This window comes from Gallinula chloropus (assembly GCF_964237585.1).
Source record: "Gallinula chloropus genome assembly, chromosome: Z".
Classification (NCBI taxonomy): domain Eukaryota; kingdom Metazoa; phylum Chordata; class Aves; order Gruiformes; family Rallidae; genus Gallinula; species Gallinula chloropus.
In genome coordinates, this window is record NC_140089.1 from 45,674,944 (window position 1) to 45,819,122 (window position 144,179).

General features: G+C 43.4%; 1 protein-coding gene across 1 annotated transcript; it reads right to left on the reverse strand.

Annotated features, from left to right (window-relative positions):
* Positions 1–23,727: 23,727 nt before the first annotated feature.
* Positions 23,728–89,270, reverse strand: PTCH1 (patched 1; the record flags this gene model as incomplete). The annotated part of the gene is made up of 23 exons (XM_084278648.1): positions 88,667–89,270; positions 86,803–86,995; positions 63,700–63,889; positions 62,335–62,404; positions 62,134–62,225; positions 60,475–60,673; positions 59,717–59,838; positions 58,257–58,404; positions 57,347–57,478; positions 56,870–57,025; positions 56,223–56,321; positions 54,819–54,944; positions 47,974–48,092; positions 45,765–46,164; positions 44,965–45,274; positions 39,263–39,405; positions 37,004–37,187; positions 35,231–35,511; positions 33,563–33,700; positions 30,135–30,277; positions 27,026–27,125; positions 25,306–25,560; positions 23,728–24,255 (listed from the first exon to the last, which is right to left on the reverse strand). The coding sequence occupies exons 1-23, from the start codon at positions 88,868–88,870 to the stop codon at positions 23,728–23,730; spliced, it is 4,332 nt and encodes a 1,443-aa protein (XP_084134774.1). The 5' UTR covers positions 88,871–89,270.
* Positions 89,271–144,179: the final 54,909 nt, after the last annotated feature.

The following is a 144,179-nucleotide window of genomic DNA, read 5'->3' on the forward strand; positions in this document are numbered from 1 at the left end:
TCCCAGTGACTGTGTTTACTGGAAACATACGGAATACAGCACTGAAATGTTCTAAATGTGACAATACGTAGCTGTAAATTACAGCATAGAAATGCTGCAAAGCAGTAAATAAATTAGTTGGGGAGACATTATCTACCTTCAGTGGTTCCAACTTCCTCAATATTTAAATCCATGTAGAGGCTGCAGCATTACTTGCCACCTCCCAAAAGCCCTTCATGCCACAGGATGAGAGCTAAGCTGTTGATGGGAACAGATGGCCAAAAGGACAAGGAGAATGTGAGCTTGACCCCTGTCTGGAATTTTTTCTCAAGCTGTAACAAGGGTGGAGCAAAAGCCCCACCAGCAAGACCTTGTGCCTCTGTTGTCAGAGCTGCCCTTGTGCTGCTGCTGACATCTCGATGATTCACACTTCGCCAGGCACTCTGTTCGGTGATGGCTGCTCTGTAGCTCTGAGAGGAATCAAAAACAGAACACGATTAAATGCTGCTGTGCGTTGTGCCAGTGCATTAATGGGAATGGGAAAGACATGTGAAGACTGATCTGTAACTGGATAATGGTGTGATACCCATTTGTTATGGAATAAAGAAAGGCTAATTAAGAAACAGCAGGGAGGAAACACAAAAGGTCTGTTCTTTTAAGAAAGTCTGCAACCACTGAAAACAACGTTTTAAAATGTCATTTTGCTAGCCTCAGCAGCAATCTATTTAAAACTGTAGTAAAATCTATTAGTACTTGTTCAGAGATTTTGTAACCATGTTAGATCTAGAAATGACATAATAGGCTAGTTTCAAATAGTGGTAGAATTAAAAATTTCACTGCTATGAAATTTTCTGTCAGGAAAACTCTGGGGTTTTTTTGTCAGCTGTGGATTTGGGTCTGTGAAATCTCTAGTAGCTTTATGCTCATCACCAGTTTTCACTCAAATCCACGTGATAAAATTCCTTAACGAACATGTGCAAATTAGTTTATCATGTTATATTTAGCACTGTTAAAAATCTGTAATACCGATTTTCTCTCATTCACGATTTTAAAACAGGCAGGTTTAACAGTGGCTTGTTACAAATTAATTTCAGGCTCCAGAAACTCCTTGTTTCTGTGTAGTGCAGCTGCGTGCCTACCAAAGCCTTTTGTACAGCCTTCACCGACCTCAGCCCCGTGCCTAAAGTTAGGCAGAGTACCACAGGAAGCAACCCTGCAATGGATGTGCACGCTGTTTGGCACAAGCTTACACAGTTTCGCAGCATCAGGGCTGACATCCTCAGCATCTCACTAATATTTATGGCTGAATGGGAAATGGTGGCCAGAACGTGCCCCCTTCAAGCACACGGGTGGCACAGAGGAAGCCAGAAAATCTCTTTCAGCTGTGTGATTCCTCTGGCTTATCAGTCACTGTGTTGGTCTTGTCATCCTTATGGTTACTAATGTCTCTATGGATGTTCTTGAATATATGGCAGAAGTCAAGACCTCTTTGGTCTGGCTCATCCCTTTTCAGTAACCACATGTTTTCCTCCCAAGTCCTCCACAGCATGCAGCCATGGCAGATAAGGCTGTACTGACTTAGATGTTGTACCTATACAGTAAAGCCTCATCACAAACTACTCACAGGAACTTTTTTTTTTTTTTTTTTTTTCTCCTTCCTTTTCCTTTTATGTTGCAGCTTCAGGGGCAGACATTTGCAGATTTTGGACGTTTCCCCAGAAGACTGGTAAATGTCCACAAAATTCAGATCCCTTTGACCAGCAGCCAGGGCTAGAAGAGGGTAATGTAAAGGATTCACTAGCCTATAGCCAGAAACGCCAGAAGTGGGCAATGAGACAATTCTAAGGGTATCTATTTTCTCAGAGACCTACTGAGAATATACATCTTCTTAGCCCTGTGTGTTATGAAATAGGCCATTTTCCCAGCAAGAAAAATCATCTTTGCTTACTTTTTTTTTTCAGAACCCGCAGCTTGTAAATATTTTCGAGTCTTTTTCTGAGGGAAGGTACTATGTGCATTTAACAATAATAATATTTTCTCTGCTAACAGCTATTTACAGTCTAGGCTGTCAGGCCGTTAAGCAGTAACAATCAAGGAACAGAGCATTTCCTAGGAATTAATGGCTGGCTGGGCAGCATTTAAAGCCTGAGGTACAGCCAGAGGCTATTAACTCCAGCTGGTCATTAAAAATCCTTCGGAAATACCTTGCTTTAAGGTCAGTATTACTGTTAAAACAAATGTAGGCAGATAGATTTATTTCATGGGTTGCATTTTCAGTTGGTATGCACAGGGCTTTTCTGGACAATTTACACCTTCTTAACATTAACCAGCCAATTACTTGAGTCACCTCTCAGCATACCAGTCATACAGTTTTAATTATTCTTATTCTGAAAAATGACTGCAGAGCACACTGACAACTTTCAGGTCAGTTTATCTGATTGCAATTTCAGATTTGCTGGCAAACATGGGATGTTTATTGCTTACCAAACGAAGAAACAAAACCCCTCATATACATATTCACTAAGAAGTAAGTACTCCATCTTCTTCTCCTCATTATCTACTATATTTGCACAAAGACATAAACATTCAGAATACCAGCTGGCCAACAGGCCAAGATGAAAATTTAACACAGGCGGGATTTTATGGGTTTTAACAAGAGCCTGTAAATAATAAATAATTCCATTTAAAACATCTTCTGGGGAGACAGAGTAGTAGCAAAAGAAGAATTCAGGAATATACATTTGGAGTTGATTTGGTGGAAAAGAAAGGGAGCATTCAGTGGAATTATCTTGCTCATAAGTGGAGATGGGCACAGTTGGGGATAAAACAGGAACTGATTTAAGCTCTACAAACTACTGGATGAATCTTGAAACTTATGTGTTTAATAGCTCAGATATCTTTCACAACATCCACCCACATATGGCTTTATATTTTTTTCATATTTTGATTTCAAAAAACAATCCCAAAGCACAGTAGAAGCACTCACTATCATTGGAATACAGCTATTGCTGCTAGGAGAAAAAAGGAGATTCTGGAAGTTTAGTAGGAGTCATTATTTTTTACTGTGTCCGTACTGTGGTAACACAAATGAACCCAGGTATGGATAAAGTTGAGGTCTCTCACTCTGCCAGTTCCCTAAGATATGAGTGTTTTCTCTCACTACTGATTACCAGACTAAAAGTCAGATGACTTACCTGAAGCTAGATTGGTTCACAAAGCCACTTCCATTCTTGTCAAAATGACAGATGTGTATTTCACCAGAATCTAACTCCCTTGGTGGTTACCTTTAGGGGGAGGTGGCTTTGGAATTTCACTCTACCGCTTTCAATAAGATGAAGATAAGTACCAACCCATCCCTTTCAGCTCCTGTTAGAATCACTACCAGTAAATGGGGAAGCTTCTAAAGCCAGTCATTTCAGCATTGAAAGCAATTACTGTCTTAAGGTACTCAGAGCAAAAGATGATTCCCTCAATCCTGTCAATGTCCTGTTGCACTCCAAGATCTTATGTCACTTCTGCCGAAATGCTCTTGTAGCTATTTGCTTGCTTTGCTTACACACAGACACACATACACACCCCAGTAGCTGTTCCATCCTATTTTAAGATTATTTACAGTGACATGTGGGTTCTTTCTATTTTCCCTTCAAAAACATTTCAATGCCTCAGCAATGTGCCTATGTGTTACCTTAAGGCTTCCAAGCATCCCACACACAACTTCCATGGAGCTTGGTAGGATGCAGAGCAAGTCCAGAGGCACAGATCCTGCAGACAGTTACACATTTGCTTACTTTTACAGACTTAAGAGTCCTCTGAGAGTTCACCACTTAGTAAGCATTTCCAGGATGGAAGCTTGAGTACTATTTTTTTGTTTAGTAATATTTTATTATGCATGTAGGACCATGACCATGACTGTACAGTCTGTTCAAATGTAAATTTTCCCTCTCAGCCACCAACTTGTGATAGCAACAGCCAAATGTGAAGTCAGACTCCCAACCTGAATTCAGGCACTCCAAGAAATGCAGGTTTCTCCAACAAAAAAAAAAAGGTCCTTTCCCAGTTTAGGCTGAAATTGTTTCAAATGCTGCCTGTGGCTGGGCATGAATTATGGACATTTATACATTGTTTGAAAATCTATGCTTTTAGTGTGAGAGACAGCATGTTTAAAACCAAATTCTGTCCATCTAAATGTACTTTCGAGATGAAACATCCACCCCTCCGACATTAACTGGATAAGTTGCAGCAGTTACAGTGAAAGGATGCCAAGACTAAACTATTTACTTAAAGGATTCCAATTTGTCCAAGCACCAAATGGTTTAAATCTCTCAACCAGACAATTAATAATAAAACCACCATTCCAAAACACAATTTAGCACCCCAGATATATACCCGTGTTTAGCAGTATCTGATTGTCCAGCGTGTTGCACATTGCTTGGAGCAAATTTTTCTCACCACATGGATAGCTTCAGGCCTGAAATCCATATCAGGTGTTCGGGAGGTACACTGGCAACAGATTTAAATATCTTTGGGTTTTAAATGGCAGATTGTCTTCCTGCAGACAAATGTCTAGGGGAAAAACAAAACCCAAAAAACCTTTGAAATTGTTTTGTTTATTTCAGTGGGGTATTACAATAATTAACATTCCTTTGTATTCATCAGATTTTAGGCAGATTTCTTTCCTTGTGTGGATAGCTCGATGTCACTCCTCTGGGTAAAAACAGCGTTTTTCCTGAACTTAATAGGTTGCATCAAAATGGAAGGAAACCTTCTTGTGGCACTGCATCTTACTGGTTATTTCTGTCTTCACTAGAGGGACAGACTTGAGAGCCATGTTTTTTTTATGTGGGCAGAAGGGGGAAATCAAAGCGAATGCAAGTAAAAATCCAAGTGAAAAGTGTAAGTGAACATATATAAGCAATATGGAGGTACAATATTCTGTATTTTGATGAAATAGTTACAGCCACATCAGAAACTTCCAGAAGTCTCAGACCCTTGTAAGCAACATCAGCTGAATACAGGTCACAGTTCGAAGTCCAGCCATTCAAGGCATCAGGTGCTTATATGATAACACAATTACATTCCACAAAGGATTAAACTAATCTATGCCCAAAGTTCCTAGCTTCTAGTGCAATGCCAGAACCACTCATGATGGTGCCCAGAGTAACAATTTGGATACACACCTACTTAAAAGATGAGTTATTGAAGGTAGTAAACATGTCTTTACAGGGAAAGCTCTTCTTTAATAGGATGCTGGGTATACTTTTACTTTATTCCCATAGTTTTCACAGAATCACAGAACATAGGGTTTGGAAGGGACCTCAAGAGATCATTGGGTCCAACCCCCCTGCCAAAGCAGCTCCCCAGCTCATATTGCACAGATAGGTGTCCAGACAGGTCTTGAATATCCCCAGAGAAGGAGACTCCACCACCTCCCTGGGCAGCCTGTCCCAGGGCTCTGTCACCCTCACTGTGAAAATGTTCTGCATGTTGGTGTGGAACTTCCTGTGCTCCAACTTGCAGCCATTGCCCCTTGTCCTGTCTCCACTGAAAGGAGGCTGGCTATTTCCCTTTGATTCTCACACTTGAGATATTTATAAACATTAATAAGATCCCTTTTACAGTCTTCTGAACAGTCCCAGCTCACTCAGCCTTTCCTCATAGGGAAGATGCTCCAGCCCCTTAATCATCCCTGTAGCCTTCCTCTGGACTCTTTTGAGGAGATCCCTGTGTATTTTATACCAGGGAGCCCAGAACTGGATACAGTGTCCAGGTGGGAACTGACCAGAGCAGAGTCAACTCCTTTGCCCTGCTGGCTGTGCTCCTTTTAATGCACCCCAGAATGGATCTTCCTCAGATCCATCTTTATTTGATTCCATGCACTGGGAAGATATTAAAAGAGAACCTGAGAGAGGTGCTTTTGCAGACTCCTTGAATGTGTCTAGTTGCTATGTGCAGCAGCATACAAAGTTGTACATTTCATACGGGCAGCATCTTCCTTCAGCAGCTTGCCAGCAACATGCAGTCTCAAACCTTGCATGCTCTGAAGTGCTGTACATCACTGTTCCCTGGCTGTGGGTGTAAACTGCTTAAATGGGCAAATACCCAGAGATACTGTTTTTATCATATTGTAGCTATGATTCTGCTGAACCAGTGAACACCCTTTCTCAGCAACATGTTTTGCAACACATATGACCCTCAAGAAGTAAATGCCTGACCAGACGACATGAACTAAAAGCTTTGCATTAGCCTAAATCCTGCTATCGCCCTTCCACTTTCACTTCAGCTCATCTCAATCCTTCCTCACCGCCTCCTAAGCTACCAAACATGCAACTTTCCTCCCAGGAGACAGCACAAGGGAGTTAAAACCCCGATAAAGATATGGCAGAGAGTTTAAACTAAGTTCAATTGCATGAAGCTGGGAGTCACACAATTTTTTTGTTACACTAAAAATTACACTGCTGTGTATTGATTTTCGAATTACAGGACCTCTGGAAATCCACGTGTATTGAACAAGCAATAAGCCATTTAGAAAAATCTAATGGCAACAAGTCAACCTCTGAAAGAACCGAGGTAACTGATCCAGGTATTGGGAGTGTAATTTTTTTGTTTAATACCTTACAAGGGACAGATCACAAATCTGTGATTTCCATCCACCAGGGTGTCAGAATAGACCTTAATAGAAGGGCCTTGTGATGAAATAGCTTCAGCTCAAAACTCTCTGGAGAAAATGCTCTGACCCTATAGTGGCGTTTAAGATTGTATTGGATCAAAGGCCTGCTGGGATATGGAGCCTCTGTGGTGCATGACAGGCTGAGATTTTTCCAGTTGGTGTAAGATGTAAAAAGAACAGGAAAGGATTCATCCTATGGAATAAATGTGTATCCACTTTTAATTTTAAAACCTAGATTAAAAAAACCCTCTTTTATATCAGTATTTTACATAAATGCCTGCTACCTGTTATGATTTCCCTCTATTTTCAGGTGACAGAACAGCCAACTCTGTTCTCCTGACAAGGCAGCACCGGGTGAGAGCCTGAACACAGAGTGCAGCAGTTAAATAGATGAACAAGTATCAAATTTAAGCTATGATTTATAACAGTGAATGTTTCCAGAACCCACTTCCTTTGTAACAAAGTCTAGCAAGGAAAAAGAGGAAAAAGAGGGGGGAAAAAAAGAGAGAGAGAGGGAAAAAAGCTCTGATAGCTCTTTCCTACCTCTGTAGGGTGGAACAAAGGAGCCAGGATCCAACAATGAAACCACAACTGAGTTCACAGCGCTCTTGAAAATTTGGTGACCTATTTTGATGCCTAAATAAAACTGTATGATCCCAGAGAGAGCCACAGGATAAACCAAAAGCCGGAAGGGGCTTGGGGGAAGGCAGAATTGCCCACCCGCTTGTCACAGTTCCACAGCGTCACTTCTTTCTGCTGTGGCTCTCCCCTGCTTGTTTACAAGCTGTGTTTTGTTCTCAGAGCTTTAGAGAAACCAAAGTTTGAGGTGCTACCTCAGTGAGAAGGGGTCTTTGCAGATGTGCATCTATGAATTTGCAAGCAGAATTTCTGAAGTTAAAGGGTCTCTTTAACCTCAACGAGGTTGTACTTGTTCCAACAGCCTGTCGTGAAACGGCCTGCTCTGTCCTCCTTTAGGAAAAAGCCAAGAATTATTAATTTGATCTTGAAAAAAGGAACTGCTTGTGGCCAAAACAGGAAGAAAAAAAATTAAATGCATTCTTCCCTGTTGGTGATTTTAGTGTAGCAAAATTTTGAAAGAAAAGGCTCTAGGACAACACTGGGTCTCTTACATTTTGAGGGGTTTTGTCTCATTGAAAATTATGGGGGGAAAATGGCGAAGCATCAACTGAAGCATGTTTGTCACAGAATCACAGAATTGTAGGCGTTCTAAAGGACCTCCAGAGATCATCGGGTCCAACCCCCCTGCCAAAGCAGCTCCCCAGCTCATATTGCACAGGGTGGCATCCAGACGGGTCTTGAATATCTCCAGAGATGGAGACTCCACCACCTCCCTGGGCAGCCTGTCCCAGGGCTCTGTCACCCTCACTGTGAAAATGTTCTTCTGAATATGGGTGCAGAACTTTCTGTGCTCCAACTTGAAGCCATTGCCCCCTGTCCTGTCTCCACAGGAGTTTGAGTAAATGAGTTATGTAAGAGTATATAACCTCCAGTTTCCCAACACAAGACTCCTTCTCTCAGTTCTATGAACTGCAAGTGCATTATTTACCCCTGTGATGGTGGTGCCTCCAAACAAAATTCGAATCTTCTGTAGTATTTATTATTATTACTGTAAGGTAGGACTCCTAAATACAATATTTGGACTGAACAGATCATAACTGTTTAATGAGTATTTTGCAAGGGCTGAATTCTTGTGTTGAAAAAGTAACAATTTCGATGTTGTATTGCATTTTAATTACAATTGCATCGTTTTCTGCTTGGTTTGTGCACTACTCTGGTCTGTCACAAAGTCCTTTGAGTATTTTAAGTTTTTTAATATTTTTAAGTGCAGAAGCTGGATTTGTTCCTCAGCTGTGTGGGTTTCATTCCCTTTTCTGTACATTTTCATTGACAAAGTCCCTATTTCCCATACCGATGCCAACTCCTTGCTTCCTCCAAGCCACCAGCAGAAGTCTCCTGCTCCTTCTAACCCATTCTCTCCTGGCTCATGCCTCTTTTACCCTTCCCCAGCCAAATTCCCCGTTTCCCATATCTTCCTTGTCACTGCCTGAACACAAAGATAGGCTTTCTTCCCCAGGTCCTGTGGCTGTTCAAGGGAATACTGCTGCTGCTGTCCACAATTCAGACCCAGACAATGCCCTTTCTGGCACTTTTCTCTCCATCTGTCACCTTCTTACTGGCTTTCCTGGCTAGGCAAGTCCAGTCACTCTCTCTCCCTTCTTTTTGACCAGAGGGTTGGGATTGAGAAAGGGGTGCCAAGCAGCACGTGTGGCAGGCAAGCTGGGGAAAGCCAGCACAACAGCCAAACTCCCAGCTGTCCCGTAAGCCACGGCTTCCCCTACACCGCTACCGCAGTGCTTCTTCGCGAGGGCTTCCAGCCGCTCTGCTTTTCCACATGCTCGGGCTGTTAGGTGGCATGTGAGGAATAATACGGTGGTTAATAGGAAGATCTATGTTCTCTGGAACAGGAAAAAAGTGTCTGCTGGGCCACAGCCCACTCCTGGGCCTGACACACAATTTCAGTGGGGAAAAATTAAGCATGAGTCCAAGTATCCGTGCAAAGACGACCTTCCAGGGAAAGGCACTCTGAGCCCAGACAAAATAATTTTAAATGACACAGTGGAGTGTCTTCAATTGAAACCCTTTTTCTTCTACTACATGTACATTAAGGAAGCTAATAAGACCATTTCCAGTAAGTCAGTACTCTTCCATTCTGCTTAATCCTGCTTGCACTCTGAAGAAATGAATCAAAACAACAGGACTGCAGGAACGTGGTCTAGAGACTCCCATTGTCTGTAGGGCAGTGCAGAAGAAAAGACAGCCCCAAGACCAAGAAAACCCACTTGTCTGAAGCCTCTTTTTCTAAGTTTCCCTTCAGGAGTTTGCCAAAGAACAAAAATTAAAGCAGAAGCAGAAAATGAAGCGACGTGCACCAGGAATGTCAGCCCCAAGAAAATTGTGAAACCCCAGGTGCAACTTCCTGCATTTTGGAAGACTTCTAAAATGTTTGAGGACAAAAAAGCACATGCAAAAATACAAGCCTACCTGGTATTTATTTTGGACTCGGTGCTAGAATAACTTGCCAGTAGCAAATTCCACCCACTGAAACCACAGTTCTTACTACACACTCGCATGTTTCCCATCACGCACACTCACACACACATAGACACACACACGTTGCATAGAAAAACACTCAAAACGCCAGCATCAACATTATAAAAAATATCCCCCAAAGCAAGTTATCACCTCCCGTACACGCAGGAACACTGGGCTCTTATGCTCAGCATCCAGGCACAGCCAAGCCTCCCTTGTCCGGCAGAATGACACCCCCAGTCATTTTACATAAACTTCAAATGCACCTTTTAAAGAAACGTTTGTGAGTCCTTCCACATGGTCTCAGGTATAGTTCTCTCTTGTTTCTTTTTCTGCTGTTCCTTTTCACTTTCCACTGTGCAGCATGTTGGCTTTTTCGCTTGTCTGTGCCTCAGCACCCCTTTACCTTGCATCTTTGAAGGCAAGAACACAAGCTCCATGGCATGTATGCGTCTACTACTGCATGCAGGGTATCCAAGTCCTATGTTGCCAAGCTGAACCAAGTCTCACCACCATTAGAAGTAAAACTCGAACTTTCTTACGTGTATTTTCATCAGTTGCAGCACTCATGTCCCATTTCTGCATCTACTTCAGTACTTATTCAATCTTTCTGATTCAGATAGTCCCTACTACTCACCGTGATACAGAGACTTAGGGCTTAACTGTTGGAAGGATCAGAGCCCACATCATGTTTCACTAGGAGAAACATGAGTTTTCAATAATAGCAATTTTTCTGTTAAATATATCTGACATAAATGACTTGGCTTTCAAAAATGTAAAATTAGAGTCATGCAAGACCTGAACCATAAAACGTGTTGTGAAACATATACACAAAGCATAGAAAGAAAGCAAAGCAAATGAAACGCAGGTAACTGTGCCCCAGGGAACATACTCTGAGAGGCTTCTTAGGGAGGTTTCTTTTTTGGGCTTCCTCCAGCCAGCCCAGGCCCAGATTTGTGCTATCTTACAAGAGATCTTGTACTTCTGCACCAGCTCTTTTCATTTGACCTTTTGGAACAACTCTATTCAACCCACAGGTGTCTCTGGCATACCCTCTTTCACTGGCTAACCGTGAGCCATGCTGGATGCCATGCTGACATCCCTATAAGGATGTGCAAAGGGGAAGGGAAGGAAGAGGAAGGGCAAAGAGAGGAAGAAGTAGTGGTGTTGCAAGTAAAATCATATATAAATGGGAAAAAAAGAAAGACAAGAAAAAAAAAGACAAGAGCTGTTTTCCTACAGAGATCTGGTTATAGAGAGGTAAATGGTCCAGTCTTGGTCATTACACTTTGGTTACAGCAACTTTCTTGACATAAAGTGTTTGTAAGATTTTTTTTTTTGGGGGGGGGGGGAGGATTGGATTTGATGATCATCTCTGGAGGTTCCTTCCAACCCCTAAAACTCTGCCTAAAATTCTGTGTAAACAGAAGGAAAATAAAAAGGTGTCAAAATAATACAGACTGGCCAGAATAGAACACAATTATAAAATGTTGTAATAATGAGAAAAAGAGTGCATGTAATGTCAGCATCCTGGGGTCCTAGGATTAACGTTCACAACCATATTCCAGCACAGCTTTTCTGCTTGTCTCAGATGGATACAGTTCCACAAACAAAACCTTCTGCCTGTTGGTTTTCCTTATGCAACTTTCTTTTCCAGGTGCAGCTGAAAACGGCTCCTAAGTATGCAAATCCATTCAAGAAATCCCAGAGTCTTATTAAGTACATTATGATTATTATAGTAGCTGCCTTCTAGACGGAGGAAATTGAACTGTTGTCTACCTTGCCCAGACTCTCAGAGGACCCTTCTGAGGGCTGAAGAACAAGTGTCAATTGCTGCCATGATGGTGCACAGATGACAATACCACTCCAACAGAGACTCCCTGATTCCCATTCAGAAACTGATTAATCAACTGGAGAGTCAGGGAGGGATTGTCAGAACCCTCTCTCCCTTCCACAGCACAATATTGGCCAGTGTGGAAGTCCAGTGGAGAGCAAAGGCTGGCAGTGGACTGTCATGGCCTGAATGAAGTCATGCTGCCCATGAGTGCTGCAGTGCTGGACATGCTGGAACTCCAGTATGAACTGGAGTCAGAGGCAGCCAAGTGGTATGGCATGACTGACATTGCAAATGCTTTTCTCCTGATCCCTTTGATGGCAGAGTGCAGGCCACAGTCTGCTTTCACTTGGAAGGGAATCCAGTACACCTGGACTCGGCTGCCCCAGGAGTGGAAACACAGCCCCACCATCTGCCATGGACTGATCCAGACTGTGTTACAACAGGGTGAAGCCCCAGAGCACCTGCAGTACCTTGATGACATCATTGTATGGGGCAACACAGGAGAGGAAGCTTTTGAGAAAGGAAAGAAAATAATCCAAATTTTGGTAAAAGCTGGTTCTGCCATCAAATGAAGCAAGGTCAGGGGACCTGCTGAAGAAATCCAGGTTTTAGGAAAAAAAATGGCAGGACAGATATTGTCAGATCCAAATGGACATTATCAATAAAATAGCAGTTATGTCTCCACCAACCAACAAAAAGGAGGCCCGAGCTTTCCTCAACATCGTGGGTTTCAGAGGAATGTATGTCCCAAACTACAGTCTCATTGTGAGCCCTCACTACCGTGTAGCCCAGAAGAAGAACTATTTCCAGTGGGGCCCTGAGCAGCGACAAGCCTTTGAGCAGATCAAACAGGAGACAGTCCGTGCTGTAGCCCTTGGGCCCATCTGGACAGGGACAGGTGTAAAGAACGTGCCCTACACCACAGCCGGGGAGAATGGCCCTTCCTGGGATCTCTGGCAGAAAGCACCAGGGGAGACTCGAGGACGACCTCTGGGGTTTTGGAGTTGGGGCTACAGAGGGTCTGAAGCCGGTTACACTCCAGCAGAAGAGGGAACACTGGCAGCATATGAAGGGTTTTGAGCTGCTTCAGAAGTGATTGGAACCAAAGCCCAGCTCCTCCTGGCACCCTGACTGCCAGTGCTGGGCTGGATGTTCAAAGGGAAGGCCCCTTCCTCACACCATGCCACCAATGGTATGTGGAACAAGTGGGTTGCACTTATCAAGCAGTGGGCTTGCACAGGAAACACCAATTGCCCAGGAATCCTGGGAGCAATCACGGACTGGCCAGAAGGCAAAGATTCAGGAGTGTTACCAGAGGAAGTGATGAGGCACCACCTTATAATAAACTGCCAAAGGATGAGAAGCAAAATTCTCTGTCCACTGATGGGTCTTGTTGCATAGTGCAAAAGCATCTGAGGTGGAAGGCTGTTCCTACCTGACAAGTCTCATAACTGCTGATGGAGAAGGTGAATCGAGACAGTTTGCAGAGGTGAAAGCATCGAGCTGGCTTTAGACATCACTGATGGAAAAACAATAGCTAGTGCTCGACCTCTATACTGACTCATGGACGGTGGCCAATGCCCTGTGAGGGTGGCTACGGCAGTGGAAGCAGAGCAATTAGCAGTGCAAACCCATCTGGGCTGCCCCACTGTGGCAAGACATTGCTTCCCAGCTGCAGAATCTGGCTGTAAATGTACACCACATACCAACAGTTGGACCATGGAGGAACATCAGAACAACCAGCGGGTGGATCAGGCTGCTGAGGTTGGAGTGGCGCCAGTGGATCTGGACTGGCAATGTAAGTGTAAACTGTTTATAGCTTGCTGGGCCCATGACCCTTCAGGCCGTAAAGGAAGAGATGCATCATGAGATGGGCTCACAACTGAGGGGTGGACTTGACCATGGATGCTCTTGCACAGTTAATTCATGCATGTGACACATGCTCCAGTCAAGCAAACCAAGTGGTTAAAGCCTCTGTGGTATGGAAGATGAAGGCTAAAGTATAAATCTGGGGAGGCCTGGCAGAGTACATCACACTCCCACAAACCTACCACAGCCCAGAACACTACCCTGGGCCTTGGAAAGTAAGTCCTATGGTGACATGGCTGCTCCAGAAAGAATCAAGTCAAGTCTGAAACTCCCACAGGCTGTAGAAGGGGATGGAGAGGAGAGGAGAGGAGAGGAGAGGAGAGGAGAGGAGAGGAGAGGAGAGGAGAGGAGAGGAGAGGAGAGGAGAGGAGAGGAGAGGAGAGGAGAGGAGAGGAGAGGAGAGGAGAGGAGAGGAGAGGAGAGGAGAGGAGAGGAGAGGAAAGAGAAAAGAGAAAGAAGAGAAAGAAGAAGCAGGAGTTTCTACAACAATCATCTAATCCAACTGCCTGACCTCTTCAGGGCTGGCCAAAAGTTAAAGCCATTATGAAGGCCATTGTCCAAATGTCTTTTTTTAAGGCACTGTCAGGATCGGGGCATTGACCAGCTCACTGGGAAGCCTCACCCTCACTGTAAACAAGTGTTTCCTAATGTCCAGTCTAAACCTCCCCGCCACAGCTTTGAACCATTCCCAAGTGTACTGTGGCTGGACTCCAGGGAACAGAGACATCCTCAGCTGTTGCTCACAGGACATGCCTTCCAGCCCTTCCACCAGCTCACAGGACATGCCCTCCAGCCCTCCACCAGACACATCCAAGGATCTTCACATCCTTCTTACACTGTGGGTCCCAGCAGTACTCACATAGTACTCAGGGTGAGGTTGCACCAACACTACCTACTGGGAGATAATCACCTCTTTACCGCCGTCTGGTCGGGCCAGTTTGATGGGCCCCAGGATGTGGTTTGCCCTCGTGGCTGCCTGGGCACACCCCTGTCTCACACTGAACACACTGCTGACCAGCCCTCCTTAAATTGTGGGGTTCCCACAGACCCATAACGAACTGATGTGTAAATCCTCATGGCTGCTGCCTCAACGGACTGTAATGGTTACTTTGAGCATTACAGTATATTGCATTAGAGACCATCCATCGACACTGGTCTAAATCCATATACTATCTGATTAATTGGGAAACCTATTTATGAATGAGACTAAAGCTTTCACAGGCAATGTTCTTAAAAGCACTTTCTGCCTCTGTACATTTTTCCTCAAAATTCTGCTGAAATGCTTGACAGCCACAGAGATGCAGAGAGAAAAATTAACTGAATGGAGCAATGTCGAGTAACTTTTAAACAGAGGAGTTGGACACCACAGCTTATGTTTCCACCAGCAACAGGCTTGGTAATGAGCTGTATTCTGAGGCAGATCTTTTTAGGGGCTAAGAGTAAGTCACTGTAATTTACAGGTCTGTTCCGTCCCTCGATTCGACTCGGGCCGGACAGAGTGAAACTGTAAATGCCATTCACAGACCTCACCCCATGGACACTTGTGTTCCATTCATTTAGTTTCACAGAAACTTTGCTGGCAGGAGGTTATTTTTGGTGAATTTTGGGACGATAAAAGGGAACAAAGAGGTCTTCCCCTTGCCCTTTAGCCAGGTAGAAAGCACCATGCTCCTGACTCCGAAATGAGAAGTCCTGGCTGTCTGTTAGATGTCTTCTGACGAATGGCGTGGCTGCTGTGCTAAATAAGGTGTGTGATGCTGTACACGAGCGTCTGCCCCTGGCCTTTACAACCACCTGAAGCTGAGCCCACCAGTCCTCTGAAGCACAGCAGGGCGGTGCAGAAGCGTGTTACAGCGGCCACCGAAGTACCCGCTCCTAGGTTAAAATAAACAGCCTGCATGAAATGATGGCGTAGGGGGGGAGCAGCACAGTGAGAGAGGCTTTCAATCCTCTTGCAGCAAATGCTGGTTATTTGGGGTGAAAGTTGTGAGTTTCCTGTTTACCCCAGTCATTCCACTGAAGTAAGGTGCCTAAGTCTTAACAACTAATAGATTATGCACTAGTCCCTTGCTTAAGGAAAAGGGATCACCGGCCTGGCTCACAGTGGAAAACTGCAGTTACAGATCAGCTCTGTGTGTGGTAACCAGGGACGGGCAAATGGGCATTTCACCCTCAGGACTATCAGTTTAGAGCCAGCCATCTCAAACCTCATTTGTCACCTGTGGCTGGTGACACACAGAGTGACATATGCTTTCCATACCGGCACCTCACTGCAGGAGCAGCACAGTTTTGTGGTGGCAGGCTCTCCTGAAAGGCAGCTCCCTACTTAAAAGCCCTGCCAAGGTCTGGTAAACTAGAGGGGTGCAAGCTCTTGTTTTCTGGGTGAGACACGTCACCTGTCACTAAGAGGGTAAATTCGTTGATTTCTCAAAGTAACAAAAGCTGGAAAAAAAAGAAGTGTAATACTGCTTGTCCCTGGAGTCCTTTCTAGTTACCAAATAACTTTTATTTAATTCCTTGCCCCTCTCTTTCAAAAGGCTGTCTGGACAAACATACAAGCCCAACATAAACTTCAGAACAAAAAATCCAGGGTTGCTAAACTGAACACAGCCTGGCACAGAAAGGGCCAAGGCTTTGAAATACATTTGCAATACCACTCCGGGTCTCCTGCATCAGATGGTGGAGCTCTCCCTCTTCCAGAGCACCCCCGGTCCCTCACTTCTGCCATAAATCACTTTTCAAACACTTGAGTGGTCTTTCCCCCCCAACAGATGGGGAAACCCACCTGATTCACTCACCCGTGAATGAGGCCTGGCCCCTGCTTCCCAGCCCTTCCCTTTCAGCAGGGGCAGAGCCCTCCCTTCCCTGGGAAGCAGTTTCCAACCTCTGTCTTACAGCCCTCCCCCTTCCCGGCTGCAGGGGCTCAACAGCCTGGCTCCCCGGAGGGTCTCAGGGGACTGTGGTGACTGTAGGCAGCCAGGAAACCGCAGGCTCAGCCCTGCTGCAGGGACCTGAGCTCAAGGGACAGAGAGACCAGAGAGAAAAACTGTCGGCCACTCGTGCTCCATGGCGCAGAGCTGTAACCGTGCCGTGTGAGCAGGGGGCCCCTAAATTCGGGTTAGCTAACGTGAAGATCCAGCCACTCCTGACTGGCAGCTCGCGTTGGGCCTGGGGAAGAGCCTGGGAAGATGCTCTGATTAGCAGAACAAATTAAAACACATGCTGCCTCGTGTTGGTCACTTCCCAGGGCAAGCAGAGCCGTAGCATGTTCACCAGCCCAAGGAAGATGGGAGATTTCTCCACTGCAGCCGCACCCTACCTCAGCGGCGGGCAGGTATGCGCTGCAGCAGCGGCAGAAACGCTGCTGACGTGTGCAGCTACAGCTGTTAAAATAAAGAGTGGAAATGACCCCGAGAAAAGCTCTGGCAGGGTGGTAGGTGGCCTGGATGCGGCCGCAGACAACCGCGATCCTGCAGGGGCGACTTGCTTTGCGTACAGCAGCAGAACGGTGCTTGCTGCAGCACCAAACGTGCCAGGATAGGCGTCAAACTTCCCTTGTCAAAGCAGCAGCACCGCTGAAGTTTTGTGTCTGACCAGCAGCAATTAACCAGGTGAAGTTAAACTGGGCATCTATTACTGTTTGGGGTTTCTTTTAAGCTGCTCGGGCTGGGCCGTGCAGCGTCCCGGCGCGCATCCTGTTCCGACAGCGAGGCGCAACGCGCCTGCAACAAGGAGGACAGGAACAATTAGGCGGAGCGGGGAGTTCGTAATTGTTCTCATTACTCGCAGCAGCCATTAAAAGTAATTACGACTTGGCAACAGTGGTTTTCAGATATAAACAGTCGGTGTCTCAGATGCTCGCTGGGAGTGAAAGGTAACAAAAATGAAACACCTGTTCATACATCAGCGCTGCTGCAGTTCAGCAGCGTGCAGCATTCCTGAAGCTGTTAAATACATGCATTATGCCAACAAAAATTTGGCCACATGTTTACTTAAGGCCTGAATAAATACAGCCGATCTCTGACAAAAATCCGATTAAGGTCTTACCTGGGGTTAGTAAGACTGACAGCAAGAAGAGCTATTTATAAGAGGTCTAAACATGGCAAGTAGCGTAGGGCAAATAGTTGTCTTTCATGGAAAATGGAACTTTTAAGAACAATAAAAAAATCCCCTGTTCTGACTGGCAGGAGGTATTGACCAGTTCGTACCGTTTCCAGTCCTGTGCATGGAGCTGCTGGGACACAACAGGCCAAGGCAGCCGTTGAGCTAACGCAGAGACTTTCAAAGTGGCTGCTGCCATCACAGGCTGCGACCCACCGAGGCCAGGCTTGCACCCTGACTGAGTCCAGGGGATCTGAAGGAGACTGTTTAGAGTAGAGAAATAGAAACATGCAGAGGGGGTGAGGTAGGTAGATCACGTCCTTTGGCTGTGTCCTTTTTTCTCTTTTCTGGTTTAACCTCCCAAAAACATAAACCAAAACATCACGTTTGTGTCTCCTTTGAAAAGCAGAGGCTGAATTACGAGGCATCCCAAGACGCATTGGGGCTTTTTGTTTATGAGCAATTTAGAAGAATCATGAAAAGAAGCCACCTCAGGGCGCCAGGATGAAGGGAAGGGCGGCTGGCTCTGTGGTGCTTCACTGGATGCTCACCGGACCAGGCACGCACAGCGCAAACCTGACTGAGATTTACGACGTGAGTGACTTCAGACAGATGTTGCTGCTTCCACCCTTCGCCCTGCTGCCGGTAGTAGCATCTGCTCCTTCCCAAAGGAGACCTCCACCCCGGCTTGCGGCCGCTAGTGTGCCTCCCAGAAAGCGTTTCGTCACGTTTCCCTTTCTGTTTCCAGAGCTCCACATTTATTTCTACTTTTCTTTCCCCCTGCACAATGGGGGAAAACAAGGTGGTTTCTCTAATCCCGCTTACGGAGCTGCCAGGGAGACAGAAAGAGGACAAAGAACTTCCTCCCACAGCAGAGATAACCTGTGCATAAACACCTGCAGCCCACGGCTCAAAGCCTACCTGAAATGCTCGGTTTGGAGTGAGAATGAAAGGCATCCTCTACTCCTAAACCCGTCCCCAAGGCGTGACAGGGATGACAGAACGAACAAACACGGGATTTTAGAATTGTCTCCTGCCCCAAAACAGGCAACCCTGAATCCCCCAGACATCCCAAATACCAGAACACCTGAAATCCACGCCCCCAAGCCAGAACGAGCACAGGGCTGTACCTGCACCGCTAACCAGTGGCACACACAGCAGCGTTCCATAAACAACCACACCCATACCCAGTAAGTTATAATATTTTTTATTCATGTTAGAATTTCTATCAGTGTTTGAACATTAATATTTAGAGAGTTTGTACAGTTTCCATTCAAAGTTTAAAATGAGAACCACACTAGATCACAAATGGTAACTAAAGACACCGTTCAGAATTGTATGAATATACACACTCTCTTACTCTCTTAACACTGTTAAACACTTTCTTTTCTGCCAGGGGTTTTACAAGGAAAAGTGTGCACCGTAATCTTATCTCAGCAGTGTTCCAAAACATAATGGCATCATCATCATTACATATAAACTCTTTAAAAATATACTTCTGTCAAAAGACTTGAAGACTACTATGTACACTACAAAAATAAATTTTCATATAAATAAATTATATGGCATAATTTTATCTTTGTAACTGAAATGACACAAACCCACTCCTACCGAAACAGGCAGGCAATGAGACCCAGTTTGAATATTATTTTTTTTTCCTTTTAATTCCTTATGCTAAAAGCTATGACAAGTCCTTAATGTAAATGTTATATACTCTTTCCTATTTAACATTAGTAAGCACTCTATACAAATAAAATTCCATTAAACAGTAAAAACATAGCTGTAATAGTGTTTCCAATAGAAATAAAATCCCTGCATCATGTTTGTTATAAACTGGCATGACAAATACTGTAAGAAAACATTCTTATGATACAAAAATATAAATATCACCCATGATTAAAAAAGTTTAAAAAAAAAAACAAAACAAAAAACCAACCAACCCAAAACCAAAACAAATGTTGCCAGCCACTGAGTTCTCCCCTTGCCAATGTGACTACCGGAGAAGAAGGCCTAAGTTGTGCACGAAGCAGCAGAGAGCTCACCCACACTCAAGCATGCAGGAGGGACTCGGGCGTGGGCAGGTGGGAGACACAGTGTCTTGCCCTGGCCCCCTTCCCTCCCTCCCGAGGAGGAGGAGGAGGGAGCCAGGCAGCCCACGGCGGCAGAGAGCGGTGTCAGTGGGAGCCCTGCTGACCTCTGACACGGGAGCGCACACGCTCGGCGGTTGAAGGTAGCTTCCAATTAGTGTCATACAGTTGTGTTGCAGAGTTGGTACGGTCTGAGGTCACAATGCTGCTAGTGCTCAATTGGGGCCCCTCGTCTTTTTGCCATCAAGAGTTCTCACGTTAGACAGTGAACTGGACCAGTAGGCAGTCGCGACATTAACCCTTGGCGTGCACTGAGACAGTAGCTTATGTATCATGGGAATGACACCAGGCTCTCGCCGCCTGCTCTTCGAGCGTTCACATTGGAGATCTGTAAACAAGTGCCTCATATCAAAGTGTTTTCAAGTGAGCAAAATAAAAAAAGGCGTGGAAACTTGTGCATTCTCATTATCCCCATTCGTTATGCTGGCAAGGTCTGTGGGCAAAGGTAAGAGTCCCTGAAGCCATCGGAGAAAAACACTTTCCCGTCAAAAGAATCGGCCGCTGCTGTTCAGGCATCATACTTAATGCCCCACCACTGCTGTGTTTAGGAACTGAACGTTGGTTACGTTTGTTTGGCTCTGAATATGCAACTGAATGTCTACCTGATCTAAACAAGCAGCTTGGAGAAAGGCAGAAAAAAGATGAAGACACAGATAATGAAAGCTTTTGTTACTTTAAATCGAGGTTCCCCATTCCTAGGGTTTGTTTCCAGCTGGAACACAGATTGTAGTGTTTTTTTTTCAGACCCTTCACCTGCAGCAATCCCCCTTTAGTTTTAAAAAAAAAAAAAAAAATGTAATACAAAAAGCTAAATTAGTTTCGCAAAAGAGATCCCAGTTTAGCTGTTTCAATTAAAAGTGCCAATGCAGCTTGGGAAAACACAAACAACAGAGAAAAGAAAACCCCAGGCCTTACGTGTCATTACAGTCCTGGACCCATCAGAAAGCCATTTATATGTAAAAAGTGAAAATAGATTTATGTGGGGTTTTGTTTGTTTTTGTTTGTTTTAATCCTTCCATTTGATTTTTTTATCACTTACTATTTACTTCCTTCCTGCCATGAAAATAAGGTGACCAAAGATACTGCCTTCGATGCTGTAAGGACACAGCTGAGCTTAACTCAATCATCCCCTTTCTAATGCCGCTCACAGTGAACAGTATCGATATCAAAGTAAGGCATATGCTCGTTGAATTCCTATAACCACCAGCACCTCTCAAATCCAGCACCTTTGGAAGTGAAAAAATTATGGTTATAGTGTTTGCACTTACCTGGCACCTTTTGCAATTAAAAAATAATTAAAAAAATATTTTAAAAAAAGAAAATCAAAGCACTACACAAACAGTAACTAAGCCTCACAATGTTCCTGGGAGGTAGGTAAGTGTAATTATACCCATTTTACAGAATGAGAAACTGAGGCATGGGGCAGTTAGGTGACTTGACTGAAGTCATGTGAACCAAGTCATTAAGAGTGTGGGGAACTGAACCACAACCCCAAACCTGGACTCCCTGTCTTCTCCTCTATTTCAATCAGGCCTCTGATGATGGCAAGTCTACGATACATGTCACTAAACACCAACACAGTTTTCACTAGAGCCTACTAACAGGGAAAGCCAGACTCACATCAGCATCAGCGGGTTTAGAAGCCCACTGAGTGTTACCATACAGTAAAAGAGAAACTATAGCACACCAGGAACATACACACAGAAGCATGCACACCTCCGGATGCACGCATGGATACACGCAGCAAAATAAAACCTGCACATAGCTAAATCTATTTAAGCCTCCCAGATTAACTTGCTTTTCTTCATATCTGCTTATTTTAAAAATTACCACGCATAGCGTGTTTGGAAGTTAACAGTAACGTTTCAAACTACCACAGGGTTGTGATACGCAAACTTAAAATACTTTAAACAGACATGTACCTTTCAAAAACCCCCATCCTATTAATAAGCAATATTTGCATAGAATTATACATGTAAATTATACAATATTTAAGCAGCAGCAAATTATGCTGAAATTTAGAACTAGATTAAGCTTAGTTGTGGCACAGAGATCAATGTACAAAAAGTACAAAGCGCACACAATATTGTCCCCATTCTATTGCCCAGAGGCAAATGACTCCAGATTATACTACTTTACATTGTTCTTTCTTATATTACATATGTGTACATCTTTTAAATACTTAAAGAAATATTTAACAAAATAATACAATAGGTTACAGTAACAGTGAACTGTTGTCCTGATGCAGCATGTCCTCTTCTACAATTTCAAGCAGTTCTTCTCTTCAAGCAGTTCTGGAAATACAGTTTTCCATCTTTGGCCTCTTCTTCTTTGCTTCAGTTATTACCCTTTACAGATAAAGAGAGAAGGAAAAACAAACCTTAGTTAAATTTCAAGAGAAATAAACAAATCAAGCTAATCCAAAACTCATTTCAAGCTTATCTGGGTTAAGAGTTAGCAGCCAGGAAATGTGGGCTCTACTTTCATCTCAGCCATGCATTTCCTGGTAAAGAAATAATGATGCCAATTAAAAAAAAAAAAAGAAAGTTCTCAGCTTTAGATACCTGCTCAAGCCAACAAACAACAAATTCAGTTCAAGCCAACAAACACTTCAAGGAGAAACACGCTACATCGAACACTGGGTACACCGTTAAGAACCTTTTATTACCGGGCAGTTCAGCCTGAAAAAGCTGATCCTAAGTAACTCCTGATTCTGAGCACACTGCTGTTTGCCATACTCCCAGGCTGCCAGGCTGAAGGCATCTGTGCCTGTTTGCACTTCGAGATGTTTTACAAATCAGAAGGCGATTTTGTTACGTCACCAGCAAACTTCCACCAAAGCTCAGTGTGTGCACTCACACACACGTGTGTACATGTATGCACAATAGCTCCACCGCCACAATAAACTGGCTTGTTCCAGTCAAACTAGTGCCTGTCACTGCAGAACTATGAACAGCAAAGAGGGATTCACAGCTAAGTACCTATTTCAACATCTTCCCTTTCCCCAAAAAGCGTAAAACAGAGTTAAAATGGTGAGAAATGGCTTTTCAGGCACAAGCCCCAAAAGCTTTCAGGGTAGTGGAATAATTGTAGAGAATTTGTTAGGATGGGCATTTTGAGGACTCAACTGGTTTCTCCCCCTCACGATATTCCCTATAAAATTCATGGAAAACCTTCAAGAAAATGAACAGCTTTATTAATCCCCAAACATCCGCTAAGGTATCCTGTCTGTCCTCAACAGCTGCGTTTCCTGCAGCCTGCCTTTGCCAGCCTCAAGACAGTGAGCGATTTAGGTACCGAGTCTCACAAGTTCTTGGGTGTGCCTGGTGGCTCTACTCTAGCCCAGTCTCCAACAGCCACTGCAGCTGTCCCTGGCAAGGGACAGGCTGGCACGCTGGTTTGCGTCCACCCCAAAGCTCAGGGGACATCTCACCGCTCAGCAGTGCACAAGCCATGGTGGGGCTTTCCCACCTCTCTCTCGTGCTTTCTTCGGGAGGTGGGTTCACTCCTCACTATGGACTCCAAATTCTTTCAGGGAGTTCTATTCAAGAAGGGACAATGCTTAAAGTTGCTGGCCGGTGCACACTCCCTGAGGCAATGTCCTTCTGCATGGTGTTTTAGAACATGCCCGATTCATGGATCAGAAGACAGTCCCTATCAACAGCCAAATGCAGTCACGCAGCGACGAAGATGTGACACAACACCTCCGCTTCATCCTCCTCATCCGGTAAAAACTGGGATTGCATGATCTACTTACCCACTTAGCAAGGCTCCTGGAAGCAGTTCATGCCTGAACCCACTGTAACTTCTCCGTGTTGGCAAGTACTATCTCATCCAACCTGATTTGTAGCGCGGAACGTACTGTGTGCATGGTCAGCTGGTCTAAGACGACCAGGGACCAATGTAAACCTGCCTCAAGGAGAGCTCCCTCAGGGAAACTTTACCTTTCCCATTTCTTTTGATCCCACTATTGCCTAACACATGGAAAGCTTGCAGCTACAGGAAATGGACCTACCTTAGTGTGAGCTGTTACCAGATATTCTTTCCTCACATTCAACATCTTGCAGTTCTATAACTTCTACTTTAGAATTTCTTCTTTCACACCGCACATTAAAAGGCACGTGGGGGTCCTCAAAAGGCCCATGGTCAGCTTCATGGTATCCCTCGTAGGACGGGAAGCTCCCTCCCCGAGAGCTGTGGCTGTGCACCGCAGGGTGGACAGCAACAGTCACTGAAGCTGAGGCAGTCACAGTAGTGATAGGCTGGCAGTACGCTGGTCCTGCGGCGCCCGCGGCGCCGAACACCGGGCTTCGCACGTTGTGAGCACGAGCCCTGTGGCCCACGCGATCCCTGCTGCTGGGCCCTGAATGCCCCTCAGTAGACATTTCAAACGCGTCCCTGCGAGGGTGGTACGGAGGTGGTCGCTGCCCTTCCCTCGCTTCCCATTTGGGTTGTCTGCCCTGACGCCACCCTGGCTGCGTGCCGGACTCTGGATTCGACTGTAACCTGGGACTTGACTGGTGCCTCGTCTCTGGCTGAACCACCTGAAAGAGAGATGCACGGTTACGCCTCTGACACAGCGAGGCGAACAGATACCACGCTCGGTTGTATTTTATGCTGAGAGCAATTATAATGATGCCGTTCTTGGCTCGAGCCCTACAAAGGTAATGTTCTGGAGTCTGACAGCTGCTGATTTTTTCCAGATAGTTTTTGCCTGAAGTCATTAGAAACTGAAAAGCATGCCTTCAGAAAAACAGAGGGTGACAACTGAAAACATTATTGTAAGCCTCCTACATACTGGCCCACCTTTTAAAAGGGATGGGTGACAAGCACTCGATCCTACCTCATTCAGCAGGCAGAATTGCAGGCATTTGGAAAAGGCTCTATTCCAGGCAGGGTACCTACACAGGATGTTAGCGGGGTAGTTTGTATAGACTGTAGGAATCTGTTTTCTGATTTCTGTAAAAAGCGTGAAGCGCAGCGGCCACATCAGTCAATAAACCGTGACCAACTTCAAATGTGGCTGTGCTTGTACCTATTTCTAGGCCTCTGCTGAACAAAAACAGATCCACATTGCAGCTCAGCATGCAGCATCAGCAGGGGTAGGAGACAGAGCTTTTTCACTTTCCTTTGAAATCGCACTTATGCCAACCCAGTAGCAAGATGCAACACGCCCAAGATTTTGCACAGCCCTGAAACTGTTTTCTTCTGGGTCTAGCAACCTTCCTCCCAAAAATACTCTGCCAGAGAGAGGTATATAAGATGGTAATCCACAAGGAGCTGTGTGGAAGAGGACTGATCTTTTAACCTCTCTCCATTCTCTCTCTCTCAGAACACTCATCAGACAGACAGAGCGCTCTCTGATTGGTGCCAATAATGGAACAGCAATTACATATGCCAAAGCTTTTGTACCGTCATTTTCCCCACAACTTGACTCTAAAGGAGAAGATGAGGGTTCCTGCATACAAGTTTTGGCACAAAGCATCATCAGCCAGAAATACCAAAAAGCCTCCCATAGAAATAAATGGTTATAGATGGGAAAAGTCCCGAACCCTCCTCTCGCCCTCCTGCCAGTCAGTACGTGAGCTACTTACAGTGGATCTTGCAAAGACAGGGTTCTCAGTGGCTTCCACTATCACTTGATGGACTGGTGCCCCAGGGCCTTGGGCAGCCTCATACTGATGAAGCTCTTCACTGATGCCAGACACCGTGGTTTGAGAGCTGTACTCTGAATCAGAGGAATCTGACCCATTATTTGTGTGCCCGGGTGGCAGTGCGAACCTCACGATGCTGGGGGGCGGCTCAGGGGATGGGGTGGGCAATCTGTTTCGTCCGTTGGCTGGGGAAACCTGGTAATGACATCACATTCAGTAACACTCAATTAGCATTATCCTTTTCATCACTGGGGCTCGACACAAACGTTCTTCCGCCAAATGCACCCTCCCAGGCCACAAGACCCTAACCACGTGTTTTCTGATCCACACTTACAATGAAGTGAAAAAACATAACGAAAGGGAAAATGACATAGCTCTACCCGTGGATATGTATGTAAAGGGGGCTAACAGGGACTCTGCTGGGCATCATTGTCTCAGGGCATGCATGCATGTGCATGTGTGTGTACTTGCACTTACAAATATAAATATAAATATAAATATAAATATAAATATAAATATAAATATAAATATAAATATAAATATAACACATTGACTCCCCCCTTCAGCATACATTAACAGCAATTTCATAAAATCACCTTAAATGTGCATGTGTAGTATGGTTCAGTGTCCGTTTGCAAATTGATGGACACGTGCATAACAGCAACATATGTGGGAACAGCACATGTACATATATATTGAGTAAAAGGCAGGTCATACATATGGTTAATAATATAAGAACTTACACACTGTTGTCAAAACCTTTTTACTAATACTAAAAAAAGTACGTGGAAATATTACTAGTGCTGGGTACATAACTTCAGTTTTACTCTTGCACATACACCCCCCCCCCCCCCATGAAGCACACAACACACCGATTCTGCCCATACATGACAAGGATAGCCCTGTGTAACACGGTGATCGTCTTAACTGCAGAGCAGGCAACGTGTAATTTGGTGTCTGTGAATCTTTTCTTTTTTTTTCCTGGACTTGGGCTTTATACCATAAAGTCATCAACATCTAACTGAAGCCTTCTACCCATCAAAAATGTTGCACGAGCCAAGAGCGTACCGCAGGGAGGGGCAACTGGACAGGGGGGAACCTTCTGTCAGGCCTGTCATGGTTATCAAGGTGTGGTCTGTGGACCACCACTGGTGTATGTTGGTCCACACAGGCCTTCCTGGTGGTCTGCTCAGTTAAATGTTTTGAGGAAAGCAACAGAGGCAGTGAATTGGGGGAAAAAAAGAAAGTATGTGTACAAAATGAACTGCCTTTTGCAAAATTTTGGGTGGGACCCTTATTTTACAGACCAGTTCACGTATCACAGTGTGCTTTTAAAAGCATAAATCAGTCCACACTTGTATCAAGTTTGCTGACTGCAGCCTCTGAAAGAATACTTTCACAAAACCCACTGAAAAGCTTAAGCAGAAGACTATCAACTAAATAACAAACAGCACATTGAATAAAGATCAAAAAAACTCAAAACAAACACCAAACCAAAAACGAAAAACCTGGAGCAAGAAACTTAAAAACAAACAAACAAACAAACAAAAAATCCAATAGGATTTTAAAAACAGAGTTTAAAAAAAGAAAGTGGGGTGATCTGGGGGGCAGGGGTGCATAAAAGGTATTATTTCTTCTGTTCACCAATAATTTTACTGACCTCGGGGTATGGTCCAAAGAATGAGAGAAGAACAGGAAGCAGCACCAATCCATTGAGAACTCCCAGAATGGTTAGGATTGCCAAAACAGCAAAGAAATACCTGAAGTAGAGTTTGAGGGGTTCAGAGGAGAGAATTGCCAGAAATGTTGTGAGAAATAAGGGATTACAAATTACTCCTGAATATGTTAAAATAACAGGTATACTAAATTGAATCTAAATTATCTCTAACATTGTGCTAACAGTTATATCACTTTCCACATACAGATACAGGATTTTTTACCTTTTGAATTAGAGAAGCTACATTCCACAACCCAAAGTGTTAGTTGATAAAGGAAAGAAAAAGAAAAAAAAAATTACATTTGTTAATTTCCCAGAATCTGGAAGCAAGTAATGTTATTTATGAATGTGTTACACAAACACAAAAATATGGAATGTGCAGTGAATAGCTGAATGGATTGAAAGCACAAATACAATGAAAAGGGGCCCCCATTAGTGAAAACCCAGCAGAAGCAAACAAATGAAGTGAAGGGTGTAGAATTTAAACAATTTAGCCCAGAAGGAAAAGAAGCCCTCTTCTCCCAGCAGCTAATCCACTGTGAAATGCTTCTGCATCTTACAGCAGAATCTCTAATTAAATCTCCAGTGTATCAGGTAAGGGTTTCCCTTGCTGTTCATTAATCACAACTTTCCGCCTAGAATTCTGTGAGTTCCAGTTTTACCAAATAGCTCAAATTGCAACCTTTTTACAACACAGGAACCTGCTTTCTGCAAAGAAAATGCTGCCCATTCTCTAGTAAGCTTCAGCATTGTACTGAGTAAGAGCGCTCCACAATGGCAGAGCTGCATTGCAGGCTAATCTTTTGTTGAACAATTTAGCATCTCTGAATACTCTTGTTTTGCGTCAGCCAATTCAAACATAAAGGCCCACGGACTATGGAAGAAGAGGAAAGTGCACAAGTGGTTGTCCTTTCCCACCACTAAGGGCTAAGGTCTGGGATCCTTCATGAATACCAAGGTAAACCTGTCAGTGAAAGGAAAGCCTGGCTAGTTGGTATTCGGCACAGCTGGGGCTCAGACTAAACTTAAGGCTGCCTTGTAACTAATGATTTCAAGGACTCGGTCTTGGTGAATTCCTGGAGGAGAAGGCAAAGGAGGAGAACGGGGGGCAAGTTTGCTACTAATGGGCCCGCTGATGACATCGCCTAGCTGGCAACAAACTTTACTGCCTCTCCCTGCTTCCACATCTGATCAAATATATCAGACTCCTGTAAAACTACAAGTATCCTGCTATTGTAAACATTTGGGAATTTCTGATCTGCATTAGCAAAAAATCAGCAAGCCAATCTACTCGACTAACATAAACCACCAGAACTTTATAGTGGGGCAGAGATCAACAACAGGCATTAAAAACATTTGCATCTCATCCATCTAATGCTAGGATAAACAGGAGGATTATAGCTCTGACCGCTTGATGTATACAATGTCTGTTAATTTACTTAATCTTCCACATTGCTGGACTAATCTATCGCTTTCCGGAAGTTTGGACTCTTCTTCACCCACTATAACAATGCTCAGGCTCCCACAGTTTATTTTATTTTATTTTTCAAACAAGGCAAACTACAGTCAGATTGTGCTAGAAAATGAGAAACTGATGGCCAAAAAAAGTAAAATAACGCAAGTTGAAAAGTTGAAAGCCCCATTTTATAAACTGAGAGAACATCCAATCCAAATTTGGTGTGAAGGGCTGCTACAATCTTCCATTTGCTGTGACACAAAAATACGCTTGCCAGAATCTTGTCTGTTGAGTAAGAAAGTAGCACACCAAGTGACCAAATGTACCCCTGTAAATCTTTGCAGGTTAAATCTGTAAGCAGCCTATAAGTCCAAGTGTTCCAACCCTTACAAGATCAGGTCCTAATAGAATAATTTTACCTTATTTCTTCAACATCAATAAAATACATTAAATATGCTGACCTAGGGAAAAAAAAAAACCCAACCAACCTATTTCAGGATAGACAATATCTGTACAGTAATAATCCTCATGTAGGTTTCATGTGGAAAATGAAACCTTTCATGACTTCTTTCTTCAAATCTCTTACATACATAAACAGAAAATCTTGATGAGATTTAGCAGCCATTCTCTCAGTTCCTGCCTTTGACATTTTGTTGTTCTTGTTGTCAAATAGATGTCAGTTAAGTCTAGTCATCTATCCAGCTTATGTCTACCTAAGTAGTTAAGTCATCTTTCAGAGCATTTTTATTTGGCCCAGTTCTGCATCAGCTCCATTTTAGGGCTTGGATTTTTAAATTTTTTTTTCATGCTGTAGTTTGCCACAAAGAACCTGTGTTACTTCTAAGATTAGCCACTCTGCAGAGCTCCACAGGTTGTTTGGAATAGAATAGGATCTGTTTCACTGCACTTCTCAAATTCCCCTCAACGAAAAACTCGCTTTCCTCTCATACTTGCCGAACTCACATTCTTAATTAAATTCACAAGAAACACCCTGCCTGTAGCTCTAAACAGAAGGGCCTTCAGGCTCTGCTTTACAGAATTTTAATATGAAGTTCTGTGTTCATGCTTATGGTTCCCCAGCTCCCAAACAGGGCTTTTTTACCTCTCCCTGTTATACATCACTGTAAACCTCATGTAACGATAGAAGGAGAAGGCCCGGAGAGAGTCACTTGTAGCAGAGTTGCAGCGTATTTGTAGGTTCATGTGTCCTCTGCACGCAAATTGCTGTGCATACAAGACGTCTGGAGGACCTACAGGTTAAAGGTCAAACCCAGCTAATGCTGACATTAGCCGATGCTTTGAGCCGACTCAAACCCAGAATTAGCAAACTTTGCTAAAGAGGGACATTTCTGTGTGTTTTTTCATGCCGGGTGTCAGATTTTCCTGGAACACATTTTAATACCAGCAGTGGAAACACTACTGTGTCTAGCACGTAACAAGGAGTTAATAAAACAGAGGGAAAGCAGGACCATGACGTAAGCATGCTTGACACACCATGCATAGTAATAAAATGACAGATACGCTGAAGTGACAAAAAATAAAAGCGTGCTTATTTTTATTTTAAAAAGAAAGTCAAGGCATACACAAATACTTTACCTGACAATAAAATCAAACTCTGACCCTGCGAGCATTAACACTCCAAGCAGAGTGGACACGGCCCCATCCAGCACTGGTGCAAACATGTGTTCCAATGCAAGGACAGCTCTATGGTTCCTGTCTCCTATGGCAGTTAAAAACGCCTGTAAAACAATAAAACCCATTTCATTAGACAGATGCATACAACTTTCCCAACAGCCTCTCCCGTAGCATGCAGTTTTTCACCAGTTAATTACTTCAAACTACAGTTTATGAAAGTATCTCTACAGCTGGCCAGCTGTGAGGAGACAGCCTGGATTCTGCAGGCATAGCACGTAGGTGCTGCTGAAGTCATGCAACCAGGGTGTAAGCATTGATTATGGAGTCACACCACAATAACAATTTTGGAAACAATGCCTGCTTGCTTCAGTAGGCTTTTGCCTCCAGCTTTGCTTCTCTCCACCTGCAAAGACTTCATTTCAGGGTGAAAGCACTTCAGGTGTCAAAATCCCAGGGCCAGTCCTCTCACCCGTGTGGGGCCATGGCCTCCACAGCCACCACGGGAAGTCTGCTATAGGAACAGTAGGGATGCAGGTTTTCCCACATGCTTGCCATGGAGCAAGGACTGGTAGCCTCAGTTCAGGTACACGGTGACGCCCACAAAAGCATTTATCAGCACATGGGGTCCTTCTGTCCCATTACACAGCACTGTCCATCGGTACAGCGCATTTCTTCTGACTGATTCGAGGCTCCTGACCAACAGATGTTACACACAGAAAGCACCCAACTGATGGAAAGCTGCCAGCGTACTCAAAAGGACTGGTAGGAAGCAGCACTGAACTGTGTGCTGCTGCTTTTTGTTTTTTTAACACATCTATTTAACTCAAAATAAGTTTGTGACTTTATTATTTTAAAGTTAGCAGGCTTTACAGAAAAAACTGCCTTAGGAACAGAGCTGAAAACGGCAGTGCCTGAGCAACAGTGTGACTAGTGAAAGGTCTTCCTCCCTCCCAACCCCACGGTGAGCAAACTGTATCAAGAACACTCAAAATGCCGTTGTTTCACACAAATTGGTCTTCCCTGTGTATGACCTAATGGGTGTGAAAAGGCAAGAACAGGGCTGATCTTCCTCCTGTGATCTCCAAGTGCACTCTCTTTGGCAAATTCCCTACTGCCTACTAAGACACGAGCTCAAGCAGTTGTCTTCCGGCAATTTAAGTCTCTCTTCTCTGGCTGCTTGTTTTTACCTATCTGACAAATCTGTGGTAAAATCAATCAACACATTAAAAAGTTACTTGGTGAGACAAACAGACCTAAAATGGGTACGTGTGGAGTGAGCTTCCCAATGCTCACTTCCTTAGGTAGCCAAACCACTCATCTTCAGTACTGGATTAAAAGCGGTCTATGGAAAAATTAATGTCTGGGGCATTCTACATTCCCACAAACATAAATGGATAAAGAATCTCCCTCAGGGTAAAGGCAGCTGTCAGTGAGACACCTTACGTGATTAGGAGCTATGGCATCTGATCCACAAACATATTAACAAGTTATATAAGTGTATGTCTATGTCTGTAAGTCAAGTATGCGTAATACAAGAGTCTACTATCAATTCAGAATTTCCCTGAAGAATTAAAAAAATATGTCACAACTGACAAGCAGTAGCACAGAACTCAACCACAAGTTCAATTAAGCTCCATTTCAACAGTTCCAGCATCGCCCTTTTCGTTTACGCAACGCTGGTTTGACTGTTTATATGCAGAAGCTCTGCAAAGGTCAGTGCTGCTGCTATCATCTGAGGTCTACTAAGCATTCTTTCATTTAAAGCCTGCATTTGAAAGTTCTTGACTCCAGAGTCAGCGTGAAAAAATGCAATTTTCAGTTTGCTTGGCATTATACATTCAGCCACAGGTGACATTATGTATATGTGTAATTACATCCATATATAAAGTCCAGCAAACTAGTTTCTTCCCATTTAGAAACAAAGTGTTTTGTCCTTTTCTATTAATTTTCCCATTTTCAATCTTTGATTCTAAGAAACCGTCTTTCCTTTCTTCCTCTTCTACACCAATAGTTTCTGACACTTTTCAAACTCCTGCAAGCCCTAGGAAATGGTTTCATCTCCAAAAGCCTAACTATACATAGCAGTAGGGAGAAAAAAAAAAATGTCACTGCTTCATGGATCCAGTTGCTCCTTTTTAACCTCACCCTACTTTCTCCAGAATTTTTCTTAAATTCTCCTGTTTTATGTGCCCCAGCTCTGCACATCATCTACAACATGTCCCAGTATTTGGCCATGTCCAGTGTGCTAAGGTCCCCATTAGTTCTCTCCGTTCAATTGTCACCAGATGCTCTCAGAAGTCTACCAGTATTCCTTTGGAGTCTAAAAGGCCCTTTGCATTCCCATCTGATCTCACCACTGCTTTCCATTCCCCTCCCTTCACTTCTTTTTGGGCTGCTACACAATTTATACTAAAGATTATGGCAGATTACAAAGCGGCTCCTCCCTGAAATTGTATTATCGTTCCCTACTTCTTAAAAACATGAAATTCAAACCCATGAAGACAATGATATTCTTAAATTATTCTGAAGTATCAATCAGAATAGCCTTATGCAAAAACTACTTATGCAGAATATTGGAAAGATCAGTGCTGATGTTGTTAAATGTGAACACAGAATAACAGCTCTTTGTTCCTTGTCACCAAATAAAGCAAGATGAGCTTTGTCTGTCTCGAACACCCAAAACTGCCCCCTTGCAAGCACACTGCCATTTCTATGCATATTTATAGGTCAGGTTCTGGGTGAGTAGTTACACTCTAGGTTTGTCCACTTAACGTTGGAGAATGTTACATAAAACATACTTTTTCCCTTCTCTGCTCCTCCTCATCACACTGGAAAATCATTTGCCTGTTCACCGCAAGCTTGTGCCCACTATTAATAGCCAATGGTTTCTGAAAAGAAGGTGCCTATTTTTCAAGTGGAAAACGAATCCAAATACATTGAAATTGTAGTGGTCCACAGAGATCAAATAACCCTGTACATAAATTTTAAAATGCCCCTTAAAGGCTCCTCTTCCACAAGATACAGAACGCAAAAGGAACAAACAGCTACATAGCACTGAGGCTGCAGACAAGGACCAGAAGAGTCTGGATTTAAGTCAGGTACATTAAGAGCTCTGGTTTATTTACATATTTGCATCACTCAGGTAAAGATACCGCAGGTAATGCACCCTCTCATATCTCCCAGGGTGCTGACTCAGTAGTTAGGATCTGCTTCGTCAAGACACATCCGCTCTATCAAGACAAAGTGCATGGCACACAAAACTGTCTGTGTCCAATTTCCTCCTGAGAATCGCACCACTGACCTAGGAGACTCCATAAGGGTTTGTGCTCACAACCCAGCCACCAGTCAGCTTTGAAATGCTTTGAAAATGCTTGCTGATTTTTACGTACCAAAGCAACGTGAACAGTGAATTCCACGCCAATGCCAACAGAAGCAATCAGGATAACCACAGGCACTGCACTCAGCTTTATTCCAATTAGACCCATCATGCCAAACAGCTCCACGGTCATCAAAGCCAGCACCACCACCTGCATGATTTCAAACAGCTGTTAGTAACTTCTGATACTCCAAATAAATGAAGAGAAAGATACTGCAAAACAACATGGTGATTATAAAATGTACTCCTCAAAGACAACCCATATTCCCTACACCAGGACTCTTTCCCTTGTTTCCTTGTGCTCAATGTCAACCAGGTGGTAAGAAGGAGGTTGAAATTATACTCCTAAGAAACAGTTAACAGACCAGGCATCAATTTTGCATTGGCTACAATTTATCTGTGATCTGTAACAATTTATTCATGCTTATCCTGGATAGTCCTGCAAACCTATTTTTTTAACCCATTCCTTGGCCAATCCTTCCAGAAAAAGTAACTTTGATCTATCTGTATTTGAATTATTTTTGTAGAACTGCAGATATTAGAGGGGATGACTTTTAAGTAGGTTTAAAGACCAGAAGAAAATGAGTACCATGATCAGCTGATGAGTCTCAGGTTACAGAGAGGCTCTGAGCTTTTAAGATACTTGTAAGGATTGACACAGACAAAGTGAACAGTTAAATCTAAGGGAAAGCTTTTATTTTTCTTTCATCTACCTTGTAAAAAAAATTGAGGAAAGGGGAGGGGAGGAAATCTGTAGAATCAACTTTAAAAGTTGCTGAAGCCAAGCAGGAAAAAACGATAGACATAAAAGCAATGGTGGACTCTGAACATAAACGCCTTTTCCAAGGGAAAAAAGTATGCACTACAATAAATGATTTTATAAGCTAATGAATCAAGAGTAATAACATAAATTGCTTGATTAAGTGCTATGAAAAATATTCTAGACTAAACATTTACCTTTTAACATACCTGTCGTATAAACGTACATTACAAAAAAACTAGTAACTGTTTTACGCTTTTTTACTTCTGGCATTTTATAAACCATAGGATAGTTTATGGAATTTAAACATAGGAACATCATCATTCAATTTAACTTGAATGTTTACTGAGAGGCTTATGGTGCCTTGCAGAAAGCACGGAGGAGTATTCTCTTCAGTTTATAATTTTATGTCTCTTTCTCCTCAAAAGCTCAGCTACACTCTTTCCACAGTGTGGGTACTGTACAGCATAACTGTTTCAGTTTTTCCAGAAAGGCTGCATTCAGAGATCAGTGGGAAAATTTACAGGCAAGTTAGTCACGAGCAACTGCCTTGAAAAATAACTATGTCTGATAAAGGGGAGAAAGAAGAAATCATTAGAAATAACTTAAATAAAGCTCTTAATTTTCCTCCGTGTCTTTATTTCTCATGTTAGCATGCATCTGAGCAAGGGCAAAAGTTTATGTACCTTTCTAAAAAAAAAACCTTTAAAGCTGCAAAAAAAAGGTGGCCAAAGGATTAAGGTTATTAAGGTTTGTACCTTTAGCATGAACCCTACCCCCTCAAGTTGAATAAATATATAATGAGTGATGCAATATACATACTCCACCAGAGGCCCAGACATAAACAAAACCTTCCCGACTACAGCAAGAGCTATGCTGAAAGGAATTTGACTTCAACAAAGACCCTTATAATAAACTTACAATGATCCCAGCCGTCCAGGGGTTTAGGAGGAAGAGGGCACACACCAGAAACGTGCAAGCCAAAACCACGCTAATGGATAAGAGGAGCCAGTGGCGAAGCCCAATGTACTGCTCCCAGAAGAGAAACGGGTACCCATTTGGGTAGCTGGCGATCCCCAGGCTGGTGTAGTTACTGCAAATAGCTCTCACTTTCTCAATAGCCTCCACAAAGTCAGAAGTTTCACGCAATCCGTTGAGGTAGAAAGGAAACTGAGCGTATTCTATGGGCTCAGCTGCTGGAACTAGGAAAAGGACAACACTGTTAAAACACGTGTTTGGAAAGAAGATATGCAGCGAGCAGGATTAACAAAACACTTTGTTCTCACACCAAAACGGTTAAAGGAGTTGAGATTTGATCTTACTTCTTTGGTACAAGCGACATTTAAAAAATACCCCAGTAAACCAAAAGCTGAAGCAGCAGAGGAGATTACTGTGTTTTATCATGCAGTGCAATGGGCTGAACACAAGCTACAAGTACCCAACAACTCTATGTAATTTAACAGATGTATTTAATCCTCATCAGTGCCACACTGCTTTTACTGAATACCTGCCCAAAAAATCCCTAACTACAGTATAAAGCAGAAGATCACATAATCTCATTTTATCTGAATGCTCTTTAATGCAAGTGCAGTTCCTTTGAAATCAAAGCACATTTCATTGAGAGTAATTCAGGTCTACTGACACAAAATTAGAGAAAAATTATGCTTGTTTGGTCTGGTTGATTTTTCAGATTTCCACTGACTATTGTGGGTCAGATTCAGAAACCCGTGTTGTATTACTGGTGCAAATTACTAGGGAAAAAACCTAGCGTAAAAATAATTGTTTACTGAGGAAATACCTAACTTCTTATACTTTAGTAATCTGACAAACCAATACTCCCCATACTTCTTTTTGAGTGCAATGCTAAGTCTACTGCATGACAAGGGGAGAAAAAAAACAAACCCTTCCACAACAAGCATTTTGTTACTGCCGTTGTGTGTTCCAGACCCTGCAGGGTCATTCAGTTGACTTGCTAAACATGATTTGTCCTATTATAATCTCAACTATAAATTTTCATTAAGACAAGACTTGGCTGGCTGCCACAAAGCTCTAGGGTTTGGATACACTGAAGCATGGCTAGCTGTTTACTCAATCACATTTCCAAGCGCACCAGTCCTCTCCCCTTCCCCACTGGTGTCTAACCAGCAATCCTCCCAATAAATCGCAAGCTGAAGCAAAGCTGCAAGAAGGGGCATTGCTGCTCAGGAAACAGTGAATGGCATAGAACAGGACCGCTCCCCTACCTAAACAGCTCTGGTATCATATCAGTGGTGGTAGCTTAAGGTAGGAGCTCACTTGATAAAAATCCCTTAGGTGTTCAGAGCTGAGGATAACGTGCTAAAATCCCCATGATGAAATTTCAGAATGACACAAGGAGGAATTTCATGCCATTTCCAGTTTTGTCTCACAGACAGAACTACCAGGAGAAACTAAAAAGCAATGCTAACTCTTTAAGTTTTTACGCCATTAAGCTGTTATAAACCTCGCTTTTTCAACCCGATAAAACCCTGCATCGGTCCCATATTTGCAACGGTGCATGGGTCTCCAGAGGCTGAGGCGTAACACGATATATTGCCCTGTTTATGCTTCTGAGCCCTGTGCAGCATCAGCCAACTCCAGAGTTACTGGGTCTTGAAGGAAGGAGTAGGGGCACTTTATATAAACCGTAAGACATTAAGATGAAATGCTACTTACTTCTCAGCCTTGTTTCTGGCATATAGTCTGCTTTGTCGTGGACCCACTCTGGGCGATGAGGCCGGATGTTGGCCTGCGAGGCAGCGTAGGCCACAGGGTCATTGCTGACCCAGGCTGTCAGGTAGATGTAGAAAGCATTTGGGTTAATGATTCCATCCGCATCCACCAGACGCTGTTTAGTCAACTGCAAAATGGAAAAAAATTAGAAGCCTTTCAGAATGGGTTTCATTTTTGGGGCTCTTGCTGTAAAGCTTTCACCAAAAGGCCTGGAGCTGCGACATGCACACAGCGGGGGGAAAGCAAGAAGAGCATGAGTCGTCACGTGGAATGACTTATCAGTAAACTGTTGTCTGACAACAGGGGAAAAAACCTAAAAAATTACAGTGACAGTAGAAGAAAGTGGTTATTTCATAAATTAGTACTCATATAATATTTACAATAACCACTAAATCAACAGATGGTTCCAGAATAGACTGAACCAATTAAATCCAAACTCTGAAAGCCTGCAGCCAAGAGTGAAAAACAACCAAGTTGGAGAAACATATTTAAAGAAAGGGGAAAGAAAACCTGGCAAGAGTCCCTGTACACGTCTGTGTGCAGTTAACCTCTGTTGTTAACACTGAAGGAAATGCCACCCAGTAAATGGAGGAGAGCTATAAAAATAAAACAACATCTGTATAAATTTTGCTAACACTTGCCTCCTATGACCTATGTATTCAGAAAATGCCCAGCATCAAGAAAGCAGATGAGTGCCCTGTGTTATTTGGGTCACTGTGGGCAAATGCATCTGTGGGGTAAACAGCAGTGGTACACTTCTAGGGCTCTGTAGCCAAATCCTGCACAGCTAGAGCTCTGACAGAGGACTCTGTGGGTGAAAAGTATTACTGGGTTTTTTTGTTTTGTTTATTTAAAATTCTGGCTCGGCTCCAGTTTCAGGTCTTTTTAATGAAATGAAAAACAACAGTGACAGCAGTTAAAAAAAAAAAAAAAAAAAAAAAAAAAAGCTGGATTCCAAGGATCTGGATTCAATTAGTCCACAGGATATGCAACAACTGTATGTCTTCAAGCTGTCTCTGGAACTGCATAGTACAGCGCTCAGCCCCTGTGGGTGCACCACACTTTTCTCCCTCCCAGGCACAGGAAATTATATCAGCAGCTGCAGTCCAATCGCATTTGTTCCACAGAGTACCTGGTACACTCAGCTAAACAAAATCTCACTGAAGGTTTTCTCTTCAACTCCCTTTCTTCACTTAATTCATAGCTGAAGCTTCATTCAGACCTGACAGCATGCTGCATGTTGCTATACAGCAGTGTGTTTTACACACCATAGTAACTTTGAACAATGTACTCTGTAAATCTGTCACCTTTAATGCCAGGAAAAAAGAAAGACAATAAGCAGATCTGCCAAGAAGCTCATTAGAAAGACTATTTTTCTGCCTGAAAGCACAGCGAGTCAATGATGACTCTAGAATAGAAGTTAGGTTATGGCAGAATTTCTTCTCAGAGGTTTGAAATTTAATTTTACGGTAAGGAGTCAAACCTAATGTATTTCCATCTACCAAAGGGTACAGTGAATGCAGTCATGTGCTGGGACAGCCTTGCAAAAAACCTCAGACATACTTTATTTAGGCAGCTCAAACTACTACCATTCTTAGTTCTACAACAACATAGCTGTATTTGGTACAAGGATATGATGCTGCATGTAATGATCTCAGTCCCCTTTCACAAACATCCATCGATGTCTTCTTTTAAATGTCGTGTTTTGCATAAATTGGTAGGAACTAACCAAATTATTGCAAATGGTAGACACAAAGCCACAGCAGAAAGCTGAGCAAAGGTCAACCCTCTAAGGCAATCTGATTCAAATCAGAAACAATGCCACTTAGGGCTAACGAGGCTAACATTGCCTCTGCCTGGCATAGGACCAGGCTCCAGTTACCTATGGATGCAGCAAAGCCTTTTTCACAACAACTGCAGTGGGAACCGAGTGTGTCTCACACAGGAGCAGCCCCAAACACACACCAACCATAAAAATCAAGAGCAGCCATTCCCAGTGTTGATTTTGAAGACTCTGCAACACAGGCCAAGCTGCAACTAACACGCAGCTTCAGCAAAGTCAGTGAGGCCATGCAGTAAGGTGTAACTCTGGCATTCAATTCATCAAGATGAAAGAAGACACTGACGTGCTCTTTGCACCTCTCCCCACCCTTGGTGATTTATGTATGGCTGTGTAAACCACTATGGACTCTGATACAGTACCTGGCTGATGTCAATGGGCTTTGCTCGGTTGCCTGTTTGTACCAAGAGTTTGTAAGCCAAAACAGCATCATCTGATCCATTTTTGTAATTGTTGTAAGTGATCTTCCCAGTTTCCCAGTCGCTGTCAAATGCATCCTGAAGTCCTGCAGGGTTAAGGGAGGTACAGGGAAGACAGAACAAGCAGGTAAGCCATCACTTAGAAACAGATTCCAATAGGAAGAAAGAATAATGCGTCTTAGCTGAATCAGGGCTAAAATTATCCACCTGATACCTCCTAAATTTGGGGGTCCTAATTCACTCACAGTCAAGAGTGTAAGAAGGTAAAAGAACCAGTCGCATCTCCAGTTTTGACCCAAAGAAAAACAGGGAGAGCAAGAAAGTGGGAGAAGCCTCCAGAGTCTCCCCATGTTGTGCAGACCAGGAAATCTGAGCCAGTAAGCTGCAGATACAATGTGCACTGGTGTAAACCCATTCCCCTCAAGGCAAAGAGGAGATCTTGGATGGCATTAGGATGCTCTGGTCAGGCATCCTTCTCAGAGCCTTTGACACCAGCCTGTGCTCTGCTTGGAGAAGTATAAGAGGAAGAGTTCAGACAGTCTAGAGTAAGAAGCGGTTTTACATGTGCACCACAATTCCAGAATCATCACACCCAAAACTCCTTATCCCCTCCCTCCTTTCACACGTACCCTCCTCAAAACAAAGCCAGTCTTGCCCTGCCCTGGATGATGACAGAACACAAAAGCCCTGATCCAACTTCACCGTCTACCATGGAGTTAAAAACCAGAGGAGGCATTTAGTCTGTTGTCTAGAAGGGAAACGCTCTCCATACTTTCCTCTGTCTCACCAAAACCCTGGCCAAGTGCACTGAGCCACAGAGGAGGACACACACAGCTCTCATTAACTGTTTTGGGCTACTGAGGCAACAGCTTCTACGGTATAACCAGAAATTTCACTACAAGGGGAAAAAAAACCACACTCAAACTTTCAACTTCAAACAGCAACTCAGCTGCTCCTCAAGCACAGCGTGAGTGAACACGATTTTGTCAATTTGTTCCATCTGTTCAACTTGTGCAGCTAATACAAGTCGTGGGATCTGCTGCCAGCACATGTAAAGATCACAGCCAACACCTATTCACTCTCAACTGTTATTTTCCTCTTTGCCACCCTTCAAGGGGGAGGGAATACCTCACAGCACAAATTTGGATCAGATTTAGTACAGGAAGCCACAGCCCAGTACAAGGAGGCTCTGTGCAAGCAGATGACAAACCGCATGTCCAGAGAAGGGAAGGAAAAGGCCGGGGGAGCGGCGGTGGAGGAAATCACCGACCCACCTCACAGCTGCGCCGAGGAGCCCTAATGAAAACCGTCATTACACATCAGATAGGTTAGCTACATCTGCATGGAGATAAGAGAGCTGGAAGGGAAAAAGCTACTGGCTAACACCGCCTCTGGGCCCGAGTACCGGCTCCCGTTCACAAACCCATCCCCCTTCCCTTAGAAAACAGCCTCCTGTGTCATCCTGCCAAATTACATCCGCTCATGAAGCCAACAGGCTGAGAACCAAGCCATGAAAGAAAGGAGCCTGCCCGATCTTCGTGTGCAGTCCTGCAGCACCTGCCCTGCAGTAGGACAGGTTTTCTGGCATCCACAGAACACTGTCTGCTGGTGCCCTTGCAGAAGGGAAAACATTGCTTAGGATGTAGAAAATTACCAGTCCATACCCTCTAGGATGTAGAAAATTACCAGTCCATGCCCTCTATGCCAAGTTTGGCTCCATGTCAGCCTTCCAGAAAGTAGCCAGGTGAGAACACTTGTGCTACTACACCAGTCACCTGAAAGATGACTTTGGCAGGTTAGGAGGAGGCTATTGAAAAACACATGTGGCAAAGGAGACCACCTTACACCTTAACTTACAGCACAACTGTTCCCCTTCAGCAGGAGGAGCACACAAATTGCTGACAGACAGCGTGTCGAGGCAGAGCTTCCAGACTAACATCCAACCCCTGTCAGTGAGCTCCACAGACACACACCAACAACGACACCCACAGGCACATGATATTAGATTTCTGGTTGCAAGGTACATCAAATTTATGTTACTGTAGCAGGAGAAAACTCAGCGCTCTCACATTTGCCTGCCTCCCTCACCTGTTCTCAAAAATTTGGTCACCCCTCAAACCCTGCTCCCTTGTATATCTCTATTCCTCAGCCAGCTTAAGCATTTTATGCTCTGGGCTATTTTATTACTGACCTTGCTGAAACTGAAAGTCTGCAGAAAGAATACTGAGAAACCACTATCAATCGTGCTTCTATACAGTTTCAAAATTCTGATTATTAAAATTTCCCATAGCACTCTGACTCCTTTCAAAGCAAACAGTAATTCCATTCTAAACTGTTCATACCAATGACTGAAAGACATTTCATCTTTTATAACTGGGATATAATTAAATGTTTCTGGGCAGAAATATAAAAATAACTTGTTGACCTCTTTCTGCAGGAAACATAAAAATTAAGGGAATTTTAAAAATCTTATATATGGGATTGGGGTTTTTTTTTGTATCAGCAGTCACTTTTTCTTAATGATTCAGAAGAAAGTGAAATCCTCCAAAATTATGTGGGATGCAGGAATGGGGGTTAGGAAGGAATTCCTACTGACTCATGTGAACAGCTGGCACCATGGTACACCAGATAAGATTACCCTTTGCAAAAACATGTCTAACTACAAGCCATCAGGGAATTCAAGCTACCTCATTTACATCCAGTCACTTACAAAAATAATGTTAACATTTCCAGTTTAAGTGAATGACTAGTGTTAACTCTTCTGTTCAGATTTCAGTAGCAGACAATATATTATCATGATACAACACCACAAAACAAAATATAAGGGAACTTCTGAAAAAAGAAGCACATTAGGCTGAAGGCACCCCACTATTAGTAAATGAGGATGCTTTCTTGACTAGAAAGGGTTTTGCTCATATGCTTCCCTCAAGTTGCTTCCCTCATTCTGCCAGATAAATGTGTGCATGTCATAAGGCCCCACCCTGGGCCACGAATCTCTAGCACTGAATTGCCAGTCAAGTTCGCAGGAATTAGCCACAAAGTTCAAAGTTGTCCCTACTTTGCTTATCCTGGTCCTCCGGCATGTAAGAATGGACCAGTAGGACTATTCCCACCTGACAGTGGATCCTTTTTGTAGTGAGGGGCCCAAAATTGAACACAGCACTCAAGGTGCAGCCTCACCGGTGGTAAGTACAAGGGGATGATCACTTCCCTACTCCTGCTGGCCACACCACTCCTGATACCAGCCAGGATGCTGTTTGGCCTCCTTGGCCACCTAGATACATAGCTGGCTCATGTTCAGCTGGCTGTCAACCAGCACCCCCAGGTCCTTTTCTACCTGGCAACTTTCCAGCCACTCCGCCCCAAGCCTGTAGTATTTCCTGGGATTGCTGTGATCCAAGTGCATGACCCAGCACTAAGCCTTGCTGAATCTCATACAGTTGGCCTCAACCCATCAATCCAACCTGTCCAGATCCCTCTGTAGAACCTTCCTACTCTCAAGCAAATCAACAGTCCTGCCCAACCTGGAGAGATCTGTAGACTTACTGAGAGTGCACTCAATCTCCTCATCCAGGCCACTGATAAAGACATTAAAGAGACGTGGCCCCAGTACTAAGCCTGTGGGAATGCCACTCATGACCACCTACCAGTTAAGGACAGTCTTAAAATGCTAATAATGATTAATTCTAGAGCTGTGAGTGATCAAGGGGCCAAGCAGTCTGCCTTCTGTCACATGGATGGCACCTCCATTTGAACCATTGCAAGTCACAGCTTCCTGGTAGTGCCCCTGACTACTCCACAGTACCACATTTCAGCTCCATGGACTCAGAGTTGGTACCAGGAAAACTCACAGCTCCTCTAGTTGAAGAAAATCAGAGGACAAGGAAGGACAGGCAGGCTAGTGTGGGCCCGAAGGGAAAAGGTAACTGTGGGCAATGAGAACATAAACACCCTTAAGAGAACAGCAGGTCTGGAAAGGTCCTATATGAGGCATGGACATACAGCACAGAGAAGGAGATGTGCTAGCCCTTGGCAGTGGGCCAAGACAACACAAACAGTCTTTAGTACATGGAGGTGACTACAAAGAGGACAGCAGCGAGGCATCCAGAGTGGAAAAGGTTCAGGAAAGTATGTGATGAGCCTTTAGAGGGGGGGAATGAGAATGCAAGCACCCCTGGAAGCAGCACCATGTAGGCTGGACTCCAGGATTTAACTCCAAGGAGATGCAAAGGCACCTCTTACCAACTTTATTGTTGGCAGAGTGTGGTGAGGCTCAGCGTTAACAAGTGAAGATCCTGAACATCAGCTCAGATTTCCATCTCCCCCACAGGTTTGGTGGAACAACAACAAATAGTACCCAGAATAAAATAAACAGCAAAGGTACAAGAGAATTTAGAAAAGCTTGTAGAAAGATGCTTGCTTAGAAATCTAGAAAGTACAGTAAGGCTTCAATTCAGCAAAACACCCAAGCTATAGTGAATTTTCTTCCTGCCAGTAATACCTTTCTTTACAGCTCAATATGCTTACGTAAGCAAAATATTTTAAGTAGAACTTCCAGTAAGGAGACTGTAACAAATGGATCCAATATATTAAAAAACCATTAAAAAAAAAAGGCATTAGCTGAAATACTGCTTTGCATGATTTATCAGTGCATTAAATACATGGGAAATGCCATCAGTTTGTTTAGATGCATCACTTAGATGCATCTGCTTTCCCAGCATTGCCTGGCATATTTTCAGAAGGAATAAAATACCCCAAATACTGGCAGTTACCTACATGTTCTCTAAGAATCACTGGCGGCACTGGTGGCCTGTAAACTGTTAAGGTTACAATTTACAGTCTCACTGGGTCATTGCAATTTATTTTTCTGTTGGCAAAAGCTTCCTGGAGATTCTCCCAACAGAAAGACAGAGGTAGGACAGAAGCACTCCTGGGCAGAATGAGATTGCTCACAGCAGAGAGCTGTCAAATTTGCTGAGATGTAACATTACTACTTATTTTAAGTATAAAACAGCTATTTGTCTCAACATGTGTAATTATACTATCTTTAATTAGCTGACTTCAACATAATTATCATCATAGTACCCGAATGGCCATGAGTTCTCCTGTATTCCCCTGCCCTGTTACAATTCAGCACAGAAAAAGCAGCAGCATATAAAGATGGAGGATGCTTGACTGGAAATCTAGAATGTATAATAAGTTCCCAGTCCAATAAAACACGTAAGCCACATTGAATTTTCTTCATGCCAGCAGTCCCAGCTGAAGCCAACAGGATCACTCATGTGCTGAAAGTTAAGCCTGTGCCAAAATATATCGCTGGACGGGGACTTTACATTTACTGTTCTCAAAACACTCAGCAAGCATTCATTTTCCCAGGACAGTGGGCCATATTTGGCCATTAATTACAAAGCAGAACTCCTCATTAGCCGCTTAGAAATTAATGGCATGAGATGGCCTCTCATGGATATACTCTCTTAAAGGTTTAAAACTGTCTTACTGGGAAGTAAACTTAGCCACAAAATGACCTGCTGGAGAACGGGAGAGACAACGTGTGAGTTCAGATGAGCACCCAGGCGCTCCCTGTCCTGCGTGAACAACTCATTACTACTGCAGGATTAAGAAAAGTTCATGCAGCTCTCTCTTACCTTGCAGCCAGTCTCGAAAGTAGTGCAACCACATTTTGGGAAGCTGCCTATCCTCTTCCAACAAAACGTATGTCACATTGCTGAAACTTCTGTGAAGTTCGTAAAGTAAGTGCTGGACATTTGGATAGTCTGCTTTCTGTGTCACAATATACATGTTGTAGAACGAAAAGTACTTGAACTGTGCGGCAATAAATTCATATTCCCGTGTTTCCCGTGGTACAATGTCTGTGAGATCCAGTCCATCCCTCACCCGGGTAGTTCCATAAAGGCTGAGCCCAAGTAAACCCAGAAAAAGAAAAATAACCACAATCTGCAACAGAAAACGAAAATGCATTTGGGTTTAGGTTTCTAAAGGAACTAACAATTCATAATGGCACAATACAAAGTCCACCCATCAGTCTACTTTAAAGCTTTTACTTCATCTTTCTTCCCCCTCCCTCCTCCTAGTACACACAACAAGGCTATACTAATTTATGCTTTATTGAAGGGACTTGGCATCACGGATGAGAGATTCATATTTCAGTAAAGTTCAAAAGTGGCTTTGGTTTCACTATTCACAACGTTACGTTACTGGAAGTCACCAAAACCCTCACTCACACCTTATTTTTGTAAACTTATTTCTGTATGGCACCCGCAAGATACAAGTATTAAAGTATTAAACTAGCTGCAAAATTACGAAAAATTGCTATCCCGAAGTAATTCTATTTATTCCTTCTACATATTACCACTGCCAAGGTAATTTTGTTTCTGGGCAAGGCAGAAACCTATCTTTTAAGAACAGGGAGAGAGTTCCCGATTACCTTAGCTTTTGGTTTCAAGAGGAACGGAGCATAATGCTTTTCCGCAAAAGATGAAAGCGTCCACTTCGTACAGGGCGGCTCAAGGCAATGCATGCTGGAGTCTGAGAATTGGGAAAGCAAATCCCTCGTCGAGCTTGTGCTTTCTGGGCTGTGGCAGCTGAGGTTATCTTGCGCCACTGTCACTGGCTGCACAGATATTTCCGAGCGAGGCTCCGCTGTGGTGTAGTACACCTGCGTGTGGGGGTCGTACTCTGTGCGCAGCTGCACTGTAGACTGCATTGTAATCTGAGTTTCATGTGCAAAGCTGTGGCTGCTGTAGGGTGGAGGAGGGCTGTAGCAAGTGTTGTCATTTTCTGCATATGCTTGAGGCTCGATCTGAATCACTCGAGTGACACATGGACTGCAAGAGAAGAGAGAAACATCTCTTCACACTGAGACAGATCTTTGCTTTAAGCAGACTAGATAGGGTAACCTGCCACCATCTGAGACCACTACTACTACTATTAGATGGCTTATATTAATCAAGTAGTGCTTTTGTGTGAATTTTAGTCTGCAGCTTTAGGGAACATTTCTCAGACATGGTTCATAGTGTAGGCCTCTCAGAATATGTGCACGTTGGTCTTGTGCTCGGGAAAGAAGGAACCAGCATCTGTCTGAAGACACTGACAGCTACCCACCCCACTCTGTTAATTACACATGCTAATCAGGTCAATAGCCAGGTAGTTTCACGGTCTGAATACACAGTATGTGTGTGAGTTTGCATCTATGTGCCCATGCTGAGAATTAAGCTGTTTAGATCAAAACGTAAACACATGACATACTGAGCTCTTCTGTTTAGAACTATTAAAGTAACCGTTAAATAATATTTGGGCCTTCTGGATAAGATCTCAGAGTTTTGTGAGGCAGGTTGAAACCACTTGCCATACACTGACTGAATGTTTTAAAAATTAAGTAAACATATGCAAGAATTAAAACCCAGGAATGACAGGCAACATGAGGAAACAAAATTATAGAAGTAATTGAAGCATTCTTTTTATTTTAGTCTATGCAAGACCCTAACAGATTCGTAGTTTCTGAAAAAAAAAAACCAACCAAACCCCAGAAGCCAAACCCAACCAAAAAAAAAAATAACCAAACCCAGAGACAAACTTTTTCCTGTAAATGAAAAATGACAAGATGGTGATAGAAAAACGGTATCAGAGATTTTTCACCAAGTGGACAAATCTGACAAAACCAAGAACCAAAACATTGCCTGTGTGAACAAAACAAACTCTCATTAGCTGCACTCCTCCTTACGTAAATGGGCCTGAATTCTGACACAGATTTGGTGCAACTTTTGATTTTGCCCTGCAATTGTGAGAATTGAGGATCCAAAATTCCAGTACATTAAGCCATCCACTGAACCTGTGACTGAGTTAGAAAGTAGGAGTCCTGGCTTGGGATCAACTCCCTGTTCTAACCACTGCCTCAAAACCAAAATTTAGCCAAGGGCTTTCTTGTCTCCTTGACATTAAAATTGTCAGCTCCTAGGTGGATGGAGAAGGCTAAGATGATGCAAGATGGATTTTCCATATCCTGGTTGTGACTGTAAGAGTACATGTGTGGAAGTGTAGCTGATCCTCTTCATTGTAGGCAAAAGCAAAAACTAATGTAGAAAACAAGCAAGACCATTCTAAATTACTACTGCAGCCATAACAGAAGCCTTATCAGTAATGATGGTCCTGCATTCTTCAAAGTCCTACGAAAAACTTGGCTAAGCATTAAGCAATTTTACAGTTTACACATTGTGTTTATGTGTTTTGAGTTTAAAGACGTGGAAAGCATAAAAATTAGCACATAGTGATTAACTGTAAGTAGGGCTTCTCAGTACCCTGAGCTACGTAGAGTCTTTCAGTACTAGCACTGGACACTTCGCGGTACCCCCCCCACACCATTCTAAAAATACGCTTTATCTGCTTTCAAAAAGTTGTACTGCAGCAGTCAAAATGTGAATGAAGGGACAGGAGGGCAGCAAGAGATTTTTTAACTTTTCTCCTCAGTCAGGCAAGAAACAAGGTGGCAAATACCAGCCAGTCACTAGCTGTGAAATCCTAGCAGCACGCTGACCCTGCTGCAATGAAGAACTCCCGCTTCTGACCAGGAACGGTAGGACCGTTGTTGACCACCACAGGATGCACACCCCATACATCAGTCTATCCCACAAACTCACCTTGTAAAACAGCAGAATATATCCAGTCTCCTGTCTTCCCGACGATACAGGTCCATGCTTAGGATAGCAGGGAAAATCAGCAGAACCATAGCAAAGTTGAATACCACCACGACTGCTGCCTGGAGATCAATCAAAGGAGAAGTGATGTCGTTACTGAGCTTCATGTAAGGCATCAGCTTTACAAAGCACAAAACTTCCTTTCAATTCTCATCTGTTCACCCATTTATCATGTCAACCCGTCGGATGCTTTCCAGCCTTTTCCTGAGGAAACTGGGAGATTTTACATTCCTATTTCATTGTGGCAGGCCTATTATAGTTAATTAATAAATTTTAATAATAAATTTAGTATTACTTTAATACATCTGTGCCTGGAGATGTGGTGATGATTTCTGAAGCAGAAGAACAGTCAACAAATCATACTTTGGCATGAGATTCTGCCATATTTAGTCTCACAGTAAACCAAGATGGAAGCAAAAGTAACACTAGAACTGAGGTTCTCATGTTTAAGGTATCTGAAATAATTTGAGCATCACAATAACATAAAGCACACTGTTAAATCAGAAATGAAGTAACAGTTTACATAAGTTTTGATGAAACTGTTCTGTTTAGCAAAATAAAGAACAATAAATACACTTGATGTACTTATTTAAGGCTAGCCAAAAAGAGCAACATACTGGTTTTATCAGGGATTACTTTCAAAGGAGAATCAAAATTAATCCAATACCACACAAATTTACTGTGTAAATGTGTAAATACTGTGTAAATTATTAATGCACTTGTGCTTAACATAACTTGGTTAACAAGCCAGTCTGCCAACAAATGTCTTAAACTAGAACAAGAATACATCTTAAATTGGAACTAGAGTATTTGGTCTAATTTGTAAAGCAAACACTTTGTAAAAAAAAAAAAAAATCTACAAAAATCTACCCCCCTGCAGGTCCCACTTCAAACCATACTTCGGAACCTTTCCGACACAGGGATTCCCAGAGAATCTCCACAAACAGATGCAGTGCAGCATCCATCTGCTATTACTACTTGTAATTCGTTTGTAATTTATTATTTGTAATTAATACTGTAATTTATTTGCAATTCCAAACTAGCCAAGACAAAGGGAAAGCCTGGGCACAGATGGGACTTAGAAGATAATTATAAGAGAGATACCAGAGGAGAACAGTCAACAAGTTAGAGAAAAAAATCCTTGAAATCCTTTTATTTTACATTCATTAGACAAGCAGCAGGCATCTCACCAGTAGCCCAGTTTCATGTGAAAGAAATCATACAAACTATCAAGTGTCTCCACCTGTAGTTTCCGCAGTAATTAACTGCTTGGGAAAAAACACTCATAAGAAAGGACTAAAGTTGGGCTACAAAAATGAAGTCATTGATGTGATATAGATACGCCCTCCTTTTTGCAAAATAAAACAATGGCTGTTTCTGATGTTGAAAAATCAAGACACAAAACTGGCAGCTCAGAAGATGTGCTGTCTTTAAAGTGTGTCAAGAATTCTTAACTTACACATCAAATAAATTCTCTGGGTTGTCCAAATGATGCCATTTTTATTTTTGTGTTGCTCTATCCATTGAAATTTAAGTACCAATACAATGAATGATTTTTAGGTTTTTGAAGCTATCGAAGCAAAATAAAAAGGCTAGACAGCTTTTACTTTTCTGAGAATTGCAGAATCAGATAGCATTCTTTAGTAACTTCAACCATAAAAACACTGTCTACAGAAGTCCTTTTTGTTGGCCTTTCTCTGTTGCTGTCTCTAGACTGCTTTTAGAAGACTTTTACCTAGCACTTAAAGCAGAATTAGTATTTAGCCATCTTTGAGAGAAAAGGTCCAATGACTATTTAATGATTTATAAACATCCACACAGAAAGGTATGTAAGGTCATAGCCAAGACTTTAAGTGATTTCCTTTTGCTCCTCTCTACAATTAATTGAATCTGTCAGAAAAACAAATGGCTGCTGTGGCAAGCAAGGTGTTTGTTGGACCTGGTTCATCTAACTGCTTGCTTTATCGCTGCTAAAACAGGGAATGTTGGATCACTTATGCAACACAAATAATTAGTTGTGTCTAAATGATCTTCTATCGAGGATCATTTAAGATTTAGCAGTATTTGGAAAAAAACTGCTGAGGCCTGGTTCAATACTGAAAAACTAACACAAGTCCTCTGTTCCTGCTCCACAAACTCCAAATATTTCATGCTTTATCAGTTCCCTTTGTAGACCCCAACGTCATTGAATCTCAAATGCTGCTAACCCTGAAAACCAATACTTAAGTGTATGGTAGAGATGCCATTACAATTAGTTATGTTCACTTTTGATTTTTTAAGAAGCATCAAAACTAATCCAACAACACATAGTAAGTCTGACTATTAACATGGCATATCTTTTTAGATCAATTAGATTTTCCATTGTGCCAGCCTGGTGACAGTGTATTAACCCTGCAAGTAAAACATTTTTAAAACGATCCCCTGTGTTCTGATTTGTACTTAAATAGAGTCCTACAGCTTAACACGATGCTTCCTATGTACTGCACACCGTCTCTCCCTCACCCACCTCCCCAGCTTTTCAAAGCTTTAATGGTTCTCAGTTTTCACAATTAAATAGAGAAAATGCTGTTCTTGTATCAAGTCTAATTTCTTGCCCCATGAAAAAAACCACCCTGTGACTTGGTAAGGAGAGGGAAGGAAGAAACTACTGAGGGGTGACTCAGTCTTTGACCTGATGCATCCCCATTAACAGATCTGGTAGCTGAGAATGGGAATGTGGGAGAAATGTCATCATGGCAAACAGCCACGACCTAACAGCTACATTGACAGGAAAAGCACCATGACAGCCTTGTGGCATTCGTGGAAGAGCAACTGATGTCATCTACCTGGACTGGTGCAAAGCATCTGACATTTGGCTAAAAACTGAGGTGGTGCAGATTCCAGAGTACAGGCACCCAAGATGAGAACGTGCTTAGGATTTTTTGGGACAGGGCATCTTCTCTCACCCCTTCAGAGATCAATGGTCAAATTGGAGAGGAAAGGACCTCAAGCCTTTTTCTTGGGAAACTAACAAAGGTAAGATTAGTCCTGAAAGGGATAAAATAGGGCCTACTAAAGGGTGTAAAATGAATGCTTTCAGTGAAATGAGATCAGAGAGTAGTAAAAAATTCCATTAATCAGAAAAAAATGTTGGTCACTTTCTGAGAAATATGGCCTTTTTTAAATTTTTTTTTTTCATCTTTTCATAATGCACAGCCTAAAAATATTATTGCTACTGCAACTGTTTACAGAGACAGAAGAATGGCAGTCTGTGCTGGAGGCAGCAAGGGAGACGCGAGCCAGGCTGGTAGGCTGGGGCCCCACTGAAGGTATGTGCTGCTATGTGCCATTCCTGGCAGCCCACCCAAGGAGAACGGGTGTGCTGTATAGCCAGAGGTGATGAACAGAGGAGGAGGTCTTGTCAGGGAAACTTCCACCCTACTGCTGCCTATCTGCAACTCCCTCCTGACAGCGTACAGACTCGCATCCCCCCAGCCTTTACCCCTCCTTTTCCCTTAGGCTTCAATTTTGCTTGTTAAATTCTCATGTCAGGAACACGGAAAGGTAAATGACAAGGGTAAAAGGAGGGGGATAAACCACTTCATTGGAGTCAGGCAACTGAATGAGCTTTAAAACTTAGATTCTTTCTCCCCACAAACCCACCATCGCCACCCGGTAATGCACTTTTACACGTAGGGAAAAAAATTTGTCATTCTTAGAGTGAGGGAAAAAATTACTGCTAAGATCACTGGGAAAAGTTCCACCCCTGCTCATTAGTGAACCCATACCACTCCTGTGCTGTTAGGGGAGGAAGTTTCTGGTGTAAGCAAGAAGAGTTAGACCAATGTTTGTGTGTACCTTCTCTATCCTGAGCAGAACTTTCTCCATAACAGTGTCTGAGGGCAGAATCCAGCCCAGCAGCAGTGACACCCTGCTTTGCCCTCCTTCACTTAGACTCAAAACAAAGGGCTATGTTAAGACACTCCTACCTCAAAGTTTCAGTGGATTTCTCTGAACAATTTAAAGAAATTAATCACAACAGAAAACTCAGGACCTCCTCATTCAAAGTCCTGAGCACTCTTAGTGGTGATTCTTGTCACTGAGTTTTTGGGACACGTTCAGCATCTCAAAGTCTTAAAACAGCTTAAACACGGGACTAATAAGATCAACAAAGCTAAAACAGTCTCTATCTGCATAGTGGCACTAATTTCAAGAATCTCACTTTCAAAAGAACTGATTTCCATTTTTTAAAACTCAACAGGCGCTAATGCTAGAAAACTACTAAGGCAGCATGGAACTCTGAGTGTTGAGTTCTGTAAAGTAAATGAACAACTCAGAGGTATCAATGAACTGCTTTAGCTAGTAGAAGAGAACAGAAGCTGAGACAGGAGAAAGCATTGATATGTAAAATGTGAGATTCTAACTGAAAGTTGGGCTTGCAGAAGCAGGAAATCATTTATTCTCTCCCAGCAGCTGCGTTACTTTACAGATACTGGTTCTCAAAGGTTACAGAAACTTCGAAAATTATCTTGCAGTGCCTTAAGGAAAGTGAATGAAGAGCAAAACAAGGTCAAGAGCAATCCTTTTTTTGAGCCATCTGTTAAAAAATCCACTGTCTGGATGAGAAGGCAGCAGCATGTGTGAAAAGTAAATGCAGTACTTCATTGCTTTCTAAGTCTTGCTAGGAAGCTATCAAAGACAGCAAGGATTTCTTGTTTAAACAAGCCTGAGTAAGAGAGAGAGGGAGGAAGACGACTGTAAATAAAGAAATCCATATATAAATAGAGACCACCCACCAAAATATGCCATGGTTATCTGACACTGAATGCCCTGATTCATGTATCACCTGATTTTAATTTTACCTGGAGACACCAGCAACATTCCTTTCTAAAAAACAAAGGATGTTATTTTAATGGCTCCTAACTTATATAGGGATCAGTTATATATATTGGTCTAGCACAAATAAATTCTCATTACAGGTCTCCAGCTGCCCTTTTTCTGCACATTTTTCCATCTCTTATATGTATATAAGGGGTTACTATGTGCAAGCAAAGACAAATTACAGATGCATGTGAGAAAAGGTTGAGCAACTCAAACATTAATTTCTGGACACCCAAACGTTCCTACACATAGATTCCATATTAATCACTGTCTTAAAAATTACTTTGATCATGATGTTTTTATTCTGAATAATGTCAACATGTTCCTACATGAATGTGTTGAAATCTCACTTTTGTTTGTCATTTTTCTGTGCAGACTTCATTTTCTGAACTTTCAGTGATTCAGTCTACAGCGTGGCAGCAGACTAAAAGACTGTGGGAAAGGTATATTTAACTTATACTTGGACTACAGTAACAATTACAGCTGTTTTCTCCACGTATGTTCCAAAAGCAACCTGTCATGTTCTGATGCAAAGAGTGAGAAAAGAGAAAGGCTGAACAAAAATTTATCAATAAAGAATTCATTTTGGTGGCTCTGACTCAACAGCTTAGTACTGCAATTTAAGAGACGTAACTAACTTCTTCCAATAGACGAAGTGTTAAACTTCAAATAAAGATTTCACACTTTGACACTAGTCTTTGCCATAAAATAAAACAATTCACTGTCACATCACCTGTAAGAAGAGACATCCAGGTTTTGGCAAATAAGCACAGCTAAATACTGCTAACCATTCAGGACTAGGGATCTAGTTTTAATTGCCACAGACATCTGCTGAACAATGCAGAAAACCAATGAGGCCTAAACGCTCTCTATTATTCACTGTTCCTACTGAGAAGGAAATCTTAAACAAATTATTAATGCTTACTGCCAATGTAACTGCAATTACAAACAGCTTACCATTTTACAGGTTAATGCAGGCCTACTTACATCTCTGAAAACAGCAGTAATTGCTACGTATAAAGAAAACCTGTAGCCCATGCTTCTTCTGGGCAGCCAAGGGCTCAAGGAGAATCAAAACTGACTGGAGAACCAGCCTTCAGCAAACCAAAAATAACAGCTGAAAAAGTGCAGCTTGCCTGCTCTGCCCCCAAGTCAGACAGTGCTATCAATTGCTTGTGTATTGAAGCAGCGTTAGGGGAGAAACTCCCAAAGCTTTCATTCAAAGAGCCCTTGCTTTTAGGAGAAAGCTTTCTCTAGTGTGCTTAACATTTCATACCCCTGAAGGTGTATTATCACAAACAAATACAGGAAGACAAAGAGAGGAAGGGAGAGCGAGCGATACATGGTTTCAGCACATAAAATTCACATTTTCTCTCAAAGCAGTTGAACCATAAAATTCTTGAAGCTTTCTCAAACTTTGCTAAAATTACACTGGGAGAAAGACAGTAGAAACTGCTGCAGTAATAATTCGTGTGGTAAATGCTTATTTGCTGCTGTCATTGTACTTTGGTTACAGTTTTTTCAGAGCAACAAATTGGACGAACGAGAATGACAGGATTAAATTCTGATTCAGGAATGTTACAGTGCACAGTACAGTCTACTCCTCTTGACTTTAGAATGCAAATCTTTCTGAAGACTTGTTGCTGCTTAGTTGCATACATCTTAGTTTTTGCACTCAACCCAGCTGTGACGGGGCAGGGTGTTCTGTCACCTGCTAAGGGGATGGGAGAGACTCCGGGCATGAGGAACAGGAGGAGCAGAATCAAGGGCAGACAGCAGTTGTTATTACCCAGGTCTACTGTAAACAGTGATCACATACCGGTTCAGTGAACTGCAGCAGCACTGAACACAGATGCTAAGAGGCATCATCTTTGGCCTTCCACGATGGGACCATGCATAAGAGCTAACAAAACAGCATATAAACTTACTTGGAGTGAAAATGCTCGTAAAGCAGGAATAGGGATTAAGGCAGCCATAAAGAAAGCAGTAACATTGCTGATAGATGTAAGGGCTACACTTGCTCCTGTTCGCTTCAAACATTCACCTGTTCTGTCCTGCAAAACAAATGATGGATCTTAAAAGTCAAGTGAATTAGGTGATGTCCCATAAATGAAGGGGTCATCCTACAAGTGACAAATTATCACAGTGAAATTCTGAATACATGTGCGTGTTTGAGAGTATATAAGAATAAACAATATACCAAGTACAGTGCTCAGGAGAAAAACAGATGACATACAAAACACTCATATGTTTTTTGCAGGCAGCAAACATTGTCAAAGCTGATTCCAGCTTCGGAATACAAAACTAAATGGGTACTGACATTATAACAAACACATCTTCAACTAAATAGGATGTATTTTCTACTAACGGAGTCACTTCTTGTTCTCATTTAACATCATAGACATGTAACATAGCTACACATCTTCAAGAAGTCTTTAACACTACAAAGAAAACCAAAACCAATCCAAAGCAAAGCAACAGCACACAAAAAATGCAGAGAAATCAAGATAAACACATGACCTTCTCCTAACCCAACAGGCTACTTTGAAGCATGTGGAGGTTGTAGTGGAGTGAGGTTGTAGTGCCTGCATGCCAAACGAGCCAGGAAGAGCACATGGAAGACATTGCTTAAACAAATCAGAACGGGCACATGTACATTGCTTTTGAATGGTTTGTACTTCGCACATGACAACTTTCGGCTGAGGGTAAAGAGGGTCAATAAAAGGAAAGGATCATAAAAGTGATGACATCTTGTACTTCATAACATTAATATGTTATGCTTTGAAATGTCACGGCCAATTATAAACCTCACAAAAGAAACACAAAGAAAAACGAACAAACCCCTGAAATTTAAGGCCGCAACAAATAAAGGTAATAGCTCATATAAATAAAAAGAAATGTTTGTTTTCTAAGCTCTCCTCCTCTTCCTCTTCACTGTAACATTTTAATATTCTTCCATTACAAGCATTCTATCAATTAACTGTCAGACTCGTATTTGAGTGAGTCTGTTCCTGAATTTACATTGATGTTAGCCGAATTTGGATTACATAAGTAAACCTCTATATGACAGCTATAAATGACATTTTCAAGTCAAAATAAATCTACTACTATTAAAAAATAAAAAAAGTGAAAATTCAAAAACATTCCAGGATCACACACACTGCCATCATTTCCCATTCTGACAGAGGTCAGAATTTCCAGACCCTAGAAAACGCTATTCAGAAAAAAATAAATGGGGTTTTAACCACTACTAATTAATTCTGGATACAGTTATCTTTTCCCTTGTGAAGTCTTTCATTTTTTCTTCCCCCTAACCCCCATTCTGTCATTACCTCAAAAGGAATTCTCTTGTTCTGCCCCGTTTCGCTAAAAGCATGTGCCAGAAGGAAAACATCATCTACACCAACTCCAAGAGCAAGAAAAGGCAAAACCTGGGGGGAGAAACAAAACAAACAAAACCCAAGAAGGTTGTTTTATGATCTGTCATGCAGCTAGCCATTAAATGGTTAATTAAAGCAACTTTTACATTACTCTGTACACAAATGCAAGGGTAAAATGAAAATCAAAAGGATGCAACAGACCTATTAACTTGCAGTAAACCATTTACAGGTACAAAATCTCTCCAAAAGTAATTCAAGCTTTCAGTACACAAAGAATATCTGATAGTGATTAAAGTTAGGCTCAAAATATTTTCAGAATGCGAACATCCTTACACATTCAATCATAAAGACAAAACCCGCAGCTTTTTCTGCACAACTGGATGTCTCCACTTGTAGTGGGACACAGGAAAAAATCAAATAACCCAGAATCTAGAAAGCATACCTGCCTTTTTCTTTAGTACCATTTGGCAGCATGACCACTTAATTTCTCACAGAATGCATAAAAAAAACTAGCACCAAAATACTTTTACAACTTTTTTCTCGTCAAAGATTCATTTGTGTACTTGTGGTTTAACAGCAGACTTGTGTCTCCTAAATACCTGAGTTGTGGCAGCATTAAAGGAAATTCCAATCAATGAGCACAGGCCCAATCCTGCAGCCACCGAGAGTGCAACCAACAAGACTCCTGCCAGCCCCACGGCACCCTGAGACTTGGCACAGTCCCACCGCAGCATTGTTAAACAGGCGTAGGCAAGCTAAAGCAAGTTGGGGGAGGAGAGGGGAGAAGGAGTTGGGAGGGGAGGGTGGGGAAAAAGGGCAAAACATTAGAATGGATCCTCCTCCGACACCTTTCTCACCCCACCCAAAACACACATCCACAGAAACAGTTTCAAAAGAGAACAGACACATCACAGATGTTACACACAGGAACAGGTGACAAGCCTGAGCCAAAAAACACCATGTAGTTTTTATTTTAAATATGCATAAATATTCTGGACTACTGACTCATAACAATAAAGCAGATATTTAAGCCCTGCCCTACTAGCAATGAAAGTTAATTAAATTTAATTTATTACCATTAGTAAGTAGCCACTAGCTACTCTGATAACACTGACATCAGAAAATGACTTTAGGATGTCATCCAGGGTGGTCGTAGTGAAGGAAAGCACCTTCTGAGTAGAGTTTTGTGCTACACTTTGATGAACAACCTATGAGAAGAAAAATAAAACTTTGTGTGACTGAAGAAAAAAATTCATGACAATCTTCTACAGTGCATATCTGAAATCAAATTCTTTTGCCTTAATGTACGTGCAGAAGTCCACACCCTACACAGACATCACGTTGATACCGCACAAATGCATTTAATAACTATTTCTTACAAACTACTAATTATCAGGCAATAATTTGCATCCTTCAGAAATGGCTACTGCATTCCCAGCCCATTCCAAATATTTAACTTGAATCCTCTGCCTGTAAGTCCACTGTGGAGTTTTGTCTTTAACCCAAGCTCAGTGATCTCTTTGGGCTGCTCTTCTTCCCCCACTGCCTGGCCATTTGCAGAGGTCAGTAGCAGCACAGCAGAGGTCAGAGCTTGGGACACAGAGGCCAGGCACTGTCACACTGCCTCCCCACTTGGGCTGCTGCTGGGAGAGCGGCTCACGGCTGCCTAATGTTTTCCAGACACCTTTAGAATAGCCATGCCAACCAAAAGCTTTTAAATTCCAGCTGGGTCTTCAAGTCTTTCTCAGCTCCAGCAAAACAAAAATGTCACAGACAGCAAAGAGCAAAACCTTCATGGCTACTCATATGTGAATAGCCAAGCAGTTTCTTAACTGAAAAAAAAAAAACCCAACAAAAAGCTTAAAAACTGGGAGGCAATGACTGGTTTAAGCATCTTCCTTGAGGAAATATGAAAAAGTCCTGACAGAAGGCAGTGGATCTGAGTGGGACTTTATAGTCTGATATCTAGGTTATTTTCAATTTTACCTCAACATACATCCTCTGCCAAGCTTCCAGAATTGCTGCTGCCTTATCCTCATTCCAGTTGATGTGTGAAACATACTCATACCCCTTGAAGTGCTCATACATTTGCTTAGGAGTCATTAACTGAAACATGGTTTGCAAAGCCTGCGCACTGTGACAAGGAAAGAAGGAAGAAGCATAAAATGAGCATTTTTCAGGAAATAATTTTCATGGCATCAAGTCCCAAATGAGACCCTAACAGGAGCTTGTGTGAGTTCTTGATTTTATAGGGCACGTGTTCGTATAAAAATCGAACAGAGTATAATTATTCTACTGTGTATCTAGTGCAGCTGTACAGCCCTGTGCAGTACTGAGGCTAAATCTGGTTTCACTGAAGTTAACGAGGGTTTTGCCATTATTTTCAATAGGATCAGTTTCAGGAGCAAAGAATGGAACCCTACAAATCAGTTATAAATATCATGATTGCTGGTCAGATTACTGTGAGAATGCCGCAGGAACAGTTATTTCCATGAGATCTCATAGATGCTACAGGCAATTAGTCACCTGAAGACCTTGCTTTTTTTGATCCCTTGGAGAGAAACGTGAGATTAAGCTTCTGATGCCTTACAGCAGTGAGGAGTACACAACGGCCACAGTAACCATCCATCCTGAATTTCCACAGCACACAACTGTACCCAACAATTTTAGAAACTTGGGGTACTGTTTGTTTTTCACTAAAAATACATTCTTTGGCTGTTTGTTAAAAGACTTATCAAATGTTTCCAGTAAAACTTCTCTGCATTACAGGATGGAAAAATTATGCTTCGTTTGGTTTAGTATGGCCTACATTTTTCAGAACAGCTCTATTTCACAGTTTTTTCCCCCCACTGGGGGAAGTCTGGTATTCCATGAATTCTTCAGGAAGTATGAAACAAAAGGCTTAGTTTTATCAGGCAAAACTGAATTCAGGATATAGGGACATAAATACAGACTGTTCTCTATACTGATGCTGCACAAAAAGTTCAATTGAGATTTTGGAATTCTGAGAAAAGTCAAACGAGTGAGCACATTACCCAAACTACTTTTCCCATTTTTTCCTTTAATCACATTTTAAAACGTGATCAAAGGTGTTCAGTGCTTTAAACACTATTGGATGCTTTCATACATACATTCTGAACAACAGGAAAAGGTTTTCTTTCCAAGCAACATACACTGTCATTCAGAGGTTAGAAGCAGGAAGCAATGACATCTCCCTAAATTTAAACAACTGACTCTAAAACTCTCTTTTGGGGGATGGACTCAATGATCTCTTGAGGTACCTTCCAACCCCTACAATTCTGTGATTCTCTTGAAGTATGTTCTCTTGAAGTATGTGATTTGTGAAACACATGAAGGGCAGTAGACTTTCCATCACCCTCCCTCTGTGCCCCAACACCCAGACTCTAACAAAGATAAACTGAAATTTTCTTTAAACGTTTGCTTACCTGACAAGTTTACCAGAACTGTTCTTGACTGTACCACCTATAATCAGCTCTTCCTGCCAATGCATGTATTTTCTTGACAGTCCATAGCATCCACCACTCAAAACAAGGGCTACATCAAGAGGCTAGAAAAAGTTGTAAAGAAGTGATTAATCAGATTCATAACTTCAGAGGACTCAACACCCAGAGTACCAGAATAACAGATACTAAAGATGACCTAGGAGGTCTGCCAAGAGAAATACATTCAACAAATCACGTTGAACAACTCAGCCAGATACTTATTGACCAGATGGCAATTTCTCCAAAGCATGGCACAATTGATAAAAAGATACATAGAATTGGGGACCATGACTTCAAATTCTCCACAAAAATCAACAAAACTGATGCAACTTGAAGGAAGGCTTTGCTGTGTGGTGTTAGTATATCTGCAGCTGTATTCCAGCAGTAGCTGCGCCTGTCTGAGGCATCAGGTTTGCTGAAATGCCATGTCACCACACTGCCTCACCAGGCTGGTAGCTGACAACCATGGTCTCACTCTAAATATGCAGGATTAAGTATTGCATCACAGCATGAAGGAAGGTTTGTGATTACTGTCTAACAGTATACAGCATGTAACACATAACAAGAAGAGAAAGATGACATCACTCAAGAATATGAACAATATATTGCTTGGAAAAAAATGACACCTTCTTCTCTCCTCTGACTTCTCCCTGCACCCTAGCTTCCCTTGAAAAGATAGGCACAAGGACAAGCAAACTTACTTTGGTGGAATTTTTATTGGGAGCTGTGATTGGGCAATCGGGATCAGCAGGATTCAGGCAGGGTCGATCCATGTAACCATGACCAACCTCTGCTTTATTCAGCATTTCTTCCCAGCTCTCCACTTGGTAGTTTATTTTCTTTAACTCTTCCAAGAATTCTAAGGGGTCAAAGTTGATCCACTGCAAAGGAGGCTTCCCTCTGCAAGAGAAATCAAGAGAAAATGACACACTCACACACATCAAAGAAAGACAAAAGACCTACCAAAACAAGCATATTTTAAAACTCGTATTTGCACAAACAATGTAGTTTGATTTTTTTTTTCCCAAGTTAAAACCTTTTCTGGTGAGGTTGTTTCATAGAACGTAAGACATGTTTTAATTATATTTGTTTACGTACTTTTCTTGCAGCCCAGCTGTAATTTTAGCAAAAGTACTCAGTTCTTAAAAAGGTTTTGTGTAAAATGGAATATTCGTAGGTTAAAAATACAAGCAAAGCAAAACAAATCAACAGGCACCTAAATAACAAAAAAAGCATCCAACTGCTGCTTCAAAGAAGAGGGGGAGGGGAGAGGGAAAGGAGAGGACTAAGGAAAGAAAGCCTTTCTCATAGTATCAGATTACTTCTTGCCAGTCTAATAATCATCTTGCAAATGTAATCAATCAATATAGCTGATCTTTGTTTATCTATTACAATACTGCGCTCCTTCAAATGCCCTGGCAGCTTGACTATCAACCATGAAGCTTTCCTGCTACCATGGCTGTCACCACTATCACTGTCACGTCTCCCACCCCCCACTTCTGAATTTGTGATGTTGACAGACTAGAAAGGCTTTTGGCTGCCTTATTCTGTGGTTCAAACCACACTGTATCTGCTTAACCAGGCTTAAGTCATTATTCTGAATCTCCCAACCAGAAAACACAAACCCCCTTATTTCCCCATCTAAAACTGTACACTAAAGGTTAGGAGATGGCCATTGCAAATTGCTTTTACAGAGACATGCAAACCAAGACAGAAACAATAACTCAAATGCTAACTCTTGCATAATTAACACAAAATGCCTGCACAGATTAACAATTAACTCTTTAAAGGATTCAGGGCATATAATATCACTTGTAAATTGTGAGAAACCACCCATAAAAGATATTATATGGTTTCTTTAATCATCTCCTAAGCAAAGGATTTGTTCTTTATTCCTTAGGAAGACCTAAGATTTAACCAAAGACATAAAGACATTTTCTTAGGAATAAAATTCCTAGTCAGCCAATGCTTTTGTATTTTACAAGAGAAAAACCCCAACAGCAACCAAACAAAAAAGTGGGGTGGGAGGGGTGGGGGGATGGGTGGGGGTGTAAAATTCTTAAAGCTTGAATTAAGAGCTAGTATTTTACTTTGCATGCTAGGAGAACAGGAAAAATAACATAGGATTGAAATCAATGTCTAGAAACTATCTCTTATAAACTGGAAAATCTTTATTCAATGAAAAAAACCCAAAAACAACCAAACAAAACCCCATGTGTACTTTCTGCAGAGACAATATACTTTTATTTTTCTGTTAAACCAGAACCCAAATAAACAATGAGAATGAAGCTGAAAATAATCATACACTATTAAACAATTAAAATCAGTCAGACCAGAAAGTTATTAAAAAACATGCTTACAATAGATAGGCAGTTCCTGACTGTAGCTTTGCTCCCTCCCAAAAGCAGTCCAAAGGAGTGATAATTAAGCAAGGATAAAGATATTCTATGATCTGTCAAAATCAAAAAAGGAAAAACTGTTATACTAGAATATAATCAAAGCAGCACATGCTGAATCATGAGAATGCCTAAATCTAATAACTAACTGTCTGCTATACATACCTGGTCCATGTAACCTGCTTCTGTGATAAGTTCTCCTGATTTGTAACACAAATGTTCCAATTTCCACTGTCTGTAAGAAATATAAGAACCAAGTATTTTTTTCTTGCACAATTACTGAAAAGCTGTATTTTAAGTATTTTTTAAATTTAAAATTGAACCTTATATACATATATCAGCATCGGGCAGCAAAACATTGAGAAAGGGGAGTATCACTCAGCACTGCAGACACACCACACCCAACAACAATGCAGACGCATTGCAGTTCTGTAGTTGCAGAGGAGCCATTTGCTTTAGTTACAATCACACCCTGTAAAAGTGGTGACAAATAATGGAGCTGCTTTTGGATGCACAGGCTAGTCAACACACATTGAAGGGACAGAGACCCATCTGTGTATAAATGAGAATCCTTGTGACTTAAGGTGTCGTTCATTGACATGGATGAGAGGCCAGCTCTAGATGAGAGGACTAGAATATTCCCAGCTGACCCACACATGCAGGAGAAAAGAAACCATTAGGATGTCTACCTTCCTTTTTCATCTGTGTTACAACTTCTACTGCCATGACTTCTAACGCCTTAGACTAGGCAGGAGATCAGTAAAAGATAATTGGAGCCTTGGCATTAGTTCCCCCAGGCATCAGTTGGATGTGCTGAAAAGACAGGGCTTCATGCCACATAGGCAGCATCCCTTTGCACATTATCATGTAAGTAGTAACCCTGGAGGAACCACTTTTCAGGTAGACATCTCACTAGCCCAAAGCTTGTACTTTCCTAAGGTGCACCTTTGGTTTTATTTTTTTTGTTGGACAACACACAACTCCCAACCTTCAGTGCAGGCACAGAGAAATCTGAAGTCCAACTCTATTATGTTTGTTTTGTTGAATACTATGATTCCAACCACTACCATTTCCCACAGGTCTGCATTTCCACTTGTATCCAAACTATTGGAAGGATAGCAACCTGTGCTGCTGTTCACAGTCATTACGTACCCGTGATGGTGTCAGCAACTGAATTCAGCTCTAACATGTAAGGATTTTCAATGCTAGGAATCTCACTCATCCTGCCCTATGCTTAAGTGTACAGACATCACTCCTTTACCAAGAACCAAGACAAAGGCTGGACACTCAAAGGAGCACACTTGCAGAATCTCTTCCAACACCACCTACCTGTCTTATCTGTTAAAAGCCAACACGTCACTGCTATCACACCACGATGTCAACGACCAAAACCCAGTGGTGCTCAAAACAAAACACCCTCCTAAAGGGAAGGTTCTAAAGCCCTAACCATCTAAAAATGCATGGAGGGAAGCATATGCTCAGTCTTATGTGATGGATGATGATCAGGAAAACTCTGGCTTTTCCCCTTACCTGTTGTACATATACACATGTACTCTGCTGGCCTGAAGCGCAGACTCAAGGTGCTGCCGGAGTGCTTCTGTTGTTAGTACATTAGCACCATCTTCCTGTGGAGTCTGGATCATGAGCTGGGGGTTAAACATGGCCTCTTCTCCAATCTTCTGCCGTGTGTAATTTAACTCCTGACTCACTCGTCCACCAACTAATGGATAAATATCAACAGGTTTGTATTAGGCAGTACCTGCTTATTCTGGATTCGCTTGACGAGCACTCTCTAGTCAGAAAAACTTGATGCTGTTCATGGACTGTCAATTCTGTCTCAAATTGATCACTGTACAATTCTAAAAACTAGTAACTATTTTATTTCAGTAACACTGCAACAAAACCCATATTCTTCATTAAAATACTAGTGCCTCAAACAGTTTTTTTCTACGTTATGACCAATATCCCGTATGTAAAAATTAAAAAAGAAGGAAAAAAAAAGCCCTTTTCCTTGCAGACCAGACCAAATACTCTGTTACAATTTCTTACACTTGTATAAACAGTCTGCTCCAATAGCACATTTCAGGATAAATGGCTTTAATTTACACTCTTCTCCTAAATAATTTGGCAAAGGCAGAAGGAGAATGTTTCTCTTCACTTTAAAAAAGGGAAGGAAAGAGTAAGTGAGCATGAGTACTTCTTTCAGCCTTAAATAAAAAAGTCCCAAGTTCAAGTACAGGGGTGCAGTTTTGAGTGCAGCAGAAAAGACTGTCTACAGCTCATTTACACCAGTGGTCCAGTACCTGTGCAACATGCGATGCAGGAGATCATTCATTCACAACATCTGTTTTTAAACCCACGTGAGCTGCAGGGTGTGCTCCATATTAAAACACTGAGGGGGGGAGGGAGGGGCACGGAAAAAAAAGAGGGGGGCACAAAAAGAAAAAGGCAGAGGGAGACTGCAAAGTCAGCAGGCTCTAGAGGGAGCCATATTCAATTTGCCTTGCCAGAAAATATTACGTAAGAATGGAAAATTATCTTCCCTCCTACAAAAAAAGCATTCAGCTAGAGTTCATATACTTTATATAACCTCCCCCGTAGTCTCTCTAGCAAATGCATGTGGGAGGTGGGGGTCAATTAATTCAGCCTATTAGCTGAATCAAGACCACATCCAGATGAGGAGGACAAGAACACCACCAACATGTTGTTTCCATCCTTTGCAATTTATTACCTTTACGGCTCTGCTAAATCCAAGCTACAGACCTGGTCTAATTTGTTACATTTTTTTCAGTCCCAGTCAGCTTGGCACTGGTGATCTGAACTACTGCCAAGGTGTAGTTCTGCAACAGTGTGAACAGAAATGAGGCATGTATATCTATCTCTTCCTAGGCCGTACTGCATCAGCTGGCAGTGTGGGAGATGATGTTCCCAAGCCTGAACAGGGACATACTTTTTCAATCACTTAGGCCCTCAACACACCCATAACCCCACCCCCACATTCCCCCTCACCCTCCCCAGGTCCTGGCTAAAAGGACCACCAGGCAAGAAGCTGGGCCCCTGCACGGATAAAGCTGTCAGAATGAGACCCTCAACAATTAAACCATACAGTCATTCTGGCACGAAGCATTGCTTAATTTCTAGTTCAAGAGTTCTTTGAAGAAATAAGTGTTTCCACAACACACTCCATTTTTTCCACCCGCCACATGTGGCATTACTGCCTTCACACCAAGAAACAGCTATCAGCTCACAGCAAGGAAAAAAAAACCCTAAATTTAAATACAACTTCCTCACCTAGAGTCCCTTTGCAACTTAACGTTCCTCTTACTACAGTGAGAGTACATACAACCACTGACACTACATATACAAGGTACCAAAAAGCTATTGTTATTTTTTTATCAAGAGTTAAACTCTAAAAATACTTTCACTGATCAGGCTCACAATCATTGCTCACTGCCATCTTTCTCCAATAACCAGCACTCCATGGTAAACTAATAAATTTTGCTTTGTCTTCCAGGAAAATGGGGTGGGGGGTAAGGGAGCAGTTATCCTAATCCGTATGCCTTGGAACCAGCAAGCGCTTCCAAAGACAAAATGCGTCTCTCCTTCTTTTGTGTCTCAATGCTAGCCAAGACAATAAAGCCCCAATTTTATGAGGACTGTGGAGTCTACCATAAACTTCTAGTCCTGGTACTATATTCTCTCCCATTCCACCCATGCTTTCCTTTTGAATTTAACCAGGACTCGAAACAACAAATCATACTTCATGCAAACAAAGGGCGGCATTCCTATCTCTGCTGAAAGTGACCAACTGTTTACTGTCAACAGAAATGATTGCTTCCTAATCAAGGTCCTGTCAAACCACATTAACTTCACTGAACAAGGCAGATTTAGCTAATCAAAATTGCATCACACAAGTCAGTCATCAGAACAGAAGCTGTTTTCTTCCCCTTTTAACATTCGAAGCAGGAATAGCAAAACCACCCAAGAAGGCGGGCGCACCCTCCAGCACCCAGCAGCAGATCCCCGTTCTTAATGCGTTTCACCACTTAATCGTTCCTTTGATGGGTCCGTTATTAACGTTTCTTCAGCCAAATACAGTAAAGATAACACCACAGGCAAACGCAGACACTTCACACAATGTAACACTCAGACACAAAGAAATTCTAAATGTAGATTGTAGAGGAAAACTCTGGCTGCCAAAGCCAGACAACGTGAAAACATACGAACCGGCCAGATGCAAGCAGATACATCAGTGGCCTCTTTCAATGTATCAGAAATAATAAAGAGCAAAATGGAAGGCAAAAAATAATTTTTGAAGTTTCTACCAGATACATTTTCCTTTATTTCAGTTGAATGTTTGCAAAACTCACTGGAGGCTGCCCAGAGATCTTAAGCCTCCACAAGCAGCTGAATATTCACCTTTTAAAAATCACGCACTCTTGTTGCTCCCCCCCCCCCCCCCAGATTATCCACAGCTGGTGCAAAAAACTTTGAGAGAAACCACAAAAAGTGTCACTGAAATGTTCCTGAAGCTTCTGGCTTCACTGTGCTGAAGATACACAATACTATACTTAACACTTGCACACAATGCAGAAAGTCATTCCTCACGTTTGCAAAAGGAAAAAAAAAAAAAAAAACCCAAACCCCAACTTGCATTACAGTCAGCACAGGACTTCCACACTGTAGGACAACTGACGTCATGGAAAACAAAAACAATGAACCAAATCCTAGCATTTTCTGGTTTTCCTTTGCAGGCTCTTTTCTCCTTGTACTTGGTGATGATAAAAGCATTTTACAGTCAAAATGCTACCGACTTGAACTGTATAGATGGCATATAGTACAGCACTTCCCATTTTATTCCATATCAGACAGAACTATTTCACTTTAATATTCTGATAATAAAGTCCACACATCACTCTCCTTTACCAAAAGCCACTTGACGGCATTCGAGTCTTTCATTACATGACTCCTTATGATTTAGTGACTAGATGGCTGAGTTGGTGGCACAGATTCCCACAAGCAAAAATGCTGATTTAAATAACAGATCAGTACATTGTCTCATGGCTGCTGGTAACACAATGCAGCAGTTTGTGTATTATCCTTCCAGCACTGCCATCAGATTCTGAGTCTCTGCCTACTAGAAATGAGATGCTATGCCATCTGTATAATTTAGCTGACAAATAAATAAAACTAAAACCCAAAAACTAAACCCCAGCCACCACCAAACAAAACAAAACAACAACAAAAAAACCCACACCACCAAACCCACACCAAAGCAATAACACCAGTGTCCTGGCACTGTTTCTCAATGTATCAGTTTCTAAATCTCAGTAATACATTTGAAGGCCAGTGTTCAACATGAGACAGTTTTTCTGACAGCATCTTTGTTGCTGAGTACCAGTTCTTGCTAAAAACCTGTTTTGCTCCAGCAAAGGGGAAAGTGTCTTCCCATTCCTCCTCTCCTCAGTACCCACAGGTTCCTTCTTAGCTCTTTGCCAGAACACATGAGATTTGCCTTGAGCAAGTTATCACCCCATACCACGAAACACACTGCAGCTCCTCCTAAATTTCACTGACTTGAACGGAAGCTGGTCAAGGCACTAAATTCTTTGCCCTTCTGAAGGGCCTGAAGAGATCAGTAATTGTCAGTATGGAAGCTGGGTTGCTAAGAACTATGTAAGGACCACTATATCTCCCTCCCCCAAGAGCAATGAACAGCTGTCAGGTGGTAACAAGTTTTAGTCATTCTTAACTTGAGGCAGACCTGAACCCATGACCTACAGGTGAAAGGGCCTAGATCCCATTACCAAGCACTGGGGTCACAGTCCCAGCATCTCAGTCATCACATATTAAAATGTTTCAGTGCATCTTAACTGAGAAGCACCCAGAAAAACAAAGTTGCTTGCCTCTAGCATACATGTGCACAACATTGATGCACCCTCCAATGACATGACCGAAACCCTATTTGTTTTCATTGGCACAATTACTAATTGTCCACTGACTTGCTCACATTTTGAAGTTACTGGGTTGTTCTGCTCATGTACTCTCTGACCTACACCAATCTTAAAATTAGCATTCAAAATTTACATGGTGCTACATTAACATGCCTATAAAGAACTCTGGAGTCCACCACCAGGAACTGCAGCCCCTTCCACACAGAGTAGTCTCCAGAGTAAGTCTGACTTGCACTACACACAAATTCATGAAGCTTTCCATATTCTTTGCATCCATGTGTGCTGAGGGAGCTGGTGGAGGTGACTGCTGAGCCGCTCTCTATCATCTTCAACAGGTCTTGGGAGAACAGGAGAAGTGCCTGAAGACTGGAGGATAGCCAATGTCATTCCAGTCTTTAAAAAGGGCAAGAAGGAGGATCCCAGCAACTAGGGGCCAGTCAGCCTCACTTCTGTCCCCGGAAAGGTGATGGAACAGCTTGTTCTGGATGCCATCTCCAAGCAATTGGAAGAGAAGAAGGTCATGAGGAGTAGTCAGCATGGATTCATCAAGGGGAGCTCATGCTCGACCAATCTCATAGACTTCTATGATCTCATCACCAGCTGGGTAGATGGAGGGAGAGCAGTGGATGTCATCTACCTTGACTTCAGCAAGGCCTTTGATACTGTCTCCCATGACATCCTGACAGCAAAGCTGAGAGAGCATGGGATAGATGAGTGGACAGGGAGGTGGGCTGAGAACTGGCTGTCGGACCGAGCTCAGAGGGTGGTGATCAGTGGAGTAGAATCTGACTGGAGACCTGTAAACTAGTGGTGTTCCCCAGGGCTCAGTGTTGGATCCAGTCCTGTTTAATATCTTCATTGACAACCTTGATGAGGGAATAGCATCAACCCTCAGCAAGTACCCGATGATACAAAGCTGGGAGGAGTGGCTGACACGCAGGAACACTGCGCTGCCATCCAGCGAGACCTGGACAGGCTGGAGAGCTGGGCAGGGAGAAACCAGATGAGATTCAACAAAAGCAAGTGTAGAGTCTTGCACCTGGGAAGGAACAACCGTCTGTATCAGTGCAGGCTGGGGGATGACCTGCTGGAGAAGAGCTCTGTGGAGAAGGACCTGGGGGTCCTGGTTGACAACAGGTTGGCCATGAGCCAGCAGTGTGCCCTGGTGGCTGAGAAAGGCAATGGGATCCTGGGGTGCATCAGGAGGAGTGTGGCCAGCAGGTCAAAGGAGGTGATCCTCCCCCTCTACTCTGCCCTGGTCAGGCCCCACCTGGAGCATTGTGTCCAGTTCTGGGGTCCCTGATATAAAAAAGACAGGGATCTCCTGGACAGAGTCCAGAGAAGGACTACGAAGATGATTAGGGGCCTGGAGCATCTCCCTTATGAGGAAAGGCTGAGTGAGCTGGGACTGTTCAGCCGTGAGAAAAGAAGACTACGCGGGGGACGACCTTACTAATATTTATAAATATCGTAAGTATGGGATGCAGGGGGAATCAGCCAGCCCCTTTTCAGTGGTCTGTGGAGACAGGACAAGGGGCAATGGCTGCAAGTTGGAGCACAGGAAGTTTCACACCAACATGCGGAAGAACTTTTTCACAGTGAGGGTGACAGAGCCCTGGGACAGGCTGCCCAGGGAGGTGGTGGAGTCTCCTTCTCTGGAGATATTCAAGACCCGTCTGGATGCCTGCCTGTGCAATATGAGCTGGGGAGCTGCTTTGGCAGCTGCTTTGGCAGGGGGGTTGGACCCGATGATCTCTGGAGGTCCCTTCCAACCACAGTGATTCTATGATACACTAAGACATCTAACCTAAAACAAGCCTTGAGTGACAGCCAAAAAGCACACCCTGTGAATTTACTGTCTAGTTGCTCAAAAGGCATGAAATATTTTTCAGAGTGTCTTACAATGTTTCACTTCAGGTTACTGGAATTGCAACATATAGCCTGAGGTTTTGTTATATCCCCCGCCCCCCCCAAGACCTGAACACTACCTCTACTCAACAGTTACTTTGTGCACAAGTGTGCAACAAGTAGCTTAGTAGAGAACAAGTTCTCTAAAAGAACATTCCACAAAGCCAAATACTTTGGATAAAAATGTTGGCCAATCAATATGGAAGACAAACTTTGAGAAACCAAAGCCAAGATTTCCAGAAATACCTGTTGGTTTTGGAGCCCAAGTTCTTCTATGACAAGCTTGGGGTGAGTAAACAGAGTAAAATTTTCTGGACAACCTCCCTTCTGAAGACTATGGGCTTCAAGCGGTTTCCACTTCAGCACTCACGGGGGACAGATATGTTTCTGCTTGCTTTGAGCAACACCATCTTCCTCATTCTTCCAAGACTGTATATGTGCACCATTAAAGCAATCCAGCCCAACCTTCCACCAGTGATCCCTCAAAGCAATAAAATCATGTATGCATCCAATAATCATGGCCAGCCCACACAAACAATGCTTTCATTTAATCCCTCCAAGAGCTGCTGACCCTTTTTGATAAATCAGAGACGTAGATTAGTACCTCTTACAATGCTCAGATGATGGTCTGAGCAATAGCCAATGCAGGCAAGCTCTGCAATGCGCAGTATCTGTTATTTCCACAGCATGAACCAAATAGAAATAGAAAATAAAAGCCCTTAATGACTCAAATACCATATAAAAACAAAACCTGAAAATAATATCCTAATGTAGTTCACCTGAGATTGAACCTCTACCAACCAACTCAAAAAGCAGCAGTGTGCAGAGAACGGCAAGAGGAGCCCAGACTTGCAAGGAGACCAGGCAGCCCTCCACTCCAGTCTGGGTGAGTGCCAGGGAAAGCTGTGGACAACTTGCCTTCTCTCTATTCAGCACCTTCTCCTTCCTGGGATGGGAACCACGGAAGGTCTTCATGCTTCTCTCCACAGCAACCTACCCTACCTCCCTCAACTTTTACTGCTGGTGAGGTCTTCCTTCTCCACTCCTGCTGAGCTCCTCCTTGTGCCGTTCCCACATGCACCTACAGCTCTTCTCAAAAGCTACCCAATGAAACTAGTTTCAGTCTGTTGCAATGATGTGCAGGTAAGCCAGTCAGCCACAGCTTTGCCTCCTTGTCCTAACAGTCTGCCAGCACTGGAAATGTTCACACCTGCCATACAGCAGCAGGCAGTACCTAATGACAGCAATGACAATTTCCATTTTTACTGATAAAGGAGCACAGACCTCGTGAGAACAAAACACAGCAGCCAAGTACTACTCACACAAGACTGAAACCTCCTATAAAGAAACCGAGATAAAGAGCTGAAGTCCTCTGGCAGATATGAAGATTACCCTGCCTCTTACTGGGCACAGAAAAATAATGGCCTTTTGATTTAAAGCTTCCTGTTGCTCTCTAGGGAGCTCTGTCTTCACGTTCTCTCGGATGTTCAAGCTTGTCTGTGCTGCTCTTTGTCAGCAACACAATATAGTTTTTCTGCACACAGACAGTATTAGTTAGCATCCTGACAGAAGAGCAGGGAAGACAGCACCTTTCTAAGTATCCTGGTTAGCATGTCCAATTCTTTAAATTTTTAAAATGCTGTCTACTTGCGAAGTCAGAACTACTGGTTTACATGACTGATCTCTGCATTTTTCAACTCCTGACAGTATGCCATTATCAAATACTTGATGTATCTGATATTCTAACGATGCTTAGGATGGCTCTCATGCATCTATCAGGATTACAATATTTATTTAAAAAAAAAAAAGTTTTTGCTTCCTGCAATGATTTTTTTTTCTGCTCATTTGTCTAACTATGCAAAATAAAGACTTGATTGAGAGTGACCAAAATTGACCATTGAGAAACTATGATGTTAAAAGAGCTAGAACAAGGTGGGCGGAGGGGGGAACACAAGCAATCAGCACCTTAAAGAGGTTACACGGTCATTCAATGGGCTGTGCAACCTCTCAATGAAAAACTGTCATCTTTATCATGTGATCTGTGTCAGCAGTGGCCAAGAGCAAGTCAGAAATTCCACACTGTGTGTAGGTTTCCTCTGTTGAATACACCCAACTGCAGTAGTACAGCTCATGTGGAGTAGCGATGGTTGTGCCTGCCCAGGGTTAGATAGTCTGCGCCCTACCAACTCCCTTCCCAATGCCCAGCTGGGCATTCTACACTCCTCCTCCAGTATAATGTCTACAGGACAGTCTGTCTAGAACATCATCACATCCCAGTGTGAATATTTCACTAACTTCTACCTCTCTTTAGCACCACTGACTTCTCAGAAAAACCTAGAAGTAATGTGACCATCTCAACCATTTCGAGTCACACTGAGAATCAGGTAACACCAGGTCTTTGGTTTTGCTTTAAAAAGAAAAAAAAAAAAAGAAAAAAAAAGATAAAAGACTGTGGCCTACAAATGCAAAGAAGTTACCATTAACCCCCACCACCACCACAACAAAGCACTTCAAAAGGCTGCTTTTTATCTCCCAAGTCATCATATGATACGAGTTAAGTTACTTCTCACACATGCTGGGGATGACTCCAGTGTTGCTGTTATAAATTTCATTAATGCTGACATGATTATGAATAGCAAAAATAAAAACACACATCAAAGATGGCTTTTCATTCTGTCACAGTTTGACAAAGTTTAAAGCTGTGACAAGGACACAAAGCTGCCTGCACACTCAGGAAGGCAGCCCAACAACAGCTGCCTCAGTCTGTAGTGGGAAACCTTCCCTGCAATCTTAGGAGCTAAAACCTTTTTTTTCTAAAAATCAAATAAAAGCTGATTTTACATGCATGCATCTGTATTGCCCACAGGCAGAAGATTACTATTTCTAGTTTGATAAAACAGTTTGCTAAAAAATTTCGACCATTTTGATGCATTTCTGGTTTGGTGCCCCTCTGGGTTGAGAAACCAGGGAAGTACAGTAAAAAAAAACACCAACCAAAATGAATAAATTGAACAGTACAAACTAGGAAAGAAAAAAAAAAAAAACACACCCAAACCCCCCAACTAGGCAAGCAGCTTTGAATGTTCGATAATACACAAAACTGGTACAGGCAATTCAGAACTTTCCAATTAAATATAAAGCGCAGTAGCTGCTTACTGAGCTGCGACACATGTCCTTGGTAACAGGATACGAGCTGTTCACCTCTGGGTCACTGGTTCTAATCCAGCCAGGAACAATAGTGACCACAAGTTGTTTACCATCTGACAGCTGTTTGCGAGCTTATGTGAAATGAGTTGGTGGTCTCAGTCCATTTCCTAGTGGGCAGGTGTCCACATTATAGAAAAGCACCATCACAATTGGCATCCTTGTTGACCATCCCAACAAAGAGACTGAGGAATGAATGGGCTTGGAGAGCGAACTATCCTTTCTTCTGAAGACACGGTCCCTTCAGGTCAGAGCTAAGCCACAGCTTTTGGTGGAGAAACCCAGCTACTGAATTTTCTGGCTGAAGTAGCAATGGAATAAAGGACTCTAGACTCTGCTTTTTTCCTATGCATCAGGGAGATGGCCTACAGTGAGGGTACACTGCTAATACAGATAATTAGGACTCTCCAACAGTTTATGGTCATCTAACAGTTCACACCCGCTGAGGATCATTAAAGCTGAATTTTTATCTTTCAGTAATTTAAGAAAACATTTGAGCACACTTTTGTAATAGGCCAAAATCCTCAGTTGTGCGTGAAAGTGACTATGTTCCCAGTTCTGCTGAGAAGAGTGTGTAAGGGGCTTCAAGGCTTAAAACCTAAGGATTTCAGAACAGCTGAATATAATTGTGTTAAGTTACTTTAACTTGAATAAGAGCTTCTGCTGGGTAATACGTTAAAAACAATTTGCTGTGTTGTTCCACAGCAGTCAGCTTTCCTCTAGGCCCAACTTTTCATTTAACCTCTCAGTGCCCTTTCCTCAAATATGTAATTGTTTTCCTGTGTGGTTAAAAGCAGCATTTTAAAGTCTTTTCATCTGTACTCCTGGGATAGCACAAATTTCATCTGTACGTGGAGTAGCACAAAATTTGAATGCGATTTTTTTTTTGTTTTAAAGGGGCAGCAAACCACTTCCTAAATAGCACTTTTAGGAGATGACAAAACGCACCCAGAAAAACTAAAGGAATGAACATGTTATGAAACAGGGTACAGTTTCTTTCAAGTATGCCCTACCAGCTGCTTGCTGTACCATCTGTTGTTGCCTAAGCAGCTTCCTTCTGAATGGCTCTGCACTGAAGCAGAACTGCTCTCACTGTTGGACACAATCAGGTCAGGTCAGCACTCCCCCCAGCACTGAACCTGCTGCCTGTCACAACTCCCCCCACCACGATATTTCTTACTGGCCACCAACTCCCAAGACAGCGCTGCATCTGTCAGGAAGCCCATTTCTCATAGTTGGCTTGCTATTCACACCGACCAGTAAGGAGCACATTTCATGTCGTGCAGGATGCCCATCAGAGATTCACTCCCCTCAGACACTCGCAGAGCGTGACCATATGGCCAAGTTGACTCCGAAGCAGAACACGAGCTGGGGAAAGCAAGCCGAAACAAATGACCAAACGTTTGCGCCCCACAGCACAACCTTTATTTTCCACTTTTGGCTACTCTGGTCACGCAGGTAATTGTCACTCCACTGCCAAGCCCACCAGACTGCCACAACAGCCCGCTCTCGCTTCGAAACGGCAACCACAGAAGCCCCAGGGACGGCGGAGACACGCCCCCGCCGCAGCCGTGGCGGGCACACGGGCGGCCCTACACCGCGCCGGTAAACCTCGGTAAACCTCTCCAAACCTCTCTGCACCAGCGCCTTCACACCCCTCCCATCCCCCCCCACCCCTCCCCGGCACAAGGAGGACCCGACCGGCCGCGAGCGCGGCGCTGCGCCCCCGGTGCCCGTCCCGCCTCATCCCGCCCCCCCCCCCGCAACCCCCGCCGCCTCCCTCAGCCCCCGCACCGGCCCCTGCGCCCGGCCGCGCACAATGGCAGCCCCCCGGCCCCGAGGAACGGCACTGCCGCCGCGCCGATGCATTTCCAACGCCGGCCCTTCCCGCTGCATCTGTGCAGGGAAACACACATCGCTGGGAGCCACTTTCATGATTTTGTTGCGAGCGGGATTAGCTGGATTAGGGGCTGATTCATAAGGACCCCCTGCGGCTGTGAGGAAGTTTCATCACAAGGTCAGTGTGGTGTGAACTATATTCTGTCAACACCACCACTCCTTATAGCCGGCGACAAAAAAATACAAAAGGGGGGAGTGGGGGTGGAAATTGCAAGTGAAATATATGAATGAACAGTTTATGGCAACAAAGAGATTTACAGATTTCCCCGCCAGCTGTTTGAAAAGATGTGTACCCCTAGATGCTGCGCTCCTTTAAAACGAGAAACCTGCATTAGTCATTTTTAATTCATAAAGAATTCGGTGGTTTAGGAGGTGGGAGGAACCTGGGGAATAAGTGTAGCAACCCACACACAAAACCACAGAGGAACTTTTTGGCACTTCGTCTGAAACCAGTCATGCAGCCTGAAGATTGTTGCACTGTTGAGATTTTATTACATATAATGCTGTCACCTTCAAGACTATTTAATTCCTAGCCCCCTAAGTGCAGTAACTAACAGAGACATTAAAAAATAATAATAATAATAAAAAAAAGTGGGGTGGAATGCAGAAGGTGAATTAAAGGTTTTTGTTCAGTTTTGCTCCTCAAAGCATAATTACCAGCCTCATACTTCCCCCCTCAAAGATTCCCCCATCATAATGACATTGCCCAAAGACAGCCACACTCTTGCAGCCAGCTTGGTGCAAAAATGAAGCCCACGGTGAGCGAGGGGGGCTTTTTGCTTTGCATGCGTGTGCGTGGTTTTGGGGTGTTTCTTTTTTTTTTTTTTTTTAAGAGCAGTCCCTCTTGCACAGAACCAGACTGTTCAATCAAAGCCTTATCTGTTATATTTCTGTCCGTCTTTCTCTTCTGTTTAGCGCATTCACCAACAAGAGAAAAGGGGGTAAAGCAATGGAGGCTTTGACCTGCAGCTGTAACACAATACTTTCGCACAGCCCTGTCGACCCCTGACATAAATTTTACACCGCAGCTGGCATTTACACACTTAACATTACCATATGTATAGCCTACTCTGTGCTAATTATGCTAATCACCTGTCTAACTCTCTGCTGCGAAAAATGGTTGTATTTAGCAGTCCACTGCCTACCAATACAGCTTACTGTGTGGCTGAAATGTACATTCAGACGGCTCTGAATGGCAAGATTTTTCCACGTTGCTGGCTTCATTCAGACCACAGAAAAATTTATTCAAGTCAACTGGTTTCGGTCCGCAACAAAAAAGTTACGAGAAAAAAGTGAGTGTGTTCCTGCCCTAACATTCTAAGTCTGCTTGCAAGCAAAATGATAAATCAATTGGTGTGGGAAACAAAAAGGGAGAAAGATTTCTTTTGCAAGCCATGTGAAACTGTAGCCTATTTAAAAAAAAAAAAAAAGAGAGAAAAAAAAAAGAAAAAAGAAAAAGGTCATCCTATTTCCCCAAATCTCTAGAAAGAGCAGTTAATACATGTTTATGCCTGACACAATTCTCTCAAGTTGCTAGCTTTTATCTACAGTTGGAAGTCACACTAAACAAATTATAGTTTTGTTTCTTGGTCTTAATAATTTGCACTAGAATATCGTATTTTCTATTATCTACCACTTAAACAGCATCAGCTTCTAAAGTGCAAGGGCTTCTTGTTTCTGAGCATGGGAACCCCTCAAGAAGTCCACAGATGAAGACTGATGTAAATGAAATCAGAATCAGGTCCCCGTCAAGAGGAAAATAAGATAAATGCACAGGAAACACACTCTGGGAAAACTGGTGCAGAAAATACCTTTTTTTCAAGGACCTGTGTCCTTTTTTTTTTTTTTTTCTTAAATCATTACAGAAAGTGTAACTTAGGAAGAAAAATTTAAAGGTGTAATGGATATGGGTCCTTTTTTGCATTATTATAGTGTCAGTAAGAAGGGAGAGGTTTACATGAGTTCCTAAAGCTTAATTTTCTTCTCACTTGAGGAGATTACACTGAGATCTGCATTGGGATTACATTCCTGGAGCTTTTTAAATACAGTTTATCACATACAAGTAAGTTCCTGTAACACCTTTCCCCTCTGCACACACCCAAGGAAGCTATGGCAATTCACAGATTTGTCAGATAACTCAAACGTAAATCTGATTACTGCATCACCCATGGCAATTTCCTTTCAGGTCAGATTTGTGGAATCTCCTTTCAACTAGTTGTAAAAGTTATGAAATTACATGTTTGTACACAAAATGGAAAAATGTGCAAATAAACCTCCCATATCCACTACTGCATCTGAAGAAGATAAGCACACACTGGAAGATAAGTCATTGTTAATATACAGCAAAAGGCATTTAATTAAAAACAAGAGGAGCTCAGCAATGTTTATACTCAAAAGATGCAGTAACACACCCAGTCTTTCCATTACACAGCATGAGGTCAAGAAGAACCCTATGCCTCTGCCTTCTCTACTTCCCATCTTTTGTCCGCTCTGCTTCCATATGAACGAGACTGCTGTTCACAGTAAGGTGAAGTAACAGGTTTTGTCTGTCAGCAATGGCCTTTACTTTAATATTTTACTTATTGCATGCCTATTTGACTAAATTAGGCAGCCTCAGCCAACACATTTTGCTTTCTAGCATCTCAGTTTCAGTTATTATTACCCACCAGCCCAAAGCTCTAATTTATCTGTGTTCTTTCAGCTCCAAAATACCGGTTGTGCAGCCAAAAACACAAATAACACTGCAACTACTGTGCTTATTTCAGAGAGTGTGGATTTTTCCCTATTCTTTTTTTTTTTTTTTTTATTTTAAACTAAGAGATGGACCACCCTGCTTTCATGGCACAGAACACTATTTACATTGCAATACTTGACTGTGTAATACATCTGGCATTTTTGGGCAGGATTCCTGAGCTAGGGGCCAGAAGCCCTTAAGCAATGATTTAAGGGGGAAAAAAAAAATCATACAACTTGACTAAACAGTGTTCATTTCTAGTTTGTTGCACTTAGCTTTTCCTTACTGACTGAAAAGTAGAAATGCATCAGGCTGGTAAACACAACAAGGCTGTTTCTTTGAGCTCATCTTGCTGGTAGTAAATGAAGACTCTAATACAGTTCAAGGGCTCAGTTCCAGCTTCAGGTACATGGGTGTACAACACTGCGCATGTACCTTGAAACTCAGCTTTTGTTAAGCACACAAGTGAAATACACGTTTCAGATAGACAATGATTACTTGTTTATTTGAAGCTGGACCTAAGTTCAGTACAATTCTCTAAAGGAACATTTGCAGAAAGAGTCAGGTTATGGTGCTGCTCATTTCCTTACCTCTTAAGATATTTTGCTTAAGGACTGAAATAACTAAGTTTTCCAAAACCAAGCAGAAATTAAAGCCAAGACATTCATTCTAAAAACCAAAATTAAAATTCTCCATACATCAAAATGTCTGTACAGTCAGCAGTTTCCATAAAGGGCTTTTTACCTCACAAAATTACCACTTCTGCCAAATTCAGGATGTTTACAGCAACTGAGGTGATACTGAATGAAAATAACAGAGAAAAAACCCAATAACGAGTAAACTGTATTTACAGATATTAAATTAAGTTTACACAGGAAAAAATTAATTAAGAAAAATAGTTTTTATTTTTAAATTCCGAATTTTAAGTTCTTGCAACTTCCCTTCATCTGTTTCTAGAGCAACAGACAATGAAAAATTATTCCAAGCCAAAGTCACTCAATTAACTGCAAGGATGAGCATAGCTTACTGTGTTGGGTATTCACTGGTTGTATTTAGCACACTGTAAGTGGATAATAGAATGGCACAGATCATGAAAATGTGAGCAAAACGTTTTCCTGCTCTCCTCAGTTTACAGGCATGGAAATAAAGTGGCCATTACAAAAGAGCATGCATTTTCAGTGCAGAAATAATACTTCAAAGTGCTGAGCTTCCTGTCATAAGGCATCATCTGGAGATTCTGTTGCCCCAGTAAAGCATCAATAGTAGAAAACCACATGGTTTCTGCAAGTAATAATTAAAGTTTATTTCTCTGTTATTTTTCTGAACTATGACATGGGACTACACTTCTTTTTCTAGAACTGTCACTTAGCCCTCAGGGAGTTCTACCGATTCCTTCAGGATTGCCCAGGTAAAGCAGGGGACAAACAAAAATAGGGAAAGACCTTCTGCATAACACAAGGCAGGAGAGATTAGAGAAACCAAGAGAACCAAAGGCATACTGAAGATAAATAAGGTTGACTGATAAAACATGTATAACTGCATGGTAGGCACAAAGAAGAATTAACTTCTTGGTAAAATTCTGAACTTCAGCTCCTGCTGAACTCCAAAAACAGCAGCTAGAACCAGGAATATCCACATCATCATCTGTAGAAAGAAAAAGCACTGTGCAAAGTCTGGAAGAGTGAACTTTACATGCCAGAGAAAAGTGCCTGACAAGGAACAGCCCCAGAAGGTCTATAACCAAAAAGCTGTTTTAACCAATCAGAATATTCTTAAAAAGCTAGCTGTGGGGCAGAAAACTTTACAAGCGTGGTTTTACCTGAGTGCTCATAGGTTGAAGAATGTAATTCACTGTTAAAAGGACTGTGCATAAAAGTCCATGAGTGTCAAAATGAGAACATGTTTCATTAGACACCAAAAGGAAAGCAGTTGCAGGCACATTAAAACTAGCATCCTAGTGGACACAGCTCCAACAGGTCATAGAGAGGTCAGCTTTGAAGAAGAAATCCAAATGAAATATAAACATGGCATTGTGGAAACCAGACAAATCTCCCATAGCATTGTCCAGCCAGCACTAATCTAGGCATCAGCTGTGGTGCATAATCTAAACAAATGGATCAGTCGGTTCATACATCTGGAAGCTGTCATCTTTTGGAGCCTCCTAACAGTTATGTGTAACTGAAACATCCACTTGCATGTAACAGCCTTTAAATTTGTTGAGCGGTCAAGAACAGCTACATGCATAGGCTATGCAGTATTACTACTTCCTGGGGAACCACCACAAATACTACTTAATAACAGGGCTTGGACCATCTCCTCCCACGGAAAAAATAAATCATGAAAATGGATGGAGTCAGGGTGAGGAGCTAAAGTTTTCCTTAATGTATTCTCTGTTGAAAGCAAGTTTGAGTACCCATGGCTTTTAGAGTTCACTCTTGTCTGAACCAGGTGTCTGCTGAGGAATAATGAGAAAGGAAGGCCTATTCCCTGGGAGAAAAAACCCAACCCCCCAAAAAACCCCATCCCAGTCAACTCACTAGGTAACAGGACCTGGCAGCAGACCTCAAAGCATCTACCACCATCTTCACATGGCACCACAACTTCAGCAGCAGCCAGCCCTAGAGAGCTTGCTCTTCTGTTTACCTACATTATTCCCCCTGTTCCTGCTCAGCAGCAGGACATGGGGACCAACTGTAAAACAATGTTCCTTTCAACTGTTCCATCTGACTCCAGGATTTCTGTATGGAAATCTCCAAGCTCTCCAGAACTACAGGAATGCCTTCCCACCCTGATCATAAGCAGCAAAATCCCCTGAGTGCAAGATGACACTCAAAGCTGAGAGGAGATAAAGAGGGGGACGATGCAGCCAAGGCACTGCCCTGTTTAAATACGCGTTTCACCAGAGAAGGAAACAGACCCTTCCAAACAAGGATCTGTAGGGCACATTCTGGCGCACACACACTGGTGTGACAGTGTTTGGAAATAATAATGTAGATTCATTTTCTGCAGCCTTGAGTAAATTAAATGCCTTTAGAGTCTGAAAGGCAGAAAGTACTGTGCAGCCATGCAGCTTAGAGGGGAGCTGGTTCCACAGGAAGAGATCGTCCTCTTGCGCTTCCCAGAAGAGGCAGACTGGGGGCACAGTTGGTCTGCGGTGGCTTTGTAGATGGGTAGAGGCCTGGCTACACTAAGGTCATTCTGAGTCCAGCACTAAATTGAGGACTTCCTGCTTTACCTTCTCAACGTCCAAAGAATGGTCACACACAACACCTTCATTAAAACTCTTACAGATGAAAGAGGAACATTAAACACCAAAGCTTCTCCCCACCCACCCCCATGTACAAGCTTTTCAGCAATGAACACCAGGTCTGAGCAGTGATGCAGACACCCTACAAAATGGAACTCAGGAGAGACCCCCAGTCATTTTGAATTTAACAGCAGGCCCTTGCAAGATGACAACCAAACATCCACGTAACTAAAAACCTTTAAACAACTTTCCACCTATGGAAGAATAGGGAGTTCAACTTCACAGGAATAAAACATCCACTGCCCTAATGTTTTCATCCACAATCATCATATAAAGCTTAAGTATTAGAATTTGTATACAAATGTTTTCAAAACAGCAGCATGGACTGAAATCCTGTCCCATTTTAATCAGTAAACATCAAAAAGAGCGTGTTGGCCAGATGACCGTCCTTCAGCCATCACTGCTACTTCCCCACTTGGGAAATCATATCATAATTGTCCTTGACTCCAAACAGAGCAGTGGAGTTGAAAATTTTCCAGATAAACACCTTTCAGTGAACTTTCACCATGCACTGAGGGACACAACACAGCATAAGGCAGTATTCAGAGATAAGTAAGCTCCTACATAACCTGATCCATAGGAAGCTGATGGACTTGGTGGTATCATCAGGGACAAGACCCAAGACTGTCACACAGCTGACCAACACCCCACCTCAGAATCACCAGCAGAGTAATTTCTGCTCTTCTGCCACCTACTCTGCGTCAGTGTGGTGACGCAGGTGCAAGAACAGCTACAACAGTACTACTTATGCAGCCATGCACAAATGCATGTTTGTGGGGGAGCTGAATTATACCTGACTGGGCCAATTCCTGCTGACTGTATTCAAACCAAACATATTACTCCAGCCCACACACATAAACTTGTTTCCCTGAAACAACAAATTCACAAAGATCTGTTCCTGTACTCTTCTTTTTTGTTTCTCCAAAGAACACTAGTGTAAAGTTAACTGATGCCTTAGGCGTAACGTAAGAATAACTCTCCTCTCCACCTGCACTTGATCTTGCTGGGTTAAGCAAACTGAGGATCTATGGAAATAGTACTTGTTCCCACATCACTCTCATGCTTTCCTCATTTTCACCTAATTTGTATGCTGCATGGGTATTTTAATGTATTTTAAGATGGGTCAGCCTTAAGGATTACAGCAACTTGATTCTTGCCCCTTGAGTGAAACCAAACGACATGACCCGTAACTCAAATCTTCACCTACGGTTTCTACCATGCACACCAAGTTCTAATTCACTTAATATTAGAACACACTTTGTTCCACGTACTAAAGCTGATCTAGCGGCTGCTGAGGCATTTTGTTTTCCCTGCAGGCTGTCCTATCCCTACATGTACCACCCACCCTCTTCCTTCAAACTGGCTTAAAGAAGGGGCTCTGTGGGTGAGGAGCTTGGTTAGCTCTGTGAAGAAGGCTACTTAGAGAGTGAAAGGTCCAACCGAGACACAGCTAGTGCGAAGAGTCAAGGAAGGAAAGGACACCATCATCTTCAACCTCTAAAAGAAGAAAAGCTAATTAAGAAAGTGAGGGGGGAAAAAATCCCCAGACGACGGTGGCATGAAATGAAGTATCAAGGAACAAGACTAGACCATCTCTCCCCTTATGAGCTGCTCCAATTAATGCCATTCAAGGCATGCAGTAGCCAAATTTCAAGCTCCGTTTAACAGAACCTTCTCCGGAGCCACAAAACTTCTTTCAGCAGAGGCTGTGAATTTACATGTGTGACTGCTGTTCACACACAGGGTCTTAGAGTGCCTATTAGAGCGGTAGCAATGAACATAACCAGTTATGGGCACGATTCCTTTTCCATCTAGAGCACTCTGTAGTTATGAATGGAAGTTTCTAAAAGCACATCTGTGTCCAACAAAATTCAGTCACAGAGGAAATCAATGCAAAGTCCTTTTTGTTCTCTCAAGGGCGTACGATGTATAAAGATGCTAAACAGTCTCCACAACTCCAGTATGCATGGACACCCACATATAGCAGTTCAACTAAAGCTGAATGGCTGTGGATAACAGAACTGCCAGTAAAACACCAGCCCAGGACTGGTTTGCCCAAGAAAGTAAAACAAGCCTCCTCCAGGAGCAAGGTCTGCACTCAGAGACGGTAAACCGGCTGATGGGCTGAGAGGAAACAGGTATGTGTCCCCGTCAAAGACACCAGGCAGCCAGACTACAAGGCAGAAGCACAGACTGTGAGCATACCGTGGTACACACTGCAATAACTGAAGTGCTCTGAACAGCAGCCAGAGGAGGACTGTGTTTTTAAAAAAATAAATTAAAAAAAAGCTACTCTACAGCATTCAGTGCCAAGAAACAATCTGAGAGGAAAGCCGCTTTGGTATCAGGAGGCTCACTGGAGGCCAAGAGTGCTGGCACAAATTCTGATGGAGGAAGACTACTACAGGAAAATTGAAAGAATGATGTTTTGGAGATCTGTTTTTCTTTTTCTCTCCTTGAAAGTTTGCCTACCAGGTGGGTTTCTAAACTTCTTATGTAAATATTTCAGCCATAATAGCTTCAGGCCCAGACTACTAATCATTTATCTTGGAATGGGCATGGTCTTAGAACTCATTCAAACTTCACTTCACTATTTTTAATTAACTGCACTAAGGTTTTAAAGCAACCACTTACTTCTAGCAAACTTCAGTGCTGTATTATGCTCCATGCTCCATGGTATTCAGAAATACACCATGTAAAACCACTCGCTTTATGTAAATAATGCCAATTTATTCAGCAGTGGTAACCATAAAAAGTTTCAGCAGCAAGTCAAAGCTGTTATTTGAAATACATTTCAAGCAACCTACCAAATTTCCCAGTTCAATGAAACTGTTGGTCAACAAAAGGAAATGACAAAAATAAGACAGCTATTTCAATGAAGAGGGCAATTCAGCCACGGTTCTACAAAAAGAAACCTTGATCTAAAGGGTCCCATAGCACAGCCAACAGTCCACAGAGCATAGTTTAAATGTTTAGCATCAGGTGCACACAAAGCACAGAAAACCAAGTTGGGTCACTGCTTTCCATTCCTGTGCAGGAAGAGCAGTGTTTTCCACACTATTTCCTTCTACACCTGTTTCATCTTAAATTCTCACTCTGCTCTTCTGCCTATAGTTTACCAACAGAAGCACATGACTGCCATTTGCTGGGTTTGTTCGTGTAGGACCCTGGTTCATAAGCAGAATGCTTACAGAGCATCTACCAAGAAAGCTCATTTTAGCATGCCTTTTTGTGCAGATGGTCATGTAGTGCTAGAATGCAAAGACCAAAAGTTAATTTAAATCCGGAATATTTTATTTCACTTCACCTTAATCAGATAGCCTTCTCTTTTTTTAATCTAGAAATGCAGTTTTAATACTATTTTTACGTTATTAAATTCTGACATGAACACTAAACTCATTAGATGTGAAATTACATATGTCAACTCTGTATGACCAGCTGCATTATAAATTTACCTTGGTCATAAAAGCTTCAATTTCAACAAGACTTTATACCAGGAACTCCCCCCGCGCCCTCCCTCTCCCCCTTTAAGTAGTGCACCAACTGAACTAAGTGGATATTTTGCAAATCATGATTTTTCCTCAGGAACTTAATTTTTACTGCTGGGCTAGTCATACAGCCAGTGTCAGCAAACAGTTTCTTGGCATTACACAAAGAGCACATGGCATTGATGGGATGGGATCACCCTTCCAAGTAAGCGAACCCCAGTAATAGGAGGAATAACAAACCTCAGGAAAGCATGCTGGATGAAACTGCAGTCATGTATTATTTATCAAACACTTACAGAAAAGTTGAGACCAAACACACACAAGCATAAATTGGCAAAAGAAACTTTGTCACAGCAACCTCCAAAGAACTTAGAAGAAAGCAAAAGCAAAAAGGGGGTGGAGGAGAAAAAAAAAATAAATAATAAAAAAAAGGTGTCCACAATCGTTTCCATTAGTATTTAAGGTACACAAGACCTAGGGACCAGTAGAGACTCTGAATGCACATCTCTGCCTATGGTTGGGATCCTGCAGTGCCTGCTCTGTTTCTGAGCTGTTGGCAGCAGATGTTGTCGTATTTTGGGCTCCTGGACTACATGGACCAAAAAAAAGTTCAATCGGCAGCATGCTGTTTTCCAAAACAGATAGTGACTAAATGACCCGTGAACCTCATCCTGACCCCAAGATGGCTGTCATCTGCAAGGATGGAACCTGGTCCTCTATGCTCTAATTCACCCACAGGGCAGGACAGACCACCTTCGTAACAGCCCCGTATTTTGTCTGCACTCAGCACTAGCTTTTCCACACATGCACACACAGAGAGCTATTTAGCAACGATTATTTATGCAGCCCTCCATATTAACTTTTATAAGCCAAATTCTGCTGCAAGCAACTTTGACATAAACCCAGAGCAACTACCAGCCGTCAAGGAACTCTGTTTTCACATCAACCCAGCTAACAGGGGAATGCAATACTAAGTAAATACTCTTTTCCCCCAGAAAAGGGGAAAAAAAAAAAAAAGAAGAAAAACCCCCTCTGAAAAACCACAACAAAATACCCAAAAACCCACCCCACCCCCCCCCTCCCACCATGCTGGAGCTGTGCCTTCCAGAGCCGGGTAACCCCCCGGGGCTGGCTGCCCCACTCCCAGAGGAACACACGGGCTCTGGGAGGGGGGCCCTGGGAGGGGGGGGGGGGGGGTGTCCTGGCGACACCGCTCTGCTGACCCCACACTCCCCTGTGGTTTGGTCTGGGTTGGGGGGGCGGGAGGGGGCGTCTGTCTGTCTGCGTGTCTGTTCCGAAAGCCACCTCGCGAAGCCCTGGCGCCCCGGTACCGCTGCTCTCCTTTACCAGCTTGCCTGGCTACGCCGGCGCCTTCGCGCCGGGCCTTCAGGACGGTGCCCCCCGCCCCAGGCGCTGGCCGCCGCCACCCCGCTCCCAGGGGCCGCTCCCAGCGGCCAGGCCCCGCTTCGCCTCAGCTGGTGTGACTGGGGTTTGGTGGCGGTGCCGGTGTTTGTTCTCTCCCTCCTCTCTTTTTTTATTTGTCCCTTTTTTTTTTTCCCCTTTTTTTACCTTGAGACAACCGCTCCCCCCCACACTTGAAAGCTGTCCAAAAACAGGACCACACACAGGCTCCCGCCCCGCCGCGCTCCTCGCCGCCCGCCCTCCTCCCCCCGCCGCGGACGCACGCACTTCCAAAATGGCGGAGGGGGGGGCATCCCAGCGGCGCGGCCACCTCCCACCGCCAACGGGGACGCAGACGCCCGTCGCCCTCCACCTTGCCGCTCGGAGGAACGGGCCGAAGCCGACGGCGCGGAGGTGGGTGAGGGAGACCTGGCCCGGCGCCCCCTGCGCAGCTCTCGGCCCGCAGCCGCGGCCCCCCGCGGGCGGGGAAGTGGTACGCGCCGCCCGGCGCCGTGCTCCTCGGCCCAAGGCGCGCCGCCCGCCTCGAGAACCGCCCGCCCAACCGCGCCGCGCCGGCCTCCCCGCCGGAGGCAGGCCCTACCTCGGCACGCTGAGCGGCCCCGGTGCGCAAACGTGCGCACGCACGCACTGCAGTCCCCGGCGCCGGAGCAGAGTGCTGTGCTCGGCCGGCCAAGGCGGGGAGGGACGGCAGCAGAAAGAGGGGGACCCCGGACTTACCTTCCACCCACAGCTCCTCCACGTTGGTCTCCAGATTAGCTGCCCGTAATCCTACTGCGAAAGCCCCAAATATCAGGAGGCCGACAACCAAAAACTTCCCGCAGTTTTTCTGAATGTAACAGCCCAGTTTAAATAACAGTCTCTGAAACTTCGCTCGCAGCCACAGCGGCGCTTTCCGTCCCGTCGCCTTCCCCTGCAAAGCAAGAAGAGGAGGTGGGTAGTTGAGGGGCTGTGGCAGGACACCGGACACGCACCCCCTCGCCCAGAGACACGCGGGGAGAGGCACCCCCCCCCCAGCCCTCCCACCAGCAAGACAGGTCGCGCCTCCGGAGAGTAGGCACGGAGCGCTCTGGGCAGCCCTGGCAGGCATCCTTCCCGCGGGGCCCTCCAGGCAGCCACCCTCGGGCGCGCCCGCCCGCCAAGGATGCACCTTCTGGTGGCCACCCTCGCCCCCGAGCGACACACCGGTGTGTGTCACCGCCACACCAGAGCCCCGCGCCTACACCGCCTGCCTGCCTGCCACGCTCGCTCTTTGCACGCCCAAGGCGCTACCAGCAGCTCAGTCCGCGAAGCTGTCGTGCTGCCAAAGGCCGGCGGCTCCGGGGCGGCAGTAACCACTGCCGATGCCCCTCAGCAGCCACAAGAAAGGGGGGAAAAAGTGATCCTTTTCCTGTTCTCCTTAGACCTCTGAAGGGCCAGCGGGGCGGGGGGGGGGGACATGAAGGGAGGGGGGGGGAGTTGTAGGGGGGAGGGGAACCGGCGGTGACGGAAAGCTAGTCGGTAGCAGTTTGCTGCTGTTTTCCCCATTCCCCCCTCGCAGGGGCTTGGTGCTGAGGCAGGACCCACGTGGTGAGCAGCGCTGCAAGATCAGAAGTAATTCATTTCCATAGAGTTTGGAGACGCTGTGTGATCTGAATTAGGAAGTAGAGCAGCCATCTGTAAGTTACGACAATATTTGTGAACGGAAGAGGGCAGCCACATGGACTTTTTTTTTTTTTATATTTTTTTTTCCTCCTCCTTTCCCCCCCCCCCCCCCCTTCTTACAAAGCCCAGAAATCCGCTCCCCGAAGTGAAACCATCCCTGCAGCAAGGCAGCGTCTCGAGGTTGTTTACTTTGAACATTTTTTGGCCGGCAGAGATTGGCGGCCGGGGCCGTCCCTCCGCCCCGCCCGAGCCGGGCCGGGTTTGCGGGGCGCTCCGGCACCTCCAGCCCTTCCCCGCCAACAATACCGCCGCCGCTCCGCGGGGACCGGCGCGACCTGCGCGGCAGAGTTACGGCTGCGATTCGTTTACGGCCCTCGCTTCCCCCGCCCCGACCGCCGGGGAAAGAACACCGCTGCGAGGTTCCTTTGCCGGGGCACCCCCCTCACCGGGGGCAGTCGCCGTGTCAGCTCTCGGCGGAGAACTTCACAAAAGCACAACTTCTGCCAAGAAAGCTGCCCGCTTTCTCCCCCGTCCCGACGGGGAGCGGGTGTTGCCGAAGTCGCGGGGCGCTACGGAGGGGATGGAGAGGCGGAAAGGAAGCAGAGGGGAAGCGGGAGAGCGGGCTGGGGGCTGGCCGGGGAGAGGCCGGCAGCGAGCCCAGGCTGTCTCGGGAAGTTTAACCAGAGGAGCGCTCCGCAGCGTAAGCACGCACCGGGGGCAGGCATAGGCGAGAAGGGAGGGAAGGAGGGCACTCTCTCCCGCACTGAAGAGTCACAGACGTCCCTCTCTTTTTTCCCAGCATTTTATTGGTGGCTGTTTCATTTCCATCTCCTCCTTCCACCCCCGCGAGAAAACACACCACCTCCCTCCTTCCCCGCCGAAAAACAGCACTAGCACTAGCGTGTATATCTGGAAAAAAAGAGTGAGAGATTGAATGCACCTTTGAGATCTGCTCCAGGGCGAAAGCCGCATCGCAGTAGCTTGGCCGCTGCAGATACTCCCGGTCGGGCGCCGCGGCGCGCCGATTCCCTCCGGTTCTTCGCCGCCTCCCGCTGCCGCTCCTCGCCGCCCGGCCGGGGTGGCCGCCGCCGCCGCCCGCACTGCTGCTGGTCTCCGGCTCCGACGCGTTACCGGCCGAGGCCATGTTGCCGCCGCCGCCGCCGGCGGGACGGAGGAGCTGCCGCTGGCGCTGCCGCCGCCGCGGCGGAGCCCGGGGGCCCGGGGGCGCGGCGGGGCCGCGGGGGGCTGGCGGCGCTGCGGGCCGCGGGCTGCTGCTGCTGCGGGGGTTGCCGCGGCCGCCGCTGCTGCTGCTGCTGGGGCTGCTGCGGCGCGGCCGCCTCACGCGGGGCGCGGGGCGGCGGCTGCCGCCGCGGCCGCTCCGGCCGAGTCGCTCCCCGCGCCTCCCATTGCCACATCGCGCGCGGACCCCGAGCTGCAGGCGGCCGCTCCCCGCGCCCGGCGAGGGCGGGCGGGCGGGCGGGCGCGACCGCCGGGCCCCCCCGGCTGCCGGCGCCGCCGCCGCGCTTTCCTCCGCTCCCGTTGAAATCGCCTCCTCCGGCCGCCGCTGCCTCCGGGAAGCTGCTGTCCGCGGCGGCGCTCAGCGACGGCGGCGCGGCGGCGGCGGCGCGGCGGGCCGCGGCGTTTGCTGCTGCTGCTCCTGCTGCTGCTGCGCTGCCTCACCGCGCTGCACCATCCTGCCTCAGCGCCGGGGTGCTTCCCGCGGGCCGCGGGGCCGGCGGGGCTCCGCGGTCGGCCCCGCCGCGGCGGCGGGCGGCCGGCTGCCTGACGCTCTTCCCTGGCGTGTGCGCGGCAGCACCGAGCTGCAGCCCCTCGGCTCAAGAGATGAGATGAAGAAGAAAAAAAGGACTCTCTCCATTTGGATAAAGAGGAGGAGGGGTGGAGGGGGGGGGGGGGGAGTATGAGAGGAGAGAGAGCGAGAGAGGGAGGAAAAAAAAAAAAAAAAAAAGCTGAAAGCCCGCCTCCGGGGCTGTCAGATGGCTTGGGTTTCTGCGAGGCGATTGGCTCGGGGAGGGCAGAAATTACTCAGCAAACATGACTATTATTAGCTGCTTAGCAACAGCTCACCAAAGTAGAGAGACCACCCAGGCCGGCAACCCTTGTGTGTGCATCTCCAGCTTCAGGGGGAGCCTTAAAGAGATCCAGCCTTCTTTGCATGCAATACTTCCATTAAGGAATGCCTTCCCCCCCCCCCCCAAACCCCCCCGTTTTCTTTTCAAGAAAGTTTTCTTTTTTTTTTTTTCCTTTTTCCCCCTTTTTTCTTCTCCCCCCCCCACCCGTCCGGGATGCTTGCAGACAAATACGCGCGCGGAACTTTCTCGCGGTCGACATACAGAAATATATTTTGGCCTTTTAAAAAACAGAGAAACGTGGGGAAAGCAGCATTAAACGATTTCTAAAGCCCTTAAAAGAAAATCCTTTTAGAGGCACCTTGGCCTCAAGCTGCAACAAATACTGGGAGGTCCGAGCTGAATTCCCAGGCTTGCAGAAATAATGACAGGGTGGTGGATACTGCGGTAGAAAGTGCCAGATTTTTCTCCCTCTTTCTTTCTTTTTTAACTAAAGAGGAGACTTAGTTCCTCGCAAAAAAAAAAAAAAAAAAACCAACAACAAAAAAAACCCCACCAAAAAAACACCCACTCCGTCCAGTTAGAAAAACACAATGAAAACTTAACACTTGAGGGATTTAAAGCCGCGCGGTAGCTAGGCTGTTTCAACTTAGGGCTCATTCTTTAACTGAAACCTGAGGAAAGCCAATTTTAATATGTTTTTAGTGTAAAAGTCCATGAAACGCAGCCTTGCCTGGCCGCGCTAAACACTTCTTGTACTATACACGATTGTTTACTTTTTTGGCACCGCTTCTCCCCGTCTCTGTTCATTGAGAATCAGCCATTAATCTCTGCCGCTACAGCTGCGCGCGTTACCCCCACCCCAGCCCGCAGGCTGCGCTCCCCAGCGCGGCTCCCCGCAGACGCTCCGCGCCCGGCGGACCTCCCGGCGCGCTGGCGCGGAGGGCAGTGGGAAACCCGCCCTCGCCGCTCCGCGCCCGGCCCGGGGAGGCGCTCGGGGGAAGGGGGGCTGCCCTCCAGCAGTGCGGCTGCTGCGCGCCGCGGAGGAGCGCGGTTGTAAGGCGGGACTCCTGTGCGTTCGTTTGGGGACGGGGGGGGACGGGGGGGGGGGGGGTGGAAACGTAGAGAAAAAGCCGGGGAGTGGGGGGACCTGAGGTGCGAGGGGGAGCCCGGGCAGCCCCCTGCGCGGTGCCGTGTCCCGCCCTTCAAGCCCGCGGGCACCGCGCACCTCTCTCTCTTAAGCCCCGCCACACATGCGCCCGGGGCAGCGGTCGTGGGCAAAGCCCCCAGGCCCCTCGACCCCGGGCACAGCCAGCGCCCTCCTCCCCTCGGCGGGGCTGGCGTGCGCCGGCGGCGGAGACGCTGCCAGACACACAGCCCCGGCGCCGGCAGCGGGGGCGGGCAGCACCCCGGGGGCCGGGGCCGCCGGCGGGAGCGGACCGCGCACCGCACCGCCCCGCCCGTGCGGAGGATCACCTTATGAAACTACCTAGAGGCACCCACAGACCGGGGCTTTCCACGGTCACAGCCGCCGGTGGGGGGAGTCCCTTTTCCTTTCCTTTCTCCGTCCCACCTCCGTTTTTCCCACACTGTGAAAGTTGCCTCCGTGAAGTCCCGGCCCTGTGGTCGGCACAGGACTGTCTCCCGGAAAGCTGCCAGGAGCAGCAGGCAGTCGCGCACGCACACGTAGGTGACCGCATACGGGAGAGGCACCTGGGATGCAGTCCGCCACCTCCAATCCGGCTGAGTGCTTGGGAAAGCAAGCGCCCAGCTCGCTGCGAACCGGTGTGCCACAGCTTCTGCCCCCCACTCAACCTCACTGGGTCTGAGGGGGTGGCAGGACGGGGGGGCATGGAGACGGGATGGGTTGGTTGAGAGTCATTTTGGTTCAGTCTCCCAGCAGACTCTAAAACCAGTGAAGAGTGTCCCTTCAAGCACCCCAAGCCCCCAGAGCTGCCCTGCCTGCCTCCTGCTTGCCCCACTTCACACAATAGCCCAGCGCCTGTCAGTCCTCGCTGCTGGTTCCAAAACTCAGTCTGAAGACTCAAATTTAACAAGCACTATCTTAATCTCCCCTCTCTCCCTGTGGTCTGGAGGGATTTTTTTTTTTCTTTAAAGCATACACAAGAGATGAATTACTGCAGGGATCTAATTGGCCTTGTTTCTGTATTTTTTTTTCCTTAAGGAAGAAGTGTCAGTGTAAAAGTCTCCACTTGGGTGGTCAGAGCAGTGGCTGCCCTCAGTTTGCCTCAGAGCTGATGCCTGTGTGCTACATTCCTGGTGATAATGTTGTTCCTAATCAATCTACCCTTATTTACATTTGTAAGCACTGCTGGCTGTGATATGCATGCCCTGTGTGTGCAACTGGTCCTCCACAACTAGGGATTTTTCCATCTCCAGCAACTCACAGGGATCCCACAGATTCCTTATCTCAGACTCCCTCTGCGGTGAAGGCCTGGGAAGGTGTCTCCTTGTGTAGAGTAGCTGCAGCCTGCAACCCCTTACACCTGGTCCTCCTGATTCCTGGACAGTCAGGGATGGCTGACTCTCTGGGCTTTGGTCATAATGCTCTGTGTCTTACCTAGGCCACCTCCTTTGTGCTCATAACCCCAAATACTGCAGACCTTCACACTTCATTCAGCTAGATGAGGGATCACATCCGGTAGAGGTTTAACGGCGGATAACAGGTATTTACACTGACTTGGCTGTCACGCATTTCCCCAGGTTGCTCTCTCACTACCTGTGGGCAGAGCACCAAAAGCGTTGCACTGCTGGAGCGTCTGATCACCTTAATAAACGGCACGGAAATAAAGCGCTGGCGCCTTGGCTTCCTTTTGTAGGTGCTACAAGGGGGCAGGAGAAGGACTTGTGGGAAAACAATCCGATTTTGCCTATTCCCTCAGATTTCTGCCTCTCACACACGCTTTCGCCACACAGGTCTGCCCCCACCCCCCGAGGACACCTGACCCTGGCTTCGACGTCAGGTATGGCCACAGGGCAGCACTTTAGCTGGGTTCCGCAGAGCAGCCTGAGCCTCCCAGTTTCCTCTCGCAGTGCCCCGCTTGCCCCCCGGGCCGCGGGGCTTGCGGGCCGGTAACGGCGGGGCGCAGTGGGCCGCCGCTCCTCCGCGCAGGGGCAGCGCCTCCGCGCAGCGCCCGCGGCTGGGGGAAGAGGCAGCGGCACGGAGCTAACCCTCTCCCCCTCCTCAGGTCTGGAAGAAAGGGAACTGCTCGAGCCAACTTGTCAAAATAATGCGGCTAATTACCCCTGATCTCCTTTAATGGAAAGCTGCTCTGCACGCCACAAAGGAGCAAATGAGGGATCTACAACACCGACTCAGGAGCGCTGGCATTTTCTTCCGCGGAGGGCTGCGGGAAAATGTGCCTCCGAGGTTGCAGTGCTCCTCCCGCGCAGCAGCGGAGTCCCAGGGGAGGGTCGGAGCGCTCGGGGAGCTGCGGAGCACAGCCGCGGGAGCAGCAGCCCTCTCCCTCCAAAAGCTGGAGGGTATGCCAGTCCTAGCAGACCTTGTCATGCTCCGAGAGGGGCTTTAGCTCTGTGAACCTAAGTCGCCTTCAAAACCGATTCTTTTCCTGGCGAACTGCCCTGCCACTTGCAGGACTTCGGCGCGCATCGAAGGGGGGAGAGTTACACTGAGCAGTTTTTCGCCAACCCGGACAACGCCGCGTCTGTGTAACGATATAGCTCAAGTCTCGCGTTTGGCAGAAGGCAGGACATTCATTTTCATGATCTCTGCCATCGGGTCTCGCAGGGGGAAAAAAAAAAAAAGGAAAAAAAAAAAAAAAGCTGAGCGACACGATCTCTTTGACCCACTGCTGGAGCAACAAATTTATTAGAGATATAGGCGTGAGAAATGAAAAGGAAGTAAAACAATTCAGGCTCATTGTATGTCTTTCTTTCATACTGCTAATCCGGTTTACACATCACGCCTACATGTCTCAATAGGGCTTTATACACTGTGGCAAAGGCAGAACAAAATAAAAGGTGTGTGTGTGTGAGAGAGTGCGTGCGTGTGTGTGCATGTGTGTGTGAAATACGGATAAAAACAGAGAAGCCCAAGACATTTTAATTCAGAGTGGGCTGCCAGTTTTATATCTACCGGCTCTTGAAAGCAAATTAATTTTAAAGGATTCCTCCCCCCTCTCGCCTCAGCCCTAACATTTCCCAACAATACTACCTCCTGTCCGGATACAGTGTCGGATTATAATCCAGACATACAATGACGCTAATAGCCCTAACCAGAAATTAGATACACCTATCAGACTGGTGCCGAAACAATGTGAGAAACCATCTAACCAGACCTGGTAAATGCTACCTCGCCAAGATACGCCGTGCCGTGCCGTGCCGTGTCGTGTCGTGTCGTGTCGGTCCGTCCCTCCTCCCTCCCCGCATCCCATCCCCCCATCCCACCCCCCCCACCCCCCCCACACACACACCTTGGCTCCAATGTTTCTTTTAAAACCACCAGGCGTCTCCCCCATTCCCCTCCTCTCTTTTGCCCCCTCCAGATCTACCTCCCATAGCGGAGCTAAAGCGGCGGCCAGGGGGAGATGTGTCACTGAACATCCCTCAGCCTCCAACCTCACATGCGCAAGACTGATGACAGCAACGCGGTGCTGCTGGTCCTGACGGTGCCAGGTACCAACCATCAGCACTGGAGCTGGAGGCTAAAGCCACTGTTCTACTTAACTGAAGGGCACACCACGTATTTCACTGCTTCGTTTAGGGGGTGGCTGTCCCTCCTTTCCCGTGCAGCTGTGTGTTTTCATCAGCTTCCGCTGAGTTGCAAAGAGAGGGGAAAGGGCTCCGCAGAGCACCTCGTTTAAGGAGCCGGATCTACCCTTCCCGAGCAGAAAGAAGATGCGCGCGGCCCCTTCCCTACGGAGCCTGGTCCGAGGGGGCTTCTGCTCCCCGCACGGCAGGTTGTTCGGACCACAGCTCACACAGGTGCCGAGATGCTGACACCGGGGACCCGTTTGAAGTCCCCCACGGGGCTACTAGTGTCACCGCAGGAGTGACTTCCCATCAGCGGCGCGTCCCCCCCCGCCCCGCGCCTGCCTCCGAGCCAAGGCACCGCGGGGCGCGGGGAGCCGGCCGGGCCAGAGGGCAGAGCAGCGGCCGGCCCCGGGGGACCCCCGCCGCACGCTGCGCCCCGCCGCCGGGACAGCACCGAGCCCCAGCCTCACCCTGCCGGGCCGTGCCCTGCGCTGCCGTGCCAGCCCGGGGTGGACCCGCAGCCCCGGTCCTCCGGCGCGGTGGAGGCCCGGGGCTCCGGCGGCTGAAGGGAGGTGCCCCCCGGTCCCTCCGCCAGCCCAGGGCCCCAGCCGCCAGAGACCCCACCAGGGGCCAGCGCAGTCCCTCCAACACCGCCCCGGCCCCTGTCCCGGGGCCTGTCCCCAGGGTCCCCGGTGCCGCCCCCGCCGTAGCTCCCCGGGGCTGCACCTACCATCGTTTCCCTGGCCGGAACCGCTGGTGGAGAGCCGTGCTGGAGGGCTGGGTGCGCCCTCATTCACTGTCACTGGAGGTTTTAATGGGGCATCAATATTTTTCTTTTCTTTTCTTTTTCCTTTCTTCTTTTCTTTTCTTTTCTTTTCTTTTCTTTTCTTTTCTTTTCTTTTCTTTTCTTTTCTTTTCTTTTCTTTTCTTTTCTTTTCTTTTCTTTTCTTTTCTTTTCTTTTCTTTTCTTTGCTTTTCTTTTCTTTTCTTTTCTTTTCTTTTCTTCAGTTCCTTCCTTCCTTCCTTCTTCACTTCTACTTCTCCTTTTCCTTTCCTTTTCCGCTTTTTTCTTTCTTTTTTCTTTCTTTCTTTCTTTTTTTTTTTTTTTTTTTACCCCAAAGGAACTGAAAGTGTAAAAAAATAACCCTCCTAGGTTGCAGGCATTCTGCAGAGTGCTGGAAAGCCTCACAATTACATGCCTGTTCCTATTAAGCAGCTCCATCATCCTCCATGTGGGTGGTCTGGCTCTCAATAGGCAGGACCTGTCAGGGTCACGTGACAGACCCGCAAACGTTAGTCCTTTACAATAAACTTCGGGGGGGGGGGGGGCGGGGGGGAAGAAAAGCAAAGGAAGGGAGAGGCCCGTGCTGCCGGCCCCGCACCGCCACCGCCGCCCCGGCCCCGCTGCCCCGCCGCCCCGGCCCGCCGCCGCACAGCAGTGCGCACGGGTCTCCCTCAGCCTCTGCCCCGGCCCCCTTTCTCCCACCTTGGCTTTCAAGAGCAGGGAAGAGTGTGAAAGGTGCCAGGTGGTGGGCTGCGGTTTCCTTGTCAGAAGAAATATATAGCCGGATGCGTAGGGAGAGGAAGAGAGCGGAGATGCCTTCTGGCTGCTCGCGTGCCCTGCGCTGCACCTGACTGAGCACGTTCGGTTCTGAGCGGTCTGCGCCCGTCCTGCTCGTTTTTGCTAGGGGTCACTAGAAAGGGGGCTTTCGGGTGGCGAAGCAGTGCCGAGCGGAAGAGTTAGCTCCTGGGAATCATACCTGGGTGTCACTGGGGAGAGGGCACGGCGGTCTTCGTTTTGAAAAGCAACTTTTTCTTCACTGGAAGCAAACAGGATATAAATACTTCCGAAATTTACTACTGCCTTTTTAGGATCTTGTGGTGGCTGAGTATCATTAGAGGGTCTGAGAGATGTGATCTCAAGCGTTGCTTCCAGATTACGGCACGTTGCAAAGAATAAACGCCCTGTCTCAAAAGGCATGTCATTTAACTGCTTATGTAAGATCCTTTTCCTCTGCTCAGTCACATTCAATTTGCTATCAGATTTGGTATACCCACAATGTATTTTGAGAATAAAATATTTTCTATATTGCCACGCTCTTCTGCCCAAGTTACCCAGATATTTCTGTCTGTGATACATTTAGAAAATGTGCTTTGTGATTTGGTTCAGTGATTTCACATGGCTTTTTTGGGTACCCTTTATTCATGTTTTATCTATATTGCTCCTGCCAGAGAGCTCCACTAACAGAAAGTAACGTGTGTCTTATAGTTATAAGTTCACTATCAAGAATACAAACATTTTATATAAGAGCAACTGTTAGGAAACATCTCACAATAAGATTGCATTGAACAGCCCAACTCTGCATGTATTCTTATCTGCACAAAACCAGGCTAGGCATCAAAATAGTGAATAAGGATATTTAGCCTAGAGAACTGTTATTATTTTTACTTGACAGAGGGGCTTGTGTCAATGATAAAGAGTTGGAAGAGCATGGGAAAAGACATTTTACAGGATTTTTAAAGACTACATGAAAAACATACATCACTTTTTATGGCCTCACTGATCAATCACAGTTAGATTACTGAACCAAAGGACAGGCAGAAGGGGTAGAGGGTGCATAGATGTCATGGTTGTAATCCTCCAGTCTGTCCTCCCACCATTCAATCTTAAATTTTTCAGTCTCATCATAGCTTCTGATAATATGATTTTGGTGGTTCCCAACTCCATGTACTGGACAGAATAAAGAATTGCCAGATATACTGCTAGGGAAAAAAAGTGGGGCAAAGCAATGCAATTTGTAACTGCTCAGTTTTAGAAAGAGGTGTGCTGTACAAAGAATTAGAAACAGTAACAGAATCAGGCTAATAGTGCAAGTTAAGAAGCATCTGAGAAAGTAACCTGAGAAATTTAAGACCCCTCACTTGGTCATCGCCAGAAGCAGGCCAGTGTACCATAGCTTTCATTGCCTGTTTCTTTCGCCAGTCTCATTCCTCCAGTTACTCCTGTAGTACCCAGCAAACCCGAGTCTTTGGCACCCTGAGGCACTGAAGTTCCTAACGTGTTCAGAAAAAATAGCATAATCAGACATGAACTGTCCAGACATGTGACACAAAGGAGACTTGTATGGGGATCACCCAGAATATTTCAGAAGAGGAGGGCAGAGGTAACAGTGCCAGTTTCTTCATTCTCTAGGCCAGCTATTTAAACAAAGTTTTTACGTATATGTGGGAAGAATTCCTTCATAACTGTCACATTTTCTATCCTATTTCCCTTAGCACCTCCTACAAAACTCTGTTGGAGGCAGCATACTGGTCACGCTGGGGTTTTGCATAACACAGTGTTTTTATTTATGGTCTTATATAGCAAATAGTTTGACATTTTGCCTGCAGCTTCACTATTTTTTATTTATTTATTTATTTAGCTATTAGTATCCATTACTAAATGGTAGCCACCTGTATATGTACACCTAATGGAATTCACAGGAAAAAAAATGGATCAGTCAGATCCAACAGTCCAACGGGGTAACTCTGAGAGGCTCTCAACAGAGGTAGTGGCAGGAACCTTTGAAAATGATGGGGAACAAGATTCATAGCCTGGCAAACACGAATCATCACACCACCCCGAACAAATAGAAATGACCATGTGCATTCCCATCTGCAGATGTAATTGCCAGGAAGTGGTTACCCAGTGTAATAGCTTGACGGCTTCTGGTAGGTAGTTCCCTGTGGCAACTCTCACACAGTTTCCTTGCACAAACAGGTAATCCTACAGTGGCCAGTGCTGTCACATTTAGTCTTCTGATAATTGCAAATAATAATATTGAAGCTGGATCTGCTTGGATGCCAGTGGTTCGCAAGGGAAGGGAAAATGAGAAAACTGAGCCAAAGCTGACTTTCCTGTTGAAAACCAGACATCCTTTCCCTCAGCAGGATCATGCTGCAGGATCTTATTTTATTCCCCTTTACGCCTATACTAATAAAGACCATATTTCAATTTAATTCTGCACTTTCCCTCTGAGGCCACTGGTGAGGGTCTTCAGCTAAATCTATCTTGGTTGTAACTACAGGTGAGCTTCCAAGAAAACTACTCTGAACATGTGACAAGGCCACACTGTCAATGACCATGTGTCATGCCTCCATTTGAGACACAGTTAAGGCAGAGAGCTAGCTACGCTAAAGAGAGCTCTCCCCTAGTCTTGCTATGTTCAGAACATTGTGGCATGCCTCAATGACAGAATCTGGTACCAGGTCTGATGTGAGAGTGAAGCATATTTCCAATATTTTATTTTTTTTAAAAAAAATTATTTTACAAGAAGAGTCCCTTATCCAGTGCTCAACCTTATGATCAAGAAAATGAGTGTGGAGTCCTCATCACTCATCACTTTTAAAGTCCCACGTTTTTCAGCCCTGACTGCATTCACCTCTGGAACAGATAAAGGAGAGAGAGGGTAAAGGAAGACTCCAACTGTTTTGCTTTCATTTGTACCAGAGAGGGAAATTGCATCTGTGGATCCAGGTCTGGTAGTCCTTTGCCACTTGTACCAGAAGTATCTTGCAGACAGTTGATGATTTAACAAAGCCTGGCAAAAGAGATGTTCCTTGTGATACTCCATAGCTACTCCGAATGGTGTGGGAAGCACAGTACCTCTCCCTGTGGAGTTTGCTGTATTTGCCATTGTGGCATTTATTTTCCTTCTGCTCAGCACAGAACCCACTGTAATACCCAGATCCTGTTCTGCATTATCCTTCCCCAAAGCCTTCACCTTAAGCATGTGTATATGTCACTGGAAAATGGATCTGTTCTACCTTTTTGTATCATATTAAGCTGTTACTAAATCTCATTATTTTCTTGACAGTTTTACTTAGGTATCAAGCTGCAATATGCTAAGCTTTCCAGTAAAAGTTTGGCCATCACCAATAAAAACATGAGCCCTTTACCTTTGTTGGGCCTTGTTAGAAAAAAATGTCCCTGATAATCTTGCAAGTGAACCCAAAATATGATGACTTAATTTAAAATGATTGCTAAAAAAGGTTTTGATTAAAAGCAGTCTAAAAATTAGTAAGGGTGGGAACTCAGCTGCTGGGAATTAGCCCATCTTCTATAAGCTATCAACTGTAGATTATTTTGTTAATTCATTGATTGACTAAAACTGACAGTTTAGTTTCAGAAAATTATGCGAAGTTTCAGAATGTCACAAGAACAAATGTCATATCAAGGACTGCCACCATATTAACAGAAATGTAGACCTGAGGGAAGCTCCCTGAAGAAAACAAGTTAAGTGATCACTAGGCTGTCATCTCAGGCCATCCCTGGCTTGGTATTACTTCAGTAAACCTGAGAAATGTCTTAGGGCATCAGTGTCCTAATGGCCAGCCCTGGACCAAGAGGTTTCTCAGGTTTATTGAGTTAATTAACCTGGCACATAGGGTTTATGGTGTTTTCATGCAGGGAATAGAGTTGACTCTTAGGACGAATGCAAGTGACAGAAGGCAAAAGAGTCAGATCTTCTGTATGGTCTCTTCTTTTTCATCAGCCTCAAAGCTGGTGCTGTGAAGTTTCATACTTGCGTGGCCTTTTGCTAACCTTACACATCGGACATAAGGTATGGCACAAATTGTCTCTGTGGGACCAAAGATTTCATGTGGTGCAGAAAAGCAACAGAAAAAATATCATCATGGTTCTGAGTGGTTGTTGGATTGATTCACACCTTGTACCAACTGAAAGCACGGTGATAAATCAGGGTTTCAGATGTATAGTTAGGATGCCGTGTCAAAGAGCGCGTTAGTCTGTGAACACCTTGTTTCTACTGCAGCATTGCCCAGATCCATACCTCTCCACAGGAGAGGAAGGGACCCCTTTTCCAAAAGAGATTTGGAATTTGGTGAACGATCCCTTGGGGAGAGTAATGGCCTTAGTAAGCCATGGAAATATGCTAGGATTTTGCTCACAGGTCATTCCTACCTGTCTGCTACATGGAGAAGTGCTGTGGAAGGGCTAAGCAACCTGCTTTTCTCCATACAGTACTTTCTAGGATGTCAGAAGCAAGGGGATTTCCTATGCCATCATTTGTTATTAACTGTACTTTACATTCAAAATATAGTGATGGTGGTGTTGGGATGTTGAGGTCACACATGCCAGAGATATACCCAAGGGCAGTTTTGTAAGTAGTGGGTATAGTGGTGGGTTTGGTTTTTTTTTTTTATTTTACAGTGGATGAAGTGGAATGGTGGTGAATCTTGGCAAACTCATGGATACAAAAACCTTTCTGCATCTCTGAAAAAATGGCAGCAAACTTCAAAGTTACGTGCAAGTTGGGAACAGTGCCTGTAAATTTAATTATGTTATGCTTAATGAGAAATGGGAGGAAAGGTATTTGGGCCTCTGGAGTAGAGAGGTGTTAGGAGGTGTTATCTTCTAAGATAGTTGAGAAACAGGTAATTTATTGCCTAGGGAACACACAGGGGGTTTTGGAAGGAGCTGGAGGAGAAAACGGAAGAGGGGAACTATGCCCTGAAACCGCTAATGAATCTAGGGGTTTTGGTGTCTGCTGTGGTTATGTGCTTCAGTTCCCAGATGCATCTTTTGAAGGGAGTTTTTAATAACAGAAGGGTTTGTGCACCCAAAAGCTATCCTTTTCCCTCCAGCTGTACAAGTTGGACTAATAAAATACATTATCTCTACCTATGTGTCTTCTCACTTTAACAAATTGGCAGCTGGAAAAGTCCAGTGTGTCTAAATGCATTTAGAAGGAAGCCTAACTCTCCTCTCCTCTTGAGGTTTTCAGTTGTTCAGACATAGATGGCAGGACAGAAACCTGCTTTGTCCTTCTGCTGATGTGTTTAGGCCCTGAAGCGTAAGAATGGAAAGGCTGGTCTTGGCATTTCATCTCAGCTAAGTTAGCTGTGGGGTTTTTCTCCCCAGATAAATGCCAGCTACTTGCCTCAATAATGTTATCAAGTTGTGTTATGCACAGTTTCTTTGCCTTTTCATTTTTTTTCAAGTACTTTCATGTTCCAGTGGAGGAAGAGCAGCTAGTTAGTCTTCTCTACAATATTTAATGAGTGTGGGTAAAAATACTGTAATATAAATTGTAACCCAAGACACTCTTGTGGTAGCATATTTCTTCTTAAATAACAATGGAAAAGTTTTGTCTTTTACTTTGTAGGAAAGGAATGCACCAAGCAACTCTCTCCCACTTCCCCCAAGAATCGAACACCACAGTACACTCTCTACATTTATTTCAGCAGTTTAATTTTCCTTAGTAATTATACTATTTAATCCACTAGCAAATGAGCACATGAGGTCTTAGCACTCGTTATGCAATTACACTAATAACAAAAGTACACCATCGTGCTCTGCTACTAAGTCCTTGCTGAACGTGAAGCTTAAGAAAACTTCCATGCCAGTGCAGCTCAATGACATATGCTATTGAGTGCTCTGCCCTCATCTGTAACAAATTGTCTGGACAAAGAGGCTGGGATTTGCTACTCAAAGGCACACGCGTGAACGTTTATGAATCTATTTTTAATGTTACGTGTGTTTCTGTGTCTTGCCCTTATTGCTGCTACTGCAATTGAGGTTTTTTGGGGTTTTTTTTGAGAAAAAAAAGTTGTTTTCTTTCCTCTGGGCAGGTGGCTGGAGCTTCTCACGTTCTGTGCATGGCTATTTCTAGCTTGCGCCGGTGGCGGTGATCGCGGTTCTTCCAGTTTGTCTGTGACCTATGATCATCCTATTCTTTTTGCACCCTGTGCTCTCAGTTTTGGGAAGTGCTTAGTTCCCTTCACTTTGGAGGCAGCTAGGAGCCCCTCTGCAAACAAACAAACAAGGGTCTGCTTAAAATCCTGGGACCTCGTATAGTGAATGCGAGTGCTCATATCCTCGTAAGATCCATGCTTCTAAAAGACCTGTGGTGGTACCTTTTTGAGCAATAATTTGTTTGCAGTCTGAAGCTATGTGATATGTGGATGGAAGAGCTTAGGAAAGTGCAGCCCTTCAGAACCATGGGCTTATTTCCAGCTGTGTTGACTTCACTGAGAATTAATTGCTCCTGAATGAAGTAGTGCTGTTGATTTACTCAGCAGAACTCTTCCATCTGTGTGAGTCCTAGTATTAAAAGCTAGTTGAAGAGTTCATTGCTATTTTCAAAACCAGTAGAGCTGTGAACACCCAGAGACATTTTTTTTCTATTCTTTATAAAGAATATTTTTGCAAACCTGGTGCCTATGTGCTACCAACAGAAGGCATTTGCTGGAGTGAAGATTCCCGAAACAGAGCAAACAAAGGAGAGCAGTATTTTCAACTGTCCAGCTCGAAGCCATTCTAGCCTTTTATATTTAGTTTGAATATCCTATATAAAAGCTGCTTGGGTGGATTGACACGAGGTTAAATTTTAAGCCACTATACAATGAGTTGTACTGAACTATACTTTGAAAACTGTCCTTGTCTGCTGACCCACATCATATAATTAAAGCTTCTAACCCATATTTTTTTTTGTGGTGTATTACTTTAAAAGAATGCCTTCGAATGTGAATTGCTTTAGATAATTAAAGAGAAATGAAATTGTCTTTTGGCATACTGCCACGAAGTACAGCTTTGGTTACAGGAAATAAAATCTGTTCTCCGAATTGGTATTTTTTTGTTATTGCTGCTATTGATTTGGCATCGCCATGGCCTAGAGCAGGCATCACAGGAAGGTTGGCAAAACAAGAGAATGTGAAGAAATGCCTCTTGCAGTATGACATTGAGAGGAAAATACTTTGGTTAAGGTGGTCGTTATCCTCATCATAGAGCTTTGCAGGTGAGGATCGCTGGTAACACAAATGAGGGAATCAGACCTCTCAGGTGTAATGTAGTCTACAGTCCTATGTGTGCTGTTTTTTCATTTGCGACTATAACAGCTTGATATCAAAGTCTGCGCAGCTGCTGTAGGTTAAAAAAACAAACAACCCCCTCCTAGACTTTGTAATTAGGAAATACCTCAGGAGAGCAAACAAAAGAATGGTGTCTCATTAGTGGTAGATGTCAGGGAACTGCATTTTCTTTGGTTTTGTTGACACATTGCTTTCTTAAAAGCAATCACCCTCAGTTATAATGGATTACTCCACCAGGAGGAAAACTAATCCTCCTCTTCAGCTGCCAATCAGGGCCAAAGAGTGTTCCAAGAATTCCACAAGATGACACTCTTAGCAAAATAAAAGTAGTTTGGGGAAATCCTTCGCTTTGGTTGCCCTGTGAGAGAGTCATGATTTACAGAGGTTTTGCATTGCTCTGTAACAGTTACCGAGATTTCAGCACCTGCGTCATAACAGCAACTGGTTTTTTTTTTCCCTGTCTTCCATTAAGGAACACGCTGTTGACCTACAAACTGAACAAAACTGTCATGGAAGTTATATATGTATCACAGGGGAGTAATTGTTAACTCCTGCTATGTAATAAATGTCTTTTTGGAACAGGCTTTTCTTATTTGAAAAGAGAAGTAGGAAACACACCAAGTAAAAATGTATCCAAATCTAGAATTCCTCATACTTCATTCTTAGCAGCCACAGTAGGCAGACCCCCCCCACTTGGATGGTCGCGTCACCCTGATAGTTGTGTGAGACGAGAAGGAAGCTGTTCTCAACTTGTGTTCCCTGATGTTAGTTGGAAAAGGGGGAAAAAAAGCCAAAAAGAACAAATAAATCTACATATAATAATCCATATTTTTCTCAGAAAATATGGATACCACAATATGCAGACCCAGTCATATGAAGAAAAGTTTAGTGATAATGACCCAAGCTGTAGAATCAAGGTTTTTACCTGTCTTCTTCTTCAAAGTATAAGAAGGTTAAGGTCATGGTGCCATTGTCTTATCTCCCAGAAAGCCTTGGAAATACTGAATTCACTGTAACTACTTGCAGAAGAGAGTGTTCCTTGAACCAGGAGTGAAAAGTGAAAATTTAAAAGCAAGAGCTGCTTTGGTTGCCTTAATTTTGGGTTTGAACGCTAAGGGTAACAAGATCTTGTTTTGAACTGGCAGGCACAGGTGAGAAATGGGACAGGAGATTTTGAAACAGTTTTATCACTGAAGCCAGTACCTTCCAAAATTATCATGAGTAGTATCAGGCCATGCAACCCTACCTGTCATTAGTTTTAATATTTCTTCTTCTCATGCCTACCCCCCCCCCCCATCTCTATCAGTTTGCTGCTGAAAAAAAAAAAAAGAAAAAAGAAAAAGAAGAAAAAGGAAAAGGAAATGGAAAAGGAAAAGGAAAAAAAGAAAAAGGGGGAAGGAGAAGAAGGAAGGATCAATGAGTATATCTGAGCCTTCTCAAATACTCCAAACTAGTTCCCTCAGTTTTGTTCTTTTAGTTTTTGGTGAGCTTGTTTGAAACCCGAGCCACTGAAACCCTGATTTTCCTTGCACTGTGAATTTTTTTGAAAGGAGGAGAGGTTTTGCTGGAATTTAATTTCTTCAGTAAAACCTTGATCACTGACATTAGCTTACAGCTTTTATGAACTGAAGTTTTCAGATCCTATAGAGAGCTAAATTCTCTTACAAACTCAATTGCAACAAAAACTGTGACACTGCATAGGACTTAATGCTGAGGCTGAGTTCAATGTAGCCTACCAGTCTTCAGGGGATGCTACATAGATCTGTTCTATGGGTAAGGAATTTAAGACCCTAAGAGATCTTGTGGTAATCTGATGGGCAAAGGGTGGCTAAGTGAAAAATGTTTAGTTTTCATGTGTTTCAGGAGACACAGGTTTGAACAAACATCTTTGTGTTTAGGTACTAAATTGACATGTAGGATAGGGACTATCTTTTAGGGGTATGATAACACTTGAAAGTGAATTCAGATGAAAGGGTCTGAATTTGCGGCATTCCAGCTATTTCTGGCTTACTTCAGCTATGCAGAGCCTCACTTGAGAGCAAAGGAACCTTGCTCCCTTTTAGTTTACACGTCTTCAGGACAAATTAAAATACCTTAGAATGCAGTCTTCTTGCTTGACAGAGACCTGGAAGCTATTTCTGGGTAGCTTTCCTGCCCTACATCTAACCAAGCTTTTCTCTTGTCCCTCCCCTAAGAGGGTTATAGTCCTGTCTAAGGCTTTTTTGTTTTTAAGCTATCACACTGCAAGTGACACATTACACCCCTTAGTAAAGTCCACTGCTAATCTGAAGATTCAAAAATAAAGGCCCTTTTGGACTCTGACTAACCTTATGGGGCCTCTTCTTGCCACAACACGTGCAAATAAATACCATTTGATGTGTGGACATTGACCTGCAGCTGTACTCTTCAGTTTGTGTGACTGGGCTGAGAACCTCAGGTATGCAAGGGCTGTCCTGTGGTCTCTGGTGCTGTTGAGCAGGCAAACAGTCCTCAGCAAACAGCCTCTTTTAGGGCATTTCCCCACTTCCAGGCCCTGCAGGAATCAGGACATACAGAACTAAGCCAAAATTAAAAAAAAAAAAAAAAAAAAAAAGGGAGGAAAACAATGGAATAAAGCAATTAAACTCTTTCATACTGTCAGCAATGTCTGCTTTGAGCTTCTATTTGTTCTGAATTGATCTCTTTGGCTCTGCTTACAATTTTGGGTGTGACCTGACTGAAGGAAAGAGGGAGAGACATCAGTTGTTCCCCTGTGGAGAAGACAGCAGTAGATTCCAAGGGCAGAAAACGCCAAAACAAGGTAGATACTTCTCAGGGATCACATGAGGGATTAGATCCCAACTTTAAGAGGCAAATAGTGCTGATCAATGGTTGTATTTGGCTAGTACTGGTTGAGTGGTTTTCAATGGTTGCCTCTGCTTAGCGCTTCATGAAACTAAGCTGCAGCTTTGTAATGTAAAGGCTGCATTTACAATGACAGTCAGTAAACATGAGGCACTACAGGAGGAAGGGTCCTTTACAATGAATTTGGGATTCGCGAATCATTTATTTTCTTTAAATTTTTCTAAGACTTTTTAAAAGAAAATTTATTTTTGGAAAGGAAAATTATTTTTGCCTAAAACGTTGATGTATAAGGATGTTTGCTTTTAGACTGTCATCAGCTTTACGGAAGAAGTGGGCACGATACACAGTACAGCAAGTGCCAGGCTTTTTACTCTTCAGTGACAAAGACCAATCTTCTTCCCGAAAAGCCTGTACTAACGTCTGTTATGGAAAGGTCTTTCTTTGCATGGTAAGGCTTTCAATGCCTTATACTCATTAAATGCACTTTCAAGAACGCTAGTAGCTTGCCAGCTGCTCTGTAGAGCTCAGATGGGTATGTGCTTAGCCTTAGTACCTAAACCTATGCTTGCACTCTAGACTAAAGCCTGTATTTTCAAAGGTTTGAGCGCTCTGTAGTTCTTTCTGCCCGATCATTCAGTTTAACATGGGCACCACCCAGAGCAGCACAGGGTGGTTAGACCTTTCAAAACTCTGGGAAGCCACTTCCAGCTGAGTCCGTTAAGCATAAAGAGAAACATCTAAAAGGTGCGTAATCATGGAGGAACCTGAGCATCTATCTCCAGGTTTTTTTAAAGCAAAAATGTTGCCTTTCGTCTCACCTTAGTCGAATTAGACCTTAGTCATGCTGAAGGTTTGCACGATGTGTTTAATCTGACTAATTTATTCCAAGTCTAGAATAAAATGGAAAGCTCTGAATGTCAAAATTTTAAATTAATTTAATTTCGTCTTCCTAATACTTGTTGGAAATGTCCTCTTAAACCTTTCAGTCGGGTCTCAACTTAGTCTTACAACAATGCTCTTTCAAGGAAGCATTTATTTTTTCTATATAACACTATGGGAACACATGGGCAGACCCTGACACCCACAAAAAGCCTCCAGCTATTCTGGTGTTCTACCTAAGCCCTAGTAATATTGTGTGACTCTATTTCAGGGCTTTACAGCCTGCCATCCAGGATGAAACTCTGGATGACACTTTACCAATAGTGACTATAATTCAGAACTACGTAAAATAGTATGTCACCTTTTATCCTCTTGAAATTACATTAATGATTGTGACATTGTCCTAGTTTTGGCAAGGATAGAGTTAATTTTCTTCCTATCAGCTGGTGCAGTGCTCTGTTTGGGAGTTAGGATGAGAGTAAAGTGGATAACACACAGACAGTCAAAGGCTTTTCAGCTTCTCCTGCTGCCCTGCCCATGAGAAGGTAGGAGACAACTAAGAAGCAATGGGGTGGGGTGTGACACAGCCAGGACAGTTTACCCAAACTGGCCAAAGGGGTATTCCATACCGTATGACATCATACTCAGCATATACCTGGGGGTGGGCTGAGAGGTGGAGTAGCGTCAGGACTAGTGAAGCATCAGCTAGAGCTGGTGGGAAAGTGTGCTGTTTATCACTTGTTTTCTATAGTATTACTGCTGTCTTTCTTTTCTGTCCTATTAAACTTTCTCTTATCCCATGAGTTTTACCTTTTTTTCCCCTTTTTGATTCTGTCCTCCACCTCACTGGGGGAAAGAGTGTGAACAAACCTCTGTGGTTGTTTTAGCTGCCTGCTGGGTTAAACCCTGACAGGTATATACACAATGCTATTCAAACAAAATTAATGAGGTTATAATGCAGTAATTTTATTCAGAATTAGAAAATGTTGGGAAATGTTTTGCCTTATTACTTGAAAAATGAGACTACATTGGAATCATAGTTTGTGCATGCTTAAATGTCAAGAAAGAAGGTTGAAAAATTGCACTGAATTTTGGCATTTCCTGAGTGTTTGCCATTTCGTGGTTTTTTTAGAGTGCTTAATAACACTCCTCTAGTGTTCTTTTAATATAGTTTCATAATGATATTTGCTTGTATGTTCATGCAGTGGCATAGAATCATAGAATAGTTTGGGTTGGAGCATCTTACCATTCTCCATGACACCCGAACACTAAAATTGAACGAATGCTGTGTTTGCTGCCATATGGCCACCAACAAGAGGTTTGTATCCTACCAGCACTGTATTCTAGAAAATAGTCTGCCTGATAAGATTCAATAGTTCTAAGCAGAAGTAATAGAGTCTGTATCTGTATCCATGCAATCTGTTTCTTCCTCACAAAAGACACTGGTGAAAAAATCATTTCACTAGGATACTGAAGGAAAGATACAAGCACAAGCAGGTATGTTCAAAAGGAGACATTGAACAGGAGACGTTTGGAAAACAACAAACCTTCCTGTGACTAACAGATGCTACTCTCTTAGCCCTATAGCGCACCAGTCAGTCCAAGGCCATTATCTGCCTGCTGTGCATAGCTTAAAGCAAAGCAACCACGGAGAGGATAGGACTGTGCAGCATTTACACCAGGTTAGGGCTGAGAACAGATGACAGTGAGCTAGCAAAGCAAAGTTCTCAAGGAGTGATGACCAGCCTTTTCTTGTTCATTACAATTATCTTTCAGCCAGAGCAGTTCCTTAATCTATTTCACCAGGCAGCCATATAGGCACCAGAGCTGGCTCAACAAATGGCCTACAGCAAGGGAGGAGTGTGGGGATGGTCCCTTGACAGCAGCCCACACCAGGAGCCTGTGTGGAAATGAACAGTTGCAGATGAGAATTTAAAGATTTGGAAGGCTGATAAGAAGTCAGAGGAGAAAGAAATGTGGCCTTCATCGTCTGTAATAAACTATCAAACCACTCCCGTCGTCCTTAAAGTACTATTGCTATTTTGCAGTGTAGACCAACCAATCATATGGATTGTATGTAGAGATGATCAAAAGAGCTGTGTAAAATTCTACTGTTTTAAACATCAAGACCACATAAGCAACCTGTTGCTTTTCACTAAGGGCCTGTTTCCAGGCCAAGCCATTGCTGAGACCATCAGAACCCCCTAATATTTCTTCACCTGTAGTATAGTTAAAAATTGAATCATTCATCTTCTGAGACTGATTAATTTTAGCTACTGCACTTCAAAGATCACCCAAATGTTAGTGCAGGGAATCTGTTATATTCTGCTCATTCGTATCTCTGTATGTCTGTCATGAACTAAGGGAACCAGGGAAAGTGTGTGAAAATGAACACCATTCCTCTCCAACCTCAGGAGCTGGCAGGACGTGTAGGGAGAGCGTTTCCACTCTTAGGTGGCATGGCACTGCAACTAGTAATTTAGAGCATCAAAAGATGAGGAGAATCATCCCCTAGAAAAAGTATAGAAAGCAACCGTTGTCATCAAATCTGGCAGAACAGATATATCACTGCAAACAGCATAAGGAAGTAAAGCAACAGCAAACTTTTCAGATGCATCTGAGTCCTTAATCAGAATGAGCAGTTGCATACCTTCTTCTGATCACTTTATAAAAAAAAAAAAAAAATTAGATCTAGTCTGTTTATTTTTCATCCACAGAGTGGGTAGTGTAGCCTGTGTAAAGGCTTTGTTGCCTTCCCCATGGTTTTTTGTGCCTTCCCTATGCCTTTTTTGAGTCTCATTTTCTTTCTGCAGTTGAGAAGTAAAACTTTTCCAACTCTCTCTTCTGTCTGTGACAAAAGAAGCAGTGCCTTTAAATATGGGAACAAAACCCCCAAGCTCTTTTATTCAAATGAACATACATGACTCTTGGCTTTCCAGGTATATTTCGGTTCCTTGCAATGGTTTGTGGAAGTTATCTCAAATCTGGTTGAAATCAGTGAACAGCCAGACTACAGAATTCTGTACTTCCCATTTCTTCAGAAAACCAAGCTAAAAACATGCAGTCATCTGCTGTAAGACACAGGACCGATGAATGCTTTGTAGGTACAGCATTAGTGTTGAGCAATTTGCTCTCTGCCAAGAAAGACTAATTAATAGATCCACAGTTTGCACAGAATGTTATTTATCCTTGTTGCATTCACTTCCCCATAGCTGCAACAGCATGGTGTTATCCAGCAACACGCCCGGGAATGGTCATTTGCCCTTTTACAGGCAACCTGTGCAGCCAGAAGTGCTGTTGCTCACTAGCACCACTTTCTCCAGGTAACAGAGTGGTACGTAGCCTAAAGGGGGTATGGGTGGTACGTCAGTCAGCAGCTGCCCAATGCAAAAAGAACGTGCACGTGCTGAAGAGGCCAAATTATTTTACTGTGCGACAACCGCCCATCTAGGGGTGTTAGTAGCTGAGCTGTGCTGGTGCCAAAGGACTCTGGATCCTTGTTCTTGATCCCCTGTTTCTGAGCATTTATTCTCCCCAATACTGCAATGATCTCTGATAGCAAGTCACAGGTGGCAAACAGCACTGGTGTGTCTGTCTTGCAGTAGCCACAGGTTTAGCAGTAGTTTAATGGACAGAAGTTCTTTGTATGTAGGCACACAAGCAACTCTCAGGTGCAGATCTTGCCTGAAGATGGTTATTTCTATTTCTGGTGGGCTTTCTGCTTCACAAGATGCCTTACTGCAGAAGGCTCTGTGTGTCTTCCTGATGGTTAACATTGTGTTGATGACTGCTCATCCAAATAATGAACAGGGCCTAAACAGCCCCATCTTGCCTGAGTCATAGCCTATTTTTTTTTCCATGACCATCTCCACATAACGTGAGTTTAAAAAAATCCAGTTGAGAGATGGAAAGTATTGTGAGCAGACTTTAGGAGCAATATGATTTGTTGTTGTGAAGCGACTGTGGAAGAGTACAGTTAAAAATTATAAACAGAGTGATAAGTCTTAAGCTTCTTCCAAGCTGTGTCTCTGTTAAAACTCACACATTCATCACTGAAAATCTCTGTGGGACTGATTTGGTTTTTAAGCAAACCCTCAGTAGTAAATCCCTCAAGTATAATTTTTGGCCAGAGTACCCTAAAATGATGTAACCCACTCTTTTCTGAAAATTGCCTTAGTACTACTTGCCTACATGTACTTACTTGATCTTCAGATCCCGTGTCCTGGACCTCTAAAAATACTGCCCCAGCAGAGTCTGCAAGTGAACGCTGGGCTAAATCCTCAAGACCTGCCACTTTACACCATTCCATCTGGATTAAAATATACCCAGATTTTAACATGGGGCGGGAAAGTCTCTAATCAAGCTGACTTTCAGACAACATTGCAGAATACAGATATAAAGAATATATTTCATCCTACCCTCCCTGTGTTACCTTTTGTAAGTGCTGCAGCTGGCCAGCTTTACTTCCTGAGGCTGTACATACTCCGCTGACTCTTCTCTGTCTCTGACATTACATCTACTAACTACTGTGTTCTTCCTGTCCGCCCATTCAAAGTGGGACTTTGAAAAAAAAGCAGAGGTTATCTGCTCCTAAAACCTGCCTAACGAGGGATCTCTAAGTTTTCTGATGAAGACCAGCAGCTTGTCATCCACTCATTACTCTGGCATGTAAATACACTGAGGGTGACCAAGGGAACGGGGAGCTTGCTGCTGCCAGGCTTCTGTCGTCGTGGTAGCTGGAGGCACAGTGTGCTTGCTGATGTGTCCGCATGGAGAGTGCAGGGTGAAATACGCTAGTGCACGCAGGGCTGGAGGAGGGAAGGATGCCTTTTAGCTATGGTTGGTGAAAGCCCTCTGGACTATTTGTTCATGGAAAGCTGACAGCAAAGTGTCAACAGTGATTCCTTCCCAAATCTCTGCAGAGAGGACGTTAACTGGTGAGACTTGCTCAAGGCAGCCAGGTGCAAAACACTAGTATTTGAAGACTGCCTCATGCATGCACGTACTTAACCTACGATTAGCTACAAGATGTTAATATTTAGAGTATTTGGGAACTCGAGGTTAACCTGAGACCACGGTGTAGCATAACTAACTGCCTGTACCAGAAATGTAGCAAGGTTTTGGTGTGTTCTGAACCTGCTGGTATTTTTTGCTTCCCCCTTCCCACCCCAGAGGAGGGCTTTGTACCCATGCAAGAGCACAGGATGCCGTTGCACTTGGCTACTCAAATTGCACAATAATTATAGAAATTAGGCACAGTGCTTATCAACCTCCTGTTTACCCGCAGACTTCTATTCTGCTGACCACAGAAACCTTCACAGTAGGTGTGCTACCTGTGCCAGTACTTACAGGTGTGCGTGAATGGCAGCTTGCTTCAGACCTGGGTTAATTTGTTCTGTATTGGCCTACATGGGGTATTGAAGGGTTTCAGAATTTAATAAGCTCAGAGGAAATAGGCAGGCTCAAGGAATTAGGTTGTGAATGTAGCACTACTTGAATCACTCCATTTCAGCACTCTTTTATAACACTCATTTTCTTGTCAAGGAGTTTGAAATAATTTAATCAACATGTATTTCTGCTCCTATTTAGGAAGCCACTTAGCTAGTGCACTTACCGTGCGATGAATGCTATAACACTAATGCACTAATCACAAAGAGAATATACATAAGACAAAGCAAGAATTGTCTGTGAAAACATTTTTTTCCAAAATAGACTTAGTAAAGACATTTTTTTTGAGCTCTATATATAAAAAAGAAAAATCAGCTTCACAGCTCATCTTCTGTTAATAGCCCATGATTTCCAATGTGTTGGTAGCACAAGTTTCTATTTTATCAGACTGATTTTCTAACCTTGAAAGAAGTGTTTGTTTCTTCAGTCACCTAAACAAACTTTGACATTTCTTTTACCCTCTTTAAATGTATCACTCTGGGAAACTTCTTGGTTAGGAGGAATAGGAAAATTCACTATACAAAAAGAAATTCCCAAAGGAACCACAAGACAAATACCGCTGGGTCAGTTGTCTTTACACCAGGGGCAATGGTGTTTACTTGTGCAGGTTATTTGGTGGTAGGGTCACACATATGTCCTCTCAGTGTCATTTGTGCAAGTGCTCATGAAGCCACAGATTAAGTAATTGTGGAATATATCCTGGTTAAACAAACCATCTTTTTCTTTTGGTGTGGGTTTATTTTTTTTTTTTTTAAGGGCTTATTTCCAGCTTGGCCCAATTATCGACCCAGTTCCTTCCGGGGTCCCACAAGGAGGAGTACCAGCTTAACCTGTGCAAGGTGGGAGGGTGGGAGTGGAACGTCTCTGCATTGCCAAAGGAAACACATGTGCAATCCATTGCCTTCCCCTCTGCCCGGGTCACTGGAGCACTGCAAGGTGACTTTGCTCCTTTTAAAGTCCCATAACAGTGTAAGGAGCAGCGGGGTTTCTTTCAATGACAATCCAGTGCAGAAAAGAATGGCCCTTCTGATTAAACACACGGGCAGGCACGGCTGGTCTGCTGCAGTGTGTGTTACGTGCCTCAGCATTCCCCTCTCCTAGCCTTCAGCTGTCTGGAGGAGGATTTTTAAAAAGCAGAATCCTACACCCAGAACCAAATGCCTTCCTGAATACCAAGTTCTACACACGGCAGTTGTTCATAGCAGCCACATTTTTATGCGTTTGCGGGAATAATGTAGTAAGCATAATGTAAACATGCATCACTCTTTTGGCTCAGCGTTCATTCATGACTACTCTCATCGTAGTTGTTGAGCTGCAAAGCGGTGCCTGGTTTTCCCTTGCAGACACCTCCACAGTAATTTCCTTAGGAAGTAAGCTCACTCTCCCCCATGGAAGGGTTTTCAGATGGGGGGAACTCCTTTTGGTACCAGTCGCTGAAGACGGGCCTGGAGTACACGGGCTTTTTACTTATTTGAACACCGAAGTATCTCTCTGGAACAACTCATCAGCTAATGAATTATTTTTAAATGTGGCTCCTAAATAGCAAACACAATATTGCTTTACTAATGGTCTCCAATTAATAGACATTATAAAAATATAAAGAGCAGGAATGGAAAAGTCATTAAAAGAGTGGCTTTTGGCTTCTTTCATTCGGGTGAAATAAATGGGTTATATTGCTGCTGTTATTACCAATACTAGACATAAAGCAGATTAAAACAACATATGTTTTCAGTACTAAGCTCTGACTTGAGATGTGCATGGATGGGGGCTCAAAGCAAAATAAATGTGTTGCTGTCAATTTGGGAGAATATCAGCTTGTTTGACAGTCCTCTCCCTGTACAGCAGAAAAATCAGGGGACACCATGCCCTGGGGTCTATGCAAACGATGATCAGGTAGCTGCAGGAGAGGTGTAACTTGAGTTGTAAAGACCAGCATAGTCATTCCACACCCCTCTCCCCCCCTTCGCCCCCCAATATTTTGGCTCCATCTGTGCCATCTATTTAAATAACCTTTTTCCTCAGAGCAGGAGTAAACAGTGCTGCTCTAAAAATGCTCCTAAGGAGCATTTATTTACATAGTGATGTATATCCGCAGTTACTAGGTGAGGTGAATGCTTCATTCAGGCCAGCACTGGTACCCTAGCTACAGAGCCATTTACGCACAAACTGCCCTGCTCAAGATGTTTCTTGCACCAGGGTAACCTGGAAATAGGTTATTAAGCACACTGGTGTCTTTGACGACAGCTTTAAGATCTCTGGGATACACCACTAAAGCGGGGCAGAGGGGAAATACCAAACCTTCCCCAGCCCACAGGATGCCACCTCAAAGGCAGTGATGCTAGTGGGAAGTCTCAGAGGGATAGCCTGATCAGGGGCACACTGGCCTTGGCAACCATGTAGAAGTCAAAGGGTTTGTCTCAGAGGAACAACCTGAGAGGAGGTAGCTTCAGAGAATTTTACTCTGAGTCTTAAAGCAGTAGTAGAACTAGTAAATTCAGAGGGATACATGTAGCACATAATAACCAGCTGTGTCACATCCCCCCTTCCCAAGGTTCACACCTGAAAAATTGCTGCCAAGCTAAATCATGTAGAAGGCTAAACCACCTAGAAATGCTGTTTCCAGAGGTTAAGGGTTGCTAACTGCTGGCCAGCCTCTTGGCAAGGTCTGACCCAAATTCAGAGGTTAAGTCTCCAAAAGGAAAAAGGTCAAAAGAGAAGATGTAAGGCAATTCATTATCAGAAGAACACACAACCCGGGAAGAGCTCTTCTGTCACTGCCTCCCTCATCCTGCAGATAAACTGCTTGGCTGCAAATGGCAAAGGTGATAGAAGAAAGGCTGGAAGAAACGGTAATTTCTGTAATCGGACAGGAGCTGTCTGCGTGACAGTGATGAAAAGCTGACTCCGGGCCTTGAAAGTCTCCTCACCCTGCTAATGTCTGATCTTTTCTTGCCCACAATCACTTTCTGGGCCCCTGTTTCCCAGAGCAGCTTCTTTGCTTAGCTTATGCCGCTTTACACCTGTAAAATAAACCCCATTGAAAGTTTGCAGACAAGTCAAAATTGTGACAAAGAAGTTTTCTTCAACAAGAATGGGTATCTCTTCCAGTCCTAAGTTTACTTCTTCCTGAATTCATGAAGGATATAAAACTTCATTGCTCTTACTGGAACAAGAGTGTGTAGGCAAGGCTGTGAACTCAGCCAATGAGAGTGTGCGTACATAACGGCAGCTTCAGTAAACAGGGGCTGCTTTCATCCATGGAATGATGTTTTCAGGAGAAGAAAATTAATGTTATATGGACCGTTTGAGATCTTTAGATAGATCTTGAAATTTTAAGGTTAAAAATGCCTGTGCTAAGGGAATGGCTCAGGCTTACGTTCTTAAAAATTACAAAGCTCATATAGTTAGTTTTATTTAACTACATTTCTGGTCACAAATATTTAAACCTAAGTTATTCAGCCACAGTCTAGCTTTGACAGTGTGAACAGACTGAAAAACAGATGCCATGTATGTAAGCATACATAAATGTTTAAGTATATAAAAAGTAATAGTATTAAGTAGTAAATGCCGTTGTCAGAAAAAATCATTATTAAAATATAAAACTGATAACCAGTTTAATTTATGATGCCTAACCATCTTTTGAAGCCTCAAACTTGTAAAAGCCTATATTTTTAATTACATACATTTATAAATATGTAGAGATTAAATTAATGAATCACTTTTTACATTGTGTGTTTCAAGATTCTGGTTTATATGTTCCCTCCCAAGCCTCTACAGCTTTAAGCGGAGTGAAAAATATGTGGTACCGTTTTAAAAGAATAAGATACAGAGAGGAAGTCAACTTGTAGAACAGCAGCATTTCAGTGTGAAACTGCCAACACAGTTACTGTCTAATGCCTATATTTAATTAAACCAGGCTGTGAGCATAACAGAGAATGCAACTTCTATGTTTTTGAAGATGGTCCAGTGTGCATTCCACATGGACGGTGTGTGTGGTCTTTTCATGGTCAGAAAACAATATTCTTCTTCTCATGTCCCATGTTTTCTGTGGTAATCTTAGATGGCTGTGTACTCCATCCAAATGCTGAACAGTCATCTGTTTGCAGATTCACGATGATACTCTACACAGTCCAGCATTGCACGTAATAAATACTCTGCACTTGGTATTATACTGTAAACCGACTGTGAAAGCTCTGTAGATGAGCTTGTCATATCCACCCTTTAAGATTAGTGGGTTTATTTTGGTTTAGGGGGGAAAACACTGTTAGTAATGATTTACATTTTCATATATGTGCTCTAAATCCCGCATTAACGGTAAGTTGGAACAGTTTGCTCATCAGTTCTTTCAGTCTATTTGTGAAAATACTGGCAAAAAACCCCCACCCAAACCAGTCGAGAGGGACTAACGGGGGGTTCTGCACCACCAGAGAAGGAATGCAGAGGGTCAAGAACATTGTTAAGCCAAACAATATTTTCCGGAGTACTGAAGAACCATGAAATCTGGAAACAGACTGAGTAAGCTTTTAGAAGACTGGCAACTCGCAGATAGTTCAGATTTTGTAATCAGCTTACTTATCCATTTGTTTCTTGAAAAGTTAGGTTGGGATCTTTGGCGATGGTGTACTGTAAGACTTTACAGTATCTTCAGATACCATAAAGATACTTAAAGTTTCAGTGTGGAACACCTGGGCCGGGGGCCTCAATGTAACATTCCCTACCCCCCGCTGCCTTCAGAAGAGATTTACTTTTGGTTTACAAGTACCAAGTACAAGTTTACAAGTACAAGCTACAAGCAGAATAACTTTTCAGCGAAGGCGGGGCCCAAACTGACAGCTACTGCTTCTCGTGCTGTTACGAGGCCTGAATTACCATTGTACTCTCCCTTGGCTAACACGCTGGTTTCAGCCATGGCTCCCTTTCAGGGAGGGAAAAGAGTGGAAGAATGGAAAGCTATTTGAAGACGCAGCTCTGCCCTTTCTGGACAGTCAAGACAGAGAGTGATAGCTGGGTATTCATAACTCCAGAGAGTGGTTCATCCCTGATTCATACAAGCTGTTCCCTTCAATGAAACAGGAAGAAGCCAGCACAATAGAGGTTTTTCAGAGTGCAGGAACAGGGAAGGACCTAGCACCACCAGGCAATAAACTGCAGTTATTATGAAAGATGTTATGAAATAGTTTGTGGTTCTAAGATTAATTTTAGCTTAAGCTTCAACTTGAGAGCAGTTGCCAGGCTCTGATGCTCAAACCCTCATTCTCTCAGTCACAAAATGGGGGAAAAGCAGAGCATTTAAAAATCCTTCTACAAGCAGCTGCACTCCTGCTCACCTACACCGTGACCCCACTGAATCTCAGGGGTGCAATTTGCAAAGGCTCTTGAGTTTCCTAGCTATGGAGTCCAGTGCTGGACACAATACACCCCAGATAACACAGGATTTTATGTAGTTTACAGTCACTTCCTGGTCCAACATGAAAAGTGCATAGGATGGGGCTTCCTCCATTACTTTTGTGGCAGATGGACATGTTAGTCCAGGTTTTCAGTCATCTGAAAAAACACCTACTTGTGAAGGCACAAGGAAGATTGTAACGTATTTTTTGTTGTTAGGCCTTTGGCTGTGGTCCTATCTGTAGCTGTAGTGTGGATGAATGTGGAACCTATGCATCTGTGTGCTCTCACAAGACAAAAAAGGACAAGTTAACCAATGAACTCAAACACATTTTTATAAATATGGGACAATTTTTGTTTTGATCTCTCATCTATTCTTAAAGAATAATACTAAAAAAAAAATCTTGTAGAGGTATAACCTAACATTGCCTTAAAGGTTTTTTTTTTTTGATGTGACAAACTTCTCTCTGTCCCTAACTGAAATTTGGGTCTTGGCTTTCTTGGCTTTTCTTAGTTTATCTGTGGTATTAAGTGGAAGTGTTTTTCGGATCAAGTGGCAGATTTTGTACAATGTGCTGTGGTAACGCTTTCCAACATATTTGCTATCCAAAGCAAGTCACCTTTAAGAATTATAGCAGCCTGAAAAGAATATAGTGTGATTACAACTGTGGCTGTTTTGTCTTGCAAGTGTTCATTTTTTCTGTCCCTCCCTCAAATTCTTTTTGATAGGAAAACAATAGAATGAGCCATTCTCCATAGGAAGCAACTTGTTGCCAGAATGAAGCAGTCCAAGGAGTAGCACTCATGCTAGATAAACATGCTTGTGGCTGCACAGACCAGGGAAAAAACAGTATGAAGTTGAGAACCTCAGTATCTTGTTTTCTAACTGGCAAGAAGGAAAACCTGGCTTACAGATAGGCTACGTAGGAACTAAAAGATACTTGGCTGTGAATGACAGAAGGTTAGAAAAGCAGGCAGGAGTACACAGTGATAATGGTAACAGAGAACAACAACATCTCAAAGAATTAAAAATTTCAGGAGAAATAGCTATTTTCTGGCTGTGCTCATCCTTAAAATAAGATAAGGGAGCAAGCAGGCACATTTCACAGGAATGCCTTCACAGACTTCTCAAGGGAAGAAACACAGAAGGGTCAAATAGTTCTAGAGGACCAAATTCTCAGTGCTTTTCAATGCACCTCAGTTAGGTGTCACATGTCATTGGAAGGACAGCCAGCCAGTAACACAGAAGGTATGATCTGCTGAATAACTATGTGTTTTGGGTTTGTGTTGTAAAGTTTTGGTAGCTCTTGGGGGTCTTCAGGAGTGGCTTCTGAAAGAGGCTGCTGGAAGCTTCCCCTACATCCAACAGAGCCAATGCAAGCTGGCTCAAGCAAGTTCTGCTACTCTTCTGAAGGTCCTGAGGTACTTCCAGCTTCGTAGGACCTCATCCTTGTGGCAGGGCAGGTGTGAATATAGTTCTCCTCAGACCTTGTACCTCCAAACCAATGGAATCCTGGAGGTGAATTAAGGCGCCTCCCTGTCTCAGGTTTTTCTTCCAAAGGAAGCTGGAGAGTGACCACTGCACAGCAGAAATTCTGTCAGATCTCAAACCAACATGGAGCTAGAAGGCAAACAGAAGAGGTGCCTGTTACCATACACGGCGTGGGTGTGCCTGCTCTACACTATGTACAGCTACTCTATTTTTCGAGTTTCGGTGATGAATTTTTGCACTGAAAAGCATCAAAGATCCTCCTCCCTCCCCCTCCCAACAGAAGAAACCGTGTATAAAGAGAGTGCCGAATTCTCACCTGCAGTACAGATCACCTTGTTCAAAGCTCTGCAGCTGAATTTCGCATTCCCCAGGGGTAATTAAAAATGCATATTATGATTTCAATATCACGTAAGATCTACCCTATCTACCTGTAAGTCTCTATGCTGCAAGATTTTTGGTTCAGCTCTGCGTTGCCTACATGTGAGCAGGGAATGGTTTGGTAGCTGAGTTTGCACAGATGGTGAGGCATCAGTCAGCAAAGCATTAAGACTACGTCGTAAGGCCTCTGGGGAAAGGACCATATTTTAAATCAGTGTTTATATAATGCCCTGCATAATGGGAAACCAAATCCTCTTTGAATTCCTAGATGCCATCAAAACATGCCTGTAAGTGTGTATATATTACACACACATTATTTATGCATTATAGAAGGACTGAATGACAACTAAGTAAAAGCCAGATTCCTTGTCCTTATTTACTTAGGGTGGGATTGTAAAGAGTGCTGGGTCTCTTTCTGAAATTCTATTCTGAAGGGATAATTTATTAGACAATGGATATATGAGAGCAAATTTTCTGAAAGAAGGGAGCTGATTTTATAGGATGCCTATCTGCCTGTAGCTATGCCTTGAGCTAGTGCAAGCTTACCAGATCCAGGAAACCCTTTAGTCAATAATCTGTGTGGATTTGTGAACTCACCATTATAAATCTCAAACTGAGAAGGAATGAGTTTTTAAGTACTTCAGGTGGTATCTGGGTGCATCTCTGATGCTAACAAAACTTACGTGGAGCTATGAGAGAAAGGAAGGCTGGTACATCACAGAGTTTCTTAGTGTACTTTGCTGGCTGGCTGGATTTCTTTGGATCCAGGCTTCTGAGAGCTGGATCTGTGATCTGTTCCCAAGGGAGTACAGATTAAGTCTCAAAGATGAATGATCCATCATAAAGTCTTTTATCTTGGAAATGGTGATTTGAATGGTAAGCCCTGAGGCAGTAATAAAGACAGTAACAAACACATAGTAAAACCCCTTTATCTACACAGACTCTGAGAAATAAAACAATGGTTTTGTTTCTTTTCTTACTTGGTATATATGTTTACATGCATATGTATGTGTTTGTGCATATCTACAAAGGTATATATACATAAATGTGTGTATTTTTCAAATGCATGCAGCCTTTAAGCAAACCAAGCCTTTCTTCCTTGGCCCAGCTTCCTAACTCCTGTTGCAGTCCAGTGTCTGAGGTTGGGATGCTGTGATAGCTGTCAGAATGACCGGCATTTAACAAAGACTGTCTTCAGCAGCCATTTCTACCGTACTAAAATGGAGCACATTATGTCAGGGGCCACCCTGGTTTCATTGAACTCGAAACCACTACAGGGACTGAAAGTGACTCCGAAGCTGTGAGCATAAACCTCTTTTGTTGTGCATGTGTGTGTTACCATGTCATCTTTCGGGATAATCATCCAAATGTGGTGCCTATGGAGATGTGGCTGATTCAATACTTGTGCTCCCGGGTGGTCAGCCTGTAATTTAAAGATTCACTGGGCTCACGAAGATAGCCACAAATGGAACAGTAACCATAATTACAAGACGTTGTTCCACTAATCCATGGTTAACAAATGTTAGTTAAAAGATAAATAAGCCTTACACAAGCATTTCCTGGAGGTGTATGAGACTTGTGTTTTCATTTGTTCTGGTTTTCCTCTTATTTAGGGAGGGGATGCAAGCAAATAAAAAAGATTTTGCAATCTAATTTTGTTTCAACTGTTAGAAATCACTGTAAGTCTTTGAAGTCGAATTATCTTTTAAAAATACCCCAACTATTACTTTTTATTTATGATACCGAGGAACAGTGTAATTGTTTTCCAGGCTGAGTTTCTATTAACATCTGTGTTATTTGTTCTATTGTTTATCATATTTCTAATCTCCAGTGTTTATAGGAGGGAACAAGAGGCTTTTAGAATTTAGCACCAATCAAAAAAAAAAAAAAAGAAAAAAGAAAAAAGAAAAAAAGAAAAAATAAGGACTGATTTTACTTTGTAAAAAAATGGGAGCAATTGCTGTATTTTCAGTATACTTATCACATTTGTTCTTGTCACTTTTTCTGCAGACTACTTTTTCAGTTGTTATGAACTGTAACAGTTTTTCAGGATATAATTGCATCCATTTTCCCTTAGGTAACAAATTGTTCAGTGTTGGTGGAACTAAAGCAGGCCTGATTATACAGCAATGAAGAAATATAGGAATTTTATTACAAGCTCAACAGGTTAGTCACATAACTCTGCTGTAACCTACTTACTGGTAAAAGTCTCTTCATAGCTCCTAGCCGGACAGTCGTTTTCAGAATTTAGGAATGAAGATTTATTCTTTTCATTTTTGTGCTGTTTAATGGAACTTTGGATGTTCTCATTACCCATACAAATGTATAATCCTTTCTTGAATCCTGCTAAGCTCTTGGCCTCACACACAATTGGTATTCTGCCATATCCAAACATTGCTTATACCACCAAGGAACTATGCGGTTGTGCAGGAGGGATAGAGAAGCAAAGATTTTGCCCCTAAAAAGCATCTAAAAGCAAATAAAAGGGCTTAATCTATTGAAATTACTCAGTTGTTTAGGTCTTCTCTCTTAAACTTATAAACATTTTAAAATGTTGATATAAATTGTATATGCTAAAGAAAGTCTAGTCAATATACTCCACGTTAAGAATAAATATCGTGTATGTTTAGAGGGATTCTTTGTTCATAGAAGGCTCTAGGAAGAGGTCGTATTTTATTAGACAAGATGCTACAGGTGGAAAAAGCAGACAAAGCCTTCAGATCTGGCATTCCTTCTTACTGCTTCTAGCTCTGGGGTCCCCAGTACAAGAAGGATATTGAGCTCTTGGATGGAGTCCAGAAGAAGACCACAAAGATTCAGAGGGATTGAGCACCTCTCCACCGAAGACAGGCTGAGAGAGTTGGGCTTGTTCAGCCTGGAGAAGAGAAGGCTCCGGCAAGACCTTCTTGCAGCCTTCCGATACATAAAGAGGGGGTACAGGAGAGCTGGAGAAAAGCTGTTTAAAAGGGAATGTAGTGACAGGACAAGGGGTAATGGTTTTAAACTAAAAGACAGTAGATTTAGATTAGATATTAGATATTGGGAAATCCTTTCCTGTGGGGGTGGTGAGGCCCTGACAGAGGTTGCCCAGAGAAGCTGTGGCTGCCCCCTCCCTGGCAGTGTTCAAGGCCAGGCTGGATGTGGCTTTGGGCACCCTGGGCTAATGGAGGGCTCAGATTTGGCTCTGCGGGGCCAACCTTTCCATCTCAGTATTTTCCAGTGGGGCTGGAAAGTAGAGAGATTTATATCTTTAGTTTGGGTTTTGAAAAGTTATGGACACCAAAAAATTTATCCACGTGCTAGTTTCAATGAATGTCCCCAGTAATCATGGGTACTTCTTCATTGTATTGCTACTTGGGTATCATTTTTCCGATGACAAGACAAGAACTTTTGGGGAACCAACACTAGGGATAGCTTAACCTTAGAGCAAAGCAGGAGGATCTGGAACTTTTTTCTTTTTTTTCAAGCATCACCTAGTGTTAGGATCCAATGACCTTTCTTGGTGGAGCAGATAACATCAGGAAGAATAACAACATATTTAAGTGTCCTTCGTATGAGGGCAAAATATCATTCCCAGTTACATGAGCAAGAATGTCCAAGAAATTCCTGAAAATGAAGAGTTCATTCCAGCCTGCAGTCTGGGACAACTGAAATAATACATACTTATCTTAAAATCTTTTCTTTTTTAAACAGCAGTAATTTGTAACTTTTTAAAAAGGCAATGCCTAGGTATTTGGTTACCTACTCATACTTCCACTACACAACCCAACTCCATTTATTATAATTTCTGACTGACTTACAAAGCTGGAGATCATGTATGTAATGCCAGAAAAACTCCAGCCATTAAAGCTGTGACTGGAAGATCGGGTGGACTCAGCAAAACCCTTGGGTGGAAAAACTGCAATACAGATTTAGTAATGCCCTAGGTTTTTTAGGTCTGCATGATGGAAAACATGAACAAAATTAATATTAATAGTAGCGGAAATCTAGAGTGGCTTTCTGTTCTGTTCATCCTAGGTCAGTATTTTCATGTTTCACACACACTTTCATTTCAAAAGGAATTTAATTATCTTACATTATCTTGCAGATGGATTTTTATGAGAAAAAAGAATAGGAATATACTCCCTTTCTGTTATCTATTCAGCACTTAATTTTGTTGTTTTCCTTGTCCTTACTAATGAAAGAAACCCCAGGGCCTCTGTAAAACCAGACATTGTTTCAGTTAAAAGTCCTATAAATTCTGAAGTATTCTATTAGCTGTACATACTGTACAGTAGGTTGCTGTATTTTAGACAAATACAAAACAAGGTAATTTACATTTTACTGCTGTCCTTTGAGAAGCATGGTTGTTGGTTTTGGGTTTTTTACAAAGCATAGTAAAAGTGTGAGAATACTGAGTACTGCATATGCAATAATGAAAAGCATGGTACAGGCTTTTGTAATTTCCAATTCCATTATATGTTAAAATCAGCATATTTCAATCTGTAATTACACTTACAGTAAAAGACAATGTTAACTAAGATTATGGAGATTAAAGGCAGAATAGCTATCTGGCTTTGTTTAAAAGTTTTGTAGTAATTTACTGGGTTTTTTAACTATAGAAGGAATGCTATTTTTGTCTTGCAGTATTTATCTCATGGAAACTAGGATACATGTGTTACAACATAAAAAACAGCATTTCAGAATGTTCTGAAGCTGTCCAAAAATGACAGCTGAACAATGGTAGTTAAAGCTTGTATCAAGTTTTAAGTAAGGACAGGTAAAATCAACATTAGTTGATCCTGTTTTATGTATTTATTTAGCATCTTCATTAGCCTGGAAGAATGAACATGAATGAAGAATCATAGAATCACAGAATGGTCTGGGTTGGAAGGGACCCAAAGGATCACAGGGTTCCAGCCCCCTGCCACAGGCAGCGCCACTGGATCTACACAAGGTTGACCAGGGCCCCATCCAACCTGGCCTTGGACACCTCCAGGGCATCCACCACCTATCTGGGCAGCCCGTTCCAGCACCTCACCACTCTCTCTCTAAAGAACTTCCCCCTAATATATAATCTAAACCTTACCTTCTTTAGCTTCAATCCAACCCCCCTTGTCCTGCCATTATCTACCCTTTTAAAAAGTTGATTCCCCTCCTGTTTGTATGTTCCCTTCAGGTACTGGAAGGCTGCAATGAGAAACAGGAAGCTCAGCTCCCTCAGTCTCTCTTTGTAGAGGAGGTACTCCAGCCCTCTAATCATCTTTGTAGCCCTCCTCTGAACCCTCTCCAACAATTCCACATCTTTCTTGTATTGGGGGCCCCAGACTGGGACACTGCTCCAGTGGGGCATCATGAGAGCAGAGTAGAGAGGGACAATCCCCTCCCTGTCCCTGCTGACCACAAGAAGCTTTTAAGCAGAGTAACAGTCCACTCTTTTTAGACTTCCTATTACTAATGGCCATCACAACTAGCCTCTGTTAGCTTTAATCGAAACCAGACAAGAGGCTTCATATTTTGTTGGAGGCAAAAGTCATGTATCAAGGAGAGGAACAAAATGTCACAAGTTGTTGGGGGTATGCATCCTGGTTTGTTACTGTCAAGTACCCTGCTGCAACCTCCAGTAATCTACCTGTGAAACGTGGGAGAATCACAGAATCATAGAGGTTGGAAGGGACTTCGAGAGATCATCAGGTCCAAGCCCCCTGCCAAAGCAGCTCCCCAGCTCATATTGCACAGAGAGGTGTCCAGACGGGTCTTGAATATCTCCAGAGATGGAGACTCCACCACCTCCCTGGGCAGCCTGTCCCAGGGCTCTGTCACCCTCACTGTGAAAAAGTTCTTCCACATGTTGGTGTGGAACTTCCTGTGCTCCAACTTGCAGCCATTGCCCCTTGTCCTGTCTCCACAGACCACTGAAAAAGGGCTGGCTAATTCCCCCTGCATCCCATGCTTAAGATACTTATAGACATTAATTAGAGATACTTATAGACATTAATTAGATCTCCCCTTAGTCTTCTCAAGACTGAACAGCCCCAGTTTATTCAGCCTCTCCTCATAGGGGAGATGCTCCAGGCCCTTAATCATCTTTGTAGCCCTCCTCTGGACTCTCTCCAGGAGATCCCTGTCCTTTTTATACCAGGGAGCCCAGAACTGGACACATACTCCAGGTGGGGCCTGATCAGGGCAGAGTAGAGGGGGAGGATCACCTCCTTTGCCCTGCTGGCCACACTCCTCCTGATACACCCCAGGATCCCATCAAGACAGGACAGATGTCTTTGAAGGAGCTCTAAAAGATGGGTGCAATTATTATCTTCCAGAAAACATTCTTTCTCACCATTAGAAGACAGCAATGTTGGCCAGCAGTAGTGTTTTGCAGCTGTCTCATGACAGAAGTCTTCTTTTCTGTGTTCCTATCTCTCCCTAAACTCCTCAGCAGCGTGGAAAGGACCAGTTTCATCCAGTTACAGTTTTCAAAACCTCAGCTGTCAGTCCCAGGTCTATTCAGACAGTGGCACAGCTATAGCACAGCCGTAATTTCTCAAGATGTCTTGAAACTCTTGGGTAATACACAAGAAAAGCCAACCAACCTCAGGCTATATGTGACGTCTGCTCATGCTTCTGCACCCACACAAAGTTTTCCTCATCCCAACAATGAATGATGGTGTTCCTTTACTGTCCCTGTTTGGCCTATAGTCTTGCCTTGTACTCATGCCAATTTTGTGGTAAAGATTCAGAAAAGGATTCACTGATCAAACCCATGCCTAACTCAAGCTGCATTTGTAAAGCAGTTAGAGAAAAATTCAATCAAGTAAGAGGGAAGCAGACCTAAAAATTAAAACTTTCTTACAAGGAAATGCAGATTCTTTACACAGTCAGAACTGGAAAGGTACTGATCTTTTACTATGAAAGAAAGTCTTCAGAGGCTAGAAAGTAGCTAAATGAATTAATGAATTACCTTTGACATGGAGTATTGTGGATTTCACTTAACATTAAAAAAAAAAAGAATTACTTGTTTCTCTAATTTTGGCTGTGGAACACCATAATACAATGACAATTATAAACTGCAAAATCTATTGTTTGACTTAGAATGTACAACCGTATAGATCAAGAGGTGGAGCTTTCTGTTCTTGCTTCACCATTAATGAATCCACATTTAAAAGATATTGCTCTGAACAGATGAGGGGCTGGGAAATTAGCAGAGCATTCCATGGAAGATGTCTGTAAAAGGTTATTTATCTTTTATGGACAGTTTCATGCAAAATGCTTTCAATGTATAATGCTTGTAAAAGACTAGTGGAGTTAACATAAGGAACAGTCAGTACTTTATCGCAACTTAAATACACTCAAAACTCTAATATCCTTACTACTATTATTAGTTTGCAGCCATAAATAAATTTTAATATTTACATACTTTTAAAAAATAATAATTACATATGCACTTCTTACATGCCTGCTTCTAAAATGGTAGAACTCATCCACACTATAAATACAGGTAAGAAAATTAATACACATATTTTGAGTGCAATAATTGCTTTCCTTATTGGGACTGTAACTCAAATACACAGAACTCAAGAAAGAATTCATATAGTCAGATTTTAAAAAGGATAGATCTGACTGTATATTGATTTAATTTCACTTGAAAGTCCTGCTTGTTGACCATATTTAAAAGTACAGTCAGAGTTACAAAAATGTCACCTGTGGGTCATTTTGTAGATGCGTGGATTGTAATAAAAAGCATAGAGAAATAAGCAGATACCATATTGGAAGAGATTATGGCACCATCTGGTACTTAAAAGACATTGTCAATCCAGAAGGAAGAAGAATGTAAGAAGGTAAAAACCCCAGCAGTTCCCTGTCTGTGACATAACAGTGAAGGATATAAATAAACAAACAGTAACAAAGAAAGTCAAATGCCCCTTTTTCTGTTCAAAGATGTGAATTTGTGTTGCTGCCATTTTTTAAGGATGCTGCTGAAATGACTTGTTGACATGAGTGTTCAATGGATGTTGAGCCTACTACCATTAAGTCCAAGACACGTCTGCTTTCATAGCTGTTGTAGTTTTGCTCCACCAGCAGATAACCATGACGTTTGCTCACTCCCCCATGGTGATATGGGGCAAAAGTGAAAGTGAAAATGCACAAGTGAGATAAAAAACAGTTCAATGGGTAAAGCAAAAGCAGGATACAGCTGAAGCCCCCAGCTCCTTATATGCTTAGCATGACATCATATGGTATGGAATACCCCTTTGGTCAGTAGGGCTCAGCTGTACTGGCTCTGTCCCCTCTGTGTGTGTAATCACTACTAAAAAACTTCTCTATATTATCAGCACTGTTTTTTGAGCACAATTCCAAGCCATGGACACATACTAGCTACTGTGAAGAAAATTAACCCTGTCTCAGCTGAAGTCAGGACAGTATCCATCCCTGATTCCATACTATCTATGTCATGCTTAGATAGCACACTATTCAATACATTCAATAGTTAAGCACTACCACACCCCTTCTCATCCTTGGATATAATATAGAGATATATTTACCTTAGCCTATGGACTACCATTGTAAAATGTCCTTAAAACATCTATTGAGTTCATTTAGTCCATGCCATTGTGCTTCATCTATTATAGTGCTCATGCAGGACAGGAGAGCTGGTATATGTTGTGAAGTTACTGGGTACCAAAGCCAGCTCAGTACAGGTCCACTGCTATACTTGCATTGCTTCTTGTAAGGCTTGCCCTCCATTGGTTCAGGAGGTTCCTGCTATCTACAGGAATTCCTGCAACATGCAGCTCAAATCCTGGGTTGCAACAATTCAAAGCTGTTTCCATTGCAGTCTCCTTCCCTGGTCCCTGTGGACCAGACCATTGAGTTTATTATTGCAAGAAACTCCTCCCTGCTCAAGCTTGGAATTGTCCACAGACTGCAGTCCCTTAGTGGTGTATCTGCTCCAAGTGGAGCCTTGTCTATGAGTCACAGTCTCTCCAGGGGTATACCTGCTGCAGCACAGACTTACCCACAGCCACAGTCCTTTGAAGTGTACCTGTTTCAGTATGGCCTTTTCCATAGGCCACAATGCCTTCAGAATATACCTGCTCCAACACGGCCTTGCCCACAGCCACAGCCACTTCAGAAGTAAATCTGCTCTATTGTGGCCTCATCCATGGCTGCACTCTTTGTGGTTGTCCAGACTGACCTCATGCACAACAACTGATGCTTCAAGTTGTACGTCCTGCCACATGGATTTATCTACAGCCACAGATGCTTTAAAATGTACCTTCTCCAGTAGGGACTTACCCTTGGGCTACAATCCCTCCAAAGGTATATCTGCTGCAGCACAGAGACAACCATGGCCAGTGACACTTTGAGATGTACCTGCTCTGCTGTGGACTTATCCATGGCCACAGATATTTTGGGGTGTCCTGCTCCTGTGTGGACTCAACCACAGGTCACAGTTCCTTTGACTTGAATTCCCAGTGGAGTTCCAGCCCGTCCCACATACCAGCATAGGAACAGCAGTGATGCCCCACCTGCCTGCCAAGCCCAGGTGGTAACCATTGCTGTTATCAATGTGTTCCCAGGCACAGCACAGTACAGTGATGTGCAGCAGGGCAGTAAAGTGATCAGCAAAAGCAAAAAGCAGCACTGGACTCCACAGTCAGGCAAGCAAACCCATGGCAAGCACAGGAGCTTAATGGTAACTTGGGAAGACAAACGCCATCACTGAATATCCACCCCCCTTCCTTCTTCCCACAGCCCCTTAGATGCTGAGTATGGTGTCATATGGTATGGAATATCCCCTTGGTCAGCTGGAGTCAGCTCTCCCAGCTGTGTCCTCTCACAGCTTTTCATGCACTCCCAGTCTCCTTGACTGTGGGTACAAGAAAAGGCCATCTTTATATTACCAACACTGTTTGCTGAGCACAAATCCAAAATAGCTTCACACTAGATAGTGTATGAAAATTAACTCCATGTCAGCTGAAACCAGGACAACAGTTCATGTTTTTGTCTTGTTCCAGTCTTTAGCCAGAGTCTCAGCAGTTGCAAGATCTTTCTGGAGAACCCATGAGCCTGTGTTCAGTTCTGACCTGTTTCTGTAGCTGACCAGAATTTCTCTTTGTGCTCATGGTAATCAAGTGAACTGGGTGATACACCTTTCTGTTTTGACTTTCGACTAGTCAAGAGCAGTGTAACTACCTCCTTAGCCACTGCAGCTCACTGGACTTCTTCAATTTTGGTTTACCTGCCCCAAAGGCTTTCCAGTGGACTATAACAATGCTAGCACAATTCCTCTGAGCACAGATTGGTTTTAACTGTGGCTGAAGGTTTACCTGTTGAGGGTAGTGGTTCCCTTAGCTGGTTTAATTATGCAGAAAAAGTACTTAGCAAATTAGGATAAAAATGGTTTGGTGTGGTTTGAAGGAAAATGGAAAAAGGAGAAAGTTTGGTAAGATGGGCCATATCAACTATAATATCAGCAACAGCAATTTATTTTTTTTTAATCCCATTGTCACTCTTTTATTTTATCTCTTTAAAGCTTAGAGTGATTCTTTCTCTTCTTATAGAGCAGCCCTAGTATTTAGCTAGGTAATGGGATTTATGATTTTGTGTACATCAGTCACCATGGAGACCCACCATAAAAGATCAGTTGCCTGGCAACTGGGTATTGTGGAGCGGCAATGGAGGGAGGAATTTTTTGTCTCTCTGAAGGGAGGGCTTAAGGAATAATGAAAACTTCTGCTCATACTTCTCATGAATGCTTTATTTTCAAGGTCAACCAAATGTTTTTTCAGTAAAGACTAATGCACTTTTCTTCAAAAGATGCACCGTAAAATGTTTCTCAAAGATTATCCTGTTTCAGAGTGAAGGACAACCAGCTTAAGAAGTTTTTATTCTCTTCACGCTGTTGCAAAATAAGGTTTAGAGTAACTGTGGGGCAGCCATAATGAAGCAGGTCTCTTATTTACTGGCTGTTCTGCATTCATTAACAAATGAGCTACTGTACATTCAAAGCTATTTCTGATTCCAGAAACTGTAATAATTTTTTCTTCACTGAATTCATAATTGGATTTTCAGTCGCTGTAGATTTATCTCTCATTTCATTATATATTTTTTCCCCCAACATTTGACTTACAGTGTAATTAAAAACTGAAAAATTGGGATCTTATTATTCTAACATCTGGTTAAACTTAAGACAGAAAACTACTTTAAAATGAGCTTTGCAAGATTGACTCGTAGCTCAAAATGTTTCATATGTACTTGAATGTATGTGTTATTAGTAAGTTTCAGTTTATATGAGATGTGACTTTACATGAGATGTGACTTTACATGAGATGTGTATTCTGCATATCCGGTTTAAATATTACATCAGTCTTGTGTGAGGTAAGTGGTGGGAGCAAAATTGAGCTTGTACAGGTATAATCAGAAACTGAAGTTTGGGGCCCTTTTGAAATAATTATCTGTCTAGCATCTTGCACAATATGTTGTATCTGCTTCTAAACAAACTTCTTCTCTTGAAATCCTCTCCCACGTATTCTGAGACCATAATGCTTTCTCGTTCATATTACTGTTTCAGAACTGAATCTGTACTTTGATCACAGACTAGATTACTTTTTTTGAGGTTTGAATGCTGATGAGGTTTGGCAGATAAACCTACAACATCATTGTGTGTGTCTGTGTTCTAGACAAGCATCTAATTTCTCGGTCAAGAGGTGAAGTCTGACACCCATTTCACGTTGTGAAACATCAGAGTCTGTTGGGTTGGAGAGATTGGGTCCACCCACTGTCCTTGTGGGAGCACACATAGTCCGACTCTTCTGCCATGAATGCTGCTCCAGTTCACGTGGCTCACATGTACTCTGTGATTATTTCAGAATATTTTACATAAAGCCCAAAGGTAGCTCTTCAATATTTTCTTTGTAACCAGGGCATAGCTGTGTCACTGCTCGATGCTGCGGCAGGTTCACACAAGGCTACAAGCCTGGAAGAAAACTGCTGCACCATCCCAGTTATGGTATCAGCCAGGTGGACAGTGCTTGGGTTCACGACCAACCACAGTGCAGTAGGTATTCTTCTAGGGTTTCTTAAGATTGGAAAGACGTGAAGTGGAAACGCGACATGTGGTGACACTGCTTTGTCAGCTGAGGGGCACAGAAGTGATATAACAGCAGCTTGGTATGAGTATTAATCCTTGGCTAAATAATCATAGCATAGTCTCTCACATATAAAAATGATGAGAGAGAGAGGCTGCTATAGTTACTCAAGAGAGGGGAAATTACATGTATGACTGGAAACTGCTGAGAGTGGTGTGCATTTTACATTATTTGACAGTCCTTTGAACTTTTAGGTGCTGGAAGCCTCTAGGCAGAGTATCAATTTTTTATTCCTACAGTCTAAAGGGGAGAGGAAAAAAATGACACCTGATTTGTATCATGTTGCTTTTAATCAATATAGAGACATTCAAAACTGTTGCTAATGCCAAGGACATAGAACAGATGTGGAGCTCAGAACAACTGCCAGAATGCTGCTGATACTCCAGTTCCATGTAAACCCAGTACCACGTGCCTCACTATCTTGTACATCGCGTGGAAGTCCTACGCAGTTAAAAATCTACCTCATCCTGGATATTCTTCTCGAAAATCAGCAGAGCCTCGGCACTATGACGGAAGCGTGGTTAAATCCTATTACATTTCTGGAATGGGAAGACAGTTACTGGTGCAAATACCATGTTCAACTTCCACAGAAACAAATAACAGAGATATCTGGGGTATGATGCAGACAGACAGCCATCTTGTGAGGTCTGCAAGCCCCTGGCTCTACATGACAAGACTTTACAAGGATAAATTGTCCTTTTTAAAGCTTGTGTTTTAATAGATTTAGGAGCAGATGAACATAAATCTGCATCGTTATCTTGTAATGAATCAGGACTTTGGGAATCAAAGGATAAGGAAAAAAGGCAACAGGATTGCACAGCCAATTGGCAAGAGGAGCAAAACAGTCATTTAGCTTATTTCCAAGTCTTGGAAAGTTAAAGAAAGGCTGGTGCCCAGCAACAGGATGAGGGGCAACAGGTACAAACTGGAACACAGGAAGTTCTGTCTAAACATCAGGAAAATCTTCTTTACTGTGAGGATGACAGAGCACTGGAACAGACTGTCCAGAGAGGCTGTAGAGTCTCCATCTCTAGAGATACTCAAAACTTGCTTGGACACTGTACTGTGCAACCTGCTCTAGGTGATCCTGTTTTAGCAGAGGAGTTGGACTAGATGATCTCCAGAGGTCTCTTCTAACCCATACTGTTCTGTGTGGTTTTGTAATTCTGTGGAACACAGCTTCACAGGATAGTGGCCTCTTTTTCTAAAATAAAAAAAAATTAAAATATTCAAGGAACAGCATTCTTCCCATCTTTCTCATTCCAAGAGCATCCACTCAACTCTCCATGGTTTTCTCTGAGCTCTGTTTCTTCCCTCAAGAGCTTTTAGTTTCATCTGAACTTTCACTCTTGGTTTCAGGATTACATTTTGTCTGCACGACTGCATCTCTAGCCAAGATTCATTTGCAGCATCCTTGGTTAGATGCATGGTTAGTAGCTGTTACAAGCCCAGATTTTAGAGTATTAGTTACTTCTGTGGTGTAAGAGACAGTAAGGGGGCTTAGCATTTGCCCCCTAATTAATTAGACGTTTATTGTCATTTGCTATGATGAAACAGTGACCAGAATTTGTCTAGACATTTGTGACCTTTCTTCAGAATACAGTGCTCCCTGAAGTTGTTGGAAAGATGCTCACTATGTCCTAGATTTTGACTGGTCATCTTCCCCAGTTTTGCTACTTTCCTAGTGTTCAAAACCCAAGTATTTATGTTTAAGACTGAAGAAGAATAACCAAACAGTTTTTTCCTTCACTCTCTGATTTTTATCAGAGTCATTGCAGATGTTTCCATAATTAAACTCTGAAAATGCCTTGTGTTATTAAGTGAAGAAAAAAAAAAACAACCAACTACAGTAAAATTCACTGTGAGTTGCCAATATTTTATTTGTTATACACTCATTCTCTTTCTCTCTTTCCATGAGGGTAGTCTAGCTAGATGTCCTGCTTATATCAAAACACCTCATGTGGAGACTGAATTCTGAATTAAATTATATTCCTTTTGAGCTTAGTGACTGATTTTTGTAGATTTTGGCTACTTTTTTGAAGAACAAGAACAGCTGTGTCTTAGCAAAGAATGCCTTCTGAGTTACGGAGGATGAGATTCTCCAACTTGTTAAAGCCATTTTTTTAAAAGAGAAAATAAAAACAAGTGTTTAAATGATTCCACACATTTTGAGACAAAACTAGTATGTGTAGGATTTGCCAGACCTCTGTTGTGATAAGTTTTATTGCTGTTACACAAGAGTTAGAGTTGTAAAATTACATATTTCAATTGCTCTAATCTCTGATGACTTTGATATTATTTTGTTAAGTCTGCTGCATTCCTGACCTTTGTGGAGGCTGTTTTTAGTTTTGGTTTCTCTTGGTGGTCTCCATCAACCTTTCATTGAGAGTGTAATGAGCGTAACTGCTATCACAATAGGTAAATAAAGTACAGTTATGGTCAGCTTCACAGCATCTTTTATCTTTCAGCACTTTTTTTCTGCAGCACACAAAAAACTCAGTATGCTTTGTAATTTTAAATTACATATTTTATTCAAAACCAGCTCATTAGTCCACAGTGACTAGCCAAAGCACTTACAGTTTCTCTGTCTCAACTGGCAGATCTATTTTTGGGAAGTAGCTCTCTAAAGAAGTAACTGCTGCCAGACCTTTTGGGGGATGTAAGGTGATGCTGCTCCTGCCTGGGTGCAGAATTTCATGTTGGCTTTTCTGTGTTCAGAATTTTGGGATCCTATTTACCAAATGACATAACTTCCTTAATATAATTTGGATTGTATGATTACAGCATTTCTTTAAAATTGACAAAAGGATCGTTGTGTGTTTCCTTCCTGAAATTAAGGAAGGAAAAATTTCCACCTTAATTTCACAAGTGTCTGCTTCTAGTAAGTACTCCAGGAAATACATATTTGCTTTTCTGAGGAGACCTTCCCATCTTGCATTTTTCTCCAATTAGCTCTGTGGCGTCAACACGAGTAGGTGTTTTTTGGTTGTGCGTTAGCGACATCTTTGCTAAGCCTTACACTGGATTGCAGTCAGCCCAGGGACCCAAGTTTTGTGTGTGGAATTTTTTATGACCAGTGATTACTTTTAAAGGTGGAGAGAAAAACTAATGGAATCTACAAATATGACCCTAGCTTAAAATGTATATTGATATAGATTCAACATAAACATTGGTCGTTAATCACCTATGAAAAAAGATAGCCTCCCTGAGAATTATATGCTGTCTGGCCTTTTCCATCATTACTTAAATAACACATTTTCTGCTTTCCTTAAGTGTCTATCTTTTATACATATGCATGTGCACACAAATGTATATATATATACATAAAATGTTCACATTATAATTAATTTTTTTTTTTAATGGAAAGATAGATTTCAGAGTAAACCAGAAATTTTCTTCCTTTCTCCCTGACCCCTCCCTAAGGAAGACAGTTACAGCACATCTTTTTGTGCTTACCATGCTTCAGAAACAGACTAAAAAAGGGGAAGTTTTAGTGTATCGTAAGTCAGATATTTATAAGTAAATATGCCAGAAAGGACAAACTGCAGGGCCTCTACTCCCTCTAGTGCATTGACCAAACCCCTTTCCCAATACTCACAAACTTCCCTCGGTTTTATTTTCAGACCCCCTTCATGACTTTCTGTTCTGTTTTTCTGAACGGGGCTGAAAAAGGGTTTGTTTTGTCGTTTGTTTTTTTTTTCTTTTTTCAGTCATCAGGTGGAATCTCCTTATGAAACATCTAATTGGGCTATTTACAGCTGTTCTGAAAAGTTTGCTGAGCTTATGCATATAAATTCACTCAGCAAATCCAACCTGGAATGTTCTCCACTACTTGTTCACTGTTAGATATCAGTATTTATGGACTGTGATAGACCAACACGCTCAGTCTTTACAATATAATAATGCACCAGTGTATACTGTTTCTGCGTGGCATTTTAAATTTTCACTGTTTTGAAAGTTCCTGCTAAATGCCACCTCAGTTAAACCATCTTTGTTTCATTTATTCCTGAAGACACAGAACTCAACTCTTTGGCTCCCCTGAAGCACTTAATGATAGCACTAATGATGACAACAGAGGAAATATTGAATCCTAAAATAGGGCTTTGGCAACTACATCAAAGTAGGACAGCTTAAAAAAAAAACCTCATAATGTTTGGTTTAATATTGTATGTGCTGGCAATTTTTCAGTCTACACTTCTGAAGAAAAAAGCTCCACAAGACATTCTATGCTCAAAAAAGGACAGCTTTCTACTATTCTGGTTTTGACAGGGATAGAGTTAATTTTCTTCCTGGCTGTATTTTGGATTTAGGATGAGAACAATGTTGATAACACACTGATGCTTTAGTTGTTGCCAAGCAGCCAAGGACTTTTCAGCTTCTCATCCTGCCCCGCCAAGAAGAAGGTGGGAGGAGAGAACACAGCCAGGACAGGTGATCCAAATTGGCCACAGGGATACTCCATAACATATGACATCATGCTCAGTGTATAACTGGGGGAAGGATGGGCTGGGATGTGGGCCAGCTTTGGTAGCTGAGCATTGGCTTCAGGTGGTGAGAAACTGTGTTGTTCATCAGTAGTTTTGGGCTTTTTAAAAATTATAATAATATTTTGTATTATTTCTATGAATATAATTATTATTGTTATTATTAGTGGTATCCTTGTAATTTTTTCTCCTACTAAGCTCTCTTCAACTCACATTTTTTTTGTTGTTTTGTTGGGTTTTAAAAATTTTTATTCTCTACCCCATCATGTGGGGTGGGGCAGGGAGTGGGTGAGTGCGAGTAAACAGTTGTGTGGTTGTTAAACCATGACACCTATTAAGTAGATAATATTCATCTTCTTGCTGTTAGCAGCTGCTATCCCAGATTTTTTTACCCAGAGTGAACAATCTGACAGAGAATAGTGAGGGTGAAAATATCCCAGGTTGCCTGAAATTCCTACCTCTTTTGCAAGCATCACCCTGCAGTTATACATAGACTCACCTGTACCAGATCAGAATCCATCAGTTCAAAATCCTTCCCAGGCTGAGGACACACCAGCTCTCCTGGAGACCTTTCAGGATCAAAGGTTTGATCTGAAGGGTCTAGAGCAGAACTTGCTTTCACAGTAGAATCTGAATTCTGCCACACCTATGTATATGCTCTCACTGAAGGATCTAGCAGCACTACTGATGTGTGTTTTTCTTGTAGCAGAACACCAGAATTTAATCTGCCAGGTTTTTTCAATTTTGTGGCCTTACACAAATTTCTAGAGCAGTGAGTTAAGTCCTCAAAGCCAGGACATTTTGAGAATCTGATACCAGGAAGTAAACTCCCAATAGAATTTTTCTTATTGGTTTTGACTTCCAGGAAGCTGAAACTATTAAAAAAAAAAAAGCACAATATTTCATGTGAAGGTTCAGGCAGCTGGGGGAAGGGAAGGGAAGGGAAGGGAAGGGAAGGGAAGGGAAGGGAAGGGAAGGGAAGGGAAGGGAAGGGAAGGGAAGGGAAGGGAAGGGAAGGGAAGGGAAGGGAAGGGAAGGGAAGGGAAGGGGGGGAGAGGGGAAGGGGGGGAGAGGGGAGGGGGAGGAGAGGGGGAGGGGGAGGAGAGAGGGAGGAGAGGAGGAGGTGGAGAAAAAGCCCTCATTCCTTCTGCTGGATAACAAATAGCATTATGTCTGCAGTACTGATGGCCTGGAGATAGATTTTCTTTTGTCTCATCTCTCTAGAGAACATAACTTCTCAGTGGCAGAATCCAAATATCACTTTGTCACTGCTGCACTCTGCTTTTCCCAGAAAGACAACTGGGGTTTGTTTCCAAAAAAGCACTAAATGGGTACTGATCAATCAATTACATAAAATTTTATTACAAATCCCTGCCCACCCTTTGTCCCCTCCTATGAATGTCCCCTCTCCTTCAAGAGAGCTACCACTGAGGGGGGCTGAGGTAGGAGGATATCTAAGTCTCATCAGCTTGGGTGTGCGATCAACAAAAGAGTACTGGTTCACTTCCTTTCTTCATGCCTAACTAGCCAGAGAACAAATATTCAAAGAAACCCAAGAGGAGCTGGTTTTATGAGAAATCTGAGAACGGTTTTGTCATTTGCTTTTTTTGTGTGTGTAGTTTCAATGAGACTTTCTGCTTCTCCCCCTCTTTCTTGGAAGGAGCATATGATGGAAAGCTGACAACTTATAAACACTGAAATGTGTTACCACTGGAAACAACTTCTCTGTCCTTCCTGACTTAAAACTTTTTAAATGTATTGTAAAATAATGGGAACTCCCCCTCCCGCCCATTTCTTCTATTTTCGTGCTGAGTTGCACAGTAGTCATTTTGGTGATCACTACCATTTTTAATAAATCATGATTTCTGACAGCAGTTTATCAAACTACGGTTGGGGAAAGGCCTCCAAAAGTTAACGTATGATGTGACTTTGACCTGTAGCTTTTTTCTTGTAAGGTGTGTTTCCAGAGGCCTGCTCCCTGTCCCAGTATGCTGGCTGTACCTTCTCATCTGTCCTCCAGCAGCTGGCATGCCTGGCGGCGGTGTCCCTTGGCCAGCACACATAAACAGTTTGGGGCTGCCCACCCACGTTTGCTGTGAACACCGGCTTCAGGCATTCACTGAGCTTCAGCTGGCTTTTCTTAGCAGCTTTTTTTTTACTTGACATTTGCTAAAAATGAATGTGATCTGCCTAATCACAATCAAATGTCCTGCTATCTATTAATCTGTACGTTGCACATAATTACGAACACAGCGGTGCCTGCTGTGCACGTACGCACTATGGGGCCAGATTTTCAAGACCACAGTGCCCACTGGCGAGGTCAGACATCCTAAAGAGCTCAGCTCCCATTCAGGCAACTAAACTGGGAGATCTTTTGAAACTCTATCAGGTAAAATGGAGCTGAGTCCTTTAACAAAATACGTTTGCAAACCTGAATACTAAACTGTTCTGGAAAATCCAGGCCTGTATCGGTGTGTGTTTGTACACCCCTCACCCCCCCCACCCCTCCCAATAAAGCATTGGCAGCAGCTACTGTGCATGCTACAATCCTCTGGTGTATTTTTTAAATACCAGGCTGTGTTTTCATCCTCTCCACTCTTCTAAAATCCCTCACGGGGTAGTAGCTGCAGATAACAGCAGAGCCACCATAAATGACATTCGTTTACTGTTTCTGGCATGCAGCACCCGCACATGTGGAGCACGCTTCTAGCAGCTCTGCAAGTAATTCTTGTGGCAGGAACAAACTGGACTCTTTTTTTTTTTTTTTTTTTCTTTTTTCCCTTTTCATTCCAGATCTGTAAAGTGGAAAGCATAAAATTACTATATCACAACAACACATCACATAAAATGTTTGTGTTTTGCAGCTGTAATACAAAGGCTACCCATTGGCTTCCACTGAGGTTGAAAACACACAGTAACCTCCACTGCAATTTTGCACGCTCTTACAATGACTTCTTATGCTTTCCCTGAAGAGTATTTTTTTCTTTACTTGTAAAAACTTAAACTCTCTGGTAAATACATATTTTTGTGAAAATCAGGCAACAGAAATGCATGTTGTTACTGAACCGTGGCATGCTTTGTCTTCCTTGAAACAAAATGAGAGAAAAGCAAACCAAACCAAACAGCACTGGTTTATTCCAGTAAGAATCAGCTGTCAAAGGCAAACAAAGTGTGTGCCATAGCCTCTTTGTGCTTTATCACGTAGCGAGATGAATTTTGCAGGTACCCTATGCCCCATTTCAAATAAACGCTCCTGACAACTGTGAGATGGAGTCGCTTGTGCCAGAGGAGGATGCAACTGAGCAAGGAAGAACACAGATCAGGTGGAACATCAGCAGGACGTACACATAGAATTGTGGTGATGGCAACCAATGAGGGGCACTCAGCACAAACATCTCTAGAATTTCTCTTCCTCTTTTAAAGAGTGTTTAGAAGCATCTTCTAGACAGCTGATTACCCGTAGGGAGATCTTGCAAAATTTTCCAGAGAAACAAAGTGAGATTCAGCCGCCGCTGAAACATGGGAGTGTGGTTATTTGGTAGGCAGCCCGTTGAAACAGAGGAGGATAAACCAGTATGAAATATTTCAGAAGTTTGAAGTTAATATTTTGATTTTTTTTAATAGAAACTGGAAAGCCCACTTGAAAAAGAGAGGTCTTGAAAAAGACTTTATTAACTAAAACCTAGAAAATAAAAGAAAAATAGCAAAATTAAGAAGGAATATTTTTATATCCTCTTAAAGTACAAGACTGAAATTACATACTGAAATTCTGTTTTTGTAAGAAGATTCTAAATATAACACATTGATTTGAGTAAAAATGAAAAACAATTTTGAAATAACCTAATTTCCAGTTCCGACACAACTCCTCTTTGAATTCTTAGGCTATGAAGTCAATTAATGACATAAATAAATACCATATGGCTTTTGCCAAGTGGATGCTTTAGGAACTGAAATTGTCCTTTCTCTTTCCCCTTCTATTTCTGCTTTATTTCTATAAAAGCCAGAGATCAAATTAAAGTACAGCAGCTATCATTATGCATTACAATAAAAGAAATGGATGTAAAGATTGAAGAGGAAACCCTAGATTTCCTCCTAAGTTGTCTAATATTTGTCAGATCCTTGGCACTGAACACAGAAGACACAGAGAGTCTTTAAACTGTGTGATGTTGAGTGACCAGATCACTCCTATTGAACCTCTGGGCAAACATGGGCTTCCCAGAGACCCTTCTTTGATCTTGTGCCCAGTGACACCAAAACTGGGCTCCTGGTCTCACTCTTCAGCCCTCCCTGGAACTTCTCTGTCTTACTGATAATCCAGTGAGGCTGGGATAACCTACAGCTTTCTCCCCTCATCAGATGGATTCTGACATCACCCTAATTGCTTGCTCAGAAATGTTCAGGAGATTCAAATGATCAGCAGACTGATAGATCTCTTTAGTAATTCTACTGTTTCTGACAGGGCAGCAGTTTGTGATCAGCTGGGATTAACTGGTAACAGCATTTTTTATTTCTCTGTAGCTATGATGTTTTCAGATAATTTGAAAGTCTGACATACTATTGCACTGTATAGGAATGGCAGCTTGTCCTACAGACTTACAGTCTCTTGGGGAAGGCTGAGTTGGGGATTTAAATATGCCAACTTCTCGAAATTTGTTATGTCTCACGTAAGATCTCAGTGTGACTCTGAGGAGTGTGAGCTGTATGACTTCAGATGAAGTTGATCACAGATTTAATTTCAGTCTGACTGGTTTCAGGTGGCCAGGAAGGCCAATGGCATCCTGGCTTGTATCAAAAATAGCATGGCCAGTAGGTCTAGGGAAGTGATTGTGCCCCTGTACTTGGCATTGGTGGGGCTGCACCTTGAGTATTGTGTGCAGTTCTGGGCTCCTCACCATAAGAAGGACATTCAGGTCCTCAAGTGAGTCCAGAGAAGGGCAACCAGGCTGGTGAAGGGGCTGGAGAGAAAATCATATGAGGACTGGCTGAGGGAGCTGGGGTTGTTTAGCTTGGAGAAGAGGAGGCTGAGGGGACACCTTATCACCACCTAGAACTACCTGAAGGGAGGTTTTAGAGAGGTGGGTGATGGTCTCTTCAGCCAGGTGACAGGAGAGAGGACAAGGGGAAATGGCATGAGGCTGTGCCAGGGCAGGTTCAGATTAGATGTTAGGAAAAAATTTTTAGTGAAAGAGTTGTCAGGGCCTGGAACAGGCTGCCCAGGAGGGGGTTGAGTCACCTTCCCTGGATGTATTTTAAAAAAGGGTAGATGAGATACTTAGGGATATAGTTTAGCTTAGGACAGGAATGGTTGGACTTGATGATCTTAAAGGTCTTTTCCAACCTTGTGATTCTGTGTTTCTGTAATCTAATTTGCTCAGATGTTAAGGATTCACTGAGATATAATATCTCAGTTTTTACGTCTTCATTTAGTCTCCTGGGCACCGGGTTATTTTTCACTTAAGACACCATAAATATCTATTTAACATTACTGTATCTGTAATAAAAATTTTATTTCTAAATCTTTCTTCTGCTTAGTATATCCAACAAGGTGTCTAGTTCATTTTAATGCTTAAAATTTCTCTCTGGCCTGGAAAGCTCATAATTTTTGATGGCTAGGAACCATATCTTATTTGGACAACCTTTCAGGAATTCCTCTGAACTCTTTCTGGGCTTCCAGCCTGTGAGTAGCTAGCTTCCAGTGATTAAGGCTGTGCAAATCATTTACCTTACAGTAAAGACTGCTATTCCTGAGACTCAGAAGGGGACCAATGATGCCATTTTCCATTGAGTACCATAGCTGTAATCCAAACCTAGCACCTAAATACAGTTTTAACTTTCAGTTTCTGAGTTGTTCTGTTGACTATGCATATGTTTAAACTTAAATGAGTTTGTAACACTCATGTTATAGTTATTTGCTGCATTCTCAAAGCAGAAACAATTTTGGAGATGGTTTTAAGAAAGTGTTTCACCCTTCAAAATGATTGCTGTGAAATCCACACAGAATGGAGTATGCAAAAGCAAAATTAGAATTTGGCTAACAAGGCAGCTTGAAACATAAATACTTTTCAAAGGATAAAACTTGGACAGCTGACCCCAACTGACCAAAGGAATATCCCATGCCATATGATGTCATGCTTAGCGTATAGAGGCTGGGGGAAGAATAAGGAAAGGATGGTCATTTGGAATGATGTCTTTTGTCTTCCCAAGCTACCCTTATGCATGATGGAGCCCCGCTGTCCTGGAGATGGGTAAACACCTGCCTGCCCGTGGAGGTAGGAATCGATTCCTTGTCATGCTTTGTTTGTATATGTGGCTTTTTCTTTCCCTAGAAAACAGCTTCTATCTCAACCCACGCGGTTTTTCATTTTTACTTTCCTGACTCTCCCCCCATCTTGCTGTGGGGGAGTGAGCAAGCAACTGTGTGGGGCTTAGTTGCCAACTGCAGTTAAACCATGACAGTTTTAAAACCAGTTTGGAATGAAGAGCATTCTCCTGTGCAATTTGTCTTCTGCCTTAGCAGAGTTTCGATGGGGCTTATTGCTGGTGTGTTTGCACAGTCACAGAACCACAAAACCATTCCGGTTGGAAGTGACACCTGTAGGTCATCCAGTCCAGCTCACCCAAAGCAAATGTCGCATGGCTTTGCCCACATTTGTTTTCCTGATTTATTTTTACACTGTTAAAGTAGCTACTTCAGTAGCGCATCAACTTTTGCCAATTACATCTCTAGAGCTCAACTCTGAGTTTTGGCTCATGATCAGGTGTAACACCACCCCTGTGTGTCTCAGGAAAGGTCCTTATATTGACTTCTCTTTTGTAGCCTGTCCTTATAGACATTTTTAAATCCTAAAAATTCACAGATTCACAGAATTGTGAGGGTAGGAAGGGACCCCCAGAGATCACTGAGTCCAAGCCCCCTGCCCAAGCAGGTTCCCTAGGACATATCACACAGATAGGCGTCCAGATGGGTCTTGAATATCTCCAGTGAAGGACATATTCAGCCCTCCTGGGCAGCCTGCAAAATAAGTAGTAAATGTTTCCAAGCAAGCCATACACTTCAATAGAGCTGAAATTAATGGATGACTAAAAAAGCATGGAATGCCTGCTTTAGTTTTATGTTATCCTCCCTTCATCTGTATTGATCTGTATTAACACTCAGACAACTAAGTTATACCGGCCCAAGGAATTATAGTGTCTTATTCATAACTATTAATGGAGATACACATTTAAATTAGGTATTTCAAGTATTCTTGTCAGAAATACTGTTGCACACTCATGCTACTAGGATGAGCAACAATGTGGTATGAATTAGTTGAAACTAACCAGAACAGCAGAAAAAATACAGTTCTTAGCATGTGACTCATTACTGAACAGCTAAAGCCCCCAATTGCTCATAATTAATACGTATTTTGTAGAATAGTTAAATGCCTTGAAATAAAAAAAAATTGTTTTAGTAAATAGAAGACAATTATCACTATTTTTGGCACAGCTATTATGCAAAAGGCACTTAGACAATGAATAAGGCATTAGCTGTGGTTATTGCAATCAGGAGCACTCAGGAAGCTTGCTCTGTTGAATGTTATTTATATTTATGTTATGTCAAAAAAATTGGTAATGATAACCCATGGTAGACATACATTTATCTTGCTTTCCATTTGCCAAGTTACTGTAGGGTCTGTCATTATTTCCACAGGACCTATCATTTTTACTAAGAAATATATGTCTT